Here is a 139,587-nt window from a genome sequence, read left to right on the forward strand (position 1 = left end):
TTCTTTTATGTAAACATTTGGCAGGATCTTTAATGTAGAAAAATTCTGCATTCATATTTAATATAAAGAAATGCGATAAAAAGAGCTGGAACATATTTCTGCTAAATAGTTTCTGAAAAAATAAAATTTAAAATAAGTTTATAATTTAATTTTTTTATGTAAATATTTGGTAGGATCTTCAATGTAGAAAAATTTTGCATTTATATTTAATATAAAGAAATGTAGTAAAAGAAGCTGGAAAATATGTCTGGTAAATAGTTTCTGAAAAATAAGAATTTAAAATAAGTTTATTATTTAATTCCTTTATGTAAACATTTGGCAGGATCTTTAATGTAGAAAAGTTCTGCATTCATATTTAATATAAAGAAATGCGATAAAAAGAGCTAGAACATATTTCTGCTAAATAGTTTCTGAAAAAATAAAATTTAAAATAAGTTTATAATTTAATTTTTTTATGTAAATATTTGGTAGGATCTTCAATGTAGAAAAATTTTGCATTTATATTTAATATAAAGAAATGTAGTAAAAGAAGCTGGAAAATATGTCTGGTAAATAGTTTCTGAAAAATAAGAATTTAAAATAAGTTTATTATTTAATTCCTTTATGTAAACATTTGGCAGGATCTTTAATGTAGAAAAGTTCTGCATTCATATTTAATATAAAGAAATGCGATAAAAAGAGCTGGAACATATTTCTGCTAAATAGTTTCTGAAAAAATAAAATTTAAAATAAGTTTATAATTTAATTTTTTTATGTAAATATTTGGTAGGATCTTCAATGTAGAAAAATTTTGCATTTATATTTAATATAAAGAAATGTAGTAAAAGAAGCTGGAAAATATGTCTGGTAAATAGTTTCTGAAAAATAAGAATTTAAAATAAGTTAACTATTTAATTCTTTTATGTAAACATTTGGCAGGATCTTTAATGTAGAAAAATTCTGCATTCATATTTAATATAAAGAAATGCGATAAAAAGAGCTGGAACATATTTCTGCTAAATAGTTTCTGAAAAAATAAAATTTAAAATAAGTTTATAATTTAATTTTTTTATGTAAATATTTGGTAGGATCTTCAATGTAGAAAAATTTTGCATTTATATTTAATATAAAGAAATGTAGTAAAAGAAGCTGGAAAATATGTCTGGTAAATAGTTTCTGAAAAATAAGAATTTAAAATAAGTTAACTATTTAATTCTTTTATGTAAACATTTGGCAGGATCTTTAATGTAGAAAAATTCTGCATTCATATTTAATATAAAGAAATGCGATAAAAAGAGCTGGAACATATTTCTGCTAAATAGTTTCTGAAAAAATAAAATTTAAAATAAGTTTATAATTTAATTTTTTTATGTAAATATTTGGTAGGATCTTCAATGTAGAAAAATTTTGCATTTATATTTAATATAAAGAAATGTAGTAAAAGAAGCTGGAAAATATGTCTGGTAAATAGTTTCTGAAAAATAAGAATTTAAAATAAGTTAACTATTTAATTCTTTTATGTAAACATTTGGCAGGATCTTTAATGTAGAAAAATTCTGCATTCATATTTAATATAAAGAAATGCGATAAAAAGAGCTGGAACATATTTCTGCTAAATAGTTTCTGAAAAAATAAAATTTAAAATAAGTTTATAATTTAATTTTTTTATGTAAATATTTGGTAGGATCTTCAATGTAGAAAAATTTTGCATTTATATTTAATATAAAGAAATGTAGTAAAAGAAGCTGGAAAATATGTCTGGTAAATAGTTTCTGAAAAATAAGAATTTAAAATAAGTTTATTATTTAATTCCTTTATGTAAACATTTGGCAGGATCTTTAATGTAGAAAAGTTCTGCATTCATATTTAATATAAAGAAATGCGATAAAAAGAGCTAGAACATATTTCTGCTAAATAGTTTCTGAAAAAATAAAATTTAAAATAAGTTTATAATTTAATTTTTTTATGTAAATATTTGGTAGGATCTTCAATGTAGAAAAATTTTGCATTTATATTTAATATAAAGAAATGTAGTAAAAGAAGCTGGAAAATATGTCTGGTAAATAGTTTCTGAAAAATAAGAATTTAAAATAAGTTTATTATTTAATTCCTTTATGTAAACATTTGGCAGGATCTTTAATGTAGAAAAGTTCTGCATTCATATTTAATATAAAGAAATGCGATAAAAAGAGCTGGAACATATTTCTGCTAAATAGTTTCTGAAAAAATAAAATTTAAAATAAGTTTATAATTTAATTTTTTTATGTAAATATTTGGTAGGATCTTCAATGTAGAAAAATTTTGCATTTATATTTAATATAAAGAAATGTAGTAAAAGAAGCTGGAAAATATGTCTGGTAAATAGTTTCTGAAAAATAAGAATTTAAAATAAGTTAACTATTTAATTCTTTTATGTAAACATTTGGCAGGATCTTTAATGTAGAAAAATTCTGCATTCATATTTAATATAAAGAAATGCGATAAAAAGAGCTGGAACATATTTCTGCTAAATAGTTTCTGAAAAAATAAAATTTAAAATAAGTTTATAATTTAATTTTTTTATGTAAATATTTGGTAGGATCTTCAATGTAGAAAAATTTTGCATTTATATTTAATATAAAGAAATGTAGTAAAAGAAGCTGGAAAATATGTCTGGTAAATAGTTTCTGAAAAATAAGAATTTAAAATAAGTTTATTATTTAATTCCTTTATGTAAACATTTGGCAGGATCTTTAATGTAGAAAAGTTCTGCATTCATATTTAATATAAAGAAATGCGATAAAAAGAGCTAGAACATATTTCTGCTAAATAGTTTCTGAAAAAATAAAATTTAAAATAAGTTTATAATTTAATTTTTTTATGTAAATATTTGGTAGGATCTTCAATGTAGAAAAATTTTGCATTTATATTTAATATAAAGAAATGTAGTAAAAGAAGCTGGAAAATATGTCTGGTAAATAGTTTCTGAAAAATAAGAATTTAAAATAAGTTTATTATTTAATTCCTTTATGTAAACATTTGGCAGGATCTTTAATGTAGAAAAGTTCTGCATTCATATTTAATATAAAGAAATGCGATAAAAAGAGCTGGAACATATTTCTGCTAAATAGTTTCTGAAAAAATAAAATTTAAAATAAGTTTATAATTTAATTTTTTTATGTAAATATTTGGTAGGATCTTCAATGTAGAAAAATTTTGCATTTATATTTAATATAAAGAAATGTAGTAAAAGAAGCTGGAAAATATGTCTGGTAAATAGTTTCTGAAAAATAAGAATTTAAAATAAGTTTATTATTTAATTCCTTTATGTAAACATTTGGCAGGATCTTTAATGTAGAAAAGTTCTGCATTCATATTTAATATAAAGAAATGCGATAAAAAGAGCTGGAACATATTTCTGCTAAATAGTTTCTGAAAAAATAAAATTTAAAATAAGTTTATAATTTAATTTTTTTATGTAAATATTTGGTAGGATCTTCAATGTAGAAAAATTTTGCATTTATATTTAATATAAAGAAATGTAGTAAAAGAAGCTGGAAAATATGTCTGGTAAATAGTTTCTGAAAAATAAGAATTTAAAATAAGTTTATTATTTAATTCCTTTATGTAAACATTTGGCAGGATCTTTAATGTAGAAAAGTTCTGCATTCATATTTAATATAAAGAAATGCGATAAAAAGAGCTGGAACATATTTCTGCTAAATAGTTTCTGAAAAAATAAAATTTAAAATAAGTTTATAATTTAATTTTTTTATGTAAATATTTGGTAGGATCTTCAATGTAGAAAAATTTTGCATTTATATTTAATATAAAGAAATGTAGTAAAAGAAGCTGGAAAATATGTCTGGTAAATAGTTTCTGAAAAATAAGAATTTAAAATAAGTTTATTATTTAATTCCTTTATGTAAACATTTGGCAGGATCTTTAATGTAGAAAAGTTCTGCATTCATATTTAATATAAAGAAATGCGATAAAAAGAGCTGGAACATATTTCTGCTAAATAGTTTCTGAAAAAATAAAATTTAAAATAAGTTTATAATTTAATTTTTTTATGTAAATATTTGGTAGGATCTTCAATGTAGAAAAATTTTGCATTTATATTTAATATAAAGAAATGTAGTAAAAGAAGCTGGAAAATATGTCTGGTAAATAGTTTCTGAAAAATAAGAATTTAAAATAAGTTTATTATTTAATTCCTTTATGTAAACATTTGGCAGGATCTTTAATGTAGAAAAGTTCTGCATTCATATTTAATATAAAGAAATGCGATAAAAAGAGCTGGAACATATTTCTGCTAAATAGTTTCTGAAAAAATAAAATTTAAAATAAGTTTATAATTTAATTTTTTTATGTAAATATTTGGTAGGATCTTCAATGTAGAAAAATTTTGCATTTATATTTAATATAAAGAAATGTAGTAAAAGAAGCTGGAAAATATGTCTGGTAAATAGTTTCTGAAAAATAAGAATTTAAAATAAGTTTATTATTTAATTCCTTTATGTAAACATTTGGCAGGATCTTTAATGTAGAAAAGTTCTGCATTCATATTTAATATAAAGAAATGCGATAAAAAGAGCTGGAACATATTTCTGCTAAATAGTTTCTGAAAAAATAAAATTTAAAATAAGTTTATAATTTAATTTTTTTATGTAAATATTTGGTAGGATCTTCAATGTAGAAAAATTTTGCATTTATATTTAATATAAAGAAATGTAGTAAAAGAAGCTGGAAAATATGTCTGGTAAATAGTTTCTGAAAAATAAGAATTTAAAATAAGTTTATTATTTAATTCCTTTATGTAAACATTTGGCAGGATCTTTAATGTAGAAAAGTTCTGCATTCATATTTAATATAAAGAAATGCGATAAAAAGAGCTGGAACATATTTCTGCTAAATAGTTTCTGAAAAAATAAAATTTAAAATAAGTTTATAATTTAATTTTTTTATGTAAATATTTGGTAGGATCTTCAATGTAGAAAAATTTTGCATTTATATTTAATATAAAGAAATGTAGTAAAAGAAGCTGGAAAATATGTCTGGTAAATAGTTTCTGAAAAATAAGAATTTAAAATAAGTTTATTATTTAATTCCTTTATGTAAACATTTGGCAGGATCTTTAATGTAGAAAAGTTCTGCATTCATATTTAATATAAAGAAATGCGATAAAAAGAGCTAGAACATATTTCTGCTAAATAGTTTCTGAAAAAATAAAATTTAAAATAAGTTTATTATTTAAATTTTTTATGTAAATATTTGGTAGGATCTTCAATGTAGAAAAATTTTGCATTTATATTTAATATAAAGAAATGTAGTAAAAGAAGCTGGAAAATATGTCTGGTAAATAGTTTCTGAAAAATAAGAATTTAAAATAAGTTAACTATTTAATTCTTTTATGTAAACATTTGGCAGGATCTTTAATGTAGAAAAATTCTGCATTCATATTTAATATAAAGAAATGCGATAAAAAGAGCTGGAACATATTTCTGCTAAATAGTTTCTGAAAAAATAAAATTTAAAATAAGTTTATAATTTAATTTTTTTATGTAAATATTTGGTAGGATCTTCAATGTAGAAAAATTTTGCATTTATATTTAATATAAAGAAATGTAGTAAAAGAAGCTGGAAAATATGTCTGGTAAATAGTTTCTGAAAAATAAGAATTTAAAATAAGTTTATTATTTAATTCCTTTATGTAAACATTTGGCAGGATCTTTAATGAAGAAAAGTTCTGCATTCATATTTAATATAAAAAAATGCGATAAAAAGAGCTAGAACATATTTCTGCTAAATAGTTTCTGAAAAAATAAAATTTAAAATAAGTTTATTATTTAAATTTTTTATGTAAATATTTGGTAGGATCTTCAATGTAGAAAAATTTTGCATTTATATTTAATATAAAGAAATGTAGTAAAAGAAGCTGGAAAATATGTCTGGTAAATAGTTTCTGAAAAATAAGAATTTAAAATAAGTTAACTATTTAATTCTTTTATGTAAACATTTGGCAGGATCTTTAATGTAGAAAAATTCTGCATTCATATTTAATATAAAGAAATGCGATAAAAAGAGCTGGAACATATTTCTGCTAAATAGTTTCTGAAAAAATAAAATTTAAAATAAGTTTATAATTTAATTTTTTTATGTAAATATTTGGTAGGATCTTCAATGTAGAAAAATTTTGCATTTATATTTAATATAAAGAAATGTAGTAAAAGAAGCTGGAAAATATGTCTGGTAAATAGTTTCTGAAAAATAAGAATTTAAAATAAGTTTATTATTTAATTCCTTTATGTAAACATTTGGCAGGATCTTTAATGTAGAAAAGTTCTGCATTCATATTTAATATAAAAAAATGCGATAAAAAGAGCTAGAACATATTTCTGCTAAATAGTTTCTGAAAAAATAAAATTTAAAATAAGTTTATTATTTAAATTTTTTATGTAAATATTTGGTAGGATCTTCAATGTAGAAAAATTTTGCATTTATATTTAATATAAAGAAATGTAGTAAAAGAAGCTGGAAAATATGTCTGGTAAATAGTTTCTGAAAAATAAGAATTTAAAATAAGTTTATTATAATTCTTTTATGTAAACATTTGGCAAGATCTTTAATGTAGAAAAGTTCTGCATTCATATTTAATATAAAGAAATGCGATAAAAAGAGCTGGAACATATTTCTGCTAAATAGTTTCTGAAAAATAAGATTTAAAATAAGTTTATTATTTAATTTTTTTATGTAAATATTTGGTAGGATCTTCAATGTAGAAAAGTTTTGCATTTATATTTAATATAAAGAAATGTAGTAAAAGTAGCTGGAAAATATGTCTGGTAAATAGTTTCCGAAAAATAAGAATTTAAAATAAGTTTATTATTTAATTCTTTTATGTAAACATTTGGCAGGATCTTTAATGTAGAAAAATTCTGCATTCATATTTAATATAAAGAAATGCGATAAAAAGAGCTGGAACATATTTCTGCTAAATAGTTTCTGAAAAAATAAAATTTAAAATAAGTTTATTATTTAATTTTTTTATGTAAATATTTGGTAGGATCTTCAATGTAGAAAAGTTTTGCATTTATATTTAATATAAAGAAATGTAGTAAAAGTAGCTGGAAAATATGTCTGGTAAATAGTTTCTGAAAAATAAGAATTTAAAATAAGTTTACTATTTAATTCTTTTATGTAAACATTTGGCAGGATCTTTAATGTAGAAAAATTCTGCATTCATATCTAATATAAAGAAATACGATAAAAAGAGCTGGAACATATTTCTGCTAAATAGTTTCTGAAAAAATAAAATTTAAAATAAGTTTATTATTTAATTCTTTTGTGTAAATATTTGGTAGGATCTTCAATGTAGAAAAATTTTGCATTTATATTTAATATAAAGAAATGTAGTAAAAGAAGCTGGAAAATATGTCTGGTAAATAGTTTCTGAAAAATAAGAATTTAAAATAAGTTTACTATTTAATTCTTTTATGTAAACATTTGGCAGGATCTTCAATGTAGAAAAATTTTGCATTTATATTTAATATAAAGAAATGTAGTAAAAGAAGCTGGAAAATATGTCTGGTAAATAGTTTCTGAAAAATAAGAATTTAAAATAAGTTTACTATTTAATTCTTTTATGCAAACATTTGGCGGGATCTTCAATGTAGAAAAATTCTGCATTCATATTTAATATAAAGAAATGTAGTAAAAGAAGCTGGAACATATGTCTGCTAAATAGTTTCTGAAAAATAAGAATTTAAAATAAGTTTATTATTTAATTCTTTTATGTAAATATTAGGCAGAATTGTTAAATGTAGAAAAATTGTACACTCATAATTTATATGAAGAAATATAATATAATATAATATAATATAATATAATATAATATAATATAATATAATATAATATATAATATAATATAATATAATATAATATAATATAATATAATATATAATATAATATAATATAATATAATATAATATAATATAATATAATATAATATAATATAATATAATATAATATAATATAATATAATATAATATAATATAATATAATGTAATATATTCATAATACAGAAATATAATTAATAGAGTATAAAAATTTGAGTAATAGAATACAGAAATATGATTATATAAAGAGATATTGATGATTCTTATAAATAATAATATTGTTAAATGAAGAAAAATTCTACACTCATAATTTCTATAGAAATATATGGTAATTGAATACATTATTAATAGAATATAGAAATATGATACTATAAGGGTTCTTCACACATAATTTCTATAAAGGAAGAAATAATATATAATATGTAGTATATAATATAGAAATATGGTTAATAGAACATAGAATATAGAAATATCAGTCTATGAAGAAATGTGATAAAAGAAGCTGGAAAATATTTTAGTTAAATAGTTTCTTGGAAATAAGACGTTAAATGTAAGAAAATTCTGCAATCATACATTTTATAAGAGCTACGATAATAAAAGCTGGGAAATAATTCGGCTAAAAGGTTTCTGGAAAATAATATAGAATTTTAATATAAACTTTTTTATCTTTTCAATTTTGAAGTAATATTTCGAAAATACTTGAGCAAATTGTATTAATAATAGATTATTAAAACCCCTACAGTATATTCGGCATAAAATTCGTCCACTACAGCTTTTACATCATGAACTAATTTTTAAATAAAACTTTATTCATTCCTTTGACTTTCAATTCTTGGATTTTCATTGGTTTCACTATTACACCCTTTCTGCATTTTTATGAATGATCAAAATTTATTCCTTGTGTTTTTTAGAAAAGAAAAAGTAATGGTGGAAATTTGCTATGTTTTGCAGATAAGCGGGCAGCAACCGCAGACACTTGGTCATAAAAGAGAAAAAATTTAATTAACTAATTTTTTTAAAAATTTTATTTTATTACGACTGAGTGTACTAAAGCTTTAAATTTGTTTCTATATTACTAGTACTATTTTAATTAGAAAATTAAATTTTTTGAAATATAAGCAAAAACTTAACAGAAGTATTTTATTAAGTATAGAATATGATTTTCAAACAAACTGAAAACGAATATTTAGGTCATTAAAACTAAAAAATACTTTGCTTTTGAGAAATTTTGTTGGGAATAATAAATTTTTTCTTAATACAATTACATAAAAATGCATTTTTATACACATTAGTGAATACACATCGAATATACGATGGGAATATATATAATTGTTATGTTTTTTTCTTTTTATTTAATACGTTTTTTGCCCCTCAAAGAATACGTTTTTACCTTTCTTAATCAAAGAGTGTGCCCCAGCATCCTCACAAATATGTACATCACTGGGCATTTGAACCAGCGATGAAAGATGTGGTACCTTCTAGTTGTCACGAGAACTCCTCCTACTAAATGGGCAAAATTCTCAGAACCAAATATTTCCCCACGGAACAGTTATTTTGGTTTGATATTCCCCCCAAAATTATGAAGCCTTTTTTTGTCTCGTTACAATAACTATTTTTTTTAAATATTTTGAGAAAGTAAAGTTTGCAATTTGATATTTTGGTACATTTTTTATTTAACAAAAAATACTAATTTTTTCACAATTCCTGCATAAATTTTCCAGCACGAAATCTTAATAACTCTTAAACTATTAATTCTGTTGACTGTATTTTTATCTCATACGAGCGACTGTTGACTAGATGTAGGTTCCAACGCATCGATCTGGTCTTGCTGTATCGAAGTCAAAAGCAGACATAGTTATTCTTACAAAACTTTTATAATTTTTTAAACTAATAGGTCTTTCAACTTGATTTTGACATCATATTTTATTGGTTTTGATATCAGAGCAAAATTATATAAATTGCAAACTTGCCTAGATAGCAATGTCGGAAACATAAATAAGAAATTGCACTCTTGCATGCAAAATCTTAATAACTTTTAGCCATTTTTTCGATCGACTTCAGTTTGATTTCAGTAATTATGTAATTCAGAAAAAAATCCGAAGAAATGCATCATATGTTTAGAAATCAATATTTATGCATTTGTCTCTGTAACTTTCGAATGTTTGCAACAACGGCTATAAAAATAATTCTCATGTATAAATAAATGGCTATGCATTACAAGATGAGACCGCTTATAACGCCATCTGGTGCAAAACGACATTTTTTCTCGTAAACGAGACGAGCTATGTAAGAGGGAGTTAATATCATCAATTTATTTGAATAGATAACTAGTATACATTTATGTTAGGTAAAGAATTCTTCAAACAAGCTTTTTTTTTAAATGTCCTACAATGGGAAGTGAAGGTTTTCCTCTCTGTGTAACGCAAATGCTAGTATGTTTCAAACAAAAAATTATCTTGATTGACTTGATATAGAAATTTCCTTTGTCATCTGGGACGGTCTCAAAATTGCAAAACTGCTGAACTGAATATTGATAAAACCACAAATCCGAATGAATCGGTTATTTAACGTCGGTGATTAAATTAAAATAAAATGATACACAAGTGCTCCAACCGATTCCGGTGTTAAAAAGTTAAACCGATATGAATCTGCTGTTCCAATCTAGTGATAAAATAAAAAATAAAATGATGCGTAAGTGCACCATCCGATTCTAGTATTAAAAAGTTAAACCGATATGAATCGGCTGTTCAAATCTAGTGATAAAATAAAAATAAAATGATGCGTAAGTGTACCATCCAATCCCCGTGTTAAAAAATTAAACATATATGAATCGGTTGTTCAAATTTGGTGATAAAATTAAAATAAAATGACACGTAAGTGCACCATCCTATTCTAGTATTAAAAAGTTAAACCGATATGAATCGGTTGTTCAAATCTAGTGATAAAATAAAAATAAAATGATGCGTAAGTGTACCATCCAATCCCCGTGTTAAAAAATTAAACATATGTGAATCGGTTGTTCAAATTTGGTGATAAAATTAAAATAAAATGACACGTAGGTGCACCATCCGATTCTAGTATTCAAAAGTTAAACCGATATGAATCGGCTGTTCAAATCTAGTGATAAAATTAAAATAAAATGATGCGTAAGTGCACCATCCAATGCCCGTGTTAAAATAAATTAAACATATATGAATCGGCTGTTCAAATTTGGTGATAAAATTAAATTTAAATGACACGTAAGTGCACCATCCGATTCCGGTGTGAAGAAGTTAAACCGATATGAATCGGCTGTTCAAATCTAGTGATAAAATTAAAATAAAATGATGCGTAAGTGCACCATCCAATGCCCGTGTTAAAAAAATTAAACATATATGAATCGACTGTTCAAATTTGGTGATAAAATTAAATTTAAATGACACGTAAGTGCACCATCCGATTCTAGTATTCAAAAGTTAAACCGATATGAATCGGCTGTTCAAATCTAGTGATAAAATTAAAATAAAATGATGCGTAAGTGCACCATCCAATGCCCGTGTTAAAAAAATTAAACATATATGAATCGGCTGTTCAAATTTGGTGATAAAATTAAATTTAAATGACACGTAAGTGCACCATCCGATTCCGGTGTGAAGAAGTTAAACCGATATGAATCGGCTGTTCAAATCTAGTGATAAAATTAAAATAAAATGATGCGTAAGTGCACCATCCAATGCGCGTGTTAAAAAAATTAAACATATATGAATCGGCTGTTCAAATTTGGTGATAAAATTAAATTTAAATGACACGTAAGTGCACCATCCGATTCCGGTGTGAAGAAGTTAAACCGATATGAATCGGCTGTTCAAATCTAGTGATAAAATTAAAATAAAATGATGCGTAAGTGCACCATCCAATGCCCGTGTTAAAAAAATTAAACATATATGAATCGGCTGTTCAAATTTGGTGATAAAATTAAATTTAAATGACACGTAAGTGCACCATCCGATTCTAGTATTCAAAAGTTAAACCGATATGAATCGGCTGTTCAAATCTAGTGATAAAATTAAAATAAAATGATGCGTAAGTGCACCATCCAATGCCCGTGTTAAAAAAATTAAACATATATGAATCGGCTGTTCAAATTTGGTGATAAAATTAAATTTAAATGACACGTAAGTGCACCATCCGATTCCGGTGTGAAGAAGTTAAACCGATATGAATCGGCTGTTCAAATCTAGTGATAAAATTAAAATAAAATGATGCGTAAGTGCACCATCCAATGCCCGTGTTAAAAAAATTAAACATATATGAGTCGGCTGTTCAAATTTGGTGATAAAATTAAATTTAAATGACACGTAAGTGCACCATCCGATTCCGGTGTGAAGAAGTTAAACCGATATGAATCGGCTGTTCAAATCTAGTGATAAAATTAAAATAAAATGATGCGTAAGTGCACCATCCAATGCGCGTGTTAAAAAAATTAAACATATATGAATCGGCTGTTCAAATTTGGTGATAAAATTAAATTTAAATGACACGTAAGTGCACCATCCGATTCCGGTGTGAAGAAGTTAAACCGATATGAATCGGCTGTTCAAATCTAGTGATAAAATTAAAATAAAATGATGCGTAAGTGCACCATCCAATGCCCGTGTTAAAAAAATTAAACATATATGAATCGGCTGTTCAAATTTGGTGATAAAATTAAATTTAAATGACACGTAAGTGCACCATCCGATTCCGGTGTGAAGAAGTTAAACCGATATGAATCGGCTGTTCAAATCTAGTGATAAAATTAAAATAAAATGATGCGTAAGTGCACCATCCAATGCCCGTGTTAAAAAAATTAAACATATATGAATCGGCTGTTCAAATTTGGTGATAAAATTAAATTTAAATGACACGTAAGTGCACCATCCGATTCCGATGTGAAGAAGTTAAACCGATATGAATCGGCTGTTCAAATCTAGTGATAAAATAAAAATAAAATGATGCGTAAGTGTACCATCCAATCCCCGTGTTAAAAAATTAAACATATATGAATCGGTTGTTCAAATTTGGTGATAAAATTAAAATAAAATGACACGTAAGTGCACCATCCGATTCTAGTATTAAAAAGTTAAACCGATATGAATCGGTTGTTCAAATCTAGTGATAAAATTAAAATAAAATGATGCGTAAGTGCACCATCCAATGCCCGTGTTAAAAAAATTAAACATATATGAATCGGCTGTTCAAATTTGGTGATAAAATTAAATTTAAATGACACGTAAGTGCACCATCCGATTCTAGTATTCAAAAGTTAAACCGATATGAATCGGCTGTTCAAATCTAGTGATAAAATTAAAATAAAATGATGCGTAAGTGCACCATCCAATGCCCGTGTTAAAAAAATTAAACATATATGAATCGGCTGTTCAAATTTGGTGATAAAATTAAATTTAAATGACACGTAAGTGCACCATCCGATTCCGGTGTGAAGAAGTTAAACCGATATGAATCGGCTGTTCAAATCTAGTGATAAAATTAAAATAAAATGATGCGTAAGTGCACCATCCAATGCCCGTGTTAAAAAAATTAAACATATATGAATCGGCTGTTCAAATTTGGTGATAAAATTAAATTTAAATGACACGTAAGTGCACCATCCGATTCCGGTGTGAAGAAGTTAAACCGATATGAATCGGCTGTTCAAATCTAGTGATAAAATTAAAATAAAATGATGCGTAAGTGCACCATCCAATGCCCGTGTTAAAAAAATTAAACATATATGAATCGGCTGTTCAAATTTGGTGATAAAATTAAATTTAAATGACACGTAAGTGCACCATCCGATTCCGATGTGAAGAAGTTAAACCGATATGAATCGGCTGTTCAAATCTAGTGATAAAATTAAAATAAAATGATGCGTAAGTGCACCATCCAATGCCCGTGTTAAAAAAATTAAACATATATGAATCGGTTGTTCAAATTTGGTGATAAAATTAAATTTAAATGACACGTAAGTGCACCATCCGATTCCGATGTGAAGAAGTTAAACCGATATGAATCGGCTGTTCAAATCTAGTGATAAAATAAAAATAAAATGATGCGTAAGTGTACCATCCAATCCCCGTGTTAAAAAATTAAACATATATGAATCGGTTGTTCAAATTTGGTGATAAAATTAAAATAAAATGACACGTAAGTGCACCATCCGATTCTAGTATTAAAAAGTTAAACCGATATGAATCGGTTGTTCAAATCTAGTGATAAAATTAAAATAAAATGATGCGTAAGTGCACCATCCAATGCCCGTGTTAAAAAAATTAAACATATATGAATCGGCTGTTCAAATTTGGTGATAAAATTAAATTTAAATGACACGTAAGTGCACCATCCGATTCTAGTATTCAAAAGTTAAACCGATATGAATCGGCTGTTCAAATCTAGTGATAAAATTAAAATAAAATGATGCGTAAGTGCACCATCCAATGCCCGTGTTAAAAAAATTAAACATATATGAATCGGCTGTTCAAATTTGGTGATAAAATTAAATTTAAATGACACGTAAGTGCACCATCCGATTCCGGTGTGAAGAAGTTAAACCGATATGAATCGGCTGTTCAAATCTAGTGATAAAATTAAAATAAAATGATGCGTAAGTGCACCATCCAATGCCCGTGTTAAAAAAATTAAACATATATGAATCGGCTGTTCAAATTTGGTGATAAAATTAAATTTAAATGACACGTAAGTGCACCATCCGATTCCGGTGTGAAGAAGTTAAACCGATATGAATCGGCTGTTCAAATCTAGTGATAAAATTAAAATAAAATGATGCGTAAGTGCACCATCCAATGCCCGTGTTAAAAAAATTAAACATATATGAATCGGCTGTTCAAATTTGGTGATAAAATTAAATTTAAATGACACGTAAGTGCACCATCCGATTTCGATGTGAAGAAGTTAAACCGATATGAATCGGCTGTTCAAATCTAGTGATAAAATTAAAATAAAATGATGCGTAAGTGCACCATCCAATGCCCGTGTTAAAAAAATTAAACATATATGAATCGTTTGTTCAAATTTGGTGATAAAATTAAATTTAAATGACACGTAAGTGCACCATCCGATTCCGGTGTGAAGAAGTTAAACCGATATGAATCGGCTGTTCAAATCTAGTGATAAAATTAAAATAAAATAATGCGTAAGTGCACCATCCAATGCCCGTGTTAAAAAAATTAAACATATATGAATCGGCTGTTCAAATTTGGTGATAAAATTAAATTTAAATGACACGTAAGTGCACCAACCGATTCCGGTGTGAAGAAGTTAAACCGATATGAATCGGCTGTTCAAATCTAGTGATAAAATTAAAATAAAATGATGCGTAAGTGCACCATCCAATGCCCGTGTTAAAAAAATTAAACATATATGAATCGGCTGTTCAAATTTGGTGATAAAATTAAATTTAAATGACACGTAAGTGCACCATCCGATTCCGGTGTGAAGAAGTTAAACCGATATGAATCGGCTGTTCAAATCTAGTGATAAAATTAAAATAAAATGATGCGTAAGTGCACCATCCAATGCCCGTGTTAAAAAAATTAAACATATATGAATCGGCTGTTCAAATTTGGTGATAAAATTAAATTTAAATGACACGTAAGTGCACCATCCGATTCTAGTATTCAAAAGTTAAACCGATATGAATCGGCTGTTCAAATCTAGTGATAAAATTAAAACAAAATGATGCGTAAGTGCACCATCCAATGCCCGTGTTAAAAAAATTAAACATATATGAATCGGCTGTTCAAATTTGGTGATAAAATTAAATTTAAATGACACGTAAGTGCACCATCCGATTCCGGTGTGAAGAAGTTAAACCGATATGAATCGGCTGTTCAAATCTAGTGGTAAAATAAAAATAAAATAACATGTAAGTGCACCAACCGATTCCGGTGTTAAAAAGTTGAACTGGTATGAATCGGCTGTTCATATCTGGTGATAAAGTAGAAATAAAATGACATGTAAGTGCACCAACCGATTCTGGTGTTAAAGAATTGAACCAATATGAATCAGCTGTTCAAATATGATGATAAAATAAAAATAAACATGCCAACCTTCATTTATCAAAAGGTACCTGAAGATAGAATCAAAGTTAACGTGTCTTATATACTAGTGAATTAGTATTTAATATTTATAGCGTAATTACACCACAAATGCACCAACCGATTCCGTTGTTAAAAAGTTAAACCAATATGAATCGGCTGTTATCTGGTGATAAAATAAAAATAAAATGACGCGTAAGTGAACCATCCAATCCCCGTGTATAACAGTTGATTAATTGGTCGTTAAAATGAAACACTGTCACAATAGCCCTTAATTTTTCACTTCCATATCTTACGTCTAGTTCACCGACTCTCCAAGCATCTCAAAATAAATGAACCATTTTTATCTCACTCTTCACTTAGCAAAAATTTCTAGAAAGGAAATCATGTTTTGCAAACCTTTCAGAAGAAAAAGAAATTGTCTTTTAGAGAATGAAAAATGAAACTGTAGTTACGATAGACCTCACTCAGTTAAGACAGATCTTCCTTTACCGGCCGGCACGCTGTTCTATTTCCCCAATCTTTTAGCATTTTTTTTAGTTGAACAGTTACTTCAACTTTAACGACACTTGCAGAATACCATACGATGTCATTCGAATCGTTTGATACAAACAAATTTTTTTTAACGCTCTCGACCTCAATTCTCGTTTTCTCTGGCGAATTTTAATCCTCTTTTTCCGAACGCAAAACACGGAAAAACTAATCAACTAGAGAGTGTAGGAGGAAGGACGATAGAGCACTTTTTTTCCGAATATACGCACGAACATTCCGATTAATTGAGGGAATAGATAAAAAAAAATTAAGAAATAAATAAACGAAAAAACATGAAGATGAAATACGTGACAGATTGAGCGCAATGACCAGTAATGTCTCTTTTTACTAGAAACTGTCAATATGTCGAAAATGAAAAATGAATTGTCGTCTGCCATATCAGAGCTATATATTTTTTTTTTTCTAAATTGAGTTAAAACCTATGCGGAACTAAGTATTTAATTGCATAAGACAAATTTACTATCTTATAAGAAAACTTTTCCGATTTTTTTTTACCGTCGTCAACCATTTTTCGATAGTTTTTGCAACAATTTTTTAAATTTTATTGTTCGACTGTTTAAAAAAAAATCTTTTTATTAATAATGTTTGTTACAGCAAGCAAATGAGGCAAAGCTTATTATGTTAAAATTTGCAGTCTAATGTCTCTTTTTTCTGACTAATAATGCCTCTTTTTTGTTACAAACTGTTAATTAGTCGATAATGACTAATAAACTGCCTTCAATGATTGCCAAATCTATTCTTTTCTTCTAAATTGAAAAAGAACACTAGACGGCTCTAAATATTTAGTTGAAAAAAAGAAAAGAAAAACGATCATAAGATGATCTATTTGCTAACTTTCGGGAAAACAAAACTTCACAGTTTTTTTTAACCGATGTCGGCCATTTTTTTAATACTTCTTGCAACATTTTTTTTTTTAATTTTCATACTCTTATTTTTTGTTCTACTTTTAAGAAAAAATTTTGATTCGATCACTAACGTTTGTTATTGCAAATGAAGCAATGTTAATTAATTTACAGCTATTAGTTAAATGTCTTTTTTTTTTCTTCACGCGTCCAGTAATGTCTCTTTTTTTAAAAAATTGAAGTAAATGACTCAGAAATGAAAAATAAATTATCTGCCTTATTAGAAATATGTTTCTTTTTCTTCTTCTTTTTATTGCGGCAAAACATTGCATCGAACTATTGATTTGCTAATAATTTTTTTTTGCTCTTAAAATGATTTGCTAACTTCCAGGAAAACAAAATCTTTTAGATATTTTTTTAACTAGTGAAAGCCTTTTTTATGTACTTCTTTCATCACGTTTCGTTAATTTCATTATTTCATTCAATTGTAATTTATTTATTTGTTCCACTTTCGAAAAAAATCTTTTGACTTAATTATTGCTACTTACAACAGCAAATTAAACGAGGTTTATTAAGTTAAACGAGGTTTTTATAATAACTATTTATTCCCAAAAAGTAGGCATATTTTATGATTTTTTTTATTTGAAACAAGAAAGCTTATCGAAGAATAAATGTTGCTGCCAAAAATATTTTTTTGAGATGTCATCTGTTTTTAATTTTTTTAAAAAAAGAAAGAAATTTACAAGTCCACTAGTATCAAGTACTTACTATGGAGTTAAAAAAATCAAAAACATAATCAACGATAACACTATTTCTCAATTGCCATCTTAAATAATCTTACGTTCATTTGCAAGTTAAAAAGAAAGTGAACGTCAGAATTTGATAAAAAAAGTTTAGAGTGCATTAATAAAAAACAACACGTAATTTAAAATAAAATATTTTTAATTTAATTTTTTTTTGCTCTCTTATAGACTTGTCTGCTTTATAATACATAGATGTATGTAATTTTTGAGCCATGATGACTCAGGGGATAGAGCGTTCGCGATCCAATGAAGTGAACCGGGTTCGAATCCCAGCGATGGCTAATCGATACGAATTCCGCACCCGGCTCGCACCGACCACAGTACTGCCTTTAAATATTCTCAGTGGTAGACGGATCATGGGTTAGTATCACCTTGCCATCAGGCTAGCAATGAGAGGTTTCGTGGTTTTCCTCTCCATGTAAAGCAAATGCAGGTTTGTTCCATCAAAAAGTCCTCCACGAAGGCAATTTTCTCATAATACTTGATCCAGGAGTTCTCTTATTTTCTGGATTGGGTTCAAAATTACAAGGAATTGAACATTGGTAGTCGTAAACCCAAAATTGGGTTCTGTTCGACGACGGTTATAAATTAAAATAAGTAGATTACAGCACAAAATTTTTCATCATAACTCGATAAAAGGTTTGAAACGCTATCGCAATGTTTCTAAAACATAATTAAAAAGGTTTTGAATAGAAGTTGTCTACGTTTCAACAAGTCAATAAAAACGTTTTAGAATATTGCATAATTTCAAGTTTTGAGGAATTAGTTCTGTGTGAATTAGAACTGTATCACTAGCACAAGATATAACGAAGTTTTATTGCTCCATGTTTACAATAGTGTTTTTCATACTTGTAGCGATTACGTAATTTACTAGGAGCAATAGTGGCGAAGGAACCCAAAACCTTCACGTTGCGATGTGAGTTGTAAGCAAACCATTCAGAAGATTCTATAAGTAGCTGCTTGAACATTAAGAACCGCAAACCAACAGATACATCAAAACGTGCTGAAATTTTGAAAGAGGCCTTGATGCAAATTAAAATTACAAATGTAAGTTATTACAAACTATTAAATATGTAACATAATTACAATCATAGTTTAGATAAAAAAAATTATTTCAAAAAATTATTAATTAACTAATTAATTATAAAAAAATTCTTATTTTCACCTCGAAAGCAAAAAAATGTAATAACCTTCAGTAAAAAAACTGAGTGGTTATCGAAACTCAAGGTCATTTCTAGTACCAGGTAATATCGAAATTTTTAAATCTCCATAGATTGTTAGGAAAAATCTATATTTTACGATTAAAAAGTATGGCCCTGGAAAATATGATTCCAATCATTAAGTTCGGAGAGCTGTCGAAAGTTTTGGCACTAATGTTATTTTACATTGTGTTATTTTACACATCGGAAACTATGTTATTTTACACTAATGTTATTTTACACATCGGAAACTTTTTTAGCGAATAAAAAACTTCTTGCACACAGAAAAAAAATTTTTAATTAATTTTCCGAAGTAAGTTTATTTGTAATAATTATTTTAGTATTATATTATTTATTTAAAAATTAACACCACTTCTACACACTAAGTTACACAACTTCTTACACCATTTTAAACTGTGCAATTAAAATTAAATATGCACAAAATATGAAGAAAAAAATGATTAAATAGTTTCTGAGTAATAGTATTTCAAAATAATGTGACGCATAAATTCTAATTTCACGAGGTCTATTAAACATTAATCGACACCAAAAATTCAGTTATGCCTGATTGTCATTCTAATAAAACGTCATATTTAATTTTTAAATTAATGCCAGAGCTTTTTTTTAAATTTTTTTTTATCTAAGTGCGTTTGAATCATTTTTAAATCCACTTCACATGATAAAGATAAACAATGTGGGTTTTTTTTAAATATAGCTTTTAACTCAGACTGCCAAAAAAAAAAAAAAGATAAATAACTGATAAACAAAAAAATACAACTTTTGATAACAGAAGTCTTTCGTTAAAGGAAAAACAATTCTTTGTTTAATAGTTAAACATAAAAATCAGATTATTTTTCTTTCCTTATAATTGCCCTTTTCTCCTAAATCGTTTTCTAGGAATAATAATCTTTTAAGAATCGTTTGCGACGTTACAATTTATTTACTTCAACTTCACAAGAATTAACCTGTATAAAATCGTTTGACTAACGATAATCAGAAGAAAAAAAATGTTTTTGTTTAAAACATGAAGAATTTTTCAGACTGCTTATCAAACATTGTCTGGAAATCAACTATAAATGATAAGAAAAAAAATCACCTCTACCGTGTTATCATGAATTCATTCTATTTTTAAGGTATTTGCACTATCCCCTCTATTGGTGTCGTTTGCTTTTTTTATACCGATAATTTCTCAGACATGCAGACTACAAATATCACGTTCAAGGTTTTCTTCAGAATATTCTGATTTTTGAGAATCGGAGAGGGAATCTGTTCGACGGAGCAAAGAATTCCAATCATAAATATTATTGTAATTGAGGTTGCTTTCGTAACATTCTTCTCCATTTGTTCAGCAGTTTTGGGAAACGCTCTAACAACAATAGACTTTTTTTATGTTAGATAATTCTATGCATGAAAATCGATTAAATCTGAAATATAAAACTTCTTTCGTAAATAATAATTTAAATAATTTTATTTTATAAACTTTATCCAGAAAAATAAAATTGAAATAATTAAAAAGAAATGAAGTGATTTTTAAATATAACTTTCTAAATTTAACTACAGTTAACCAGGTATACTATACTTATAACGAGTAATTAAAGAAAATATTTTTAAAAAGAATCTAACTAATAAAAATGTACAAAATAACTACAATATTATCAGAAAGTTTACTTAAAGTAAGTTCCTAATGATGAAGTATAGCAAACCTTAGCATTCATATTTTCTGTAAGAATAATATTTCAATTATTTTTACCGCAATTGGGTACTTGCAACTCGAAAAGAAATGAAATGGTTATGCCTAACTATGTGGTTTAATTGGTTACCTGCAGTCGACGTAACGTTTGGGTGTCGAACCTGATTGGCTTCCGAATATACAAACGCCACAGCTTACCTACGATGACGTCACTTGGAGGTATCCAATTTACAATATATATGATTCTGGAAAATGTGATATTTTCAATTGTTGAGCACCATAGATCCCCCCCCCCTCCTTCCTGAATTCAATATTTTATATATATTTTTTTCTTTTTGGTTGTTTTATAAAGTGTCTATCATCGTTGGTCGGTATTTCTAAATAAGGGGGAGAATTATCACAAAAGGAAAAAAATTTGTTTTAAGTAACCGTTTGTATAGTTTACATAATAGTTCATAAATATCTTATTATTTATTTGAGTCTAGAGAATGTGAAGAAATGCACTATAAAATATTCTACAATATGCAGAAAAGAGTTAAAAAGTAAAATGCATTAATTTTACACAATAGTGTAAAGCAATTAAAAATAATGTTTAAATTTAATCAACATAATTATTTTATCTCCTTTAAAATATCAAGCTCTTCAAAGCTACGTATTTCTGAACAAAACTCGCATTTTTTGTCGAAATTTAAAGCTCGTATCTTAGGACGATAAAAATTACTGTACCGAACTCTGCAACAGGGAGAGTAGCAGCTATATGGTTCATTTATTTATCAAATCCGATATGAATATGAATTTACATATTTATAACCAATATGAATTTATCGAGCTTTGGGTATTTATTGATTCAAGATCTGCCTGTCTCATGCCACAATGTCGCCGAAGAATCATGAAACTTAAGAAGCTAATACCATGCAAGCATATTTGGGATGAGTTGAATATAAAGCTTAATGGCGCAAAAGTCGGAATCGGCTATACTGCGCCAAAAGTCAACGGCTTTACGTAATGAGAAAAAGAGGAGCGAACCTGAATCAATTCCAAATGAGTGTTTAAAAAAGTTCAGTTAACGCAATTCGAGAAAATCATGCTTTGTCGTACGATGGTTGATTTGTGTGACTTATGTTGACAATTCAAAAATAAGAGAGGAAAAATTACGTTTTCTAAAGTTATACTTTTTACGCGTTAAACGTTTAACGCTACATTTTAATGGCCGAAAAATCACGTGGTAGTATCCAGTTTTCCCTCATTCATTACCATATTATTTTGGTTCTCACTAGCATAAAAATAATAAAAGTCATAAAAGGATTGTTTTTCTATGAATGTTTTTTTAGTTTGATTTGATACACATATAATTTAATAGGGTAGTATTTTTTTATTTTCAAACTTAGTGGATAACAATTGTAAAAAATGAGTGAAAACAATCCCACGGACAATGCGACGGATTTAAGGTTATGTCAAGGTACGTCTCTTGTGAATATCAATTGATTGTTAGGTTTTCTCTTTTCTAATTGCCATTTATATTTCACTAAATGCAGCCATGAGGGATATTAAATTATTTATTGCAAAATCTTTATTGCCACTATCCACTGCAGGTTCACAAGCTCTGGCAGACGTTACTGGTGAAGAAACTGATTATTGTGAGCGGCCTGTGATCTTTGCAGGAGATTTTAATGAGAATTTCTCACTACCTGAGTAATTATATAGAACGTTTTTATATAGAAGCTGAAACATTATTAACCATCCTTAAATACAAATTTGGATTGGAAATGATAAATGGTAGGAATGATCCAACAACCAAAGGGGGAACTACCATTAATGCAGTTTTTGCAAGAAATATTGAAAAAATAGAACTCAAACATTTCGTATCATACTTTAGTTATCATAATCCCATTGTAAATGTTATAGATTTGTATATTTCTCCACTCGAAAATGATAATTAAAAGATGCGATCAATTGTGAATTGTAAGCATTGTTAATAAAGTTTATCTTAAAGAAACAATATGACAATTTCTACCCCTTCTTTCATTTCCACATTTCGAAGTTTCACTTCTTCCGTGCGGAGGGACTCCACGCACTTTTTTCTCTCTTCATTTTGTTGTTTAAAAAGAAAAGAAAATTGAAGAGCATTCATTCAACTAAGTAGTTTTTCCTACTTATATCATTTCTCTAATTCCATTTATGCATTCTTTAACTGATTCGCAACACGTTTCTAATTGGATACCAGCAAGAGAGTCACGGCGTGGGTGTTGAACCTGATTGGCTGTTGAAAAGTGCTATTTGTTAGTGTCATGATGTCATGCTACGTTCGATATCCATATGTGACGTGACCCAATTGGGTATTTGCATTTCAAGAAGAAGAATATCACCGGTACCCACACATATGACCTATGACGTCAGCACCAGCTGATCGTTTATGAGCAAAATGGCGTGCTGAGTTTCTCTGCATAAGTTAGATTGTTAATTAACGTGAAGTTAATTAAATAGAGTTCCGTATCTTACATCGAATTCATTGAAATATAATTCTTTCTCGTCTGCTCCTTTTATTTAAAATTTATTTATTTTATTGAAACCGTAATAAGTATCGTCACTTAAGTCCATAATGACGTCTTAGCTGACGTCACACTAGCATTGACGTCACACAAATTGCATTGTCCATTCAAATTTCATGAAAAGGTGGATTTTAGCTGAGCATTCAAGACATTGTGAAAAGAAAAAACTTATAATTACCTGGATTTAAGATTATTTTCACCTTGAGACTAGCTTTATTAAAGGATTTTTTCACACTTGAAAACCCTAAGACAACCTCTATTTAACGTTTTTATATAGAAGGTTGTTTTCCAAGGTTTTGGATTAAGGTAATGAGCGCGGAATAGAGCATATTGTCTCAGATCTTGTTTTAAGGTTAGAAGGTTTACACGTGAACCTTTTTTTAAAAGCTTTTTGTTGAGGGAAAATAAACCTTATTTTGTTATTTGGAATATATAGTGAAAGAATTAAAATTTTTGCGAAAGAATATAGAATGTGTCACTTAAAGGAATTTATACTTGGCTAAGCTTACTAGAAATAGAATGGAAAGAAAAGTTGCTAACGTAAGCGTTTCAACGACCAATCAGGATCGAGATACCCACAGTACGTCACTTGCAGGTATACCATTAAATCTGATCGGTAATTTTATTTAGCCTCATAGAGAAGAAAAAAAACTAATAATGAAACGGGAACGCGTCGTTTTGCTAAATACACAACCCTATCCAATACAGCAAAATGACATTTAAAAATAGTTCGAAGTGAAAAGCTTTTTAGTAAGTGTTCAAAAATCGTTGAAACATCTTTGACACATTTAAAGAGGGGTTAAGAATTTAGCATGAAGTGTGATTATTTAAATCATTTTTTTTTTCAAAAAAAGTAGTATAAAAATGGGGGGGAAAGGTCGAAACTTTGCAGCAATAAATGCTTGACGCGCAGAATTCTGTCGATTACAAAAGAATCAAGTAAATTATTACATATAATGATTACATGGCAATATTTATAAGTAATCACACGCTGCGATTACGAATAGCCATAAATAATTACTTGAAATCGTAAGAAAATAAATAAATAAAACAATAAATATACCAATAAAAGAATCGATGAATAAACAAATCAGCAGATTAACAAGTTTTCGAATCAATGAACCCTCGAATCTTTAAATCAATGAATGAGCAAATCTCTGAATTAAAGAATAAAGAATTGGGAGTTTCTTCGTGGTTTTCCGCTCCATGTAACGCAAATGCTGGTTAGTTCCATCAAAGAGTCCTCCACGAAAGCAAAATTAATTTCTCTTAATACTTGATCCAGGAGTACCCTTGCCTTCTGGACTGGGTTCAAAATTACGAGGATACAGAGTTAAACATTGGTGGTCGCAAACTGAAAATTTGGTCGGCTGTTCACTGACGGTTATGATAGAGTTATGGTGGAGGTAAAATCCTCTACAACTACAATGCTGAACAAATTTGACTTTAAGGAAGGACTTTAAAGCCCTCCCCACTTTCTTTTACTTCAAGCTTTAAAATTTGGAGGTAATATGGTTCCACAGGGGACAGGTCTTAGGATACGGTTTCTAGTAAATCACCGAAATCAACCATAACTGATAGCGGTCAGTGATCGGGTGCGTGCCCACTACGATCAGCTTGCGAAGAAACGCGGTTTCAGTCTCCGGTTAAATGTTCTGTCATGGCAAATTCAATCAATCCAAAGCATTGGTAAATCCAAATCACCATGGCAAATTCAATCGGAGAGGCCATTCTCCCCACAGAGAATCGAAATTGAGATGGTATGTCTTCAGAAGCATCTCGGAGATATTTAGCAGACTGTCGCCAATAGCTCTTTGTGCAGCTCTAGTGTGGCGTGATTAAAGTACTACTACTCAAGTTTTACTATTTGGTGATAATGTGCGTTTTCCTTTTTTTTTCCTGCTACAACTTCGGTAGAAGGGCCTGCAACCTTCTCTGACGCATTTTGAAACCTCAACTACGGTCATTACTCTTTCTTTCGCTATACTCCCTGCAGATCGTTAAGACACGGCTCCCAGCAGATCGCCGAAGTCAAGCATCACTGGCTGCGGTCAGTGTGCGGGTGGGTGACTAGTCTACGTAGGGACCGAGAGTGTGCAGTATTGGTACTCGTTAAACTGTTCTACAGTAAAGTGCTCGACTTCGCGCGCAGCTCGTCGAGCTACCAAAGCAGGGGATTCATCCCGTCTGTAGAGGATCAAAATTGCGACGACATGTCTACGGATCATCCTAAGGGATGTTTCCCTGACCGTCGCTTATAGCACATTGTGCAGCTGTAGTGGGACGTAAATAAAGTACCTACCGACCTACTTTAATTAGGCTTGCTACCTGCTTCTAGGCTTTAAAGCTCTTTAGTGAAACAGTGGGGCACGGGCCTACAACCTTCTCAGTCTCATTCCTAAAACTTGCTCTCTATCAGGGCTCGAAACACCGCCCGTCTGCCCGTCCTCGGCGGTCAAAAATTACCCACGGACAACCAATTTCTCGAATCCGACGTCCGCGCGGATGGCCATTTTCGCGTAATGTTGCAATTATGAACATCTACATAAACGGTTCTTGTAGTTCATTTACGCCGCACTACAGCTGCACAATGGGCTATTGGCGATGGTCTGGGAAACATCCCTGAGGATGATCCGAAGACATGCCATCACAATTTTGATCCTCTGCATAGAGGATGGCACCTCCGCTTCGGTAGCCCGACGACCTGCACGCGAAGTCAAGCACTTTACGGTAGAACAGTTTAACGAGGACCGATACCGCACACTCTCGGTCCCTACGCAGACTGATCCAAGTGGTCACCCACCCGCACACTGACGGCAGCCAGTGATGCTTGAGTTCGGTGATCTGCTGGGAACCGAGACTTAACGATCAGTCCACTGCGGGACGCCAAGTTTTTAATGAGCACATAAGTTTGCATAAGTATATATGTATACAATAAATATATAAACAATAAATGTATATACAACAAATATATAAACAATAGATAGATAAGTGAAGTTTAAAATTTATAGTGACAATTATTTCTACAAGCGGAGTGGAAATTTAAGTTAGTGTTACATTATTTTCGATGTTTCTTTAAAGTTAAACGTAGTGTTACACTGTGCTTAATTTTTTTTCTAGAAAGATTCTGGGCTTTCTATGTGGATTATGGAGAAAAAATATGCAATTAAAGGGAAACAAGCATTTGGGAAGTCAGCTATAAAGCAAAATAAAGGTGAGTTTTTATTTAATAACCTATTAACGACATTGCTTTTAATTAAAAATATTGCTTTAAGTTTATCATAGATAGATGATAAAAACTTTATATTTCACACCAATCAGTGTCAATATTATTGAAAAAAACATACAACAAATACTGTAATCTTCTTGTAAAATTTTCCCGTCAGAAACATTTTATTTTCTAGTAAGATATTCCTTACAGCCTTACACAACTTAAATATAATATTCTCACTCACTCAACGCAGTGAGAGCACGGTTTCATTCAAAGCAAATTAATGTCTAATTTTCACATTTCAGTAACATCATAGTTTCAGAACAAGAGATTACACTTTCAGATTAAACACCTTACTCGCAATAGAAGTTTAAGAAATTTTCATGTGATTAATAACATGATTTCTTTTGATACGTTTTTCAGAAATTGAAGCTGTTTTCTTCAAATATGATAAACCCCATTTTTTGGTAAAGAGGAATCCAGGACCTTCTAGCATCGCTGGGATATAATTCCTATAAAATTGCTTGCTTTTCATTTTTATTTTCGCTTCAAACTCAGTTTTTAACATCATTCGATGTTTTATGAAATATGGAGTATTGTTTGTGTTGTTACATATATCTCCATTGTTTAGCAGTGCTAAATCAGGTCTAAAATCTGTAACTCTAAAAAAGTTTGATTCTGGAATTGGGTTTGTGAAAACATCTTAGCTGGAAAGCCCCATACTATGTAATATATGGTCAGGGGTGGCCTGCCCTACTGGAAAAAATTCATAAAACCAGTATCAAAAACCAATAAAAATGATACCAGAACCACTATTACCATACCGGAAATTTAATAACTGGTATGAAACTATGCTGGAAATTTTAAAACCAGTATAGCACCATACGGGAAATTTTAAAACCAGTATGAATCATACTGAAAATTTCGATACCAGATTTCTAATATACTGGAAAGTGTGAAATCAGAATTAAATCATACAGGAAATTTTGATACCAGATTTCAAGCTCACGGGAAACTTTGAAGTACTAGTTTTAAGATCTACTAGCTTAAATTCTTAGTAAGTACATATTTTTCTGGAAATCGAACAGTTTTGACATTTTCAATTTTCGTTTCTCTTCTTGATTATATACTAATTTCAAATAATTAATTTCTTAGATTTTTATAAGAATTCTTAACGTATATATATCAAGGAGGGTGAAAAAATTTGCACATTAATTGAAAAAATGCATATTTAAAATTATTAAAATCATTTTAGAATTTTAAGGGAAGGAATTTTTTGAGTAATTTTTTTACACATTTTAATTACTTTAAAATCTGCTTAAAGTCATTTAAATGAAAGTAATTTTATGATAAAAGTAATTTAATAATAAAACTTTTTTTTATTCGTTTATTATTTATCTACCTATTTATTTTTTGATTTACAAAATTTATTTTAAGCAAAGTTATGATGACAAAAAAATATTATTAACTGCATCACTATAAATTTTATTATAAATTGTTTTTAATTTTGATTTATTATTATTATTTTTGAATTTATACTAAACTAGAACTATGTTGCTCTTAACCGAAACTAAATTATCAATTCGCAAAATAAATGAATTATTTTAGGTTTCAAACAACTTCGTAGAAAAAGTAATATGTTTACATAAATTAAAAATTGATATAAAATCTCAAACTTTTTACCTTCAAGCATAAGCCTCTCCTTAACAAATTTATAAATTTTAGTTCGTTTTTGAAATTTGTAATTAATAAACCAAAATTAATAATTAATAAAACAAAATAAACTTTTTCGAATGAAATAAATAAATTTATTCTGTAACTATAGAGTTAATTCAATTCAATTGGGGACTGATCACATATTGCGTACAGTACCTAACGTCAGGGGGTTTGTGATTTGTTTATTTTTTGTTGTTAAGGGGGAAGGGGTATGAGCAATGCTTACGTAAGACATTAAAATCATCTTATTTTCAACATTTTGTTTTAAAGCAACAAAAAAATTTTACAAAAGATACGGTATTAAATTTCAGCTTCTGAATGAAAGTTGAGTTAAATTTAGAGAAAAAAAAATTTGAAGAAAAAATGCGAATAGTTCTAGAAATAGTTTTGAGCACAAAAAGAAAATGCAAAAGATTCCCACAAAATATTCTACTCAAAAAGTTATAAAATAAATTAAAACGTAAATTTTGTTTAATGCTAAGTAACATCATTTATTTGTATTTAATCCAGAAATTAGAATTCTATAGTAGAAGTCCAAACAAAAACCAGGAAAGGGGGAGGTTACGGGTTTCTTACGTAAGAATAGTAGGGGATTTGTAATATGCTTATTTTTGCTGACTAAGAAGGGGGAGTTTGAATTTGCTAAAAATATTCTTGGATAATATTTGAACTGCCCCTTTTCTGTGACACATTTCACAGTAATTTCGAGAACTATTTTCCAGGTTTACAGATTAATATTTACGACTCCAAATATTTGTTCCTTTCTTTTAACATTTTTGACAAAAACCTAAATATATACATTAAGGCTGATCATTACAGAACACCCTGTTTATAACTCATAAATACAATATATCTGTCATTCATTTTTCAAAATGTATTTTACACATGACTTAATAGATTTTTTTTTTGTGAAATGTTTAATTTATTAAATATTTAGTTTTGATTTTTTTTACCTATTTTTTTTCGTTTTTATATACGAGAAATAATAGAATTTTTAATGTAAATAAATCAAGCATTTCTGACGCTTAAACAGTTTCGTCAATTGGTGGAATAAACTTTTTGTTCAACATTTTGTTTCAACATTTTCGAAAAAAAGAAAACAACTGTTCTGTATATCTTTAGTAACAGCTTACTATTGACAGATAATATTTTGGGCACAATATTTTGGGCACCCCACCGATCGCTATTGTTATTGCACTATGAATTGTTATTACACAAATGTTATTACAATTTGAAGCATATGTAACAATTAAATTAAAAATCACAAAAACAAACAAAATAATAAACAACTATTAATAAAAAAACTAACAATTAATGCTAAGAAACAATTAACCATAAAAAACAAGTTAACAATAAGTAACTAGCAAATAAAATTAACAGTCTTGCTGAAACTAACATCTTACAACCTAATATAAGTTTTTTGTCATCTAATCTGCAGCAACAGAAGTCACACTGATGTTACTTCAAGTTGAATTACGCCTATAACTGAGACATTGCAAAATATATAGTTTTTTCAATGTAAATAGTTTTCAGTTGATAGTATTTAGTATTATTATTTTCCTAATAATCACGAAGTCAAAATTACTTGACGGCACGTCTATGACATCATTAAACAGTTTTTTAGAAAAAATGGCACGTTGGTGTATAAAGGTTCGCCACCCCTGTCCTATAGCATGCCATAATGTTTAAAAATGAACTAAAAAAAACTTCACATACGTAAAATATATCATTTTTAAGCTAGGCAATAATTTTAACACATTTTGATTACCTACAAAACTCAATTAAAGCATTTATAAACTATGCATAATTTTAAAAAAATTGAAATGCTAACCAGTTGTAATCCTCAAGTAGTAAAATAATTTTTAAAACAATGAAAGTTAATTAAAAAAATTAAATAAGCAAAAGTATAACAAATAAAAAAAATCGAAAGATATGAATTATTTTATCAAACTAAACAGTTCTTAAAACATCTTTCAATGCCAAAGTACCTAACATTTTCATTGGAACGTAAAAAAATAGATTTCGGTTGACTTCTTTAAGTTTTCTTGGTGATAAACTATTCAAATTATTGGTGCTTGCATAATAATCAATCACTATTTGTAGAAGAACACTTTACTAGAATAGAATATATTTATTTCAAAAAATATATATGGTAATGTTGTTTATTCTTAGCTTTTTTTTTTAATACAATTTATAAAAAGCAAAATTCTCAAGGGCCCCCCGGGGACTGCCCGGGTGTGCCCGTGCTTGAAGGCAGTACTGGTTGCTAGTGACTTCATCATTGGTAAATTTTGACATTTGTCGATGCAGAAAACAATTGAGGACTTACACTTCAAGAAGAAGATCTCGAATAGCCACACATGTGACCTATGACACCAACGCCAGCTGAAAGCTATAAGCAAAAATAAGAAGTTAACGTTGATCTAAGTTTCTGCACATAAGTTAGAATGCTAATTAACGTGAAATTAATTAAAGACAGCGCCATATCGCACCTCGACTTGGTTGATATATAATTCTTTTTTCTCCATGTCTTTTACTTAGCTGAGATTTAATATTTGTTTATTTATTTCATTGTAACCGTGATATTTTTTTGTGTACCTGGCAGTTGCCAGGCTCCGCCCTCTGCTCGCTAACTCTCGCCATCCCCCGAGAATTGCTACGCAATCCTATGTGGTTCACGCCGTGAACCATGGCTCGCTGCGCTCGCTCGCCAATGAACACAATGTTCTAGCACAAAGACATAGTATATTATCATCAAAGGCATAGTATTTTATCATCAAAGACCTAGTATTGTACTTATGTAGAAGAATTCTATCAATGTTCTTATTGGCTTTTAAAAAAGTATATTAGCTATTTAGATTGTACATGGTGAAAAAATCGAAACATTAGCTAAATGAGAAACATATTAGCAAAATAAATTATCAAATATTGCAGTTACTCACCTAAATTCAACTAAATGTGTATAATAAATTCATTCATAAATCAAAGAATTCAATGAACAACCTGATAATGCTCACTCTGGTTATTGTTTCCGTTTTCAAAAGCACTATATGTTGAGCCACCTCACCTAGATTTGCCATGTGAAATTTTTAGCAGCAATCATTGGTCGACTTTCTAACGTTGCCATTCGGGGAGTTGTAATGAGGCTTTTTTTTTGGTGCCGTGTAAGAGAAATATATATATAGATGTAGCTTAAGAGAATTGATACTTGTCGGGCTTGGCTTACTCAAAATAGAATGGAAAGAACAGTTGCTAACGTAAACCAATCGGGATCCAGATACACACACTACGTCACTTGCAGGCATTAATTTGCAGTATTAGGAAAAATGTTGCCTTCGTGGAGGACTTTTTTGATGGAACTAACCCGCTTTTGCGTTACATGCAGAGTAAAATCACGAAAACCTCCCGCTGTTAGCTTTACGGAAAGGGGACTTCAACCCATGATCCGTCTACCACTGAGGATATTTTACGTCAGCATTGTGGTTGGTGCAAGCCGGGTGCGTTATTTGAATCTACTAGCCATCGCTGGGATTCGAAACCGGTTCACCTCACTGGAACCAGATCCCTCTCTCCCCGGAGCCACTACGGCTCACCTCTTTTAATATGTTAAAGTTAGTTTTTTTTCTTCATAAATTACAAAATATGGATACAAAGTAACTTGGTTAGTCGCCCAAGATTCGTCTTCTTATGCCTTAGTTGCAGAGCCGGATTAACCTATAGGCACACTAGGCACGTGCCTAGGGCCCACGAAATTCAGGAGCCTACGAAAAACTTGGGAGCAAAAAAATTTTTGACAAAAATAAATTAGCTTTAAAAACAACAAGTGTATTTTGCACAAAATTATGAAGATACAAATGAAAATATAATATTTTTCGGTAATAAATTATTTTGCAGAATCTTATGATCTAATATATTACTTTTTTTGCGATTTTTGGATTCAACGAAATCTTGTATTATGCTGTCGAATTCTAAACTACGCAAAATGTCGTATTCAATAGACATAAGTGCGAGCGATGCCAAACGATCTTGATTCATTGTTGAACGCAAATAATTTTTTATCAATTTTAATCTGGAGAAAGATCTTTCTCCTTCTGCATTTAATCCAGGAATCGACAAATATATTCTTAATGCAATGTGAGCGTTAGGAAAAGTATTCACAAGTTTATCTTTAATTTGAGCCTTCAACATTTCTTGTGCAGATTTATGTTCATACAAATTTCAAAATAGTAAAAACTAATCATAATGGTATCGATATCAACTGCAATATCGGGAGTATGTCGGTATTGCAGATAAAGTTCGATAAACAAATTTGAAAATTAAAATCCATATTAATAAAATTTTTTAAAAAAATATGCAAGAAAATTTTAGCATATATTTTGAAAAGAGGGGAGGAGTGGGGGAAGGAGGAGAGGGCCCTAAAACGACTATATGCCTAGGGCCTACGAAAGGTATAATCCGGCTCTGCTTAGTTGTATTATAATTTGTTTTAACTGGTTTCATAAATTACGTTTTCCGAAATCGCTTTCTAATGAGCAGTTTTTAAATTATGAATATTAATATGATAGAGCTTATAAATAGGCTTTCTATGTTGTAAAACATTCTTTATGTGTTGTTTGAAAGTTTGAAAGTAAATTAAAAAACCTTGAGTATAATTTTTATACTTAAATAAAGTGAACTTTTTATACTATCTTTGTTAATAAAGTAAGTGATACAATCGATACTACTGAAGATAGGTAAAATATCTGAATGAATTGCGCCTTTTATGATAAAATCATAAAATTTGGAACACATGTACCACACATATGATGCTTTAATTTTGGATAATTTTGCCAACATAGTAACAGCTCCACAGTGGGAGAACAGAAACGGAAGGGCGCTTCCTGCAAACTTTTGATTAATCGTTTAATTGTTGTGGTGTGGAAAAAGTAACTTTAAAATAAATTTACAAAACAAAGAATCACATGTTAGAACCCGGTACCATTAAAAGAAAATTTTCCCGAAAAGCATAGAAAGTTGGCAGCCTCGTAAGTAGCTTTGCAGACTAAGATGCCAGATATATAAAAATCTCAATTTTGAATATGTTATGGCTTACGTTAGGTCAGGGGTCGCCAAACTTTTTTGATCATCGACCCCTATATAATTTTTCGAAATCTCCATCGACCCCCACAAAAGTAATTTTCTGTTAATTTAAATAAAACTCTATTAGATACTGCGTTTGTACATTTATTTTATGATTTTAAACATTTATTAAAATAATAGTACATTGTGTAACAATAGTTTTATGAAAAATATATTAATATTGAAATTTAAATACCTTATTATTAAATAATAAGTAATTATGCATAAGTAGATATAATAAGTAAAGTAACTAAAGGTTTACTGCTTCTTGATCAATGAGATGGGTGTGCCTGGTGTTTTTTTGTAAGGTTCGCTATATTGGGTTCAAAATGGGTCAATTTTAATTTTCGTCAAAATTGGTCAATTTTGTAATTTTCGTAAAAAAGTACAAAATGTGCTATAGTTTTGTCGCGGGCTGTACTAACCCATATTATTAATGCTTACCTTCTTTTTTCTGTATTGATAATTAAAATTGATATCTAAACCAAACGAATGGTTTTATCGAAACAATAACTAATTATCCAAAACTATAAAAGTTTTAATAATGACACTGCAAATATTCAACACAGTTTGCAAAGATAGCCGAAACTACGTATGATATTTGCATTTGTAACGTCAATGCTCGTCACACGTGACATTTGGACAAACACACATATGCATATGACTTATAAACTGCGCTGAGTTCGTGGTACGTAAATACTTGTTTCACCCCAATAAATATACGTCTATTAATTTATGTTTTATAAAGAAACTGATATTGAGTCAATTATTAAAAAAAAAATCCGCAAATTTTACATACTTAATTAGGTATGTGTGATTTGCGTATTGAGAACTGTTTTTTTTTTCGACCCACAATCGACCCTTCCGATTCGGATCGTCCCCCATTCGCCCCCCTGTCTCAGATCGACCCCCGCTTTCGTTAAATGGACCCCTGGGGGTCTATATAGACCACATTGGCGACCTCTGCGTTAGGTGGTCCTTTTCCATGTTGCGCACAGTCAGTGGCGTAGCGAGGGGTGGGCAAGGGGGGGCATCATGCCCCGGGCGCTACTCACAAAGGGGCGCCAAATGGTCCGCAAAACAAAAAATTGCTGATTTTTTTTTTTTTTTATTATAATTGATTTCTGGAAAATATATTTTAAATTAGTGCCAGTGTAATATAATAAATGTTAATTCATAAATATTATTCATAATATTTAATATCTAATTCATATTAAATATTATATTAAATTCATATTAAATTCATATCCGTATTAAATATATTTCAATATTTAATTTACGTCCTTGTCTTCGCGCTCTGCTTAGAATAAAAATGAAATGTTATTAAATATTATATATAAGTTTAATGTCAGCATAAATTATATTGTACATTTCACTATGTTACTACCTTTCAAGTTCAAGGCATTCTTGGTAAGTAATAAATCAAATAAGATTACTTACTACATCTACTCGACGCTTCTATTATAAAGTGAATAGAGTATGAAAAAATTTGCTAACAGAAAAATTTGTTGTTCTCATATTTGTCACCACAGATTCAAAATCAATTCATTCATCTTTTGGCATCTACAGTTCGAAATCAACTAATAAACGATATCAAAAGAAATAAATATTATGGACTTTTGTTTGATTCAACTCCTGATATCTCTCATCGAGGACAAATGTCCCAAGTCACTAGGTAAGTAGATGCTGATTTTATCAATAAAAAAGTTTCCATCAAAGAATCTTTATTGAGTTTTATTGAAATACATGCTAAAGATGCAGCCTCGATCGAAAATACAATTTTAGAGAAATTAAATTACGATGAAATTTCATTAACAAACTGCAGATCACAATGTTACGATAATGCTGCCGTGATGGCAGGTCACACATCTGAAACGCGATGGAGCGCTAGAATACAAGCGGTTATCGTTATCATCTATGGGCTAGAGAATATAAAAGAACTAATAGAAAAGTTAGCAGAGCACACTACCACTACAAGTGACAACAGAAGTGAAGCTATAATTCTGTTGCAAAATATACTAACCTTTAGTTTTATAACTTTACTTCATTTCTGGTATGAAATCTTAAGAAGGATTGATCGTGTGCAGCTCAGATTACAAGATCCTAGAATGAATTTTAGAGAAGTGTTCCATGATCTTGAATCATTAGCGACTGAACTAGCCGAAATTTGAGACAAGCTCTGTAAAGAGGTAATAGAAAAAGCAGAGTCTCTTTGTGAAAAATGGGATATGGATAAAACAGTACGTGCCTGGAGAATTGGCTATGGTGAAATTTCTCGCGTTATGAAAAGCACTCTTGATCGTCTCCAACAAGAAATGTGTACACGATTAAGTGGCCTTAATTTCCAATTTGGATTTCTACTAGACGTTGAAAATTTATTAAACAAGGATAATGTTGATAACGACCTTGAAAGAAATTAAACCGCAGTAGAAAAGAAATAAACCGCAGTTAAAAATAAATTAAACCTAAAACTCCATTAGAATTTCTTACTTTCATAATCAATCTCAAATGAAGAAGATGTTTTTCCAAATCTGAGAGCGGCATTTCAAATACTCCTGACTATCTCAGTATCAATTGCTAGCTGCGAACCTTCATTCAGCAAATTAAAATTAATTTTGACAGATCGCCTAAGTGACCTAGCATTTTTAAGTGTGTAAAGAGAAAAATTTTAAATGATCAATTTTGATGATATTATTGATACATTTGCTTCATCAAAAGCACGGAAAATTTAGACATAGTAATAGTTTTATTAATGTATTATAATCATATGATTATTAAATATATGTATCTCCTTAGAGATAATAAATATTTACTTTTTTATTGTTTAAAAACTGCGTGTTTTTTAAATATTTCTTTATAAATATGTAAAATAAATAATAGGTATCTTTTGAACTAATTCTAGATGATCATATACATTTCAAAATCTAGTCTTGTTCTCTCAACTACATTTTTTGTCTCAAATTTAAAGCCTAGCTTGAATCTATGACTTTATTTATTTATTAATTTACTATAATCCAAGTCGTCTATATATAAACCATATATATTTTACTTATAATATTATATGGTTTTCGAATGGGGGGGCGCTAAAAGGGTATTGTGCCCCGGGCGCGAGTCAAGCTCGCTACGCCACTGCGCACAGTAAATTATTCTATCAAGTAGTATAGAAGGCTGTGGAAAATACTGATATCGATATAATATCCTCATTTGACCCAGTGCTTAGTATATTGGACAACATTTGGTACAATTTTGTCTCTTAATATTTATTTTTTACGTCTCTGTGCCTTTACAAAACGATTGCCAACATAAAAATAAAATTTGATTCGGTTTTTTTTTTTTAACTGCAACGAAAAATTTTAAGAAAGGTTAGAAATTTGATTCATGTAACCCGTTTTGATAGTTTAAAATTTCCCATTAATTCCATCTGATTTTGTTCCGTGAATAAAATAGGAAGAAATACTTTATAAATGATTTTGTTTCATTATAAAATGGGAAGAAATACTTTATTAAAAATTTGTTTTCATGACTAAAATGTGAAGAAATACTTTATAAGAAAATCCTTCACTATGCGAAAAATTAAAATTTGTTATTATTTTATGCAGTAATTGAAAATAGCGAAAATCAAGTTTAATTCATTGATTTTGTTTCACAAAAAAAATTATTACATTTTTTAGTTTAATTAAAGCTAAGTTTATATTTCTAAGTAAAAATAACTTCTTTTTTTTGTTGCCATTATTTAAAGTTCGGGTCCCTGAAGGCTGATATGTTGAATTTAAAATAATTTTATAAATAATTCAAGCAAGTGTGCCGAATATATATGATAGGTAAAGTCATTTAGTAAGTTTCTTAAATGCTGGTTAACTAAAAGAATTGGCTATTCTTTCGCTATATTAAACTACTATGAGTAGGGGAGAGTGGGGTCAATTGTAACAGGGTACGATTGTAACAGAGCAAAAATTTCGAGTGTCGGGTTCTAGATTTGGTTCCTAGGTGGCGCACAAGGTGTATTTAATAAATCTACATGTACACCCCTGATGGCAACCATTTTTATGTACTCTTGAGAGAGTTACATCACAAAAGATATTTTCACGCCACGCAAGTACTTTTTTTGGTATTAGAATATTATATTGTAACAAAGTAATTTTGTTTAAACAAATAAAAATTAGTAGCCGAATATGTAAGTGGACGCTTTAATTAACATTTCAATAAAAAAAAAAGATTAGTTTTGCTAATTAACTAGCATTGTTTTTAACAAATGAAGCTGAAATGGCGTCTTGGGGACGATTGTAACAATAAGTAAAGGGACGAATGTAACAGCTGAAAATAAATAATCTTATGTTTACAAACCATTACTTAACTCTTTAAGAACCACCAATAGTTTCCTATATCATTTATATTATGTTGCATGTGCATTATTTTATTTGTCACCTTTCACAGCATAAATTAAAATTTTTAACCCCTTAAAGTTAAAAGTTTAACCCTTTAGGTCTCTGCTCATTATTATTTTTACTCCTAAAATATCACTACTATTTTGATCAATAAAAAAATATATCACAACTATGATAATATGTATAATTAACTATGTTTTAGTTGAATTTATGAACTGTTACAATTAACCCCGTAAGTGGGGACAATTGTAACAACTGCACGACTGTCAAAAATTGTTAATAACTAATATAATAATATTTAAAATCAGGTATTTATTTATTTTTCTAGTAGAGGATAGTCTACTTTACTCATCTGTCAATTAATACTAATAATATATTGGATTTTTTGTTAGTTAAAAATAGTTAAGTAAAAAATGTTACAATTGACCCCACTCTCCCCTATATAACATTTACTTTACTTAATATACACTGTAAAAGAAACTTTTTGACCAGTATTTGGTGCAAAGTTTCTCATTATCCCAAAGTTTAGTTAAATGAAAGATCATTTTATTTTAGTTACCCCATAAATTGTGAAATAAGACCGAGAAATACTTCCACGGTGCAACTGACTGCACCAAAAATTTGGTATAAGATGCAAAACTTTGACAGTTATTGTAAACCGCGCCATGTTTGCTTTACAACTCGGTCTCAGTGTATCAGAACAACTAATGCATGTTGTTTCAAATATCAACTTTATTTAGGTTGGTAAATGTTTTATTTGCATTAATTAAAGTTCATTTATTTTGCCTTTTTTGGTTGACGGTATGAAATGGGTAGAGGTATGTCATAAAATAACCTACCACCGGTAAATAGTTTTGTTACGGTAAACAGCAACCCTGGCCAGCATTTAGGCGCTTTAAAAATACCTAATAATGGCGCAACCTTCCTTCGATTTTATACAGTCAAACCTCGATATCTCGAACTCGAGAAAAAATTCGAGTTATCGAAAATTCGAATTATCTAAAATCGCATGTTATCGATGATAGAATAAAGAAAAATGCTCTTTACATACCTTATTTACTATTCCATATTTATTTTAGAAACACTTTTTACACTTTCATTTAAAAAACGATTCAATTGTTGTTTGCTTTAGAGATGTGTAGGAAAGTTTGTCCAGTGGCGTACGTAAGGGAGGGGTTTAAACACCCCCCTTGAGCTCAGACGAAATGGCAAAAATAAAAATTTTAGTAGAAATTATGCGAGCTATTATTTTTTAAGACTATATATTTTTATGTGCCTTATGCCTACTTTTTTTTCTCATGGTATTTCTCAGAATACAGAAAAAATATTTACTATAATAGGGTTGTACTTTTGAAACCAAAATCACGTGATATATATATATATATATATATATATATATATATATATATATATATATATATATATATATATATATATATATATATATATATATATATATATATATATATATATATATATATATATATATATATTTGCTGTTCTTGGATCTTTAGGATGTCAAAAGGCAAGAATTTAACAATTTTTAATTACTTTGAGAAAAAATCACGACCTGAAATTAGTGAGGTGACAGCATCTAGTACCAATGTAAGTTTTTCTGTTGTACAGAAATGTGATACTTCCGTTGAAGAAAACGTTTCGAGCATAACAAAATCTGATGAATGTGAAAGTGGCCCTCAAAGTGTTACTTCCCACCCATATGACATTGGACTTTTTCAGAAGATATTACATTATGTTCCTAAACTTAAAAAATCAAATCAAAATTTAACTAAACAATGTTGTTTAAATAAAAAGTCAAAATTGTCTAGCTGTCTAAATTAGGGAAATGATAGTGCTTTATTACAGACTCGAATTTCTTTTAGTAGTTTCAGAAAATTATGATCACCCCCCCTTGAAAAAATTCTGCGTACGCCACTGAGTTTGTCTATAGCACTTTCTAAGTGGACTATAGCTTTAAATGTCTCCTCTGACATATTCGGCCACCGCAGAAAGTTAGTAACATTGGGCGGTAAATCATAGATTTCCTCATCCTCTTCTGATAGTTCAAAAAAAGCTTTCGTTTGAGCGATGATATCATTGCCATCCCACTGACCACACACTGTTACAGCATCATCTACGTTTACAAAGTCATGAAATTCCATGTCATCAAGTTTCATGAGTCCGGTCAATCTGTCCCAATCATTTTCGGTGTAGTTTTCAGCAGAATTAACGATATTGATTGTTTGACTACTTTCGCGATCTTTAATGAATCCAGACTTCTTGAAGCCATTCATTATCGTAGAGGAAGGCGCATCACTCCATGCCTTGTCAGCCATTCTTAAATTTTTATTATTTTTTTTGGAATATTTTTTTTAATTTTACAAAAAAAATCTACTCTATTTATGCAAAAAAGATTCAAGTTATCGAGGGATTAGAAAGAAAATTCGTGAAATCAAGTTTTTTTTTAACGTTGAGTGTATAGGAAATTTTTTTTCCTTCGAGATATTGAAAAATTCGTGAAATCAAGGTTCGAGTTAGCGATGTTCGACTGTATTTAAAAAAAAAATGAAAATAGGTGCTTTGTTTTTATTAAAAAACACCTACTCTTGGTGCAACCTTTTACTTAGCAGGTGAAAATACCCGAATATGGTAAAATTGAGCTCTATTTTATGTAGCCAGCAAATGAATACCAATTTTTGGTGCAAAGTGGATCGGAATTTTTAACAATGTATGCTAAAAAGGATATTAAACAAATGATGCTTATCCAGATCTATACTACAGTGAATTCGCGATAACTCGAATCTGATAGGACTGACGAAAAACTTCGACATATCGGAAGTTCGACTTACCGTTAGTTTCGGTTTTGGACTTTCAAAATATTGTCGGATTATTTAATTAATGCTTATTAATCATTTTTCTGACAAGCCATTTACGATAAGACTGTTTGAAGCACTTTATGATACCCTGGTCCATCGGCTGCAACTTTGCTGTTGTGTTTGGCGGGAGAAACTGCAAGTTTACTGCTTTCAAATTAGTTGAATCACTATGCGCTGTGCATTTATCCATAAAGAGTATCACTTTTCTTTTTTTAGAGAATAATTTCCGATCCAATTTTCTTACATAGTTTTCAAATAAAACTGATGTCATCCAAAACTTTTTGTTAGACTTGTAATCCAAAGGATACGTTTTTACATTCTTGAAACATCGGGGATTTCGCTTTTTTTCCGATAACAAGTAAGGGCAATTTCTCTGTCCCAGACGCATTTCCTCCAACTAGGACAGTCAAACGTTCCTTGCTCATTTTACCCCCTGAGCAGTTTTCATCCTTAAACATCATAGTCTTAGTTGGAAGACATTTAAAAAATAAACCCATTTCATCAATATTGAAAACATCATTTTAACTGTATCCTTGAAGTAAGTTTGGTAACGTTTCACTTAACCACTGTTCACATACATACTTCAAGAGGGAGAGCTTTATCTTCTCCATGAAGAGTGCGAAAGACATTGTGTGTGTGTTGCAAAGGAAGGGGCAAGATATCAGCTCCTAGGTTTTTTTTCTTGCTTTAAAAGATCCAAAAAAAAAATCGAGTTAAAGGGAGTAAAATTCGAGTAATCGAGAATAATTAACATGAAATTGAAGATAAAAGGGTCGGGACCTCATAAAAAAATCGAGTTATAGTAGTATTCGAGTTATCGTACTTCGAGTTATAGCGAATTGACTGTATATAAAATATGTCACTGAAAAGCAAATTCTAAGTGCTGAAATTTACAGTTTCTATCATTTTTCTGCTGTGCATATTTCGCCATTTTCATCAATCTTTGTTGCGCTGTAACGTAATAAAATAACAATGTTGCAACGTAATAAAATACGAACCATATTTTAATGTTTTATTGTTTGGCAGAGTCCTTTTTTTTATCATTTTAACAATCCAGAAATAGCTTGTCCTATTTCCGCAATATTACCCTCATTTAAATCTTTATTTTTACAAGTTTTTAATGTAAAGAAAACAATTAGCCAATTTTTTTTCATCATCGTGGGAAGTAAAATGCAGTAAAGCGGAACTGCACCAATACTACCGATTTCCGAAATCTATATTTTTGTAATACGCTAAACAAATTTAGCAACGTTATTAATCACTGAGGTAGTCTCGTTTCGTGTTTAGTTTTGGTTTTCTGACGAATTCTGCGGTTTAAAAACCTTATCAATTTTAACCTTATTTCTTTCTCTTTTTTTTTATTGTCCTTTGAACTTCAGTATTTTTTTTTAAACTGACCTCAGCGATGAACAAATAGATGGCATGACGTTTTTCTGTGCCCGGATGTTATCATTTCGGAATAATGTTTGATATTTAGGATTTTTATATATTTATCGACATCTGCTGTTTTTTAACGTGATAAATGTTTATTTTATCTCTCTCAAAACATGTTTACTACACTTATAATTCAGACTGACTGATAAGCGATGGGACATTTTCGCAATACTTTTAACTATGATGTTCATTATGAAATTTTGCCTGCAAACGACTAATTTCATAACGAAAGCAATTTCATTAATTTCAATATAATAGTCACGTTTTGCAACTTATTTTATACCTAAAAATATAACACTAACCGAATTGTTCTTCTTAAAATCGAGGTTTAATTAACGAAAGAAAATTCGATTTTTACTTAGAAATATAGTAAAGAAGAAAGTGAACTCATTAATGCGATAAAAACAAAATAAGTTTTAATCGTTAGAACTTTTTTCATATTATAAGATATTTTAATGGAATATTTCTTCACAGTCAGACATTTAAATAAAACTCAAAACTGGATTAATAGTAAGGTAGTAATGTTTTATAAAACTGCCCGAAACATTACTTAAATAAAATTTCTTTCAAAATTTTTTTCGTTGTAATTAAAAAATTCGAACTAAGGAAGATAAAATCTACTGGATAGTCTATGTGTCGAGGTACTCATTGAATGTTGTTTCATATTTATAGCAATCCGAGTATTTTATTGTACAGGGGATGAAAAAAATTTACCTTGAATAACTTTTGATTTAATAATCGTATCCTTTTTATTAGGAGTCATTCTTAATGGTTCGGGGTGGTGACCTCAAATATGCTAATTAATTATTGCAGACGATATTTTAAGTTACGAAATCAGACACAAGAAACGTATTTTCTCTGAATCCCTCTTTTTCGACAATTTCGGAACCCCCACAATATAGGGGGTAGGCTCAATCTGAAAAATATGGTCCCCATAGAGAATAATACCCCAAATATGGTCATGAGAGAGGACCAAAATTTGAACCCCTTAATATTAATTTCATTTTTTGCGTATTTAGCCATATCTCGAGAACTTTTTAAGCGAATTGGAAAGTGTTTGCACACAATTATAAAACTTGTTTATTCGAAAATAGTTCCATGCAAAAAATAAATTTTAGTGAGTATTTATATTTTATTATATATTTGTCGAAAAACATTTTGAATTTTAAGGTCTACAGATTTTTAGATCATTTTAAAGAATGTAATTTTAAATGACAAAATACAAATCCTGAGCGAACTCGGTCGTATAGTTTCTGAGAAAAAATATATTGCAAAAGTCGTATTTTGAAAATTTGATTTCTCAGAAGCTATTCGTCTTATTTTGCTCAAATTTTGTATTTTGCAATGTAAAATTACTTCCGTTAATATGATGTAAAAAATTGTATACCTTACAATTCAAAACTTTTTTGACCAGTATAAAATAAAATACTAAATACTCACTAAAATTTATTTTTTTCATGGAGTCATATGTGACTAAACAAATTTCATAATCGTGTGCCAAAATTTTTCAATTCGCTTAAAAATTCCTCGATATGTGGCGAAAAACGCAAAAAAATAAATTTAACATTGAGGCATAAATTTAACATTGAGGCCCGCTTTCCCGACTAAACTATAGGGACCTTATCTCCCAGATTGTGCTACCCCATATGTTTAGGGGTTAAAAAATTCGAATCCGTGGAAAAAAAGGTGTGTTTATTCAGAAAAATATACGTTTTTGTGTCTGATTTCGTAGCGTAAGATACCATTCCTACTAATTAATCAGCCCTCTTAACCATTAAGATTGAGTCCTAAAACGTGTACATCCAATCATTGGATAAAAAGTTACGGAGGGTGGTCCGTTTTTTTATTTTGAGCTCTGTACAGCTGGCAAAAAAAAAAAACTGACCACCCAGCGTAAGCAACAACTAAATTTAAATTTTAGATTTTATATATCTGACATCTTTGTCTGCAAAGTTACTAACAAAGCTGCCAACTTTCTAAGCTTTTGGAGAGAACTTCTTCTTAGTGGTACCCAAGTTTATGTTCTAACATTTAATTCCTCGTTTTGCTTTAAAGCTTTTTTTTTTCTACACTTCAATTAAATGATTCAAAAGTTTGTAGGAAACGCCATTTTGTTTTTGTTTTCCCGTGTCGAAGCTTTTGTTGTTGGCAAAATTATGGAAGCTATAGTTTTTAATTGTTTTACCATTCCATAAAATATTTTTCAAAAGCGTACATCCCTGTACTTATTACACAAAAAAAAAATTTTTTTCAAAACTAAATTTTGTTCTATTAATTTTTTAAAATTCTATAGCAATAGAAAGAAAATAGCTGTCAAACTGCTTTTCCAAAATTTACACTGAAAGCACTTACGTTTTTTCTTTTTTTTTCTATTTGCACGGCAGTATAGTGTACCTGGGTCTTAGAATCCTCATTAATTTGAAAAGAAACAAGTCCAAGGTGACAGAAAATTATTAATAGATTTCAATTGATAATTTTTGTTATGTTATACAAACAACTGAATGTGTCTTTATTTGTAAAATGAATATTTCTCAAACAAGCATCTTTCGGAAAAAATTATTTAAAAAAAAAGTTTTTAACGAATTATTAAAAAGAAATGATGAATAAGCTAAAAAGTTTGCTTTTAAGTTTTTATTAAGTTTCTTTACAAAAAAAAAGTCATGAAACTCAACAAATACCCTAACCGATAAAGCGTTACTAACGGACCTGGTCCAGTCACTTAATTTAATACAAAATTGCCATGAAACCCTTACCCGTAAACCAGCTATGCTAGCTAAATCGCTATGAAAGGACCTGGTTAAAGTCTCCAAAGAATAGGGGGTGTTTAAAAATGTTCGTTTCTTCTTCGGAAAAGGGTTCAATTTTTAAAAGATGGTGCAGGGCTGAAACAGTTTCTTCTTTAGATTTCAAACAGAATTCCTAATGTTCTACAGTAATTTTACGACTTTTTAACATTCTGGCTACCTATTTTGTTATTTTTACATCAGGTATAGTTTCTCAAACCATTTAATTATGTCATTAGAATTATTTTTTCTACTCATTCAGCACAAGATAGCTGTTATTTAAAATTGTGTCATTAAACTTTACATTTAGTCGAAATTTTGTATACATTTTTTGTTTAAGTACTTTACTTCACAAAAATTAGGAAAAAGTTTTAGTCTTAGTTCCTGCAATATTTGTTATTGAACATTTTATAACCGTCGTTGAACAGTCGACCCAGTTTTGGGGGTTATATCAGCTCATGTTCAACTCCGTAGCCTTATAATTTTGAACTCAATTCAGAAGACAAGGGAACTCATGGATCAAGTATCGGGAGAAATTTGCCTTCGTGAAGGACTTTTTGATGGAACTAATCCGCATTTACGTTACACGGTGAGGAAAACCACGAAACCTCTCACAGTGAGCCTGAAGGCAAGGTGAGTCTAACCCATGATCCGTCTACTACTGAGAATATTTTAAGGCAGCACTGTGATCGGGTGCAGAATTCGTATTGAACAGCCATCGCTGGGATTCGAACCCGGTTCACTTGATTGGAAGGCGAACGCTCTATCCCCTGAGCCACCACGGCTCAAAAATTATATAGATCTATTTATTAGAAAGCAGACAAGTCTATAAGAGAGCAAAAAATGAAATAAAAAATATTTTATTTTAAATTACTTGTTGTTTCTTATTAATGCACTCTAAACATTTTTTTTTAATCAAATCCTAACGTTCGCTTTCTTGCACGTGAACTAAAAGATTATTTAAGATGACAATTGAGAAATAGAGCTATCATTGATTATGTTTTTGATTTCTTTTAACTTTATACTCTCCGTAGTAAGTACTTGATACTAGTGGCCTCGTAAATTCCTTTTTTTTAAAAAAGTAAAAATAGATGATATTTGAAAAAAATATTATTTATTCTTAATGCAAATATAAAAAAATCATAAAATATGCCTACTTTTTTTGAATAAATAGTTTTTATAAAACAAGGAAATCTTAATCTACAAATTCTTAACCTACAAAATATTCTTAATCTACAAAACTATAGTCCGGCCAGTCTTGACATACGCTTCTGAGGCTTGGGCAAATGTCAAAACAGGAGGAAAATTATATCGCAACATTTGAGAGAAAGATTTTGCGGAGTATACTAGGTGGTGTAAATGAAAACGATAACTGGAGAAGGAGATTTAACTTTGAACTGTACAAGACTGTTTATGAACAACCTGATATTATTAAATACATAAAAGTAAATAGAATGAATTGGATGGCCCACGTGATTCGAATGAGTGATGACAATACAATAAAAAAGATACTGCTTTTTAGGCCCACTGGAACAAGAAGGTGGGGAAGGCCGCGGTTGAGATGGGCTGACTCAGTGGAGTCTGATTTTCTCGCAATTAATGAAAAGAATTGGAGATCAAAGGTGAATCAGAAATCGTCATGGAGAAATCTTCAGAGGAAGCCATTGGCTCACATTGGGCAGTCTGGCCAACTATGATGATGATGAGTTTTTATAAAAACCTCATTATAGTTATAAACCTCGTTTAATTTGCTGCTATAAGCATCAGTAATCAAATCAAAATAATTTTTTTTGACAGTGGAACAAAATAATTACAATTGAATGAAATTAACGAAACTTGTTGAAATAAGACCACAAACACCTCCCAAGGTTAGCCTGACAGCAAGGGGACTCTTACCGATGATCTGTCTACCACTGAGGATATTTTTCGTCAGCACTGTGGTTGGTGCGAGCCGGGTGCGGAATTCGCTACTGCTGGTATTCGAACCCAGTTCACCTCATTGGAAGGCTAACGCTCTATTCCCTGAGCCACATTAACAGGTAATCTGATTAACAGCTGAGCCTGATGAACATTGTTTATTTTTAAACACACAAAATTGACTGAATTGTTACCAGATTTATTTGACAAATACAGCAGCGAAATTTCTGAGAATCGCCGAGCAATAGTTAAATCAATGTGAGTAACAAAAAAATAAAAACAAAGATGTTTACATATTTAACATTTTTGAATGCTATGCTATATATCACTAGATTAATTTCAAAATTTTGTTTTATCAGTTTTCCGAAATTCTATTATAGCATTATCAATATTATATCCGTTATTGAACAGCCAACCCAATTTTGGGTTTAAGACTACTAATGCTCAACTCCGTAGCCTGTACTTTTGAACCAATCCAGAAGACAAGGGAACTCCTATATCAGTACCCCCAGAGGTAATGATTTGTTATGGGAACATGGAGGACTTTGCGACTCGACAGGTTTAACGTGCAGTCACCATTTAATACACGGGAAATCTTCGGCTGGTGGGGATCGAACCCGCGAATTCTTGGACAGGGGTCCAGTGCCCTACCAACCAGGCTATCTCGGCCCTTAGCATTATCAATAGAAAGAAAATAGTGGTAAAGCTACTTTTCTCAGAATCTACAGTGAAACACTAGCATTGTTTTTCAATTGCATAGCCGAACTGAGAGAATAGCAAATAAAAATATGAACAATCCATGCAATTAACACAGAGGCAGTTTACTTGGTCAAAATATTTCTGACTGTGTACATTTAAAATAAGAACACCTTCACTACAACACCAAAGCATTTATTTTCCAATGAACAGAAAAATGTTTAAAATTACAAATGCCACTTTTTTTCTAAGTGGTATGTACACAAATAAATTAAGCCTACTTACAAATATTAACAAACATTTGGCATATTTTCAATCAACAAAGCATATTGATAATGCCCACAAAAATATCAAATTTTAAGTAAAATTACAAACCGCACTACTTTCTTATCCTACCATGAGCATGAATCGCCCACTTTACTTAAAATCTATATACATTGGCAGTTTTGAACTAGGTGTTTCAAAAATGACCAACAATTTGAAAACTCAAAGGAGATTTGCTACCTAGTGTTTAGGAAACAAGTTCCTTTTACTCTCACAAAATTTCAAAATTAAATACAAAACATGTCAACAGATGGCACTGCTAACTGGGAAAACTATAAAAGCAATTTTTTTATTGTAAATCTGACTAAATATGCAAGACATTTGACACGCTCAGAGTAACTATTATGAAAACTTTGATTCATCACTATTCAGTAGCGCCATCTATTTAAGAACTTAGTGGAAATAAATATTCTTAAGCAGAACACAACAAACTATACATTGTTATCTCCTCCCGTTTTCAAATCGTAGGTCGTTTTTCGGGATACCCAGTAAGTTGAAAGGCAATTGGATACTTAACTTTTTGAAATGGAAGATAGTATTCACGGGTTTACACATTATCTACAACATGCAGCTTATAAATAGCAGACGCACATTTTATTTCCAGACAATTTAAAGAGCACATTAAATACAGGTAGGGAAAATGTTACACCTAATTGAAGAATATATATAACAAAAACCTAAAGATACCAATATTTATCCTCAATAAAACTATTGAATCACATTTTTTTTTCATGGCACTACTAAATATAATAACTTATTCTAAAAATTTCACCATGTAATCACACTTTCAGTTCAAAGAATTGTGAATGGTTGACCATGTAAAGCTAAGCGCATATGGCGCAGGGCGGTTAAAATTTGCCATAAGACTTCTGGGTTACTACTTCTGATTGATTTTTACGCACAAGCTTGAAAAAACACGCCATCCTATATTATTATGCTTGTAGAGTTTTCAATTTAACTTTCAATCAAACAAATGAATTTGGAAAATTCCGCAAGCTTGCTAAGATGCTAACCCAAAACAAAACAAATGGCACTATTTTTTACAATATAGCCAAATAATGGATAAAACTAAAAACATGGTAAACCTTACACTTTATTTATGCTGCAATATTAAATTTCTTTTAGGCTCACGTCTGTTAGAATTTATAAATTACAGTAAACTCTAATGAATGGTAAAATTCCGCGTTGATTTAAACACAAATCACAATAATAAAACTTCCTAGAATATTAAGCCTGTTCACACATAGCCTCGTAAGCATACACCAGAAGTTTTCTAAATTTCAACCAGTTTTAGGAAGCTAGTTATTGTTTACATTCAGTGAACCATTCATACTAATTGTTCACAGGAATTCCAAAATAATTATTTTAAACAAAAAAAAAATCTTTAAAGCTGCTTAATTCTTCATTTTAGATTTGTAGCTAATAATTACAAAACGCTTATATATAATTAAAATAATTAACAGAAGGTTGAACTCATTAAGTTAATGTTATTCTTTTCAGATCTACTATAAAGCAAATACTACTTCTCCACTATAATAATCACAGTTAATAGAATATCACACACTAGCAATACTTATATTCAAAGCTGACAAATATATGAATAAAAAGTTAATTGATAATATCTTTAAAAAATGTAATAAAAATTACAACATGGATTTAAACCAGAGAAAAATTCGATAGAATGTTTAATTGTGTTAAAAAGAAATTATTTCTTATATTTTAATTACACATTTACAGTACATTAAAAAAAATTAAACAAGTCTTATTTTATAACAAATCTACCGGCATAAGCAACAATTTAATATAAAATAAAAATAGCTACCAATTCTCAAGGTTTTTCATAAAAATGTACACCTTATTTCTTTTTACAATTAAAAAAAAAAAAGAAACAATATTTAACTAACAGCTGTTTAAATGCATGGATAATCAGTGCTTGTAAAAAAAGTATTAATAATTTTATAATTAACTAATAATAGTTAGTAAACTCATTTCAATTAGAAAATACTTGAAGCAAAGGCAGTGATGTTCTCTTAAATATTTTACTCACTTTTAAAACAATAACACTGAACAAAATTTAATTTCGCCAAAAGCCAAACGGACAATATCATTAAAATTAGCCTGCACATCATTTCAGAAATAATATAACTGCTATAAAAATTTTAAATCTAAAGTTATTTAATTATTTTCATAATAAAATAATGAACTATATCCTTCCTTTTCAAAATCATGTGTTTAATTATTTATATTTTTTTGCTACAAACATAACAACTCTTCAACACATAACAAATTATTTGAATTAATCAATAAAAACTTTTGAATAATACATTTTAAAGTCGTGAATTCAAATATATAGCTAAGTTAATTCATACTTTTTCATAAAGTTTTGAAAATTAAATAACTGAACATTAAATTATTTGAAATAATTAATAAATTGTTTCAAGAGATAAATTTTTAAGACCTGAGTTTAAAAATACATTTATATTCATATGGCAAAGCAGTAGGAACTTTAATTCAGCAAAAGTTAGAAAATTTTCATTAAAATATGTAATAATTTAATAACAAACTTAATGGATTTAAAAGTTACAAATTTGGCACAGGCATTGTATAAAAAACTATAGTGTCTTTTACTATTTTGAATATTAATATTTTTAAAGCAAGTAATTCTACTCAACAAATTTACAAAGGCATAAAATTTTTTAAAAATTACTTTTAACTAAATACATCAATGACTGCACTAAAATATCTTACTCTCAATTATCAATACTATTGCCATTTAAGATGACAAATGTAACTAAGTTCATAAACTATTCGTTTTTGAATTACAAATAATTACTTTTTATAATACAAATAATTAATTACTTTTTAAAAATTAGATAAACAAACATAATCCATTTACAAAGTAAAGTCAATAGTAGTTTTTAAACTATATACAAACTTTATTTTTTTAAATATTTACATAAATCAAAAAGCATTTACTAATAGGTTGATTTTAATACAAGTGCTCTGGGTATAACGAGGTTCATCCCGCCGACCTTAAAAATTATTAATAGGCAGAGGTGATTTTGAAATCGATTAAGTTAGATTTATTATATAAAGTAAAAAATAAAAGCTTTATCCAGAGTGTTCGGTATGAAGATCTTATAATTGGTATACTTTTAAAACTCTTTTAAAAATGAAAGAAAAAAAATATGCAGATTGGAATGCATGCTTTTAAATAATATTTAAGCTAAGAAAAACAATGCTAAGAACTCACTATTGAGGAAGATGGGTCAATTAACACTGATGAATTGAAAGGTGACTACTAGAAAAATCAAACCTCAATCAGCAACCAAACAGGTTTTTGTAAATTCAACTAAGATTAAACATTTCAAATGAGTTTCTTCTTCACTTAAATAATAATGCATGATCTCTAATATGTACTTTTCAGACTTCATTTTCAATAATTATTCTAAAAATACATTATTAGGAGCAGCCACTACAGAACACTCTGTAATATAACCATTTCAGATTAAAAACATATTGAACAATTGATTGTATTTATCTAAAGAGCATGCAATGTGATATCATAAAAAGCTAAGACAGACTTAATGATGCGTCTTTCAAATAAATCTAAATATTATTATAATTACTAACAATAAAAAAAAATTACAAAATGACATTGATAAAAGCAATAAAATTCGCTTATTCTTTTAAAAACTTATCTAATAGTACACCAAGGATTTACATAACTTTACATTTATACAATACACCTGTTTAGTAATAGAATAACAATGTAAACAAAAGGTATGGATTAAATTTCGCTTTCTAATGATTACTTTAAATGAAGGATTTTAAAACATAATAGATTTAAACAAGCATTGGATCATGAATCACTGAACTACAACAGTCGTTGATTTTAGAAAATTTAATTCTAATGTTCTTTTTTACTGAAATACTGGATGCAGTTTTTGTAAACTTTGTTAAAATTAGGAGGTAAAAGCTTTAAAAAGTGACAGTCATGACAGTATTTAACAGTGACTGTCATGTTGATATACATTTATAAAAAGTTTCACAACTATGACTAAAAACAGGCTGTCACTATTTTATTTAAAAAGTTTGATTGTCTATCTAGTTAATCACCCCTGTTTTTCTGCACTTGACAAGTGAGGATTGTGCTTGCGATTCCATCTATGATCTCCTCTTCCATGCCTTGAATAAAAACATAATATTCAAATATTAATCATTACTGAACCACAAAAACTTACTGTTAAACTATTTCATGCATAATCAAACTAAAATGAATGATTACTGTATTTCAAAATTGTTAAATAATTTCATGTACAGTCAAGTAAACTTTCGGAGAATTTCCTGAATATTATGCATATCACTCTATTTTAAAATTTCATAGACTAAGTGTCCAGAAATCAATATTTATTGAGATAATGATGCAATTTACAATATATTTTCAATATACCTCACACAGTGAGCAATTAAAGGCACTTTTCGAAGTCTTTTAGCGAAGATAAGCTATTGCACATAACTGAAGTTTCTTGAATTCAAAGCAAAATTAAAATTTTAAACTACGTATACCATTTTGCCGTAAAAAATTGTCTGAGCTAATAAAGTGGACAAATAGATTGAGGATGTTTTTCAAACGGCTCTGTTTTAGAACGATATAACGATTTTTGATTTTCAGCAATCACCCTCTATCCTAATTGTGAAAACGGTATAAAGCATCAATATGAAGAAGAGACAGTTTTGTGAAAATTAAAAGGGTTTGTAATCTAATTTTTTAATATTTAAAAAGTTGCTCCAACATTGTATTATCTGAACATTCAACGTTTGCAAATATTGAGAATTTTTCACGAATGTTGAAAATTTTCATCTAAGTGGAAACATCCCACCGAATTGGCAATTTCAAAAAAACTTTTTAATAAGTATTTTAAAGAACTAATATAATATTATTAAGTATTTAAAAGAACTTTTTAATAAGTAATTTGTTTATTATAAAGCCCAAATATTTCTTTACAGCAATATGGTAAATATAGTTTAAAGATATAGTTTTGCTTCAAATTCAAGGCACTTCATTATTAAAATAGGGAACATATTCTAAAGATAAACCAAAAACTAACCTAAGATTTACAACTGAGCCTAAGTTTTTATCTAGTCATGATAAACTCTGTTTAAATTCAATTTCTACAAGACATAACAATTAAATTTATTAGGTTAGCTATATCGATTTAAAATCCTTCCATCCTGAATAATAAATAAATTAAATATAAAATATTTTTTTACATTTTTTGCATTAAAAAAATTTTAGATGGAACCTCTTTACAGACAAACCATGTATAACTTATATAATTTCATACTGCATTTACAATAACAAATTAAATGGTAAAGAATGTAGTCTTACCTTAGTGCTCTGCTTCGCGAAAGAGCTAACTTTTGCCGGGTTAAATGACGAGAACCTAAAATGTATGAAATAATAAATACAAAAAAGCATAATTGATTGCACATTTTTTCAATTAATAGCTAATTTTATGCTGCAAATTGCATAGACATTAATTATTAACTGTAAGATTCTTTATTTAAAAATAAAATAAGTTTTGAGTTTCATATCAACTGTAATAGCTGCCTTTAAAAAAACATATATACAGATGTATTTTTCCAATGCCCACCTGATTGACATTCAGATTTCAGTAGGGCAAGTTTGTTAGCCACTCTTTCAGGGGCACCTAATTAGGTGGGCCAACGTTGTTCAAACCGTAAGGACAGATAGTACAGAGGATGAAAGAACATCCATGCCTTGTCTGGGAATCAAGTCCAAGCCCTTTCTGATGTGAGGTCAGCTCCCTGACCACTACACAGTCAGGTCGGCCCTTTAAAATACATTTGTGTTTAGAATTCTTTTAAGGAATTACTTATCTCAGGGGTGATTGTGAGCCCAAGTCAAAAATCCGAAAAATTTCTTGAGTTAAAAAACACAAAAAAAAACAGTTGAAAAAAATTTAAACAAGGTTTTTTCCTATATTTCTTAGTTTACTTAAAATATATTTAAAATTTTACACATACCTTTACCATTTAAACATGACCTGGAGAAGTAATTAAAATTTACAAATATGTCTTTCTTGAGTTTATGATTATAACAACTATTTACTGATAAAAAATGAATATTAATCATGAATATAAGCTTATAAAGTATCTCTCTGGCTCTCCCTTACAAGCAAATAAAATAAACTGTGTTTTTAAGTTCCACCTTTGAAAATTTGATTTCCGGAAACTTCTGTGATAAATGATATTTTGAAGCGTCTTGACCTTCGATCTCCGGAAACTTCCAGATCACTGTTAGCGAAAATTCCGGAAATCCGGATTTTTTCCGGAGCACAATCACCCCTGTTATCTTTTAGATCATTTCTTTAAAAATCATTTGAAACTGATAAAAACATTTTTATATTGTCATACAAGATAGATTCCTTTGACTTGAAATTGAACCAAAGAGAAAACAATAAAACTTCTAAGATTTAAGATATTTTATGTCACAGTATTACAGTCAATATATAAGAAAAGTTATCACAATTAGGATTGACAAAAAATGCCAAAATGTAACTAATCAGCATATTGAAGTCAAGTGTTCTAAGGATTAATATTGAGTTCTGGTATGCTAAGATATGTTAAAATGCCAAGGTATTAATTTATTTTAATCTTTAGAAATTTCAACTTTCATTTTTAAAAATTATTCTTTAAACTTTTCGTCAGCCTTGAGAAAGATTCTTCTGACCTCTCTGATCTTACAAAACATACCTGTGGACAAAATCTATTGTGATGAATTGGCCTTGTTATTAATTTCTGGGAACATTATGACTGATGGGAACATTAATTCCTGGTTCAGTTTTGTACTGAAATTTAGTGATCAATTTAATAGAATTAGAACATTAGAATTCAATTGTATTAATTTTTTATTGGGTTTGATTTGGGTAGTACATTTCACTACATGTGTACAGAACGTGGCAAACGGCATACCCTTTGCAATATGCTTCTAATCTTTTCCTGGCAAATAATCACCATTAAATTTTAATTTTTTTTTAACGAAAATAAATGGTTCCTCAGGAATTATATTTCCCACCCTTGAAATTTAAATGTAAACATAAATTTGAATAAAATAAAAAAAAGAATTTTCTATTGTTTAATTGCTAATAAAACATAGAAAACTTTCTAATGAAAAAGTTAAAAAAAAAACTAATATAGCTAAAAAATTTATTTAGAAAAATAAAGATATGTAAAATTTAAGTAAATCATAAAATTAATTTTTTCAAAAATTAAGAGCACAACTTCATCAGGGTTCAAACAGAGATCAGAAGAAGAAATCCAAGGAGTCTAAAATTTAAAAACTTTGTGTAAAAAATAACGAGACAGTTTTTTTAATTTTTTCAAATTAAAAAGCAGTTATTATGAAGAACTTGCAAAAATGTATATTTTGCATAAGATATTTTTTTCTAATCCTTTTGATATAAATTTTGACTTTGTCAAACTTTATCAAGAAAAATAAAGTTATCACTTTCCCACATAAATACATTCTCCAATTTCAAATATTTTAATAAATGTTGTTAACCCTTTGTAGCTCAACAACTCTGATTTAAGAAATATTTACGCGGATGTTAGAATACATCATATTAAGCGTGTAAAAAATAATGAAAAAATTAAGATCTTAAAATTAAAAATTTATTGATAAAAAGTATTTGTTGAACATCTCCAATATCGTGAAAAATACCACAAAAATTCAAATATAACTTCATGTGAAAAATTTTGAAATTGTTGTTTTTATGGTAACAAAGTCTCACACCACATTTTTCAATCCCTCCTTAACCAAATATACAATCAAGGGGATTGTTGTAAAAAAATTGTATATCCTGCAATTATGTTGTGGAATAATTATTGCTAAACGCATTATAATATTGGTAACTGCACCAAGACTTGGTTCCCCCGAATTTGCAATATTTTCTTTATCTGAATTTGGTTCGATTTTATAGGTAAATCCAGCTCATTATAGGATTGAATTTTCATGTATGTTGCAGATATGCAACGCGGTGATACAAAGGGTTAAAGTACATAGTATAGATGTTAAAGATTAACATAAAAACCTACCAATCTTATATTTTTAAATTTGAATACATAAGAAAATCTAGGGCATTTTATGCAAAAAAAAAAAATCACAGTAAATCATTAATTAAGTTTGCTTTTAACATGTTGAATTAAAATTATTTGCAGTCATTTTCTTCATCTAACTCTTGCAATTAATTTTTTTTTTTTTTTAATTTTTCTTAAATTATTAGATTTTGACAGCAAATTCATAAGCGGACTTAGTAAGTTCATCTATGCAATGCAATAATCTAAGGAGTTTCTAAGGACTAATTTTGGAAATCTAAGTAGTTCCAAGTACTCCTTGGAGACTTTTATTTCCAAGGAGTTTCTAAGGAGTATATGGAGTCTGTACGAACCCTGCTTCATGCTTTTAATTTAAATTATAATAAATAATGCACTTTACCTTTTAATTTAAAATTAATTCATATTATTTCTATCATTAAGGAATAATGAAGCTATCACTTGATATGAAAAACCCATTGGAGCCCTCAAAAGCTAATAAAAACTTTTCTGCTGTTTCCTTCAGTAAAAAGCTGAGCATCCAAAATACACCACATTTGCAAATAAATTTAAATCAAATTGAGCAAAATTAGTAAATGCCTTAAAAAAAAACTAGTTCCTTGACTAAGAAGTCAAAAAAGTAACAAAAGGGAAGCTTTAATTACTATAGATACAAATACAAAAACCTTTAAAGAAAATAATTAACAAAATGGTTATTTTTTCAAATTTTGATAAGTATAATGATTTTTTAAAAATATAATATTTTGTATCTATCAATAAAAATATGAATTAGCACCACTAATCAATGCGAGCTGCAAGATATTTACTATAGTAAATAAACAAATTACCTTCGTATCTATTTCTAATGGTGCATTCTTTGGCCCCTTTGCAACTTCTCAATTTATTCAAATTCATTCGTAGCCGTTCTAACGTGGCATAGTCAAGGTCATAAACTGCATTTCTCATCTAGACGACAACAAAACATCAATATTTGAGAGTAATAGTATAAAAAGAAAAAACAATTGTTTTCGAAATATGCAAGATCTTACTTGGTAAGGATCGGTTCTCAAATCATAGAATGTAATAAATCCAGTGACAAATTCGCAATACAAGAAGTTGTGGGTATCATTAATAGTCCTTAAACACCAAAATGTATTGTTGTTTGAATTCTGACAGAAACAGAAAGGGCCATCTGGAAGTAAAAAAATATAAATGCAGTAAAAATATCATGTTGTATTTAATAAGTATAAAATGGTTCAAAAAATCTAATTTGCATCTAAATTTTACAGGAGAAAAAGAATAACATATAAATTACGATTTCATTATTCTCAAAAAACAAAAGCCAGAGATTTCACTTTAAAATAAGTTTCAGTTAGATTACAGATAAATAAACTATAAAAATTAATAAATCCCAAGTTCCACAACTTATACTTCAACTCAAGTTTATGAACAAATACTGGATATTTTGATTTTTTTTTCTCGTCAGTCTATCAAATATAAAAGGTAAAAGATTACCAGTAATAATTCATTTGAACCAATTTTTTATTGTAAATTATAATGCTTATATGTAATAATAAAAATTATAATACTTAATTTTAAACAATTTAACAGGGTACTTAGCCAGCCTTTTCAACAAAAAATAAGCACCTTTTAAGAATTCAAAAAATATTTTTAATCACTTATAAAAAAAAAAATCTTAATCAGGACATGTGCAGTAATAAAAATTATTTCTTCATATTGTGTGAAGTTCTTCATTTATCTGCATAAAATCAATAAAATACAAAAAATATTTTTCAAAGACTACATAATCATGATAAAGCAACTAGTTTCTGATAAATATTGCAGAAAAAATTGTGAAAATTATGCTTTTTTTGTAATTTATGACGACGATTGACACGACAAACGAAAAATACTTATTTTGAAATATGTAAAATTAAGCACTTTTTACAAACCCCCAATGAAAAAAACACCTTTAAGGGCTTTTAAAAAACGTAAATCAAAAATAAGCGCATTTAAGCATTTTTTAGAGATGCTACGCACCCTCTAATATTCATGAAAATTTTGATTAAATCTTACCAGTCCAAAGAGGTGGTGTTTTCCAATGGTTATTGTCTTGAGTAAAGCAATTCATTTTCTCAGCATTGCACGTCATGTTTTCAAACTTTGACTTTCTACGCATCTTTCTTTCAAGTTTTTTCATATGCTCTTCTTTTCTTAATTGGCGCTCTTTTTTGAGGTCCTCTCTTCGTAAGCGTCTTTCATCTTTTAACTGTTGTCTGTGTTAAAAAATTTTGTTTGAATCATTTTATACATTTCTAATAGCATCAATGAAAAATGATAATAAGAATTCAGCTACTCTTTTTATATGCACAAAAAATTAATCTGTTGTGTACGTAAAATCAATTGTTTTCTTTTTTTTTAAAATACTTACAATAAAATAAATCAGGAAAGAAACAAAAACTTAAGTAGCTTAGTATTTCGAGCAAATGAGAAAATTCTAAAACTAAAATAAAGCTAAATTTTAGTTTAAACAATTTCTATTATGATTACCCGCTAATTTTCAGGAATTAAATTTGAAAAACTTTTAGTTTGAATAAAAATATTTTTTCGAATTGAAATGTAGCCCTTTTTTATGTAAAGCAAAATAAACAAAACAAATATATAACTGGTTTATTTTAATTTGTTTATAAATTTTGAATGAAAGGAAAACATATAATATTCGATATCCTTAATTTGTTAAAAGCGAAATTGTTAAAAAAAATTTTATCCATGAATATTGGCTAAAAATATTTTTAAATTTAATTTATTAAACAAAAATAAATATTAAAGCCTACTTGTAACTAATATTGGTATAAATTACCTGAATGTAAATGAAATCCTGTAAGGGCAGCTTTGTTAATATTCATTAAAAATAATACTCGAGTAATTTATTTGTTAACGGTAATATTGTAAAAAAAAAAAAAGCTTTAGAATTATCATTGTTTTCTATCACCTTTTATATTGCAACAAAACATTAATAAACCAAATATTTAACAAGTAAGTTTTGTCTTATAAAATGCTGTCTTTCAAATGAATTTATTTTCCCAAGAGTTTAAGTTCACATGCAATAGATCGTGATACAGCATTGACATTCCTTAAAAGCTGCAGAATTCGTAATTGGTTTGATATGAATTTCTATAAATAGATCCTAACAGAGTTTGAACCTAAAGCTGCAATTGATAAAAGGTATTTTAGTTAGCACCCGGCTCGCACCGACCATAGTGCTTATGTAAAATATCCTCAGTGGTAAGTTGGATCATGGGTTAGAGGCCTTGCCATCAAGCTAACTGCGGGAATTATTCCTCTCTATGTAACACAAGTGCAGGTTAGTTCAATCAGAAGTGGAAAAGGGATTGGGTTCAAAATTATAAGGCTACGGAGTTGAGCATTGGTAGTCGTAAACAAACCCGAATTTGGGTCGTCTGTGCAATGACGGTTATAAAATAAAGTAAATAAGTATAAAAGAAAGTATTTTAGTGCCAAAAGGTAGCGGAATACAAACATGAAGTATGGGAACATTTGATATTCAAACCATTGAATACTTATTTATTACGAAAAATAACAATAATTTAAAATACAGTTTACATATGTTCTAACCCTAAATAACTAAACTTATAATTCGACAAATAGATTAAGCATTCAAAACAAGTATATATTTTCCTTATTTATTTCTAACAAATTAACATAATTAAAAGAATTATAACATTTCAATTAAAAAATATAAATATGGTAAAAATTATTGTTTGCACTCTTGGCAGGTGTTAAATATGTGCTAATCACAAATGGCCTAGTTGCATGTGTATTTTGTCATTCTGTGTTTCTTACGTGGACAGAACTTACAAATTTTGTGTTTGCTCACCAGGCTTTTAATAGAGGCTTCTGTGGGCTATCCAATATTCAAATCTTCAATCTTTATTTTAATGGGACTAAGCATTCAACAGTTCGATGACCGTGATAGAAAAAATGGCGAAGTGTTTATCGTTTTTGGATAACTCATTTTACTAGTACTGTAAGTAATGTAGCGTATGTGCAATAGGGAAATCTCAAGCTGGCAGGGATCAGTAGTCTACAGGGTAACAAAAAAGTATAGGGATCACTTCTGAATGTTTTTATTTCCAAAATTTATTACATAAATTCAGCGATGCTTCTCAATATGTCGTCCTCCGGCATAATAAATTTGTCTATAACGCTTCGGCCATGATTTTAAAGCCCGCAAATGGGGGATTTTCTTCACCTCTTCTCTAATAGCTCTTTGAAGGCCTCTCAATGTAGAAATTCTTCGCTTATTCAGTTTGTTTTTCAAATGTCCCCATAGAAAATAGTCGCATGGTGCAGCATCAGGACTGCTTGGAACCCATTGCTCTGGTCTCAGGAATTGTGCTTGCTGATCTGTTAGGAATTTCTGGGTGACCTTAGATGCATGCGATGGGGCAGAGTCCTGATGGAACAACGCCTTTGGGATGAGGCACTGTGGTTGATGGTGTCAAGTCTCGCCTGTTCTGCCCACGGCTAAGATATTGAACTTTAGATTTAGCATTGGTATCAGATAGATAGATCCATCAGTTGTAATGAACTTTCGCCATCTGTCCTTACGGAGAAGCTTTTAGAGGGGCCATGAACGTTGCCTCCTAATCTGCACCAACCTCTCACTTAAATGATGACATTTAGGTTTTTTATGGCATTTTTTCTTAAACTTTTGTTTTAGTTGATAGCTTACAACTTGCTGACTCACGTTAAGAGCTTTAGCCATGCTTGCCTGTGTTGGTGGATCCGGTTTCGATGTCATCTTATCAAGCTTCTGCAAATCTGATTTCTTCAATTTGCTTGGCAGTCCACTTCTTTTTGGTCTTGCATTATTTTGCATCGATCCGAGTTTTGAATTCTTGATGCGACTGATATGGCTGAGTGAAATTGCAATACCTTTCTTTCTAAAATGGGTTTGTATAATCCCGTGGCTCCATCAAAGCTCTAAAAATGCTTGTACTTGACCAATTAGCTTTTTGTCAAATTTCTTCAAAGGCATTTTTGAGATTTTATGAAATAGTATTGCAATTGAAAGTCTAATAGCAGAGCTTTAGATCAGAATGCTATATATGTAAAAATTGTTTTAAAACTTTAGTGGTAGATAACCACAAAAGTGATCCTTACACTTTTTTGTTACCCTGTATTACATGAACATTTAATTCTAAATTTTTTTTTGTACAATTTTAGTCACCAAAAAGTTCTTTTTATTACATCAGTCAACATTTCGAAAACAGATGTTTTTCAAGAAACTAACGGCGAGCAAACATGTCAGACAGACAGAACCGAAATTACACGCTAAGCACTACATACAATACATTATTACAAAAAGCATATACAAGGCAACTTTTTTAAAATAATTTTTCCAATTACCTTAATTGTATTTGGTCTTCCGGATCACATATACATCCCTTCTGGAAAGAGTGTGGATCATAAATTTCTGAGCCAACATTATTTTTGTGAGGCTTAGCCTTCTTCAACTGTTTTCGAATTGTCTGAAAACACAAAGATAGAAGGAACTTTCAAGTCATGATATAATTACTTAAATCTCAAGAACAAAACCAAATTATTTCAAATAAAGCTCAGTAAAACAAATAATTTAAATATTTTTGAATAATCATGTCACTAAAGAGTTATAATATTATGTTTTTAATGATTACATTAGTATATTTTTGCTTTCAGCTACTTAGTTAGTAAAAAAATTGTTATTTCCCCATTTTAATACACTGATATTGGAATTTCATTATTTTGCAAGGCAATAAATTATTTCAGAGACATGCTGCATATTATAAGAGCATAATGGTATCAAATACTGCATGTTCTTATAAAAAAAATAGTTCTACAGAACCAAGTCAAGCTGCTTGTCAATAATAAAGGAAGACAAAGAAAAAAAGATTATAAGAAAATAAAAATAGTTATTTGCTTTGACAACACATTTATTTGTTTTGACAACACATTTATTTTGTAAACACTAAACATACCAACACTTAATATATACCTATTTCTACCATAGCCAGTCAAATGACCTATTTTTTATGCATTACAAACAGAAAGAATAAGAATTTTTAATTCACTGCTCAATGCATTTTTAACATATACATGTAGATTCCATTGTACATTTCCCGCAAACATATTTCATCTAACTATTATTATTTTGATAATTCTTATAATTATGAGAATTATAATTCTTATAATTAATATTATTTCTTCAAATAACTTGTGCTGTCTTGATTGTTTCGACATTTTTCTGGGTAAAAACTAACAGTTGAAATGAAGTAAAGCTATCAAAATAAAATATAAGCTACTTACCAAAACATTTAGTCTTTGTTACTTTTTCTTACACAAAAATGCCAATCTAAAATTTTAGGCACCTTCTTAAAATTTCAATTCACAGTTATTCTCATTGAACTAACTATGCAACAGTCTTTGCAGAAATATGCAACTAATCAAATGCAATAAGTTGAACACGCATTACATCATAATTTCCTAACCTTATGAAGCCATAAACTGTTCTCCCGGTCAAACAACCGGTTGTAGTAGAAATAGGTATACGACAAGTATTATTGGAAATAAACAAAATACAAAAAAAGAATAATAGAATATTAACTGTATATAATGGTTATAAAAAGTCATGAAGTCAAATGTGCAAAAACGATAAGTAAGCGCATTTTCAATTAAAAAGTTTTTAAACGATAATTTGACCAGCATGTTTAATGTTAATATGAATGTGTTGAACATATTTTTCTTTCTTTTTATTGAGAATTTCTTTCATTTTATTGTTAAACATATAAGTATAAAAAACATAAGTTTGTTTGAATTTAATTTTAGCCTCACAGATTCTATGGTTAAAATATTGAGAACTTTCATTGAATTTAATGCATTTGTAATTACATTACAACGGATGAACAAATATAATGTACAGTAGCAAGCAGCTTTATTTTATTAGCATAAGTAATGTAGGCAAAATAAATAAAAAGCATATGAACCTTCAATTCCTCAAGTTTCTGTTTCAATTTCTTAATCATGCCATCCAGTTTTTCTTTCCTCTCATGCCATTGGCTTGGCGTTTGAAATTTTTCATCAAAGCAAGCACGGCTGCCATTAGCCAGGTAGACACATTCATTTGAGATTCCTAGTTGAAATGTAGGAGTTGTTTCTCGCTTTTCTCTGTCTTCGAGAACTGGGGTCTCAGTGGTAAGATCTAATTCAGGCAGAAGGAGTTTACTGTTTTCAACCTTGTTATGCAACGATGAAATGGTGTCCTACAATGCAATGCATGCAAAAAATTATTTTCAGTTTGAATTGAAGCAATATTAGAAAGTAAAGAAGACGAAAAATATGTTATTATCAAACTAACAACCAGGATACACCAGCCGACTTATTAGAAAGGTATTCAATATGCTTATGCAATAGTATTAAGTTATTAAATTTTACTTTCCTTTACAACAGATTGAATAATACATAAAATTAATTTAAACTAAAATACTTAAAATCATTAAAGTTTCAGTATCAGTGATTTAAAAAATAATAATAAATAAAATAAATATTTTTGTTAATTCAAATTTAATATGTTCCCTTTTAATTTTGCATAAAAAAGTTAGATTCTTTCTTCCACGAAGTGGCAACAATTTATAGCAAATGGTTCCAATAGTTTAGAGAAAAAGTGGTCAAAATTTGAGGTTCTTAAGAGTTATTTTCCCCTTTTTGTATACGGCTATATTTTTAAAGGTATTTAAAAAATAACAAAAAAGTGGACACAATTAAGGAGCTAAATTTTATGTAAAACATAGCTTTTTAGATAACCTATTATTTTTATGCATCATTTTAATAATGGTCAAAAATTTCTGGTGTGAAATATGAGCAGAAAATCATATTTTACATTTTCATTTCTAAAAAAACTATAAAATCAATTTTGTTCAGATTTTTTTCATCTAAAATTATGCAATAAAATTGAGGTTCACATTTTTATGGCTCATTATTTTTCATAATTGTTCAAAAATTATTAAATCATTCATAATTATAAACAACTATATTTTACTAGAATATATCTACGGAAAACATTTATAATATTTGTTTCAATTAATTCTTTAGTCATCTTATTTTAATTTCACAGTTGTATATTAGAGAAAAGAGAGAAATAGAAAATAACACTACGAAGCTGTTAATGAATCTCTTTGAAAAACTATTAGGTCTATATATTTGAGATACCCCTAACCCCAATGCTTAAGAGTAAAAAATCCAAATCCATTGTAATAAGTAAGTTTAGTTAGAGAAAGTATGCTTTCACATTTAATTTTTATGACTTAGAGTATCATCTACACAAATTAATTTACATATTTTAATTTAGACCTTTGACAATGCATCTTAGTACTGAAAATCTGATCAGTAGACTTATAACTCTGTTGAAAATCTGATTAGTAGAGTTATTAAGGAGTTCCTTTTTACTTTGTGCATGGTACAGATACTTTATATGATACTTAAGCTAAGAAAATGGCTTTTTATTTAGGCATAATTATAGATCTAAATTCTCTCAGTCATAAATAAAGAACAATTCCTCACTTCTGTTTTGTTTCCAACAGTAGCATCGAGTAAAAGAAACAGCTGTTCTATTCCTTTAACATCAAATTCATCAGAAATTACAAATCGCTTCCATCTAGACTTGGTTGACAATTTTGAGTCTAAAATGAAATTTCAAAAAATAATGTTTCACACTTAATGCAAAATAATATACTAATGAATAACAAACTGAATTTCAAATATTTTTATGTCCTTGCCATAAGAACTAATGTATGTGATTTATTAACTACAAATGACAAACTTTTTAGATGAATAAGAGAGCATAGAGCAGGCATAGAGGTAGAGCGGACAAGTTTATTTTTGTCTTAATAATGAAACCTCTTGACAAGTGAGCAATCTGAGGGGAAAATTTAGCAACTTCCGTTTCTACTTATCATTTCAATGGAAGAAAATGAACATAATGAAAATCTTGAAGTATTTTTCACTGAGGTGTATTCTAATATAAAGAAAACTTTCTAAAAGAAGAACTTTATAGGTTTCATTGAATTATTTAATCAATATCTGTAATTACAATTGCAGACAGCGGATAAATATTTTCGAGTGGCAGTTTTTTAAGGTATGATTTTCGGTTAAGTTAATTTGATTTATAGGCTGCTTATTCACCACAACTTCTAAATAATTATGTGCTTCAAAATGCTTATGTGATACGCCACTTTGTTGCAGCTAAATGGTGTTGAATCTTTTAAAAAGTTTACAAAATTATCCGAAAATGTGCAAATTTTAGCTTGTTGTTCTCAACCAATTTTTTTAAATATTTTATCGAATCTGAAGCAGTTGCCATCTTTGAAAACATAAAACTGAGAACTCATTTCAACTACTCATCTCAACTGTCACACGATGCCTCTTTATTTCTACCAAAATGGTTGAAAGAGAGAGATTACATGACAGGTTCAGGGAGTCTCTGATGTTTAGAAGCAGGAGATATGGAAAAATATGGCAGTATATTTGCTTTAGCTAATATCACAGCCCTATGAGCTAGACGTTATTTTTTTAAACATAAAAAAATATATGAAAGTTTATATTTGTGGATTTGTACAGAATGCAGTGTAATTCTTAATTATAAATATCATTAATTAAAATTAAGCAAAAACTATAAAAAGAACACCTGCTATTTTCCTGAATTTATAAATCATTTTGAAAAGAAATATTTTTGTTCATTTAAGAAACACAAAATACTAGCTATAATTATTAAAAACCTAAATTTGCTAAATAACATCTAAAAAAATTAAGATTGTATGTTTTATCTAAAATATTAAAATTATATAAACTAAATTTAATATTGAAGCTTATGTTTAATAAAATGACATAACTTTAAGATTAGATATTTTGAACAGAAAATATGATTACTTGTGTAAAAGTATAATTTATATTTTGCTCAAACATTCAAGTAAACTTATAGGCATAAAAAATCAGGATTCTTTAACTTGATACAACACTTAGAATTTTAATTTTCTATTTTCCAAACTCACAATCCACCATTAAAAGCTACATATTAGTTTTCAAGATAAATTGTTCAACATTGGTGGTTATGTCTTATGCTATGGATCAAGATTCCTTAACTTGATATAACACTTAGAATTTTAATTGTTTATGTTCCAAACTCACAATTCACCATTAAAAGCTACATACTAGTTTTCAAGATAAATTGTTCAACATTGGTGATTATGTCTTATGCTATGGATTCACAATAACAAAGTATGGAGAATTTAACATCAAAAGTCACATAACAATAGAGAAAGTGATCAACACTGGTGTTTGAAAAAGAGTGAATGACTGAAAATACCTGGGGTAGCAAAAAATTTGTTCAATTCTTCTATATCTTGATCCAAATGTTTCCTCCTCTTTGCAGCTTTGAGAACTGCATCGGGTCTTTTACGATACTCCGTAAAATCCCAACTGCTGCTGTCTTCTCCATCTGAATCAGGACAGATACACTGATTAGGAAATCCAAAATGCAATCTGCATTTCTGTATCCGCCATCGAGTCCCATCATGGATGCACTCCCATTTCTAATAAAATAATTATTCAGAAATAATTCATTAATTTCTAATAAAATAATGCATTATATTTTTTAAATTTTCTAGATCCAGTTGCCAGTTTGTAAGGTAGCTAGTGGATTATCTTAAATTTCATTAAGTAAAATAATAGAGAGAAAACCTTAAGTTAAACGATTTTTACCTGATGTAACTTGCAGGGAGATGAATAGTGGGGTTTTCTGCATTCAATTCCTAATCGCTGATCTTTTGTGAGTTTTGGGAGATTAGGTGAGATATTAGGATAAAGATTTCTGTTTTTTCTTTGGCTATTAACCACTCTAGGGAGAAAAAATCATTGTAATAAATAACTTTAAATAAAAAACTGAGTTACGACTGACAAAAAAATCTTGTCTAAAATATAATTACCCTCTTTCAATTAAAAAGCTATCTCTCCAAGACTTTTTTCTTCTAACTTCTGTGTGTCTATGCCCTGAGCTATTTGAGAGGAAGAAAAACAAAGTAAAATTATGTGTAGCGTGTCTACCACTATAAAAATACAATGCCAATTCACTAGTATATAAGACATGTTAACTCCATTCTATGTCTGAGTACCCTTTCATAAATGAATGTTGAAATTGCTGATAACCCCTCTTGCCACATTAGTGATCTGGGCGTGATGTGAACACGCCTACCTTGACAGAAACTCCCACTTAGATGGATGGTGCAGAATAAACAGTTGACTTGCTACTTGTGACTATGACATTATCCACCTCCTCGAGCCATTGCTACTCAGTCTTGATCACACACAACATATACACTCGACTGCTAAAGGCAACACAGGAGCAACCACGACCGTGAACTTAATACAGTTCTCATGATCAGCACTCAAAAGTACAGTGTTCTTAATACTGCTCTCAAAGCCTTTCACAAAACAACAATGAATCCACTATTCATCGAATTCTATCACAGCTATAATTCTGGTGGGGGAGTACTGTAGTACGTCTACCACTACAAAATAACAATGCCAATACCCTATTATATAAGACATGCTAACTTGATTCTATGCCGGAGTACCTTTTCATAGATGAATGTTGACATTGTCAATAACCTCGCTTCCCACATTATGTAAAGACGCTTTTAACTATTAAAATCTTTCAATTTGTTTTTCTTTGACAACAATTTGAGTAGTTTACAATCAAAGTACTTAGAAGAAGGTTTTAAAGTGTGAGTTTTGTGAATATTTTATTGTAGTGATTATTTATTGTTAATATTATTGTATCAACCTTAGAAAGCAAAACAACAGCTGAAAGTTATTTATGAAGCACTTTTCCCCTTTAATTCTACACATCCAATTAAATAACTTAGCTGGAAAAAAATTAGGCTCTATACGTGCAGCTGAACAAAAATAACATGTTTCTAAACTCAAAATTCTGTGCTTTTCCAGAAAGATCACTTGGTTTTTTCTCACACTAATTATTAATTTATAATTTTTGACTTATAATTATATTTTTAACATATAATTATTATCAAATTTTCACACAATAACTTAACATGTAAGATAATTAGGACAACCCAGAAACGTAAAGATTTCTGAATTGAACTTAACTTTTGAATGCAACTTATTGTCATTCACATTTGTAGTTAACTAACCAGGTTCAAGAGCAAAATGACTTTAGCAACATGATATGTGTGAAAAATAGTAGTAAAAGAATCTACATGGTTGGTTAACAGTAGTTTAGAAATATCTCAATACATGTAATGAAAAAAACTTGTTGTCAATTAGGAATCATTTTAAAATTTATTTTTATCGTATCTTATAAATCATACAAATAAATACAGGCATTAATATATTTATTTGATTCATTTTTAAACAATTAGTTATTAGCTTTAAGAGTATTAAATAACAGGCACAAAAAAAATAAATAATCTCAAAATTACAAGATAATATTATTAGACACAATTACAATATTATGCATTTTTATGTGTATTTTAAATAGAATCTAAAAATTCTTGATTTATAAAAAATATTTGGGATTCAACTTACCTAGCCCAAGTATCTGCATCCTTTAAAAGAGGCAAAATTGAACGGCCATCCATATGGTCAGGCACCTCTACACCAGCAATGTCCAAAAATGTTGGAGCAAGGTCAAGATTTAAAACAATATCTTGAAGCCTGAAATTAATATCAATGCTTAGTTTTATAAATTTGCGACAAAAAATTTAACATAAGTTTAAGACTATATCAAAAAGAAAAGAATAAGTTTAAGACTATATTAAGAAAGATTTAAAGACTAAAAAATTTTTGCTCTATCTTCAATAACAGGGTGCATAGCTAATTATTCAACAAAAAATAAGCACCTTTTAAGCACTTTTCAAGCACTCAAAAATATTTTTAAGCACTTTAATCTTGTTTTAACCGTTATGAAAAAAAAAAACTTTTGGCATTGTTTTTGACAATTGTAAAAAATCATGAAATTTTGAATCATACAAAACGAATGGCCTTTTCATATGCTAGGGATTGACAATACGCCAAAATATATTGGGGTTGAATTAATTGTGAAAACGTTGAAAGGAACAATGTAAACTGCGTCTTTTTGCATAATTCAAAGCGAAAATCAACATAGTAAAGAAAAATCTCATTTTAAAAAAAAGGGAAAATTAAGCATTTTTTAAAAACACCCAATGAAAAAAGTACCTTTAAGAGCTTTTAAAAAATAAAAAATAAGCACATTTAAGCACTTTTTAAAAACACTATGCACTTTGAATAAGGTCTTTTTCTTTGTTTTGAACACTTGTTAGCAAGTCACCTTCATGTGTTGCCAATTTGAAAAAAATAATACACAATCATTATTAAGCAAAGCTAATTATCAAAAAATATGTATACTTATAATAGTATTACTTTAAAAAAAAATCTTAACTTACAACTGTGATTTGGTGTAAACCACAGTCAATATTACGCTAAGAATGATACCATCTTATATACAAATATTACCTGAGGAATGAACAGAAAATCAATTTCTGAGTCATGTCAAACACTCGAGTATTAATTAGAATACCTCTTTAAAAACATAAATAATTTGGAATTAGTCATACATGATTTAAGATAAATAATATTTTTACCTGACACCACGAGGCACTGTTGGCCCACGTACAAAAAACGGAACTCGGACATCAAATTCAAATGGCATGGATTTTCCTTTCACCAATCCAAACTGACCAAGATGATAACCATGATCTGATGTGTAGAAGATGTAGGTATTGTCTAGCTCTCCCAGCAAGCGTAACTCTCTGTAGAGCTTTTAGGATAAAACTAATAATAAATTATAGCTTTATTCAAATAATAACACTACTTAATACATGAAAAAGTAGCACTTACAAATTTCAATAACAGAAAAAAACACTGCAATAGCATAATAAAAAAACACATCTGTTAATTAAAACAACTGAATTTTTTAGAATTTACATTTACAATTGAAGATTGACAGGCAAAATTTTTAATTGCACGAAAATTTGGAAAATTCCAATAAATATCATGAGGATATTTGTGATGAATATCATTATGTAATTTTGCAATGTTTGTGGCAACTTGTAATTCAGTAATTTGAATTAAATTTAACATATTCAAAAGTTCTTGTTGAATTCCAGTTACTCTGAATTAAATTCAATATTTTGAGATGTTAATAGAATGTTTACATGCAATGATTCCGCTAGATTTGGGAACAAAAAGAGTCTCTAATATAAATATGTAATACAATTTTGTTCCCTATTTTAAAAATATGCATGAAAATTAAATATTTAAAGATCAGAAAATATAAGAATATATAATTAGTAACTTAATCAGCAGTAGATTTTTAAGTTTAGTATAATTTTGCTCATGAGAAATTGTGATTAATATGTGGTTGCCTACTTTATTGATCTTTATTATTATTATTAACTTGCAATAAAAATTAAGTGTTCTAGGGCACGAGTAATAATTTTTTATTTGTGTTCCTTCTATGATTTAATGTGCTACAGTACTTAAGCAAAATCACTGATATGTAAACATAGGATGTGACAAAAATATAGATATCAACTTTTAAGGTCGTAGGGCATGTCATAAGAATTGAGAACTGTAAAGCAAACAATGACTGGTAATGTCCATGTACAGTGTGCAAAGAAGAAAATGAACCACCCTGAATAACTTTTGATCTGATGATCGGATTTTCACGTTCTAGGGCTCAATCTCAATGGCTCAAATAAGTGACTTCAAATATGCTAATTGCTAAGTGCAGGCGATATTTTAAGTTACGGAATCAGACACTAATAGTAATAACATGTCTTTGTAAATAATAATCACTGAATAAACATACCTTTTTTTCGATGTACTCGTATTTCTGACTGCCAAAATATTGGGGGCAGATGCAATCTGGGAAATATGGTCCCAATAGTTTGGTCAGGAGAGCGCTCAAAAGTTTGGACCCATTATGGTAATTTCACTTTTTGCATATTTTGCTTTATTTTGAGAACTTTTTAACTGAATTGAAAAAGTTTTGCACACAATTATAACATTCGTTTATCCAAAGATAATTCCATGCAAAATATAATTTTTAGTAAATATTTATTATTTTTTTATTATTTATTAAGGATGGTGAAATAAATTTTGAATTCAAAGGTATTTTATATTTTTGCATTATTTTAGAATGTAATTTTAGATAGCAAAATACAAAATTTAAGCAAAATTGGTGGAACAGTTCCTGAGAAATCGAATTTTGAGTAAGTGACTTTTTTGAAATTCAATTTCTCAGGAACTATTTGGCCGATTTTGCTCAAATTTTGTAATTTGTTAAAAAAATTACATTCTTTAAAATGATGCAAAAAATAATATACCTTACAATTCAAAATTTTTTAGACCATTCTTTAAAATTAACATTAAGGGGTCCAAACTATGGAGCGCTCTCCTGACCGAACTATTGGGACGATATGTCCCAGTTCGCGACTGCCAAGTTTAATTTGGGGTTAAGAAATCCGAAACCATTGGAAAAAAAATATGTTTAACGTTTATGTGTCTAATATCAAAACTTAAAATATTGCCTGCATTTATTTTTAGCATATTTGAGATCACCCACTCGAACCATTAAGAATGAGTCCTAGAATGTGAAGATCTGATCTTTAGATCAAATGCATAACTGCCAATGCCAGAAAAATGCAGTAGATTTTACAAATAATATAAATTGCATGACAACTGTTGCACAATATACTAAATGTTGTATATATCGGGAATTTTATTGTCATCAGAGTACAAAAACGTTATCACTCTAATAACTATATATATGGTCTGCAATATTTTGCATTTATGATCGACATTAAATGAACCAGAAATGTCTTTTATTATGGTAACTCATTTTTAATAGTAATTGACAAGTAATTTTTATAGAAAGTTAGTTAAAAATTTATTTTAATTAATTTAAAAAAGGAGTTCTGAATAAAAATTAACTGAAAGTTTTAGATTTAAGAAAGAAAAGCATCAAAGAGATTACTAACAATGAGGTTTGCTTCATTATGTATTAGCAATACTTATTTAATTATTCAAGCAAGCAATAAATTCTATTTCAATAGGGATTTTTTTTATAAAAAAAAAAACGTATTCAAATTAGGAAATTTTCGAAAATGTACAAAAACCAGGAGAATTTTTATCAAACCAGTAAAAATTGACAAAATCCAGTAATCTACTGGTAAATCCAGTAGAGCTGGCAGCTATGCAAACATTCAGCATAGTCCCTTTTTTCTTGGTGTACTGTACATTGTTGCGTGCATCTTCATGAGAGCGTTGGATTGCGTGTGACAAACCCTGGCTCACACTATTTATCAAGCCTTTTTCTTCCCGTGGGGTGCCCTCTAAGCTACAAAGTAACAAGAATCTTTGGAGTCTGTATAGGACCACACAGCAAGACTCCTCTGAACTCCTTACTGCTTCTATTACCCTACTTACATGAATCATTGCACAAAACTATCTTTTCTCCACACCTACCCAGATTATTTTGATGACATAATCAAGGCACGAAGTAACATATACAAAGCTTTTTAATCTTAGCTTTTTTTTATACTAAATTACAAATCACCTTTACATGATTATAAATCACATCCTGGTGATAATATTATGATAACTTTTTGATAAACCGGATTTTGTTATTATAATATGTGCTAAAATTATTAACTACTTGGATTGTACTTAAGTAAATTGAGATTATAACTACTGAACAAACTGCGTTAATACAACATAGAAAGTAACCTTTTCAACAGCATCATCGACAGACTGTAGAGTTTGTAGCCGTTTAGTGTGAAGAGTATCAGTAAATTTCACATGTATCGGCTCCATCTTTCCTGTGTGACGAAGAAGCCATTGCTTGTCTGGATTTGGTGCAAAGTTCCAATTAGGAGTTCTAAAATAGAAATTTAAAAAAAAAAAAAAATTTCAATACGAATGCTATAAAACAAATCCAACATACTAAAAATACTTGCTGTTGAGAATATCACCCAGGGACAGGAATCAGATTTTTCAGAAAATAGTAAAAAAATAGGAGTGTTAGAAAAAATAAAAGGAATGTCAGAAGAAAAAATTTGACATTAAATTAACAGAATCGATTTGATGATTTAAAATACACAAAATAACCACTTAGAAAATAACAATTTAAAATGATTTATTATGAAGCAAGACATAAAGTGATATTTTCTTCAGTATTATTAGTTTATGAAGTAAATAAAAAAAACTTTTTGCAGAATAGTATTTACTGATTATTTTGTTTCAGTCTCAAAATTATTCCAGAATTCTAGTTGATAGAATCTAAAGAATTGTTAGCCTTCGCTATGCAATACTAAGTTTCTTGGAATGTTTGATATTTCTGTAGTTATAGTTCTTAGTTTTTTAAATTTATATTTAATCATATTTTCTTCCTTTTATTTTGCATCCGTTAGTTTGCTTATGTTGAAAAGTGGTGAAATTAGGATTTAGGATAAATTTTGCTAAAAACATTTAGGAAACAATTGCAACTTGCATTGTCATGAAGTACACAGCTCCAGCTGAACTTAGCACTCTAACTAGACAGAAAGTGGTTGAAATTTCAAATGCTGATAAACTGTAATTGGAGATAAATTCTGTTTGCAGAGGAAAGGAAACAATTGAAACTTGTGTTGCTAACCAGAACAGAGAAGTCCGATTAAAATTTATTCGAAAATTGAGAATTTTGTGTGACCATAATTTTCTAATTACGTTAGTTTTAGACAGTTAAAGATAGGTGTTAAATAAGCTATTTTGAATTAAATTTTTTTTATGGATAAACAGCTTAAATTTAATATATATGTATACATACGTGTATATATATATATATATATATATATATATATATATATATATATATATATATATATATATATATATATATATATATATATATATATATATATAATGTAAAGAAAACATGGAAAATAATACAGATTAAAGAAATTTATTTAGACTCAAGATTCCCATTCCATTTTTGAGATAAATTTGCGTGCCTTTTTAGGTTTCCAAGGAAAGATATTTATTAATTTAATTAAATACAGAACAAACTAATGAAATAAGGAATGGTATATATATGAAAACATATATTGGTACAGTACGGAGCCGATTATCCGGAACGGTCGGGATGATCGCTATTCCGGATAACTGATTTTTCCGGTTTTCTGAATCGCTACAAAAAGCCGTTTTTTTTATTGTTAAACCCAACTAAAAAATTGGAAATAATCTTAAAAATAAGAAAAAACTATGAAGTAATACACTAATGATTATTTCCAAAATGATGGTAAGGTAAACATCTTTAAAAAAAGAAAGAAAAATCGTAAAATCTTATGAGGAAAAAAAAAATTTTCTTTTTAAAAATGGCGAGAAAATTTATCGAATTTCGTTCCGGTTTTTGGGTTTTCCGGTTTTCTGATTTCCGGATAATGGGTTCTGTACTGTATAAAAGACCCATCAAAAAATTTTTCTAACCATATGTAATACAATTTTACTAAAACAGACTGATCAAGATTTTAAAGAATTTCTAATTACCTGTGGGTGGTAACATTCATAAAAAGATTTTGAAACTGAGGAGCTGCATCCTCTGGTCCGTGAGGTGAAGGAAATGATAAAACCATCATTACAGGTTTATTCATAAAATGTCTGAAATTATATATAAAATGAATGAGCAAGTTGCACTAACAATTATATTGATAATAATTACAAAGGTGAAAGTAGTAATTGAAGTATCACTGTTCTGAGCCTTTATTATAAACATTTTAAGCATGTTGCGACCAAACATGTAGTTCTCTGTTTCAGATTAAGCTATAAAACAGATTTTAATAATATAAAATAAAACCCCAAAAAGGTAAATAAAAAAAATCGAAAATTCTATTTTCAGATAAGCAATGCATTTGTTAAAAAAATAATTAAGAATCTCTTTTTTAAACCATTCAAGTTTTTTGTGAAATCCATATCAAATGAGGATTGAGCTAGTTAATTGAAAAGTTTTATTTAAACAATTGTAAGTCATTAATTTACTTTTCTGTGATGTTATTCTTTCTTTTGTGACCCTTATTAAACTTATAATGTGAAATGTTTAATGCTGCGTTGCATCCAACTTTCACTGAGATATTTCTTGCTTTATATTACTGCAATTGTAAGCAATGTAACATTTTATTCCAAGCTCCACCATCTCAAACCATATTTTTACATGTTAAAACTATATCTGCACATGAAGGGAGTTATACAATGAAAAAAAATCTAAACAAGAAGCTTCAAATTATCTTGCAACTTTGAATCAAAATAATACACAAAACAAATACATGGTGACCAAAAAAAGTGCTTGAAAAATAAAATTAATTGATAAAAAAAAATAGTGCTAAGCACTTTTTAAAAGTGCTACGCAGCCTGTTCTAATAGCCATTTAAAACTTTTGAAAATACAGTGAAAAAGCAGACTTCGATACCCATGCCTATGATAATCACAATTTGTCAAGAGTCCGTTAACTAAAATTTTGTTTTAAATTTTTCTACCCTATGAAGTTTTATACAAAAGATAAATCACTTAAATAAGCATATAATGCACACAAAAGATATATACGCATATATATATATGCATACAATAGACATAAATATATTCCAACCACTTCAGCAATCAAACAATCAATAAATAAAAAATTTAGAGCACTAGAAGAAAATAATGTAGTTTAAAATACAAAAACATTTTAAAACATAAAATATTAGTGACCTTAATTTTACCTCTTTGATCTACGTAAGAAACTGATGCTATCATTAGCAATAAGATCAGGATAGTAATCTTTAAAGTAATTGTCTCCATGTTTTATTTTATTTCCATTCACATTTATGGAATAGTTGTAAAATCGAGAGTTCCGAATTAGTCCAACCCATTCTCGCCAACCAGGTGGGATATAGGAGCCATTATATTCATTTAAATATTTTCCAAAATAGGCTGCAAAAAATAAAAAAAGTAGTTAGAATCAAAGATGGGTTTTTTTCATAAACATAGTCAGGGTTACCACTCAATCTGGAAGAAAAAAATCCCTGTGTTTCCCCTGCACATATTATACACAATATATTAAGAGGAAACACAAAATCACTGCACTCTTGTGTGAGCTATATTAAGATAAAGACGCTAGTTTTAATTGCTGAAAAAACTTGAAGAAATAAGAAACAGCTCAACATAAAACAAATAATGCAATAATAAATTAAATAATATAATATAGCTAAACTATCATCTTTAAATATCCCATAGATTGCACTTTGAGAGATTTGCCTTTTTTAAAAGACAAAAATAGGAAATAAAGTTCCCTGTTTTATTCTAGTTTGTAAGGAAAAATTTCTAATTCTCTGCATTTTCCCTGTTATTTTAGGTGATTTTTAAATTCCCTGTATTTTCCAGAATTTCCCTATTCTCCCTGTTGAGTGGAAACCCTGATAGTATAGAGAATTTTGTTTGAAATTCAATTGCAAAATAAATACTACTACTTCAGTACGGAAATAATTGTCTGATTTAAAACTTTGCTTCAAATAACTGAAATAAAATCCACTAAAATTTTTAAGTAGAAGATTACATTCTTATAAGCAAAATACATTTTTCTGCTTTACAAACTTCACTCTTCAAAACCGCAAGCAATCACAAGATATAAAAAAAAATTGAACCATAAGGTGTCAATAAAAGTTTTTAAAAAAATAAATATACAAATAAAAATATAAGTTACAATCAAACACATATAAAATGCATGAAACTAAGAACTGCAACCATAACAAAGCATAATCCAGAAATTTGAAAGCAATTCCAGTAAAATTTTTTAATAGACATGTGATTTTACAGGCATTGAAGAAACAGTCAATAAATAATTATCCATTTTCTTTGTTAATTTACGCTTCAATGCAGATGGGACACTAGTCTCATGTATTTTTTCGGATGCTCTAATTACAAGTAAAAATATTTTTGTTTTTTCTTATTTATGAAAAAAAAACAGTCTAATAGTTTTATAAAAAAAATCTGTAGGATTACTGGAATTATATTTGAACTAAAATATAGAATCCAAAAAAAGTATTTGAATTTTTTCCCTTCTATTTTTAATACAAAACTTTATCAATAATTGATTTTGAAAATTAAAGAAATTTAGATGATGAGTAACTCTTTTTCTTAGATATCTAAATAATTGCAAACTTGAAAATTGCTTGGAAGTGAGTCTTATTTAGAAGATTTCACCTTTAACGCAGAAAAAGAGCACAGGTGTTTTAAGCTGCATTTCATAATCATAAATTATTAAAATGCTAAATTTAATATTCTTCACTTATTTTGACCAAAACTAATACAAAATAATGAAAAACGTGTTTAATAAAAGTTATGCATCAAAGGGTTAATAAAATAATCATTGAGCCTTAGATGCAACAGATAAATAAGCTGATTTAGTTTTAAGAAGCTGAATTAAATAAATAAACACAAACTAATTTTTAATAAAATCACATTATGCAACTGGCCCATGATAAAATTTTGCTTTTTAATCATATAAGTACACTAAAAAGGTTATATCATTTATAAAAATTTTAACATAATATATTACTTAAAAAAAGAAGAAAAAAAACGTGTACCAGTTCTATAGCCAGCATTATTTAAATAGGTAGCAAAAGTTCTAGTTTCATGTTCTTGCTGCCACCAGGGAGAACTACAATTATCGTTGTTGGTGTGCACTTGATGATTGTGTACATATAAACCTGTTAAAAGTGAGCTTCTGGAGGGGCAACACATGGGCGTTGTGACATAAGCGTTCGAAAAATGAGCCCCACCATCACCTAAAATTCTAAGTGTCTTTGGCATGAAGTTCATGGAACCTGAAACAGAAAATATTGTTTAAGAATAAATTATAAAAGTAAAATACAGTTAAACTCGATTATTTGAAGCAAATTGGAAGAAAAAAAAACTATTTTAGCTAGCATTGGAGAACACACTTATTGCTGCTTTTGTACAAATACTTGGACTTGCCTGATTTGGATGTGGGGATTTCAAAATTGAAATTAAGTTTTGCTCCTAAAGCTAGCTTTTTTTTATTTTCTAAATTGCATTTTTTCTATTTTTAAACCTCAAAATTTATAAGATTAAAAACGTTTTATTAAATAAGAAATGCTTTTATTTTATATTTTATAACCGTCGTTGAACAGCCAACCCAATTTTTGGGTTTATGACTACTACGGTTCAACTACGTAGTCTTGTAATTTTGAACCCAATCCAGAAGACAAGGGAACTCCAGGATCAAGTATTGGGAGAAATATCCCTTCGTGTGGGACTTTTTGATGGAACTAACCAGCATTTGTGCTACATGGAGAGGAAGACCGCGAGAGCCTCCCACGGTTAGCCTGTCGGCGAGGAGACTCTAACCCATGCGGAATTCATATAAACTGAAATTCAAACCTGCTCCACCTCATTGGAGGGCGAATGTTCTATCCTCTGAGCCATCGCGGCTCAAATAGGAAATGTTGTAAAAAAACTTCAAGGGGATTTGGGGCACATTATCAAGATCAAAATTGCATAGGAACTCAAGCCCAGAAATGTAGCCGTGAATGGCTAGGGACGTCGTGCACGTCTGTCCTTAATATTTACTTCATATTTTGCAAGTTAACAGCATAAAATACATTACTCAAATGTCAGCTTCAAATTTCAGTCAAGTTTACATTTAAATTATAAACAAATTCACAGACTTTAGACAAATTGCAATGAGTAATAATTTTTTTTTTACTTTAGTATGATTTACGTCCAACACCGACAATTTAATCCATATAATTTGAACTTACTATAATCAGTTTTTATAAAACAAATTGTTTTTCGATATCCAATAAAATAAAAAATTCGGAATTATAAACTTATGTTTTATGAAAGAGTTTTTCTAAGAAATTTATGTTCATTTTTTTACATCCAACACAACGGAATTGCCCCTACTTGTTATCTGCATAAAATTGTCAATTCCAGCATTTGTGCAAAAAATTGTTGGGTATCCGTGGCAGGGTTGGCAGGTTTTTGACATGTGACAGTTTTTGACAGTTTAAACCATGGTTTAAACCGTCACGTCAAAAACCTCACTGTCAAAAATGTCGAAAATGTCAAAAACCTATATTCATATGTGAAATTTAATTAATACATAAAATTTATATATTTTTTATTAGGGATAGTGTTTCTAAATATGTTCTAGAAAAAATAAATTTAAAATTTTGAACACTTATATTTTGAGTAGTAACCAAAATCTTGTACTTAAAACTCACATCTTATGTAATATTATGTATTCATTTTCATGTGTTATTGAAAATCTGCAGTGATATTATTAAGAAATTTATTTATAACCAAATTTAGCGTATAGTATAGATTATACTAAAAATTAGACATTTTTAAAGATAAACATTAGCAGTTTTGTACATTAGACATCTTCTTTTAAAGAAAAATCTTTTTAATATTCTTTTAAATCTTCTTAATAATCTTTTTAACATAAGACAATACAAATTTAAGTGCTTTCTGTTAAATACACCGAGTAGTTAGTGTCGATTTACAGTATATTCAGCCTATTCATTTACTATGCTGAAAATTTAGTTTATCCAAATACTTGTGAATTTCATTTTGCTGAATACGATATAGTTTTGTTGAATATCTAAATATTCAGCTGTTGAATAATTACTTCTTGCTTTCAAGATATGCATTATTTGCATTAATACAAGTGGAGAAAAAAAAAATTAGGAGATAAAAATTGTTTTAAAATGATAAGTGTAATAATTATAAATAAATATAATAAACAATATGAATTATATTTATCATTATTCATAAATATAACTACTTTTAAATTCAAATTAACATACTGGATAATAAAGATATTCGGTATAACATTAAAAAAAAATTCATACACTTGTATCAAGTTTGTATTTATACAACATAACTTGTAAGTTCTTTATAAATATTAGTTATATGTTCCTTATATGTCAAAATTGCATAGTAATAAACTTTTAATTTTCGTAAGTATCAACAAAAAAAATTTTTTTTTAAATATAAATATTTAAACAATTTTTGTGCAAAATTTTTCTGCACATGCATTTGAATATAAATTTCTGAGATTTTAAATCTGTTATTTTATCTTAATTTTAATTAAAATATATTTTAAAACCTGCTGATTACCTATAGTATAATTAAATTTCAATCTAATGCATGGCAACTGTTGGTAGTTTTGAAGTTTATATATTTTCTTGGCAAACTTCAGTTTTTGACATTTTTGACGGGTTTTTGACGGTTTAAACCAGTATTATACCCTTGTCATGTCAAAAACCACTTTTTGACGTCAAAAACCCAACCCTGATCCGTGGTATAAACTACATTAAATACTAACCTAATTCAATATCTTGATCATCAGTGAGAACAAGAATTATGTTGGGTTTCTTATCTCTAAGTAGCTGTGGAAGTTTTCTTGTGCGAACATCCTTCCTTGGATATCCATTCCTAGAAGAATATCTTGATGTATCATAGTCATGATGAAGCCCACTATAAAATACCAAATATGAGAATAAATTAATGTTTTTTTAAAAATCCATTTTAAAGTAAACAGTAACAATTAAAGCTTATTTAGGTAAAAAGGACAAGCCACAAAAATAAAATATATTAGTCATGCCAATTGATTCATAGCTGTACTCGATAGTTTTTTGTTTTAGCTAACAGCTTTAATTAAATTTAAGAGTGCCCTGAAATCAAATTCAGTTTTTCTTCTGTCTCCCCATAATAACTAATGGAGAGAATCATATGAATACTAATTCCCATTTTATACGGGCATTAAAGAATATTCTGGAACATTTTTTGTTCAACTTTATTTATTAAAACACATCTTAAGGAGCTTTGTTATCAAATTTTAATGTTTGAGGTTTTAAGTATTTGTTAAATTTTGTAAACGCTATCCAATCAAAGAATGAAACTGATTTAAGCAAGCTAAGATAAGAAAAAGGCAAAATAAGAATATAAGATTTAAAATGAAAAAGCGTTAAAAGCAGCTAAAACCAAATTTGTCTCATTTAAACAATTTAGAAAGTTAGAAACACAAATCGAAAAAAAATTTTTTTTAAAGATATGCATGTCAGCAAAAACAACACTCTATCAGGACACACACTGTCTGCTAACATACAGGAGCCTTTCTGTCAAAAATTACAAATCAAAATTCAAAAATTTGATTTCGTTATTCTAACTGTAACTTAATCTTTATTTTCTTTATATGTGGGAGTTTCATTACTAGTTTTTTTATCTTTTTTTTTATCTGTGTTCTTTTGACTTGCATCACTTGCATTGTGTATATCATTAAATTTTCATTGCATTTGCATTTCCATCTTTAAATTTTTTATTGCTTTTTCTTATTTAGTTTATCTATTATAGGGACTCCAGGCACAGTCAGTTTTTGGTATTGCTACTGATGACAGAAAGGCTCCTATATGTTAGCAGACAGTGTGTCTCTTGATAAAGTGTTTTTTTTTTTTTTTTTTGCTTGATTTGTGTTCTAATTTTCTAAAATTTTGTAAACGCTATAATATAGCAGCTTTGATCTTTTTCCTTTTAATTAGATGATCGGAACTCGCGCTACAAGTAACGAAACTGCTGTCGTCGCTACTTTTTTTCATAAATTGAAATGCAATGCGTTACCTTTTTTTTTTTTCTTTTTTTTGGGGAAGTAGTTAAGAGGAAATGCGATGTCAATAACAACTGGTTTGCAACAACTATTAACCTAAGTTTAATAACGAAACAATGTTCAACCCCAACTAATTTTCCAAATCTGATTTCTACAAATCTTCCGTCAGTCCATCAGGGGAATACATTTCTACTCCAACTCTCGGCGTACAGGGCGCAAACTAGAAACCGGATCACCCTGATTAACTTTTGACCTAATCATCACGTTCTAGGACTCAATCTAATCACAATAATTTGAAGGAATAACCTCTATACTAATTAATTTGTGCAGGCGATATTTTAAGTAACGAAAAAGACACAAAAAAATATTTTCTCTGTATAAAGATAACTTTTTTTTAGACGGATTAGTCCCCTTGCCGTCAGGCTAACCGTGAGAGATTCTCGTGGTCTTCCTCTCCATGTAACGCGAGTTCCCTTGTCTTCTGGATTGGGTTCAAAATTACAAGGATACGGAGTTGAACATTGGTAGTTGTAAGCCCATAAAATTAGGTGGACTGTTCAACGACGGTTAGAAAATAAAATAAAATCTGGGAAATATGATCCCAATAGTTAGTTAGGTTAGAAGAGTGGACCAAATCTGGGCTCTGTTAATATTAATATACATACTTATATAAAATTCGTTTATCCAAAGTTAATTCTATACAAAAAAATAATTTTTAGCATATATTTATCATTTTTTTATGCAATTTTTTACATCATTTTAAAGAATGCAGTTTTAAAATGACAAAATACAAAGTTTGAGCAAAATCGTCGAATAATTCCTGAAAAATCAAATTTTTATTTTCGAAGTTTATTGAAAGTTTTATTTTTAAATTTCAGCTCTGACTACTCGAGCAATTTCGCTCAAATTTTGCAGTTGGCCATTTGAAATTGAAATTCTATAAAATGATGTAAAACATTGTATTATTAAATAAAATGATAAAAAATAATAAATATTTACTAAAAGTTATTACGAGTTAGGATAAACGAATTTTATAATTACGTGCAAAAAATTTTTTTTCAATTGGCTTAAAAGGTTCTCGAGATATGGCGAAATACGCAAAAAGTCAAATTAACATTAAGAGGTCCTAACTCTGGTCCACTCTCCTAATCAAGCTAACCATACTATTTCCCAAAATACAGGTACCCCACATACACATTTAGAGCATCATAAATCCGAATACGTTGAAAGGAAGGTATGTTTATTCAGAGAAAATATATCTGAAGATCCGATCATTAAATCAAAAGTTATTCAGGGTGGTCCTTTTCTTTTAAATAATAAAAGCAAAGCAAAATAATTAGCAAAATAAAGCATAAAAAGTTTAATTTTGAAATTTAAAAAAAATTGTTTAGAACAATAAATTGGCTCATGAAAACAAAAATTACTTCTTAATGATCAAATAATCAAATTACTATTCGAAACCATTTTAAGAATATTTTCTTACATTTTCCTTCACAGATGTAATGAAGCTGGTACGCACCACCAGTACGGCGTTCTGGTACTTTTCTGCTAACCGGAACGCAGCCTCAGAACTATTTTATAAAAAATTCTTACAACACATTTTAGGAAAAACTCTGTATAGAAATTGCATAATATCTGGAAAATTAACTGAGACGTTCTGGTACTTTTCTGCTAACCGGAACGCCGGCTCAGAAGTATTTTATAAGAAATTCTTACAACACATTTTAGGAAGAACTCTGTATAGAAATTGCATAATATCTGGAAAATTAACTGAGACCTTCTGGTACTTTTCTGCTAATCGGAACGCCGGCTCAGAACTATTTTATAAGAAATTCTTACAACACATTTTAGGAAAAACTCTGTATAGAAATTGCATAATATCTGGAAAATTAACTGAGACCTTCTGGTACTTTTCTGCTAACCGGAACGCCGCCTCAGAACTATTTTATAAAAAATTCTTACAACACATTTTAGGAAAAACTCTGCATAGAAAGTGCATAATATCTGGAAAATTAACTGAGACTATATCAACTCGAAGTTACACCCAATATTTTATTTTTATTTTCTCGTGTAAAATCACAGAAAAGTTTTTTTTTAATTGCTTAATTTAGAATTATTCTCCGTATTGGATAGAAAACGAAACACGCAACAATATTTACATCTAAATTTTTATTTATTCATGTCCCTAACCACACCTGGTGAATTGCGTTTCAGGATGGAAAAAAAAATTTAGCACTGCAACGCAGGTTTTATTTCTTTTCCTAAAAATTGTTTTTAAGCATGAGTATAAATAATAATACTCCAGCAAAATCCAGTCTCCTAAAAGTAGCTAAATAGTGACCATATTTCGATAGCTGTGGCAATTATTACGTTTAAAAAAATAGTTGTGTTCAACTTCAAAAAAAAAAGTTTTTTCTGACCAAAGAAACCAGATAATCATTTTAAAAAAAAAAAAATTATATGACGTTAGAGAATTGGAAATAGGGCCTAAACAGAATTCTAAATGAAATAACTAACAAAGATCTGCATTTTTCAGAATATTCTACCCCTCCAGTTTATAAAACAATTTAGAATCTCAAAGGAACCCTAGATTCAGTCCTAGAGAATGAATGACACCTGGGTTTCAAAACCCCACTCATTACCCTATTGTTAAGTGGTACCCCTCACTTTACCACTCCCTTTTTCATTCATAAGTGACCCTTCAGGTATGCCTATCCACCCTACTATTTTACTCAAAAATTCCCACGCGGAAATATCGGGAAATGCCCCAGGCATGATTGTATGGAATTAAAAGAATGCAGTGAGAAAAGGCAGTCCCTTTAACAAAAAAGTAACCATATACTAGTTTAGACTCCTCAGAAAGATAAAAACTTTTTTTAAAAAAAAGGCCACCTATCGTTCTGAGAGAAATCAGTCCCCAGTTACCATAAAGTTTGGAAACAACCATTTTGCTCAGTGTAATTTTTAGCAATAAATTTAATGAAATGAAATAAAAATAAATTCAAAACTACGATTTTTCCAGAAGATTAAAAAAAGAGAAAATGGAATAAAAGCGAAATCTGTACTCTAAACATAGCTCGATTTGTTTGTATGCGAAGTTTGGATACAACCGTTTTCTTCAGTGCCATTTTTATCAATTAACTTAATGAAATGAAATAAATTCGAAACTATGATTTGATTTTCCAGTAGATTAAAAAAAAAAGAGAAAATGGAATTATGGAGAAAATTTTTACTCTGAACATAGTTCATGTTTGGATACAACCATTTTGCTCAGATTAAAAAAGTGAAAATGGAATAAAGGAGAAAATTTTTCCTCTGAACATAGCTCGAAATGTTTGTATCCCAAGTTTGGATACAACCATTTTGTTTGGATAGTGCCATTTTTAGCAATAAACTTAATGAAATGAAATAAAAAATAATTCGAAACTATGATTTGATTTTCCAGTAGATTAAAAAAAGAGAAAAATGGAATTATGGAGAAAATTTTTACTTTGAACATAGTTCATGTTTGTATCCAAAGTCTGGATGCAACCATTTTGCTCAGATTAAAAAAGTGAAAGTTAGTGAAATAAAAATAAATTCGAAACTGCGATTTTCCAGTAGATTAAAAAAAGTGAAAATGGAATAAAGGAGAAAATTTTTACTCTGAACATAGTTCATGTTTGTATCCAAAGTTTGGATGCAACCATTTTGCTCAGATTAAAAAAGTGAAAGTTAATGAAATAAAAATAAATTCGAAACTGTGATTTTCCAGTAGATTAAAAAAAGTGAAAATGGAATAAAGGAGAAAATTTTTACTCTGAACATAGTTCATGTTTGTATCCAAAGTTTGGATGCAACCATTTTGCTCAGATTAAAAAAGTTAATGAAATAAAAATAAATTCGAAACTGTGATTTTCCAGTAGATTAAAAAAAGTGAAAATGGAATAAAGGAGAAAATTTTTCCTCTGAATATAGCTCGAAATGTTTGTATCCAAAGTTTGGATACAACCATTTTGCTCAGTGCCATTTTTAACACTAAACTTAATGAAATAAAAATAAATTCGAAACTGCGATTTTCCAGTAGATTAAAAAAAAGAGAAAATGGAATAAAGGAGAAATTTTTACTCTAAAAATAGCTCGATTTGTTTGTATGCGAAGTTTGGATACAACCGTTTTCTTCAGTGCCATTTTTAGCAATAAACTTAATGAAATGAAATAAAAAATAATTCGAAACTATGATTTGATTTTCCAGTAGATTAAAAAAAGAGAAAAATGGAATTATGGAGAAAATTTTTACTCTGAACATAGTTCATGTTTGTATCCAAAGTTTGGATGCAACCATTTTGCTCAGATTAAAAAAGTGAAAGTTAATGAAATAAAAATAAATTCGAAACTGCGATTTTCCAGTAGATTAAAAAAAGTGAAAATGGAATAAAGGAGAAAATTTTTCCTCTGAACATAGCTCGAAATGTTTGTATCCAAAGTTTGGATACAACCATTTTGCTCAGTGCCATTTTTAACAATAAACTTAATGAAATAAAAATAAATTCGAAACTGCGATTTTCCAGTAGATTAAAAAAAGAGAAAATGGAATAAAGGAGAAAATTTTTACTCTGAACATAGCTCGATTTGTTTGTACGCGAAGTTTGGATACAACGTTTTCTTCAGTGCCATTTTTAGCAATAAACTTAATGAAATGAAATAAAAAATAATTCGAAACTATGATTTGATTTTCCAGTAGATTAAAAAAAGAGAAAAATGGAATTATGGAGAAAATTTTTACTTTGAACATAGTTCATGTTTGTATCCAAAGTTTGGATGCAACCATTTTGCTCAGATTAAAAAAGTGAAAGTTAATGAAATAAAAATAAATTCGAAACTGTGATTTTCCAGTAGATTAAAAAAAGAGAAAATGGAATAAAGGCGAACATTTTTACTCTGAATCTAGCTCGAAAGTTTGAATCTTAGAACATAGCTCGAAAAAAATGGAAGCAGATCAAAATGCCTATTTTAAAGAAATAAACGCAGCAAAAAAAAAAAAAAAAAAAAAAAAGTTTGGCTTTTTAATGGTCAATTTAATCTAACAACTAATCGAAGTATTTCGCGCTTTTTCGGGTAACATAGCTGCCAACCTTAGGAATCAAAAATTAGGAACACTATATGCGACAAAATTATATGCACTAATTACGAGAGTAAGATAAAAATGTAACTATTAAATCATAACATTAATAAACATATATTTAAATATGTAAATTAGTAAAACAAAACTATAAACGCTATCTTTTGTGGGAAACTTATAATATTAATATTTTATAATTAGAAATACCGGTATAATATATTAAAAACAAACATTACCTATTAATATATAATTATTTGTCTCTAAATTATAAAACACAGGTAAATAATAATCTACATCATAAACAAATATTTCTGATGCAAGTGTTTAATACTACAAAAAAAAAAAATTCCAAAAATAATAATTTAGTGAAATAATCAGCAACAGACAGCTATTGGAAAAATATTTTCCAATAAAAAGCTACTAATTACTTTAGCACAATTGGAAAAATATTTTCCAATAAAAAGCTACTAATTACTTTAGCACAATAATCACAGGATGCGTGCTTTTGGCAATCAGAAAAAAGGATTGGTTTAAAATCAAAAATTTTATGAAAATCCAGATTTTTTATAAAAATATCAGATTTTCAGATTGGATTTAAAGATTAGGAACAAATCCTAAAAAATTCTGAACAGTTGGCAGCTATGGGGTAATTATCCGATGTATTACCGAATTTTGATGTAGGGGTGGCTGGATATATTATATTTTGCATCTTTTCAAGCGATGTCTTCGTATTTAGAACTCTAAACGATAAAGTGAGTTTTAAAACACTAAATTCCTGCAACATAAATTTACTATCACTATTATAGATTTATAGGACCCTACAGAAGCTTTGTAAAAATAACAGTTGATTTTTTTAAATAAAAAAAAATAATTAAAAAAAAATGTCGCTAGTGATTTATACAAACAGTCAACATCACATTAATAATTTTCTTGTATTATTCGTTAATTTTTAATAAAATAATTTTAAAAAATTAAGAAAACAACTTTTCGATGTTTGAAAAATATATTTCGATATGTAAAAAATAATACACACAGAATCTTATAGCATATAATTAATTTAGTATCAGTAATTCGGTAAGTTACATATTCTTATTGAAAATATTAGGAAAATTTCGCACTTTTACATTCCGCATGCTACCACCGTACGTAAGATTTGCAAGATTGCAAAGTGCGCATGCGTCAATCCTGCTAAAATTCGTATGAGCCCGTGAAAAAATATCAAACAAACGTGAATGAAAATAACAGATTTTGCATAAACCCGTAAGTTAAAAATATTAACGTAGTAGAATATTATCTTTACTTAGACCATAAAATCAAAACAAACATTTACCATGGGTGTAGAAATTATGGAAATTAAGCTTTTTCCAAATAAATTGCGTAATTAAAACGAATAAATTATATAAATAACGAAAAAATAATTAATTTCTTACGGACCAGTACAATTAGACAACTATAATTTTAATCTAAAACCAATCAAGTTTATTTTTTATTAAATCAACCAACTTATTTTTTACTAAATAACACGACTAATTTGTAATAACGAATCATCCATCTTTATTATGTGCTGGCATTCTTCTTAATCTATTTGCAACTTGTCCATGTTTTTAATTCAAAGATAGGCTTAAACGTAAAACATTCGACAACTATGAATAACACTCGCTAGACTTGTAAAACCATGCCAACAAAACGTAAAGATACGTAAAATTTTAGAAAAAACAAGCAATCCAATACGCAGTTGCTTAAAATCTTACGTAAATTTGCAAAATATCTCTATTATAAAGGATACGCAGCGCACAAAGCTTGCATTTAACATTGGATACAAATTAGATAATATTTTCTAAAAGTTTAATAAAGTTGAAGCTCAAATATCTTCTTGAATAAGCCTTAACTTAAAAACATGACATTACCTTAAAGTAACATATTTAGCGAACACTAGATACTTAATTTTCATCCGATATACATTAAAATATATGCAATAGATCATCAATATTAAAAAATTAACTTATATCTAATATAAAACTCAGGCCATAACTCTAGAGGGTCACCTGTAGATTCTCAAAAGTTAAGAAATCAAAATAATTAATTAAAATCTTTTGCAAATATTAATAAATTTCATTCGTGAAACGAATTATTCTATTACCAATAACACTGAATGAAATGCATTAAATCTCAAGGTCATTCGACGTTTGATTAATTTCTACCTTTCTTATCACGGTTATTCTTAACTTTAACTGAACCTGTTGCTAATAATTTAGCAAACGATGACATTTATTTCAAACAGATGTTCCAAAAATGTACTTACTGTTGGTAACTGTTGGGTAGGTCTGAATGAAAAGCACTCTGATCCTTGGCAGCCAAAACAGCTCTTAGAACAGCTGCTATGCAATAAAATAAAAATGGAAGGAATTTGCAGGGATCCATGAAATAGTCAGTTCCCAACAGTTAATATCAATAGTCTATCATAGTCTACAATCTATAAGAAAAGAAAATAGAATTAGCAAAATCACAACATGTAAAAATAAAATAAAACATAGTAAAACTTGTAAAAACTACATTTTTCACGTAGACTAAACAATAAAAAAAAATACTTTCCGAAATTAATTGCTCTTACTAAAGCGGAAAACGTACAGTGCATCTTTTTTGGAAAATTTCGGTAATATAACAGGGTGCGTAGCCAGGTTTTTCAACAAAAAATAAGCACCTTTTAAGTATTTTTTAAACACTCAAAAAATATTTTAATCACTTTCCAAAAAAAAAAAAAAAAAAGATTTGTGCAGTAAAAAAAAAAAAATTTCTATCGTTTAAAGTTTTTAATTTATGAACACAAAATCAATAAAATTCAAAAACATTTTCACAAACTTCACAAAATCATGATAAAATTACTAGTTTCTGATATATATTGCAGAGAAAATTGTGAAAATCATACATTTTTTGTAATTTGGAACGACAATCGACACGGCAATGAAAAAATCTCTTTTTAAAAGATAGAAAATTAAGCACTTTTTACAAACCATGAATAAAAAATGCGCCTTTAAGGGTTTTTAAAAAATGTAAATCAAAAATAAGCACCTTTAAGCACTTTTTAAAAATACTACGCACCCTCTATAATGGTAATTTATTTGTATAATAATAATTATGAAAATGATGTGCCCTATATTTTTCGTTTTTATATTTGAGAAAAATTTTAAAATTTTCACATTTTTAGTAAACTTAAAAAACGTATCTTTTAAAACTATTATTATTATTTTACTTCATTTTAGTTCTGTGCCTTAGTTAATGACGGAAAGAGGTTTGAAATTTCTTATGGTATTAAATTTCAATTCGCACCATTTCGAAAACAATAGTAACTTTTCATCACTAACAGAACCAGTTCAGCGCTTTAATCTATCGAAAATTCGATTCGCAATAAATTCTATTCAGTCATAAAATAGCAATATAAACCCACTTTGCAGTGGTCTGGAAACGATATTTATAGCGTTATTCAGTACAAAGCTCCATTTAAAATTTGAGCACCTCTAGAACAGTAATCGAAATTTTGATAGACGATTTTTCGATAATCTAACGATAAATTCTGCTCGCAGTAGTCAGGTAATGAATAAAATATGCTTTATCGTTCAGGGCAGAACTCCATTTCTAGCTAGAAAGAAAGTGCTTGAAATTTTGTCGGACGATTTTCTTGATCGATAATATGACGATAAATTCTACTTGTAAAGTGTTAAAACATGCTTTGTCATCTAGCGCAGAACTCTTGCTTGAATTTCTAACTAGTCGAAAAGTGATCGAAATTTCGATCGTAAAATTCCAAACATCGCAGGCACGAAAGGGAGTAAATAAAAACGTAGTAAAAAGGAGACATCTAGCTTTTACTACTCTAACTTTACTACTACTACTTTTAATTAACACTTTCACTACTTTAATTAATCTGATTCATATAAAAGAGAAAGCTATAGCGCTATTTACGTTGACTCACGCGTGGATTAAAAACTTCACATAGCGTTTTCATGTTCTCAAAAGTTTTTCAATTTTTAACTGGTTTAATAAAAATTTAACAATGTTATAATTAGGGTTTCATAAAAGAATTTTTTACGGCGTTCAAATTTTATAAAAAAATAATAAAAACGACTTTTTGAAGAAACGCCTTATTTATAAATTAATCAAAAACTATAAACGAAAAAAAAAAGAAAGAGACTAAGAAATTCAGCTAAACGAAAACGTCAACGTTTGATATTTTTATCTCCACTATTTATACGAGTTTCAACTCACACTTAAAAAAAATTCCACAACACATTTAGACACGATATCTTATATAAAGTATAATATAAAACGTCTTTACATTATAAATTTATTTTATCTTTACATGCGCGCACTCAGTGCCAATTTTTAACTGGTTTAATAAAAATTTAACAATGTTATAATTAGGGTTTCATAAAAGAATTTTTTACGGCGTTCAAATTTTATAAAAAGAATAATAAAAACGACTTTTTGAAGAAACGCCTTATTTATAAATTAATCAAAAACTATAAACGAAAAAAAAAAGAGACTAAGAAATTCAGCTAAACGAGAACGTCAACGTTTGATATTTTTATCTCCACTATTTAAACGAGTTTCAACTCACACTTAAAAAAAAATTCCACAACACATTTAGACACGATATCTTATATAAAGTATAATATAAAACGTCTTTACATTATAAATTTATTTTATCTTTACATGCGCGCACTCAGTGCCAATTTTTAACTGGTTTAATAAAAATATAACAATGTTATAATTAGGGTTTCATAAAAGAATTTTTTACGGCGTTCAAATTTTATAAAAAAAATAATAAAAACGACTTTTTGAAGAAACGCCTTATTTATAAATTAATCAAAAACTATAAACGAAAAAAAAAAAAGAAAGAAACTAAGAAATTCAGCTAAACGAAAACGTCAACGTTTGATATTTTTATCTCCACTATTTAAACGAGTTTCAACTCACACTTAAAAAAAAATTCCACAACACATTTAGACACGATATCTTATATAAAGTATAATATAAAACGTCTTTACATTACAAATTTATTTTATCTTTACATGCGCGCACTCAGTGCCTAATTTATCATAAATAAAATCGGGCCCTGAGCGTAAACACTGAATATGAAATAATCCAAGGGCTCTAAGAAATATAACTCCACCACCAACAATTTGTATGACAGTATGTGGCACCTTGACACCGTTTATGTTTAAAATTTCTACAGCCATTTTTGAATGGATCAAAAATAAATCTAAATAATATCTTCTAAATCTTCGTAACTAAGTCTTTTTCTTATAAAAATACAAAATTATTCTAAATAAATACTTAACGTACAGCCAACTATTCAACAGTACTTAAATTATTACTTAAGACAACCTAACGAACTGAATCTAAGCAAATGTTTAAAGTAACAAAATGATTAGCGATTAAAGTGTTGCCAATAGATAGAAACATATTAGAGTTTATGATGCCACATAAAAGAAATATATAAGTAAATTATTCGGATATTTTACAATTATTATAAATCCAAACATAATAACAGTCGAATTTAAAACTATCCAAGCCATAATAACAGCTGAATTAAACATCAAGGGAAAGCGATACACAAAGAGCCGGAAAGCGACTATTCAATCTGTAAGTCATCTGTCTTGTTGCACTTTGTCATTTGTCACTACATTAGACTAAAGAGTGTGTTTACAAGTTGTTAACGCGGACCACCAGCCAAGATAGATTGAGGGACAGGAGAAAAAAAAAAAAAAAAAAGACCTTAAATATTTTGTTTTACAAAGAACACTTAAAACACCCTTAAATAAGTGCGCTGAAGTGACGGAGGAAATTTAAGAGAGGGCTCAAGGAAAAAAAAATCGAACGTTTCCAGACAAAGCAGTCCTCTTTCATGCCGATGGGAATACCTGTTCTTTGAATCAATTTAGAGTTCTTAGAATCTTTAAACCGTAAAAATATAACAGATACTACCTGTATTAATACATCCTTTTGCGCATAAAACTCTTATTCTAATTTTGATTTTATTAGATTCAGCGTTTAAAAAAAATTATAAATTAGCTAGATACAGTGCTTCACTTGTCTAGATGGCAATAACCGCGTAATAGGTAAGCCTAAAATTGCACTTTTTATAAATAAAACCTTTTTTTTTATAGCCAAAATAAGCAAGTAAATCAAAAATTCCTTTTCCCATACTTTCCCAAGAAAGCCAAGTATCATACCTTGTGTTCATGCTTAACTTTTGATTTTTTTTTACTGTAACTCTAAAAAAAAGGACAAAATAAAATTGAAGTTTCAATTTATTTTATATAGTTTTGAGTAGAATATTTTGTAGGAATTTTTTATGTGTAAAAAAGATTCGTTTTTACACGATTTCCTTCAGATTTTCCTACGCAGACGAGATTTAAAATAACATTTACATGATTTAAAATCATACAACGCAATTCGTGTTTACACGATTTAAGATTGCGTATTGTGTTTCGTATTTTCACAATTTTACATCAAATTCAGCGATTTGTGTGAACACGCGATTTTAAAATGAAACATCGAGATTCTTGTTAAAGCAATTTTAAAAATGAAACATCGAATTTCGAAAAAGCTCGATTTTAAAATTGAATATCCATATCCGCGGGATTTCAAAATCGCGAATTGAGATTCATATTCACAAAATATAAATAAATAAATTATATTAAAATTCAATATATAGATATTTTTATTAAAACGTTGATAACATTGTGTGGATAAATGCTTCCTACATACACTTTTTTCTTGCTCAAATTTCAGGTATTTTTTCAATCATTTAATTTCCTTTTCTTTTTTTTCTTTTTTTTTTTTTGCGTATCATTTGCACACTATTTTAGGATTTTTATTTTTAGCTTTTTTGGTTACTTACCTTAACTCATCCCTGTGGTATGAATCAATATGAAATTTTATAAGAATTAAAACAACATAATTTTGAAACCAATTTTACCTAAAAGCGGAAACGACGAAAGGGTTGAAACTAATTTTTTAAAAAAGTTAATCAATTGCTTACAGAAAGCTTTTTATTTTATCTAAGTCTATACGTAAGCAGTTATCCCCCTTTCAGAAGCAAAAATATGCAAATTACAAAGCTTTAGGTGCTTACGTGCTATTTTAAACGGCCCCTCTATTGCAAATATTTTTTTATAATCGTCGTTGAACAGCCGACCCAATTTTCTGGGTTTACAACTACTAATGTTCAATTCCGTAAACTTGTAATTTTGAACCCAATCTTCGTTCGCTCATTTCACCTTATAGTCTAATTCAAAATCCCCTGCTTTTATAATTCATTTTAAATATATTAGAAAACTTAGGTTACCTCTTACTATGTATCATTTAAAAAATTACTGTTAAACAATGAATATTATATTTATTTATTTTGTTATTATTTCTGTTAAAACAGAACTTGCAACTTGTTTAAGAGGACGCCATACCGAGGAAGAAAATTTTAGTCACAAATTCTCTTGCAAACCTAGTTGTAAGTTCATGCAAACCTAGTAGTAAGTTCATGCAAACCTAGTAGTAAGTTCATGCAAACCTAGTAGTAAGTTCATGCAAACCTAGTAGTAAGTTCATGCAAACCTAGTAGTAAGTTCATGCAAACCTAGTAGTAAGTTCAGGCAAACCTAGTTGTAAGTTCAGGCAAACCTAGTTGTAAGTTCATGCAAACCTAGTTGTAAGTTCAGGCAAACCTAGTAGTAAGTTCATGCAAACCTAGTAGTAAGTTCATGCAAACCTAGTAGTAAGTTCATGCAAACCTAGTAGTAAGTTCATGCAAACCTAGTAGTAAGTTCATGCAAACCTAGTAGTAAGTTCAGGCAAACCTAGTTGTAAGTTATGAAGTTTCAATTGCTGAAAAAAATATTTCAAAATATTAAAATTCAAACAAATTATTAGAAGAGAACTTCTCCGTTGCGTAATCCTAAGTCATCTCATAATTTATTTTCATTTGTAGATTTTAAAATTTTATTTTCAGTCTTTGAAACTTCATTTCTTACTCTAGGTTTGTCTGAACTCACTTTTTATACACTTTAAATTTCAAATTAGTTTTTAAAAGAGAAAGAGAATTTGAGACGAAAATTTTTTACAGCGGTATGGCGTGTTCTTGAGCGGTAAATAACATTTGAACCATTTGAAAAATTCTATCTAAACAAAGAAGAGATTAGTGAACAATAGAAAAATTAAACAAAATACCCGTTTATTTTACTAACATTCTAAGTTTACTGTTCATTTCCAAAAGCTAAACAAATACCACAAGCTCCTAACTATTAGGCACCCAAGAATGTGACATTGAATTCCAAACCACGCCATTTTAGGGAACAAAAGAAAGAAGCATTTTAAAAGATCAGTGAACTGTGAAGTACCGGAGAAATACGCTCGACAAAATAACATTTTTCCACCTTTTTTTACAGCACTAAAAGTCTAGACTTTTTCCTTACAAATTGCCCGGAAAGTTCTAATTCATATTCCCGCCCTTTTCTTGGCGCAATTCCAGACTCGCAAAAAAATTTAGCGTGAATAAATATTGTTAGGGCGCCGTACATTCGCCTCTCGATGCATTGAAACGTGTTCTTGAATTCAATCTATAAAAGCGCCAAGAGCAATGTAAAATGTTTGGTTCATCAATCTACAGTTTCGCAGTATGATTAAAAAGCTTGGATGAAGTACAAAGAGAAGGGAAGAAAAAAGAATTCTATGATAACTCTTGGCATCAAATACCAGTTATTTAGGTCATCAAAATGGATAAAATATATTGTGTAGGGAACTGAATCAGGTATTTTGCCAACAGAAGATGCATATGCCTTACCTTCAAACAATGTGTTCTCTCACATTTTATTTTAGTTTATCATCGTCGATGACCAGTAAATCTATATCTGATACAACGGCTATATCAATGCACAACTGCGCAGCCAGGAGATCTAACCCAGAAGACAAAGAAACTCTTGGCTCAAGCATTTTATTTTATAGTCGTCGTTGAACAGCTGATCCAATTTTGGACTACTGATGTTCAACTCCGTAGCCTTGTAATTTTGAACCAATCCAAAAGACAATGAAACTCCTGGATCAGTACCCCCAGAGGTTTTGATTTGTTATGCGAACATACTTTGCGACTCGACAGATTTAACAGGGTGCGTAGCCAAATTATTCGACAAAAAATAAGCACTTTTCAAGCACTCAAAAAATATTTTTAAGCACTTAAAACCTTTTGACACTGTTTTCGAAAATTGTCAAAAATCATGAAATTTTGAATTATGTAAAACGAGGGGCGTTTACATAAGCTACGGACTGACAATACGCCGAAATAGATTGGGGTTGACTTAATTGAGAAAACGTTGAATAGAACAATATGAACTGTGTCATTTTGCATATTTATAGCGAAAATCAACATGGTAAAGGAAGAATCTCATTTTGAAAAAAGGAAAAATTAAGCACTTTTTAAAAACACCCAATGAAAAAAGCACCTTTAAGGGCTTTTGAAAAACGAAAATCGATTATAAGTACCTTTAAACACTTTTTAAAAACGCTACGCACCCTCTTTAACGTGCATCAGTCACCATTTACTACACGGGGAGTCTTCGGCCGGCGGGGATCGAACCCACGACCTCTTGGACATGGGCCCAGTCAACGCTACCAACCAGGCTATCCCTTGGGACAAACCAACTTTCGTGGAGGACTTTTTGCAGGAGTAAAACTAACTCACATTTGCGTCAAATGGTTAGGAAAATCTTCTACGGCTGATCGATGGCAAAAGAACGGAACTAACTAGAGATGAGGCGGGATCACCCAAAGCCCGGGCCGCTTATTTACAATGCAGCGGCTAAAGACTAGCTCTCTTCTTTGAAGATTTTTCTTTTAATCGTAGTAGGTTGCAATTATAATAAAAGCTTTTATTTCTTTTTAAAATTTAATCTGCGAAGGGTCCGAGGGTGTATTGATTCTCGTTCTACCGTAAAGTGCTCCACATCACTCGCAAATCGTCAGGCTACCGAAGTGGGGGGTGCCATACTCTCTCCAGAGGATCAAAATTGTGATGGCATGTCTTCGAATCATCCTCAGGGATTTTTCCCAGACCGTCGCCATTGTACAACTATAGTGCGATGTTAATAACCTGTAAAAACTTCTTTTAAAATTTGTCACCAGCACTAAAGAAAAAAAAAAGTCAAGCATCAAGTTTTTTTTTTCAATTAAAAAAAATGCCTAACGAGCTGTCAAACGCCGCTGCATTGGAAAATCGATTCCGGGTCCACCGTTGGCTGTGGCTCATTTACAGAAAAAAGTTGCCAGGCTCGGACTCATAACTTTTTCATAAACTTATTTACTACCTTTAAAAAAACGTTTGGTACAGTTATTACAGGGGTCTGTTTAGAAGAAATTTGGGTCCGTTAACGGACCCTTCACAAAATATCTTTTCATAAAAACGGACCCTTCACAAAATATTTTAACTTAAAAACGGACCCTTCACGAAATGATTTTTCTTTTAATCGGACCCTTCACAAATTTGTTTATCTTCATTATTATTTTGTTAATCGAATAAACCCTTTCCAGGGCAGAAAACAAGAAAGATGGATGTAAACGAATTAAGTTTTGTCTTCGGCAGACGATTCTTCCATTATTCATCCGAAATGAATATTCTGCGTTCAGCAGTATAGGCTAAATACCAAATATTTGTATGTTGCATCTCTAATTTAGAAGCAGCAATTTTTGTTTATTTTTTAAAATTTAATTTTTTTAATTATAATTTTACAGTGTTGAGCATAATTTTGTATATCTTTACAATTTAAAAACTCCTTGAAAAAGTTTTTTTTTTTGCAATAACGGACCCTATTTGCACAAATTCATAAAAGCGGACCCTGGTTGAAAGAATGTGAGTAATTTTTTCACAATTTCACGAAAAATGGACCTTTCACAAAATGTCTGGACAGACCCCTGTATTAAGAATAAAAATGTAAAATCGATTAATTATTTGTGATAAAAAGCTTATAACGACTAATTTCCTTATTTAGGCAGCAGAGGCCTAATAGTCAGACCGCAAAATTTTGCAATCATCTGAAGTATAACTCGGGCTTTAAGTGGTCTTATGTCTCTAGGGTTCCTCGAATGGGCTCGCACTCCTAAAAGCGATCCCGAAGTCATCTTTAGAACTAGTCCAATATCGGTTAACCAGCAGGGATATTTTTAATCAGTGAGCAGTATACAAATTGATCCACCTACCCTGGGATTCGAACCCAGCGTCTGAGCCCTCTCGGTTCTGCTCTTTCACATTGTGGAAAATTAACAATTCTTAAAAATGTCACAGAAGTCGCATTGAAACATCATGTCTGTGATTTTCAGCTTTTAAACATTTTGCGGTTCATAACTACCTAAAAGACGTTTCTAGGCATCAATAACAACTTATAAAAAAATTTAATGAATGTCTTAAAATTAAAAAACAAAACAGCTTGAAAAAAATGATCTAAATCTTCACTGTGTTATTATTTGAACTCTTAAAAATCACTTTAGCTATTTAAAAAAATTATTAGTTAATAAATGTATGTTTGCATGAATGGTTTAGAAATCTGTTTCACTCTGTACTGAATACATATTAATACTAATAAGTATAGAAAATTGTAACTTAGTAAAATAAGGAGTATTAATAACAATGCTTATTAATAAGCCGCATACTAACGTATTTTATACACATATTTAAAAGCTTATTTGCCAAATTTACATAAAATAAGAAATGTGTATTTATTAAAAATTAACCTAAAAGTTAAAAAAGAATTCGAACGCGGATGGCGGGACTAAAAATGTCCAAAACATGTTTGATTGCTGGAGCAAACAGCGACGAGTGTTTTCATACATTTCATCTCACCTTCACCTGTAGATTCCGATATCATTGATTCTTCCTCGATACTTATTTATACAGTGACTCAGGGGATAGAGCGTTCGCCTTCCAATAAGATGGCCCAGGTTCGAATCCTAGCGGTGGTTGGTTGATACTAATTCCGCTCTCGGCAAGCACCGACAAACAACGTAAAATATCTGTCAGGATAATCGTGGGAAGTTTTAATGGTTTTTCCTTTCCATCTAAAGCAAATGCGGGTTAGTTCCATCAAAAGAAAATCCCCATAAAGAATAGTTTGTCCCAGTGCTTGATCCAGGAGTTCTTTTGTCTTCTGAGTTGGGTTTAAAATTACAAGGAATATTAACAGTCATAAACTCAGAATTAAGTCTGCTGTTCAATGACGGTTATAATCAATTAATTAAATTTAAAAAAAAATCCGTCAATTTCTTTTGATATGTTATTAATTCAAATACTTCGTATGTGACACAAGCAATGATTCTAAGCAAATGATTTTAATCAGTTTATTCTAATCTTAATTCAAATTAATCCTCTTAATTATAATTTTTTCTACCCTATGTTTTATGTACGGTGCTCAGCTCTGGTAAAGAAATCTTAGTAAATATTTAAAATGTTACACGAGACGATGATATAACTTTCCCATTTTAACGCCTTTAAATAATTTAAGAGCTCTTAGTCAAACATATCATGTTCTTGAACTGTTAGAAGAACACAATTGTTTATGCAATCCTCTCTATTTTCACAGAATTCAACACCAACACTTCAGAGAACTTTCTATTTTTACAACCTCTTAGAGTAAAAATAGAAAAACAAACAAGAAATTTATATCAACATTACGGCTTTCAATAATGGTAGAACAACTTCAAACATTTAAAAAAAAAATTTCTTTCTTTCTACCCACCTTGAAAATAACGACTTAAACAGTCTGCAAGTTTGTTTGTTTTTTTAAAAAAAAAATTTTATTTTCTAGAAACTGGAAAATGAGAAAAATTTTATTGAAATATATGCGGGAAACCATACAGTCCACCGAATCAGATAAAAAAAATATATAATTATACGAGTATAACTAACTAACTAACTCAGTGGCGCGACAGCCCATTAAGAGGGCCAAGGCCGACTGTGCCCATCTCAGTTTTCTTGACCTTGGGCTCTGGGGTGCAGGAGCATATGTTCCGGTCAGGTGGTCAGCCGAACGCGGAACCCCCAGTGTTAGTTCCCAAGCATGCTTGGTACTCATTTTATCGACCCACTGAAGGGATGAAAGGCTGAGTCGGCCTTGCCCGGCCCAAGGATCGAACCAAGGACCTGTGGCACGACAGCGCGAAGCGCTACCGCTCAGCCACCGGGCGTCAATTATTCGGTATAAATACGAGTATAAATATTTAAAAAAAAAAAGATTCATAATATAAAAATAGATGCTAAGAAAAAAAAAGATAAAAAGATGCATAAAAAAAAGATGCATAATTATCTAATAAAATGATAGAATGAAACAAATGCAGAACTCCAATCTCCGATTTGATTCACATAATTTGCATCTTGGTTCACAGATGGCGCTTCAATCGCAAAATGAAAATAAGAAAAAAATTGGATTTGTATCAAGAAATACATGTTTTATCGATAAAATAAAAACCTAATATCAAAACTTCATTCGCTTCAAAATATCATACGATGGTGGTACACTTGTTCTGAGCGCTCAAAAATAGATGCCTATTCTCAAGACTCGCTAAAGTGAAAAAGGAAAACAAAAAGAGATATGAAACTGAAAACGTAAATTTGTCAATTAAAAAATTAAGTATAAAAAAAAAAGATGAAAAACAAAACTAAAAACCCTCGGTAGCAGAGAAATGAAAAAGAAAACGCAAAGTAACGAACGAAAAATTAAAAATATAGTTGAAAAAAACAAAAATAGAAAACCCGCAGTGGCCGCGAGAGGCAAATCACGCTAGGTTACATTTCCACACGATATGGAGAGATGGTGAGGAACTGTTTTCATTCGTAAGGGAATCGGCATTCATATAAATGAAACAAGATTCCGGGACATCAAGATGAGCTGATGTGACAAGGGTAGAAAGAATCTCGGTGTTACTGAAAATAATTTATGCACAGAAGGTTTCAACAATGTGTGACAAAATATGTTGTTTTTTTTTCTTCCAATTCTTGATGATGATTATATCCATTGTGTACCTTAACGCGTTTCTGGTTTGCCCGATGTTGCCATGGTCACAATGGCAAGGTGTTAAATGCCACTGCGATTTTCAATACTGATACAAATCTTACAACAAGCTTGCTACTAAAACAACTGAACAAAGCGTAACATAAAATGTTAATGTGATACAACACTTTATATGAGAGCCGTGATGGCTCAGGGGATAGAATGGCTCAGGGGACGTTCGTCTTCCAACGAGGTGAACCGGGTTCGAATCCCACTGATAGCTGGACATTACGAATCCGCATCCGGCTTGCATCGACCATATTACTGACGTAAAATATCCTCAATGGTAGACGAATCATGAGTTTAGAGTCCCTTGCCGTTAGGCGAACCATGGGAGGTTCTCGTGGTCTTCCTCCCCATGTAACGCAAATGCGAGCTAGTTCCATAAAGTCCAGGAGTTCCCTTGTCTTCTGGATCGAGTTCAAAATTACAAGGCCACGGAGTTGAACATTAGTAGTCGTAAACCCAAAAAATTAGGTCGGCTGTTCAACCACAATTTAAAAAAAAAAAAAAAAAAAAAAAAATTTAGGGGGCACGGAACTTGAATGACTTCAGTTTTCAATTCTGTATTGACAAAAATCAAAAAATCGTATTAAGATCAGTGTTCTTCCTAAGTGATTTTAGAAGGGAGGCCAGCCCTGCCTGCCCTTTGATCCCTATAAATTAGCCCTGTCTTCCCTTTTTGCAAAAATAAGCCGCCATCGCCTTTTTATTCATATTCCATTTTTAAGAAAAATTAATTAACTGTTAAAATAATTACACAAAAAAAATTATCTGTGCTAATAGGTTTAATTCTGATTACAATTACAAAAAATTACTTTGTTAAGATTATTCTCAATTGGAAAAATTCTTTTAAGTTTCCCTTTTTCAAGAGGGCAGGGGTCTGTTTAGAAGAAATTTGGGTCCGTTAACGGACCCTTCACAAAATACCTTTTCATGAAAACGGACCCTTCACAAAATATTTTAGCTTAAAAACGGACCCTTCACAAAATATTTTAACTTAAAAACGGACCCTTCACAAAATGATTTTTCTTTTAATCGGACCCTTCACAAATTTGTTTATCTTCATTATTGTTTTGTTAATCGAATAAACCCTTTCCAGGGCAGAAAACAAGAAAGATGGATGTAAACGAATTAAGTTTTGTCTTCGGCAGACGATTCTTCCATTATTCGTCCGAAATTAATATTCTGCGTTCAGCAGTATAGGCTAAATACCAGTTATTTGTATGTTGCATCTCTAATTTAGAAGCAGCAATTGTTGTTTATTTTTTAAAATTTAATTTTTTTAATTATAATTTTACAGTGTTGAGCATAATCTTGTATATCTTTACAATTTAAAAACTCTTTGAAAAAGTTTTTTTTTTTGCAATAACGGACCCTATTTGCACAAATTCATAAAAGCGGACCCTGGTTGAAGGAATGTGAGTAATTTTTTCACAATTTCACGAAAAACGGACCTTTCACAAAATTTCTGGACAGATCCCTGGAGGGTAAATTAATAAATTTTTTAAGTGATTTTAAATTTTAAAATAAATTTTTTTAATAAATATTTTTTTTATATTTTATAATAATTTTCAGTATTAATTATAAAAAATATATATATATTAACCGGCTTAGCAAAAAATAATTTTTTTCAGTTTACCCCTTCAGAATCAGTTCAGAATCCCTTTAATTATTATTTATAAGCAATTTTTTCTCTTATTTAAATAATGAGTGAAAATTATTTTTTGAAATATGCACATAAAATAGTATACTTAAAATATTTTGACGATCAAATTCAGTTATTATATTATATTACACATTTTGATACTTTTTATGGTGTTAAGTGAGTATCCTTTCACAACTCAAAGTGCTCTCTTCTGTGAGGAAACACAACTCAAAGTGCTCTCTTCTGTGAGGAAACACCCTGCCCCGTTTCTATTTCTAGATAGAACTCTGATGAAGACAGCTACTGCAGCATTTGCAGCTCTCTAAATTAAATCAGAGAAAGTTGGGCAAGAAGAAAACCACGAAAATGAAAATCTGACTAACCAAGGAGAGGGGTTTGCATCGGACTCCTCATGAACATAAAGCGAATTTTCATCTAACCACTGGAACATGTTGATGGTTGCAATATTCCCAGTGCTATGCAGTGTAAACGAATATTAAGAAAAATTTTACAAAATGTCACAAAGTAAATAACATATTTGAAATCAAAAACTCCAAAACTATTTTTAACACAAAAATTTTGTTCCTCTTAAGTGTTTTTTGTTTATTAGATACAACGAGAGCAGGATTAAGCGGGGTTACTGGAGCTGTAGCCCCAAATATTTTAGGACCCATTAAAAGGGACATCTAAAGTTTATGAAGGTACAATTGACTTTCGTAATTTTCTAAAACACTACGAAAACTTCTACGAACTTCGTCTAACTAAAAACATTATGTATTTTAGAGTAAAACTCGGGAAGTAGTAAAAAAAGCAATTATATTTGGTCATATTTACTTGATTAAAAAATTCAATCGCTAAAATAATATACAATTTGAAAATAACAGTCAACATGTTTCGAGCACTCGAAAACAAGCTCCCATTTTCAAGACTTACCAGACGTGAATGAGAAGAAACGAAAGTGATTTGAATCATAAAACATAATCAGGGGTCTGTTTAGAAAAAATTCGGGTCTGTTAACAGAATCTTCACAAAATATCTTTTCATAAAAACAGACCCTTCACAAAATAATTTATCTTTTAATCGGACCCTTCACAAATTTGTTTATCTTCATTATTGTTTTGTCAATCGAATATATGCCATATAATAAATCTTTGATTTTTTTTATTTATTTTATTATTATTTCGATTTTAATATTAGAAAGATACATTTACGTTATACATTCACATTATATATATACATGTATACTTTTTACATTAAAATCAAGAAATTTAAAAAGAAAAATGTAATCTTAAATCGCATTCACCCCAAAACAAATTTAAAAACAAAATTTTATAACTTATGAAGGTCGTTCTTTTTTCAATAAACATTGAAAAAAAAAAACATCAGTTTAAATTAATCCACTAAATTAAAAAATGCTTGCGTGATCCATTATGGAAAAAAAAAGTTGTCTTGTTTACAAAAATTTATCGTGACAATATTTTATTCAAACATTTAATAACACGCAATAATCATTGGAATGATAGTAATAATAAAACGTAGGCGGCAGATTCAAAACACTTTAACAGCAAAATTATACAGTATTTTAGAAAACAACCCCCCCCCCCAAAAAAAAAAAAATTTAAATTCCCAAAGCAAGACTCAATTAACTTTGGAATAAGAAACAAAATATGCAAATAAGATTTTCGAGATTGCGAAACAATCACAATTTTTCTTTTCCGTTCGAAGGTTAAATTCACAACTGGGAGAAATTAATATACTACATGTAGCGTAGTCTAATATCCCGAGCAGCGCAAGGACGAGATAAATAATTTCTAATTAGGTAAAAACGAAATGGCGGAATTTCGTGAGTACATGCAATGAGGAAGAACGCGAACTTATGCATTCTCTTGGAATTTTAATCCTACATTGAAATACGAAAAGAAAAATTTCAGTGGATTTGGCTAGAATGATTAAAAATGTTGGCTTTATTACCGGTGTTTGTTATCATAAAAGCCTGCGGTAGGTATAATTATAAGATTGGTAAACACTAAATTCATATTTTCTAAAAGAAATATGCCGAAATTAGTTTTAAATTTAGCACAGACTATTGATGTTAAATAACTCGTGGAACAAAAAATAAAGTGCCAAAAATAAAGTATACGGTTTTAAATTATTTTACAAACCATTTTCTTTTTAAGATACGAATGAATACAGAATGTCATAAGTAAAATATTAAAAATTGCTGCTTATCTGTAAGTAATAAGAAAAAATTTCGGATATCTGAGTTTATATGACAATGTTGTGATTGTGATTATTGAGTTAAGCAATCTGTGATTGACGATAGAAAAAAAAAATTAAGCACTCATTTAGTACCTATTTTATCCATAAGTACACATCGACATTGCCATATACTTTGTACAAAATTAATCTAATGCTCAAATGTATATATTTTAAAAGTTATGTAAAGAGATTAACAATAGGATACCCGCAAGTGACGTAGTGCAGGGATCTTGATCCTGATTGGTTGCTGAAACGTGGCTACGTTAGCCACTGCTCTTTCTATTCTATTCCGAGTAACTTAAACCCGTCAAGTATCAGTTCTATTACTAAAAAGTAATAGAACTGATACTTGACGGGTACGGGACTTTAGTAAGTAACTCATTCTATATTCTTACACAATATATTTTTTATTTAACACAAAGACAGGCGTGAAGCCATGTAGAACAGAAACTAATTATGCATCGAAGTAACCAGCGACACAAAGCAAAAATATATCACGGTTACAATAAAATAAATAATAAATCTTATTCAAGTGAAAGACGCAGACGAGAAAGAATTATATTTCAAGAAATTCAATGAGCGATACGGCGCTGCTTTTTAATTAACTTCGCGTTGATTAACATTCTAACTAATGTGGGGAAATTCAGCTCAACTTTACGACATACTCTTATTTCTAAAAATGAGTAAAACCTCTCCACTTTGTTAACATTTCGAATCAGTTTTGAAGTAATTAAATAGTTTATTTTGACTTATTTATATGATTTTTTATATAAGATTAAAAGAAAAAATTAAACGTAAAAAAATTATACTTTTTTCAGTTACGTATTATGATTGATGACATATATATATATATATATATATATATATATATATATATATATATATATATATATATATATATATATATATATATATATATATATATATATATATATATTGACCTTTTTAAAATATCGAATTAGTTTCAGAGTTATCAATTTTTTTAAAGTTTTTGTGAACTTTTGGGTAATCCCAAGAGAGTAACAAGAAATTCGTATTTTTTTCCGCTTTCCATACTCCACAAACAAAAGTTTCAGTAGATTCCTAGTACCATAAATAAATAAACGTGGTTGAAAAGTAAAAAGATTGTTAAGTCATTCGTAAGAATAATTTTTTTAAAAAAATCACGCGAGGTAAAGAACTTAAATTACAATCGTTTGCTTCGCCATTTTTTCTAACGAAATATCGACATTTGTTCCGCAGTAGGTTTAAATTACCGAGTTCGCTTGCACAAAAAATGTTTCGTCTGTTAAGAGCTTCGACGAATGTCTTTAACCTCTATTAATTATTATTTTCGCACACGTTTTACAACTGAAAGTCTAAACACAGTGGTACTAATAACTAACCAGAAGGCCATCGGTGACACTAAAGTCGTTATTATCCCCACAGGCTGTTTAAGTACAAAATTAAAAATACATTCATCATATATTTAGACTGCAAATTTGAAAGTATAATAAAAGTAAAAGCATCAAAATTGACTAATTACAACATTAATAACGACAAACATCTGATTCAATGGCCCTGGTTGACAGTGCGTTAGACTCACGTTTATGAGAACGGGAGTTCGAATCCAATCGGCCGAACACTTCCCGTGTAGTAAATGGTGACTTGTGCACGTTAAATCTGTCGGAATACAAAGTCCGCCGTGTTCCCATAACAAAGCAATATCTCAGGGGGTACTGAATTGGAGATTGATCGCTCTCTGGTTCAGGTCAAAATTACGATCTGTGAATGAATGGATGTATGAATGGCTCCGCCCTATAAACGGATGTGACCTATGAGTGTGGCGGAAGTCGAATTCTTGGCTATGGATGGCACCTCCTCTGCCTTAATGGCCGACAACAACATCGGATTTAATTTCTGCAGTTTTTAAAAACTCACAAGAAAAATTACGGCCGTTTATTTCAATCCAGTAAATGTAAAATTTGTAATAGTTATGTATAGTGGAGTATCATGATATTTCGGACTGTTAAAAAAAAATTCTAAGAAATTTAGTTACCAACCTGCCTTTAATAGCGCCCGAATATTTTTAAAACATTATTATACACATCTATACATTTTAATATGAAGTATACTTTTGATTGTTTATTGAAAAAATTTCATATCAGACAATGAAAATACGCAGCGGCACAGGGTTTTTGCCAAATTTCTGTATGAAATTTACTTCACTTTTCTAGAATTTCCAGGTTCTCCGTTCAAGTTTCTATATTCACTTTTTTTAAATATATTTTCTCAAATTGTCAAGTTAGAATAATAATAGGCACTCAAATCAACCACATAAGTTTAAACTTAACTTTAATAGCAATTGCTTAAACATTGGATTTCTCAAATTTTCACTAAATAAATTTAAAAAAAAAACTGAAGTTTCACAAATTACTAAAAAATAATTAGATTTACATTAATTTTCATAATTAAAAATATATTACTCAGATGTAATTTGTGCATATTAACAAATCAATCATAAAATAAATTTTATTTGATCTAATGATAGGGTCTTCACGTTTTAGGACTCAACCGTAATGCTTCGAAGTGGTGGACTCAACCATAATGCTTCGAAACTAGGAGTATCAGGAAACTCATCTCCTGATACTCATAGTTTGGAACCTTTTACGAGCCCAGATAAACGCTGAGTCGGATTAAGTTTTTAAATATTTAAAAATTAGACCACTAACACTTTTAAAACTGTGGCTTTTTTTTCCATACTGACATTTTGCGCCATTTTCAGATTAAGCATAAAGAGCGCTGGCTTTAGATAGGTTAAACTTGTCCTATCCGTCATGATTAACTATAGTAAACTGACAGCAGCTATGAAAATAGCTTATTAATCGCAAAAGCATCATTTCATATGGCGAAGGAGCCTTCAAAACACAGCTTTAGGTCACTGAATTTCCAGCAATTCAAAAAATAAGAAATCTTTGTGGTTTACTATGAAATTAGTGACACTTCTTAATATCAAGCGCATTATCTATTTATCTAAAAACATGTGACAAAATGAATATATTTTGATTGTTAGTAGCAACATTCCGAGAAACACTTCAAATCGCTTACAGGCATGTATTCTGAAAATTCGACATCTTTCCCCGAAATACATTAGGAGAAGATAAGTGTTGGTGGAAATTTAATGAGGAAGTTAACGAACTATGCAATCACTCTGCATAAAAGGAAAAACATTTCTGGATTTAATTTCTCGAGTGTTGGCTCTGGGATTTAGTAAATTCAGTAGTTATTATGTTACGCTGTGATTTAGGGATAATATCTATTACGAGGTACAACGAAAAAAGAATGCCACCTAACACCGTGAAAGTTTCGAATCTCTTTCCTTTTTTTCTTTTTACATAATTTAATAGTAGACATGAGAGAACATTATATTAAAAGCTTTAGGCAAGACTAAGAAATATGCAGAGCTCTGCAGTGTATTTAAAAAAAAATTCAATAATAAGCATGCGCGAGTATTGTACTATAATTTAAAGTCAGAAACGTACAGTGATCTGTACTTTTTTTTTAACACGCAATTCAACAGTATGAGTGAGAGAACATTATACTACTAAAAGTTTAAGGTGAAACTAAAAAAATATGCAGAGCTCAGCAGTATTAAAAAAAATTTACAAATAAACAAGCATAGGGCCGGGATAGCCTGGTTGGTAGGGCACTGGGCCCATGTCCAAGAGTTCGTGGGTTCGATCCCAGACCGGTCGAAGAATCCCCGAGTAGTAAATGGTGACTGATGCACGTTAAATCTGTCGAGTCGCAAAGTTCCCCATGTTTCCATAATAAATCAATACCTCTGGGGGTACTGATCCAGGAGTTTCCTTGTCTTCTGGATTGGTTCAAAATTACAGGGCTATGGAGTTGAACATTAGTAGTCGTAAACCCAAAATTGGGTCAGCTGTTCAACGACGGATATAAAATAATAATAATAATAATAAACAAGCATGCGAGAGCCACGATGGCTCAAGGGATAGAGCTTTCGCCTTCCAGTGAGGAGAACCGGGTTCGATCCCGGCGATGGTTGGTCGATACGAATTCCGCATCCGGCTTGCACCTCAACGGTATACGGATCATGGGTTAGAGTCCCCTTGCCGCCAGACTAACCGTGGGAGGTTCTCGTGGTCTTCCTCTCCATGTAACACAAATGCTAGTTAGTTCCATCTGAAAGTCCTCCAAGAAGGCAAATTTTTCCCAACACTTGATCCAGGAGTTCCCTTGTCTTCTGGATTGGGTTCAAAATGACAAGGCTACGAAGTTGAACATTAGTAGTCGTAAACCCAAAAATTGGGTCGGCTGTTCAACGAAGGTTATAAAAAAAATAAGCACGCGAGAGTATTATAATAAAAGTAAAGTCTGAAACGTACAGAGATCTGTATTTTTAGGAATAAGAGAACATTATACTAAAAGTTTAAAGCGAAACTAAGAAATATGCAGAACACTACAGTATTTTTTTTAAACACAATTCAATAATAGGCACGCGAGAGCATTATAATAAAAGTCAGAAAAATACCGAGCTATAGTAAGAAGGTATATAACATGAGAAACTTTTTTTTTTCCGAAGTTCAAAATGATAAAAAAAAATTTCATTTTTTTTTTCTTACTGTAACCTAACAATATAAATTTTACAATTTTGAACTTGAAAGTTAACATTGTTTTATACACAATTCTATTTAAATCCGATACACTCGCAGAGCCATAAAATAATTAACGTAACTTCCCTTGCACGTAAGACAACAGCAAATGGTCGGAATTTTATTTTTTCACTGCATTTTAAGTTAATTAGTTAAAAGGTTCTTGGCGTGATCAACCATTTTCTATCAGAAGGGTTCCAAAAAATAAATATCTTGACTAACATAGACTCGAAATTATACTGTTTTTATATAAATGAACAATAACTTAATTACACGCCTGCGATAAATTCTGAACTTTAAAGTCATTTTTAAGAACTGAGAATCAGGGCAACAAGACACAGACAATAAGAGGTCAAGATATGAACCATAATGAAATAATTTGTAAATTTACTTCGATTAAAAATCTTGAACAAATACACTAAAAAAAAAAATCTCCATTTCAGAAAACACAATTTTAAACACTGTAATTAAAAACGGCGATACATTTAAAAAGGATTTGATTAAATTAACTTAGAATTGGATTAAATTAAAAAGGATAATTCTTTTTAATATACAAAATATTTATTTTATAAATGATGATTAATTTAACTTAGGATTGGATTAAATTAAAAAGGATAATTATTTTTATCATGCAAAATATTTATTATAAAAAGGATGATTAAATTAACTTAGGATTAGATTAAATTAAAAAGGATCATTATTTTTAATTTAAAATTAATTATTGATTTAAAATTATTAATTTAAAATTTTTTATTTACAATGAATATTCATAAATTAAAAATGATGATTAAATTAACTAAGGATTGGAATTAAATTAAAAAGGATAATTATTTTTAATTTAAAATGAATTATTGATTTAAAATTTTTTTATTCACAATGAATATTTATAAATTAAAAATGATGATTAAATTAACTTGGGATTGGAATTAAATTAAAAAGGATAATTATTTTTAATTTTAATTTTTATACAAGTTTTAAAAAAATTACCTCTTCACTATAGTAGACTGACTCAAAGCTGCAGGACATTGGAATTCAGTTTTTATAATAAACAGTTACGTAGTAAAAAATATTTTAATAATAAAAAATAAAAAAAACTAGTTTCGGAAAAGGGAGTAACATCCTAATGAGTGTTCGGTAGATAACATCACAATTAAAACTAGAACATGTTTAAAAATAGAATAAAAATTACGTAACCGGTATAATAGGATTAAACTGAGCTTTACTTCTTGGCAAAGCATCGTACATCATACTTCTCAACAATAAATAAAGAGAGAATAATAGAAAAGATGGAACATAAAAGAAAAGAAAAAAAGTTATGCCAGCTATGTTCTTTCTAACAGGCCTTTCAACCAGTGCCCCTCAGTCTTAGTATCCGAATTAGAACGATTTTGATTGCCAGAATTTATTATGACTCTATAAAAGACTCAAAGACGTTTGAAAAAATTAATTACAAAAATGAAGAGCTGACTGGATTCAATTATTTCATATACCATATACATATTGCATAAGAATACTCGTAATAAAGTCTTTGTAATTTACACAAAACACGTAGATGTGAATTGTTGAAACTCGTTAATTGCCCGCTTCTATTATAAAAGCCAAAATCTTTATGTTTTAAAAAGTCGTAAAATTGCATACTTGAGTATGCAATTTTACGACTTTTTAAAACATAAAAGCTTTAAAGATAGAAACCTACTCCATTTTTAAATAAAATTTTACTATTAATTAAGCAATTAAGAATTAGGCCTTGTATTAATAATAAAAAAGTGAGTTTCCACACAGCCATGCAGGAGCAGCTAGCTATAAATCTGGACTAGCTAGAAACTGTAAGCCTCATTGCAAGTTTTACCAGACAAAAGAAAGGACAATTGTGGGCTTAAGCCTATTACATTCACTCCATTTCGTCTGCCAGAGCCTGCTTTTCCATTTAATTTTTTTTTATTAATTTAAAAAAAGGTTCAGACGTTGTCAGATTCTGTGTCAAAAATTAGGCAACTTTTTTGACACAGTGATAACTTAATACATTTCAAATCGAAGCAAACTTTTTTTTGAGAAAATGATTCAAAACTCAAAGAGATATTGGCCAGCAATTTAATATATTAACGCATCGAATGCAAAATAATTTTTTAAAAACGGTTTGAAATTTAGGTAGAGGAAAAAAATTCCGGCCAATTTCACATACGTAATTGCTGAATCAAAATTCTGGTCAATTAATAGTTTAATAAAAGCCCTGGTTTACACATAAACACAAAGAACTGATGATCAATTTATTTTTTTTTATTAACGAATATCAATCCATTCCAATATCTTGCTTGACTCTTTGGTATTCCGTATGTCCATAAATTAAAGATAATGCCAGCTCCGGTTAATATAAAAAAGAAAGAAAGATGGTGGCAGTGTGATACCATTCATAAAAACAACAATTTTTGCTCTCTGGAACAAATATAAAATATATCTCCCTCACAAAAACTTAGTTTTACATGGTTCCTATGATTGTTAAAATCGACCACGCAATGAAATACTGGGGGATGTTTCCGAATCGTGATCTGTCGAGCCAACTACGATTGCCAAAACACCAAATAGATATCAAACTTGCAATTTTTAATTTTAAAAAAACACGTAGATGTTTGCCCGGGGGAGACTACGAGTTATACCTTTCGAGTATAGGTGCCTTTCTGTGATGTTTTTTTACTTTTAGTTTCTCGCGAGCCACTACCCGGAAGTTTTCAAGACTTTGCGATAATTCAGCCACAGATCAAGATATGGAAATTTCCCCCAAATACTGTCCGTGCAACACATAGGCAGCGGAGTATCAAATTATCGAACTGATCTTGAGAGAGATTACTCTTTTAAGCAAGCTTTGTCGCCGAAGTTCCGGAACGCATGTAGGTGGTGGATGACGGGCTTGCAACTGCAAAAAAAGTCTCACACATGCTCTATCGATTCAAGTCAAGTGAAAATGTTGGCGATTGCAATTGATGATACCCTCAGATTAAAGGAATTCGCTTACAATGTTAGCTCGGTGACGAGGAGTATTGTCATTCATTAACACAAATCCTGCGCACGCTTTGAACATGCAGATTTGTACCAAATGTTCAATCCTGTACTGTCAGTTAGTTGCCGAGAGTGGAACACATATGACAGGATTGGGAGCATATAGACCACTATTTCCCACATGTTCGTACGCGGCTTGCCTTGAAACTTTAGTTAACGTGCCTGGAAAAAACTGACGAGACAGGACAAATGCTGAGTTCCGTCTGCTTTGGGCAGTAACTGTCAAATACCGGTCTTTATTCGGGGTTGCAACTTAGAGGCGACATCTACTGACATTTTCATCATCTTGGAATCGTTGCTTAAGCCTAAAAATGACACTCAAGGCAATGCCAAGTTCCTCGAAAGAGTACGTCCACATTCCAGGGGATCGATAATTCTACAGAGTAAAAAATCATCCACAAGCGTCCTCTCTGTCATAAATCTGACACTAAGCGACTTATAGAACGCTTGTGAACAATTTTACTCCCTTGTCAACTTACCTTACATAGTCCTCGCCAACATACCTTACATAGCCCTTACCTCTTACACTCTCGTCATTGTGACGCACAATCGACGTCATCTGCGGTAAGTTGCATATCATTCTTGAAAATAATAATTCTATATGTGTATTATTCTTTGAATTCAATTTCAGCGTGATTCTGAATTATCTTTAATCTATGGAGACGAGAGTCTATCGCGAGGCAATTTGAAAAAATAAATAATAAAATAAAGAAAAAAGGTTTGGTGAGCAATTACCTCTAATAATTTCCTTATATTAATCATTAGAGGCTCTCTATAATAAATTAGAGCTGGATTTTGAAGAAATTTGCATTTTTGTACTTTTTGCCTTATCGGGGCTTTTCATTCTGTTGGTGGGTTTCTTTTTTTTTTGGGGAGGGGGGGCATCTTCTGGGTTTAGGGCTTTTGCTTCTCTTTATTTCCCTCTTCATTAAATGTGATTTTTGATGTATTTCTTTAATTTTGGTTTACTTTTTTGTTATTTTCATTTTTTTATCTCTAAAATTTGACGTACAGCTCCATTTCTTATAACGTGGGCGCATTTTAGTTGATTTTCACTTTCGCATATATTTTTGCTCAAAGTTGACAAAACTATTTTTATAATATTATCGTCACTATGATTTTATTTTAAGGGCATTTTTGAGGATTTTGAAAAGTCATTAAAGAGACATTAAAGTATAAAATCTGGCGTGTTTAACAAGATTAACAGCGAGGAAAGGAAGTGCGAAGTCAATTTCGGGTATTAGCGAACAGTGGATGGAGCCTGATTTCTAAGAGAAAATAGAGAGAGACTAAAAATTTAAAAACTCAAAGGGGTCTGTGAGACATAAAAGCAGTTGCGTGAGATTCACTGAGTGGAAATCAGGCTCAGTTCACCCAAACATATTCATCAGCTATTATCTTAAATTTAAAGCCACTCCTTGTAAAATATAATATATGATGCATCCGCTAATCTAGCCATTGATCAAATCGGATTCAAGTAGGGAAAAAAAGGGTATGAACACTCAACCGCATGTAACCTTGACTTTCGATTGTGATCAAGAAATTTAAATATTATTCAATATATTAAACTATAGGAGGACAAGCAAAAAATACACCCTTTTCTCAACCTTAGAGAAGTTTTACATTTTTTGAGGTGCATTGCGATATGAAGTCAGAAAATATCGATGTTTCACTACAAATGATATTTTTTTCAAAATAATTTATTTACATCTTTTGCTTTGGTCAATATTTTCGTTACCTTACTTAAATGAATTCACTCAAACAATCACAATAATGAGTGTAGATAAATTTCGTTATCAACAATACTCGCAATATCAACAAAACAGTTGATTTGAAGTTCTTAATATAAACCGCAATATTATCATATTCAACAATTACCGTAATCGCAAATACTCGAGATATTAGCTTATCCAGTTTATCGTCACCTAAGCTGATTGCAACATTATCGTAGCAGATTACCTCATAATCGATATTTATCGTAAAATTCGATAATAGATATGGAGTTTATTCGATATTTATAGTGAAATTTAGAACACATTGTGAGAATATTTTTTTAAATATCGATATTTCACTATAAATACCATCCATCTCTAAATATGATAGAAAATTCATATCTACGACTGACATATGGATTGCCGCGAGTGACGTCATTGTAGGTAAATCGTGGCATGTGTCGATTCAGAGACCAATCAGGTTCGACACGCAAGCGTGACGTCGCTTATAGGTATCCAATTAAATCTGCTTAAAATACATGGTTAAGCATAATCGCCTCAGGTTTTTTTTTTTTTGAGTTACAAATATCCAATTGCAGTTCGTTATTAGAAATTAACAGAATATGTTTTGATCTCTCTGATTTTACTATCACTCATGCCATCTTTAAATGCAACTATAAGTCATTTGCTTTTTATCTTTATTAATTAGTAGTTATATAAAATCTAATAATGAAAGCTAATTCGCATTCATCATTAAAGACGAGAACAATTTTTACAACGTATAACATTTTTCATTTTAGATTCCTGCACGGCAAGAAGAAAAAGACTAAGACCAATACGGTAATACAGTACAGAACCCGTTATCCGGAAATCAGAAAACCGGAAAACCAAAAAACCGGAACGAAATTCGATAAATTTTCCCGCCATTTAAAAAAAAAAATTTTTTTTCTTCCTCATAAGATTTTCGGATTTTTCTTTCTTTTATGAAAGATGTTCACCTTACCATCATTTTGGAAATGATCATTAGTGTATTACTTCATCGTTTTTTCTTCTTTTTAAGATTATTTCCAAAACTTTTTATTTTTTAGTTGGGTTTAACAATAAAAAAACGGCTTTTTGTAGCGATACAGAAAACCGGAAAAATCAGTTATCCGGAATAGCGATGGTCCCGATCGTTCCGGATAATCGGTTCCCTACTGTACCTACAAAGAACAATTCTATATTTTCTAAACATTCTAAATAGACATAATTTTGCATGAAAACAAAATGTACGTTTAATTCATCCGTAAAATTTTAAACAGAATGAATGTATTTTAAAAAAATATTTTGTAGTCAAATCAAACTTTTTCAAATTTTCGAAGTATAATTTTTTTTCCCAAATATTTTATGATATATTTCCAAATATTTTTACCCAAATACTTTTCAAATATCATGCTAAATTCTTCTTTTCTTTTGCATCTTGAAAAAAAAAATAGAAAAATAAAGGGATTTTTTTTACTGCATTGCTCGTACTTCCATTGCCTCTTTAAACGCATATCCCAAAGTAATTTTTAAGATGTTACAACTGCTCAGTGGAATTTCATCACATTACTTTAAAAAATATCGTTTATAGTACTAAAACAAAAATTACCTGCTTTGGAGCACCACATTTTTTAACATTTTTTCCTCCCCTGTAGAAGTTGCCTTTTGAACTTGTTAAAAAAAAAATTTTTTTCATGTTCATTTAACTTTAAGCTTATCAGCCACGTACTGAAACACACTATAGTAAACGTGATAAAATTAATATTCTTTAAAATATTATTATGACTTATCAGATAAAAGGTTAAAACATTAATATAAAGAAACTAAGTAATCAAAACATAGTAAAAATTATTATTTAACATAAAGCTAAAATAAACACAAAAAGAGCAGAGATTTATTGCAGAAATGATGGTTTGAAATACAGTCCACTCATTCTCAGCGTTAAGAAAAATACAGGTAGGTCCTGATAGAAGAAAACGATGGATAACAAATAAAAGAAAATAATTCTTTCATGTCCCATGAAATGAGCAAATTCTCGAGACGTTTAAAAATTGCAAAAAAAATAAAAGGGTATTGAACTAATAATTTAAGAAAAAAATGTTAAGACCTTAGGAATGGAAATCTGGGGCTTTAAGTATTAAATCCAGTTTTAAAAAACATTTTTTAAGATAAACGTTTTCAAAAAGAACGAAGGAATCCATGATTACTTCAAAATTGTTATGACTATAAAAATAATAATTTTCGGAGTAAATGAAAGAAGCAGAAAAAAAAGATACGATACACTTTGTGTTACGTAAACATTTTCAACACTAAACGTAATATAACCGATCAAATGATCGTTTAAGAACTTTCGCATCGAAAATGCGCTTATTCCTATCGTTTTTGCACATTTGACTTCATGGCTTTTTCTAACGATTATATACAGTTAATATTCAATTCTTTTTTTTTTTTGTGCTTCGAATAATACTTCTCCTATACTTATTTCTACCACAACTGGTCATTTGACCGGAAGAACAATTTATATAAGGTTAACGGATCAGAAATGACGATGTAATGCTTGTTCAACGGATTGCATTCGATTAGTTGCACATTTCAGCAGCGACTGTTGCGTAGTTAGTTCAATCAGAATAACTGTGAATTCAAATTTCAAGAAAGTACCTAACATTTTAGATTGGTATTTTTGTGTAAGAAAAAGTGACAAATACTAAATATTTTGGAAAGTAAGCTTATAATTTAGTTTGATAGCTTTACATCATTTTTGATTGTTAGTTTTTACCAATAAAAATGTCGAAACAATCAAGACAGCACAAATTCTTAGAAGAAATCATATTAATTATCAAAATTATAGAAATGATAATAATTAGAAGAAAGATGTTTGCGGAAAATGTACAATGGAAACATCTTGCATATACAAAAATGCGTTGAGCAATGAATTTAAAATTTTTATTACAGTACGGAACCCGTTATCCGGAAATCAGAAAACCGGAAAACCAAAAAACCGGAACGAATTTCGATAAATTTTCTCGCCATTTTTAAAATTTTTTTTCCTCATAAGATTTTAGGATTTTTCGTTCTTTTTAGAAAGATGTTTACCTAACCATCATTTTGAAAATAATCATTAGTGTATCTTCATCGTTTTTTCTTCTTTTTAGGATTATTTCCAAATATTATTTTTTTTTAGTTGGGTTTAACAATAAAAAAACGGCTTTTTGTAGCGATTCAGAAAACCGGAAAAATCAGTTATCCGGAATAGCGATGGTCCCGATCGTTCCGGATAATCGGTTCCCCAGTGTATTTATTTTTGTAATGCATAAAAATTGGCAACATGCAATTTTTAATGGCCATACATGCTTAGAATTGCAATCATTTTGAACTTTGATGAATCATTTGATTTATCAATTCTTTCATTAGTTTTTAAGTTGTGCATATAATCAGGAATTGATATAAAGGACTAGGGAAAAAAGTCAGTTTGTACTAGTTATTGAAATAGCTAAAAGCTTACAAAATATGAGGCTTGTAACTGTGTTAGTTTATTGTGTAATATCTCCATAATTACGATTATCAAAATATTACATAATAGTTTAAACTGTGCAAAGTGCATACTTAATAATGGAAATGTGATTTTGCACTATACTCTACTCTGTAGTCTTATTTAGCTAACTTCAAACTTTAATTTGTATGCTTATAAATTCAAACGATAAATTAGCATAGCTGCCAACATGGATAGGGAAAAATCCGGTAGACTTTACAAAATAATATCAATTTCATGATAACTGCCAACATGGATAGGAAAAAATCCAGAAGATTTTATGAAATATAAATTTCATGTTAATTGTTGCATAATGGGCTAAATATTTAACAAATAGGGAATTTTAGTGATTTTTAGTCTTTAAAATAGAAAAACAGCAATATTTTCCAGTTATGATTGTCATTAAACATACTTGAAAAGTTATGTACTATGGCTTCATTATGTATAATTAATATATATTTAAATATTCAGGCAAGTAATAGATTGGGTATAAATTCTTTTCCGATAGGGATTTTTTTTAGGAAAATTATTCAATTTTAGAGAATTTCCAATGAAAAACTAGGAGAATTTGGCTAGGAGAAACTGACAAAATCCGGTAGACTTGGCTGCTATGAAATAGAAACAAACTATTTCTGCACTTGTGATCAGTTTTGGTGCAAGCAATTACAAATGCCATTAAATGCACTCTCAAAATTTAGCATGTATGAAACAATACCTTAATTTGCTCTTAATATTTGATATAAAGGATCTTAATATGCTATGTGTTAGATCAGATGTGATGGTGATATGCAATTTAATTAACATTTATTAGGTAAATTATTACATAAATTACTATTTTCTAGGTAACATTATTCATAAATATGTAGTATAATTTAAATTTATGCTATTTTTCTAAATCATGTCATATTCAAATGAAACTCTTTACAAGAGTGTGAAACAGTCAATAATATGCTGCCCGAGAGTGATAAACAAATTTGCACTGAAGTGTATACAAAATAATCAAGTTATGGTACGCAATTATTATACAAAATAATCAAGTTCAAATTATGGTACGCAACGTGAATCATAATAAACTAAATTTAAATGCAACAGGTAAATAAGATGCTATGTTTAATACTTTTGAACATTAAGAATGAGAATGAAAGAATACCAAATTCAAAAATGAAAAAGTTATGACTTAATTTAAAAGAAATATCAGCGTGAAATTTCTGTTTTACTATTTTCTTTGAATTTAATTATTAATCACCACACGCTTCATTTAAGTATGCAATTATATTCTAGAGAAAGTTACTACACTATTTTTTCTAATGTGTGGTCATGAATAGTACATTTTACTCCTTATAAGTATGCAATTGATTTCTAGTACATACTATTTTTCCAGTATGTATCATATTTAAGCAATATTATTTCTCTTCCAGTTGGTATCATATAAAAGTGTGATATATTTTCTTATACTTGTATGCATCATATTGAAGGGATAATATTGTTTATCACTTCAATATGATACGTACAAACATCTACGTCATAGTCAAGTAATAAATTTTTTTTAATAGAAATCATATTCTAATGACAGGGATGTAATATTTTATTCCAGTATGTATAGTGAAGTGATTATTATTAAATATATTTCTAATATGTATATAATATTTAACTGGCAATATTTTTCAAGTATGCATAGCATAGTCAAAATTTTTCAACTATAAGTAAATCTTCTGAAGAAAAAAAAACTAGAAATATTTATTTATAATTTTTGCTACAAAATATAATCCTTTGCCCAAATTAATTTTTATTATAAATTAACACTTAAAAATATGCTATACATTATAAATATGATCTAAATGAAAGTAATTACAGCAAGTATTTACTACTTAGAATATTTATGCTTTATCAATAATAAAATACACTTAAATGCTTGTAATTACTACTTAAAACATGCACGGTAAGACGAAAAACATAAAGCACCATCCCTGTTTGTGGCAACTTTATCTAAAAAGAATTTATTAAACAAATTGGAAATCTCTCAATTTTGAATGCTAGCTACACATAGGAATTTAAATTTGCAATAAAACATTGTAATATGCCACAAAAAATAAATAACATGTTCATGATCTGGCCTCATCTTAAAATAACAGGGAGAAGAAAATAAATTATTAATTTAAGTGATAGAATAAAAATGTAGAATTTGATTATAATCAGTCTGTTTGCTTAGCAACATCATGAACTGAGGTAAAATACAACATTTTAGTTCAAGTCAAAACAAATCCAAGTTTTATAGGGAAGATCAGATTTAGAACATTTAAATTTGAAGTATTTTCAATAGTGTAAAGCTTAATAAAAAAAAAAAACATTTTTTAAATGTTATATTGAAACATTTAATATTATTTTATCTGTACATTTTAAATAAGATCTAGAATAGCATTGTTATACTAAAGTAACAATTCTATTCTATATGATTTTTATAAATGAAATCTAGGATATGTTATACTAAAGTAACAATTATCCTACTATTTTATCGGTACTTCATAAATAAAATATAGAATAGCATTTTATACTAAAGTATCAATTAATACTATTCTATATGTACTTTATAAATGAAATCTATAATATCATTGTTAGACTGAAGTAACAATTAATAATAATTAACTATATACCCTTTATAAATGAAATCTTGAATATTATTGTTATACTAAAGTAACAATTATTACTATTTTATCGGTACTTCATAAATAAAATGTAGAATAGCATTTTATACTAAAGTATCAATTAATACTATTCTATATGTACTTCATAAATGAAATCTATAATATCATTGTTATACTAAAGTAACATTTAAGACTAATTTATCTGCACTTTATAAATAAAATCTAGAATAGCATTAATTGTTAGATTAATTAACAATTCATACTGTCATATCTGCATTTTATAAATAAAATAAAATTTTCAACAATGGTATAAATAATTAAAGCCTAAACAGTTTCCAATTATCACAGAATTTTAATGGTAATAAATGAGATCTAATACATTAGATCTCTAGTATTTTTAATCATCAAAAAAGTGCATGGTAAAATTTAGAAAATAAATATACTAGCTCAAGTTAAATCATTCAAAGGAACATATGCATAATTTTTAAATGCGGCAACAATAAAAATACTTAAGACAAAATTGCAGCTCCGTTTAATAACAGGTTTAAGCTTAAATTAAGAACAGCAATAAACTAGAACATACCTTGGTAATAAAGAGCTCTGCTGTTGCTAAAAATCATAATGAGCTCAGAAACAAAGATTAGAAATAGACAAGAGAATAATTTACAGACATCATAACCAACCGGTGGTTCAACTACTTCACTTAGCAAAGTCACTTCTTCGTTTGAAGAAGCCATTATTCCGATTTTTCGAAGTATGATTTGAAGGTTGCCATAAAGAATACTTATCACTTTTTTGGCGAGAAGTTTTTCTCTCGTTAAGACTGATAAAAATTAAATTCGAAAATCATTCATATAAAAAATATCGAATAACATTCTTCTGCTCTTTTTCTACAAAAGATCAATCCTGCAACAAAAATCTTTCAAAAAAGGTCAAGTTTTAAATGTGTGTAAATATAATTTTTATAAACGTATCAAATATTTTTTTTTAAGTAAATATACTTTGTTTAAATATAATTAATAATACTTTTAACAAAAACCACAGTGATTTAAATTATGTTTGAATATTATGGTTGAAAACAAAATTGATTCTAGAAATTTTATTCCAAATTACGATATATTTTATTCTCTGGATAGAATTGGAATATAAATATAATATTATTATGCGTTGTATCGTTTGACGGAAAACCAAACCACAAAAATAATTGTCAGTCCAAAACAGCAATTGATTGAAATCTAAGGTTAGAGATTTTTGCACGGGACTCATGGGAGCCTAGAATAATGTATGGGTAACGTCATAAGCAGAAAAAAAAATTCTCAAACATTATTATTTTTTATTTTACTTATTTTTTGTTCGTTTATGAAAAAAAAGAGAAAATAATCTAAACTAGCCCATGGAAGCGCGGATTATTTCTGATTAAAGGAAACCAGGGTCCCTTTCATTTGAAACAACTATACAGAATTATGTGGCATAGAATTAGTTTCTTAAAAAAAAAAATTTCATTTTACGTAATTTCTTTCACTGAATATCTTTTTAGACTGAGTGACTTGTTCAGTTTAATGTTAAAGAAAATTTAATTTTAGAATTCTTTGACTGTTTACTAAATTTATTTATTGTTTTATTTTTTTAAATTATAAACATGAATATATGGGCAGCTTTATTATTAAAGTATTAATTTATTTTGAATGCTAAGCACTTTATTTTTTCAACATAAAACGGTACAACTGTAGCACATAACGGAAATTATTTATTTATCATTTATTGCAAAAAAAAATTTTTTTAAAGAGTATACTTAATACTTCTTAAAATTCTTTTTTTTTTTTTTTTTTTTTTTTTTCCTTTTTTACTTTTAGTGGATATGAGTCGCTCAGAAGCCAATGCGGTTAAGTCCAAAACACAACAATTGAGAAAATTAATGTTTTTTGATACATTAGTTTTTAAAATTCCTGGTTTATTAATTTAATTAGAAAAGTGTATAAACTCTTTTTTCGAGGTGTAAACTCTGCAAAAAAACAAGATATGTACAGGATGTGTAAAAAAAAACGTAAGTATTTATTGAAATAATGACAGCATCTTAAAAATTTTAGGACTTATACCTTTTGGCAGTTGAAACTAGTATAAACGAACTTCGATTTTTCTCAATCATCACTAGATACAGTGACTAATAGAAAATAAACTGTTGGATTATTTCAAAAATTGTTTTTTACTTCAAAACTAAAGTAGCACTTTTCTTTGTTTTAGGAAATAAAAAAAAAATTTAAAAAAATAAAAAATACCACATTTTAAAAAAATACTACGAAAAATACCATACCCCTTTTTTTGGTGAAAAAATACTACCGTAGTATTAAAAATACTACGTCTGGCAACCCTGGTTACAATGAATTTCTTGTTTTTCAGTGTTACCAACAAATATCGAAAGAAGAAGAAGAATTTAATTTTTATTTCAAAGTTTATGTAAAAAAATATTGATAAAAGGTGGACTTATTCACAATGGCTTCTGAAATTATTATACAATATATTCAGAAGCTATTAAAAAAAGGGCTGTCTAACCTAGAAAAAAGTAACCAACGAGTAAATACTTCAATAACTAAGAAGATTATTATTTATTTCATCAAAATTTCCAAAAATCAGAAAATATCAAAAAATGGACTTAACCGCATTGGCTTCTGAGCGGCTCATATAACACTTGATGTTAATACAGTTTCTACAAATATTAATTCATTAATTAACTTAAATTAACTAATTTTAGTTTTATATGGGAGCAAAAATTTCAATTATTTAATAAAAAGTAAATTAAAAAAAATTCTTTGTTGACTTAAGTAAGAATTTACTTAATTTTTTTTTTAAATATTATTCTTATAAAAAGAAGAAAAATAATAAATTGCTTTGACAGAGTTAATAAGCAATCACGAAAAAAATCCAAATTTTAAAAATTTATTCACAAAACTAAGAAATTTATTTAAAATAAATTTTTTAAAAAAAGCTGCAATGACAACAGTTTAAATTTAGGTTTACAACCAGGTTAATTTCAATTTGTAGAGAGCGAATAAAAGTTTATTTTCTTTTGCATAATCTAATTTCATTACTCTTCATTTTTTCTATTTTATTTTATTTTATTTCAAAATAGATGGAAACCACACAGCAAGCTATCAAGGGTTGAAAAGCTAATTTGTTTATAAATATACATTACCCTAGATTAATAGAAGAGACGCTTTCACTTTTGACATTTTTTTAAATTTATCAAAAAAATACTCAAAGCATTATTTTGTAACTTTAGAGTTGTTTAGTCCATGCGGTTTTTCGCACTTATTATTTGCGAGAACTGCATAAAATTTCGTAATTCTAGCTTAAATATTTATAGAGATCTGGACATTTTTATAAAAAAACTAATTTTTTGTCTTACGTTTAATTGCTATAACTTTAAAAATATTCAATAAAGTTGAACCAAATTTTTAGAGCAATTTAAAATTAAGGTTGAAAAAAAGTTCGTTTAAAACTACGCAAGATATGACTATTTAAAGTAGTTCTTTTGTGCAGCGCATGAGCGAGAAAAAAAATAAAAAAATTTTCTTCATAATTTTGTATTGTTTGGCAACTAATGAAAAAAGTCTTATTTGAATATCTTGAAACAAAAGTTTCGAACAAATTTTTGAACAAAAATTTTTGAACAAGTATTTGAACAAAAAGTTTCGAGCAATTTTCCATGCAGTTTTTGTACTTTTTAAAATAAAGCATCGAAATGATCAGGTGTTTCCCACAAATTTTATTTTATTCTGATTGTCCGGTTTTATGAGAGTACAAAAACTGCTCGAAACTTTTTACATTTTTAAGATATTCAAATAACACTTTTTTCATTAATTGCCAACTATGATTTTCCACAAAACTATGAGAAAATGTTTTTTTTAATTTCTTTCGCGCATGCAGAGTGCGAAAAAACTACTTTAAATACTCATATCTTGCGTAGTTTTAAGCGAACTTCTTTCAAATTTTAAAACAAAATTTTTGTATTTAATTTTAAATTGCTCCAGAAATTTTTTTTAAATTTTACAGAATATTTTTAAAGCTATAGAAAAAAATCTTGACAAAAAAAATTTGTTTTTTTATAAAAATGTCCATATCTCTATAAATATTTAAGCTAGAATTACGAAATTTTATTCCGTAATTGCAAATAACAATCAAAATAATCGATAAAAGTTACAAGCTTATTGCTTGATTTTCTGGCAAAAGTTATTTAAAAATACTAGTTTTCTTTCGTAATTTATTGTCGGCCCCTTAAACCTCTGAAGACCTTAAGCCTAATTGCAAAATATGAAAAATCACATGAACTAAACAACTCTAAAAATACAAAATAGTGTTTGTTGAGATATTTAAAAAAATGTCAAAAAGTGAAGTTGTTGTGTCTTCCATTAGGGTAGTGCATATACATAGAAAAAAAAAACTTGTTTATTGTTTGTTTGTTTTTTAATTTCTTTTTTCTGAACATTGCTGACACCTATCCTAAAAAATTCATCGTAAATGTTTTTTCGGAATATTCTTTGGTATCTCACTTCCATTTGAGACCAACAACTAACATTAACGCTCAGATTGCGCAGATATTCCAACTTTTTAATTTCAACCATACGTTCCTAAAAGAATTAGTTTTTTTAAAAATAACCATGCAATTGCAACCATGTACATTTTATTCATCGATTTAAAAAAAAATATATCGTGATTGCTTTGACCTAACCATGTGATTTAAATCCGATTTAGTCGGATATATGTAAGCAACGTCACGCGTGTGTGTCGAGTCCATAGAGGTCGAGTCGGACCTGATTGGCTTCTGAATCGACAAATGCTATGATTTGCCTACGATGACGTCATTTGCTGGTATCCAATTTCTAAAAGAAATAGCATTATTGCCCCTTAAATCTAAAGTAACTGCTATTGTCGTGCCCTGCTGAATTCTTGTTTGAACAAGATAGCATTTCCGTTACATGTTCCATTCTGGGCTACTGCTTGCATTGACATGTTGCTACTCTATCTCAATTAACCTTTCGAATACGGCGCTTTATCATGATAAAGTCATTCTGGTCCATTTATTGTTCCAGCCATAAGCAAAGGGTTAAATTTCTCCATGAAATTATAAACCCCACATTTAATTATTATTTTTTGAGAAAGAGAAAAAAGAGCAAAATTCAATTCTTTATAAAAGAAGTTCTTGCTGTTTTTCCTACTCTAGAAACTTTGTTACCTTTATTTAATATATGAATAGTAAATAATTATAAATAAGATTAAAACTGCAACGAAAATATAAACTTTCTACTGGTGCAAAATTGCAATTATTATTTTAATTTGATATTATCATTTAAATACTCTGATTATTATTTTAATTTCCTTTATTATTTAAAAAAAAAATTTTTTTTTTTTCAAAATAGTTGGATATTACGATGGTTATTATAAATCCCTTTAGAAAAATCAATGAAAAAATATTTGCAGTGGTCTCGGGTAAATCAAAAATTGAAGTCAGAGAACTAAACATGATCGGTAGACATAAATTAAATATGATTGTTTCAAAACTTTGAGTGATATAAATTAAGAAGTATTGCTTTTCATAGTGGTTAATATCCATTTCATAACTGAGAATGATAATAATCTCAATAACTTGTGCATGCTAAATACTTTAGTGTAGAATAAATTTAATTATAATAAATCTTTTTTATTTGGTGCTATATATTTGTAATGAGGGGAAATTATGTCTTTCGAAATGAAATATAACAAATTCTTATCTTTTGTAGAAGGGCACATTAATTATAAAGACACATTTAGTTAAACTTTTTTTTTCTTCTATAAATTTGTTATGAGTGTAAACTATTTTTAAATTAAAAATATTTAAACTAATGTTATGAAAATAATCAATAACAATTCTTACCCATTAAACAATACTTTTCACTTTTCCATTATTTGGTAGGAAATAAATAAATATTGAATACTCTTAATTGTTATTAGATACTTCATACGCTTCAAAAATATATTCATTGGAAACATGTTCCAAACGCTCAAAAACAGGCGCCCATTTTCAAGACTTGCCAAGAGTGAATGAAAAGAAACAAAAGTGATATTAAATATAAAGCTTGAAATTACTAACGAAAAGTGAAGAAAAATTGTAATAGCTGAGAGAGAGAGAGAGAGAGCGCGATGGCTCAGGGGATAGAGCGTTCGAGTTCCAATGAGGTGAACCGGGTTGGAATCCCAGCGATGACTGGTCAATACGAATCCGTATCCGGCTTGCACTGACCATGCTGACGTAAAATATTCTCAGTGGTAGACGGATCATGGGTTAGAGTCCCTTCACTGTCAGGCTAACAGTGGGAGGCCCTTGTGGTTTTCCTCTCCATGTAACGCAAATGCGGGTTAGTTCCATCAAAAAGTCCTCCACGAAGGCAATCTTCTCCCAATACTTGATCCAGGAGTTCCCTTGTCTTTTGGATTGGGTTCAAAATGACAAGGCTACGGAGTTGAACATTAGTAGTCGTGAACCCATAAAATTGGGTCAGCTATTTAACGACGGTTATTAGCAGAGGGAGAAAAAACATGAAATGCCGAACAAGATGTTCACTTTTATTTTTCCATTTTTCGATGGCAACTTTACGTTTTATATTTAATATCGCCTTTGTTCCTTCTCATTCAAGGCTGGCAAGTCTTGAAAATAGACGCCTGTTTTTGAGCGCTTGAAACATGTCAAATTTCCGATTTGTATTATTTTGAAGCGAATGATGTTTTTTAATCTAGTAATATCACACCGCTTAAATTTCTGTCGATCATCTATTTAACACCCAGTTGCAGTTGAACAATTTTTTCTTGTCAATAAATTCGTTATGAATGTAGATTACTAAAATGAAAATATTTAAACTGATATGAAAATATTTACATCCCTGTTAAAAAATACTTTTCGCTTATCTATTGTCTTATATTTAGTAGAAAAGCACAAAATGTTGAAACCTAATCCTCTAAAAGTAAATATATTTTTTTTTCCCTTTCATATCAGGTTGGATTTTTTGGAGGGTAAAAAGGCGATGAAATTCTAGTTTTGACATTTGTTTGCCTTTCGCCAACATATTTTATCCGCCTTCTCATCAAAAACCAGCTGTCACAATGCATTTTCGGTATGGGGCCTCTGGCTGATGTTTTTGATCGGAAAGAAAGAAAAAAAATCTTCTGAATCCATTCACTTTTTTATAAGAGGTGAAAAAAAAAAACTATTTTTTTTCGTATTTGTGTAACGCCTACATTGTTTAGACATTTTGAGTCATTTAGAAATAAATTGTAAATTTGAGGAAAAATGACTTTGTTTAGAAAACATGCCAATAACAAGTTCATTAAAGTACATAATATTAAAATTTAAGAATTGCTCTTTTTTTTTAGAAAAAATTAAATATTACCATTGTTTTCTTGAGTTAATTAAAGCAGGCAAACTGCTCGACTGTTGGTACTTGGAGATGTTTTTAATAATCGTCTTTTAAGTCTTCTCAGTGTGATACTAAAATCAAACAGGTTTTGATGTTTTTGCCTCGACTTCTTCAGTAGAGATTCTTTCGTTCTTAATCGCACTCGTTTTCCTCGCAGAAATATACACCGAAGAGCCATTACATTATTACCACCCTCCATTTATAGCAATGGGCTCGCCCAGGTTTTCATGGTTTCTCGCCCAGGAACAATGTTTTTATGGAGCACATTAGGACCCGTAATCCTCATAGAACAATCCCTGACGGTTGTAAGCTACTTGAACATAGTTGCAGACCAGGTTCACCCATTCATGGCAACAGTTTTTTCCTGCAGGGGATGGTGTTTACCAACAGGATAATGCACCATGTCATAAGGGTCGAATCGTCATGGATTGGTTCGAGGAACATTCCAGTGACTTTCAAGTCATGTCTTGGCCCCAAAATTCACCTGACCTTAATCCAATAGAGCATTTGTGGTCCTACTTGGAAAACCAAATTCGTGCTGCCATGATACCCACTCGCAATGTGAGGGAATTGCAGGACCAGTTGGTTAGCACTTGGTACCAGATACCTCAGACTACCTATCAGCACCTTGTGGAATCAATGCCACGGCGGGTGCTAGCAATTTTGAGGGCTAAAGGTGGTCCTACATGTTATTAGCAGGGTGGTCATAATGTAATGGCTCTTCGGTGTATATGAATTTGCGGCCCTTAATGTGTATACTTTTTGTTATCCATGTTTCACAAGAATTCTAAAAGTATAGATTAGGAGTATTCGTGACGGAACACCGTATGTCAGGGATGGCGAACTAATGGCACGCGACACAATATTTTGGGCACTCCACCGATCACAATTGTTATTACACAAATGTTATTACACTATGAAGCATATGTAACAATTAAATTAAAATTCGCAAAAAACAAAGTAATAAACAATTATTAATAAAAAAAATTTATAATTAATGCTAAAAAAAACAATTAATAACCATGAAAAACAAGCTAACAATAAATAACTAGCAAAAAAAATCAACAGTCCTGCTTAAACTAACAACCTAATATAAGTTATTTGTCATCTAATCTGCAACAACAGAAGTCACACTGATGTTACTTTAAGTTGAATTACGCGTACTAATTGCAAAATATATATTTTTTTTCAATGCAAATAAAGAGTTTTGAGTTTATAGTATTTAGTATTATTATTTTCCCAATAATCATGAAGTCAAAGTTATTTGACGGCACGTCCGTGACTTCATTAAACAATTTCTTAGAAAAAATGGCACTTTGGTGTATAAAGGTTTGCCACCCCTGCCCTATATTATTGAAGTAAATAATTAAACGAAATTTAGTAATAAATTAAAATCCGAGCATAAATTAACAGCGAAACGTTTCTAAATTACCCCTCCTCCAATCCTCGAGACTTCGAAAGTTTTATCTTAATTAGATAAATAAGTTTTAGTTCCTCAACCCTAGGGTGCCCCCGATTTAAAAAAAAAAAAAAAAAAATTCCCATTTCTACTTTATTTTTGCATCTGTTACAGTTTCTAGAATCGTTTAATTTTGTTTCTATCAATTTAAGTATTATCATTTTTCTATCAAGATGTAAAGGATAGAGGCTGAACTAGATCAGTATTCCGCTATCATTCAATCAATTTCCAATTGCGTTGCTCCTATTGAGCGATTGGTTCACCTATCCTTTTTCTATTCGTTGCATTTTTAACTGATTGATCATTGGTGGAATTCCATTGAACTGTTAGGAATGTGATTAAAAGTCGGTAGCTTCAATCAAAACTATTTTAATCAAAACTTAAATGCATAATATAATTTATTTTTTTTTGTTCTGAAAATGTACTTTTTTGCTGTAGCCATTTCGTTCTTTTTATTTTATTTATTATAACCGTCGTTGAACAGCTAACCCAATTTTTGGGTTTACGACTACCAATGATCAACTCCGTAGCCTTGTAATTTTGAACCCAATCCAGAAGACAAGGGAACTCCTGGATCAAGTTTAGGGAGAAAATATCTTTTGCGGGGGACTTTTTTTATGAAACTAATCCCCATTTGCGTTACATGGAGAGGAAAACCACGAAAACCTCCCACGGTTAGCCTGACGGCAAGGGGACTCTAACCCATGATCCGTCCACCACTGAGGATATTTCACGTCAGCACTGTGGTCGTATCGACAAGTATCGCTGGGATTCGAACCCGGTTCTCTTGATTGAAAGGCGAACGCTCTATCCCCTAAGCCACCACGGCTCATTTCGTTCTTTTGTTCAATTTTCGGAGAAAATGTCGAAAACTGTGTTACTGAATGTTCTGAGCAAATGGGAAAGTTTTTCAGTTCAGTGAAATTCGCAGAATTTCATAATCGTCTGCGTTATATCACTACCATTTAAATTAATCCTATCCATCATTTCATAAACTAAAAACAGAATATCTATAGTTACTTTTAAAATTTGCCTAAATCTTAACTCAATAGTTTTCGAGAATTTTTTTTTTTTTTATATAGCTGAATAATTGTCATCCTATCAAGTTTTCCGCATTGACCGATTGATATTGATTTCATTTGATCATTTTATTTTGTTACCTTGAGTTACTTTTTGTTGCCCAAATATATAAAAAAAAATTTCCACTGATCATTTTATTTTGATATTCTGTGTTTTAATAGCATTATAAGTTTTTTCTTGATTGCATACGATTTTTACCTTGTGCATAAGTATTAATTTATTTCATTTTCTTTTTTTTTTTTTTTTTAATAACCGTGATTATAAGTATTCTCATAAGTTTTTTGCACTGCTGGTTTTATTTCAGTACCACGAATATTATACTATTAGTATAAGTTTTTTTCCACTGATCGTATCGATTATTAACTTGTGTATAAGTATTATAAGTTCTTTTCCACTGATCATATCGATTGTTAGCTTGTGTATAAGTATTATCACACGTTTTTTTCCTGATCGTTTTACTTTGGTATCTTGAGTTGTTTATAAGCATATTTTATTTTATAACTGTCGTTGAACAGCCGACCCAATTGTTTGGGTTTACGACTACTAATGATCAATACCGTAGCTTTGTAATTTTGAACCCAATCCAGAAGACAAGGGAACTCCTGGATCAAGTTTAGGGAGAAAATATCTTTTGTGGGGGACTTTCTGATGAAACTAATCCCCATTTGCGTTACATGGAGAGGAAAACCACTGTAACCTCCCACGGTTAGCCTGACGGCAAGGGGTCCCATGATCCGTTTACCACTGAGGATATTTTACGTCAGCACTGTGGTCAGTGCAAGTCGGGTGTGGAAATCGAATCGACCAATCATCTCTGGATTCGAATCCGGTTCACCTCATTGGAAGGCGAACACTCTGTCCCCTCTGAGCCACCACGATTTGATTATAAGTATAGTATCACAATTTCTTACACTGATAGAGCAAAAGGGGTTTCAGTGGTAAAGGGTAACAACCCGTGACATTCAGGCGAAAGAGAACAGCCAATCAATAACTAAGGTAAAATTGCTTGAAAACACTGAAGTTTACCATTAAAAAAATTGCAAATTTTTTGATTATTTTATTCAAATCTCCAAAATATAAACCAAAACAGTTTCAAATACGTCAATTGAATTAGAAATATTTTATTGATTCATTGTAAATTATTAAATAAATGATTGAATCCAGTCGAACATTTTCTCACCCCTTCCATTTTCAATAATTAAGAGGAGAAGGTACCTTTATTAAAGCTGAGGAAAAGAGAACAGAACATTATCCAAAAGTTGTACTACAGGGATGTCTAAGCTCTAGTCTAAGCTAACGTCACTTCACTTACTTGCCCACTGGCAATCCATCAGTTATAGGTGGACCAATAGGAATACGTTTCTGTTGGAATGGTAATGCAACTATAGGAATAGTGCAAATAACTAGTTGCCATTCACAACCACAAAATTATAAAAATCGTTTGATTTATTCCACTCAGTGATATAGTTCAGCCTCTGACTTGCAGCTCTAAAATTATAACTTATTCGCTAAAACTTTAAAATCTATTTCAATTATTTTCCAATGAAATTAATTTTTTTCGCAGGTGCAGATTTGGCTCTAAGTGAACATTTTGGGATGAATATAATACAATTTTCTGACAAATGTACTAATGGGTTTTAAAGCACTAAAATTCTGAAGAAGATCACGAACAAAAAATTTTTTTTTTCTTTTTTTAAATCAAAGAAATATTTTTTATTTCAATTAAAACAATGTATTTGAAATATGTATTTAGAGTTCTACTAATAACCCTTTTCCAATGTGTCGGTTTAAGATTTTTATTTGCCCCTTCCATTGATTACGTCATAAGCGTCTAACCAAGAAGTTTGTCCCAGAAAAAAACATCTATACATCTCTTCAGGTCACTGTACGTCGCAAAAATAATTAAATTTGAAGGGTAAAATTATATTTGGAAAAAAAAAAAGAAAAAATCTTATGTAAACACGATAAAGCTGAAATTTACTGTTTGTTATCTTTTCTGGTAACGATTCTTTAAACGAGAACGAAATTAAATGCAATCGCTATATCCCATGAAAGTGGTTTAACCATGGAGGTAGACGAATAAATAAACAAATAATACTAAAAACCTGAAACCTCATATAAAGTTTAAAATATTCAAACCTATGAAAATCTCATTTTAATTCTGTTTGTATAATAAAAAAAAAATAATAATGAGAAATTTAATGCATTTTTCTTTAAAATGGCGCTTTGCTGCTTAAGAATTACACATCTCATAGCCTGTGAAATTTAAAATATCAAAAGAACCACTGTCCAAAAATAAATAAATAAATCTTGAAAATCATTAAATCAAAAATTTAATTTAAATACCTTCATATTTTTCAAAAAAGATAAAAAGTGGTTTTAAATCAGACAGTTTTTTGAACGTTCAAAAGTTTATTCTTAAGGGTTTTTTGCAGATATAGGTCTATAATAACAATCAGTTTAATATAAAACGTGCGGGAGACGATATTTTCTACCTTCTTTTGGGAATGAGCGGCATAACATGAAAAGAAAAATGATGCGATGAAGAAAAAAAAAACAGCGTTTATTATCGCTGAGAGATCAAGAAGCCACTAAGTCTAGTAAAAGTGATCATCATGATCGGAATTCTTTTATTTCTTTTTATTATCGCTTTATCGTGGCTGCTTTTCCAAATATGCCGCTCTGTTATCGAGGGAGGGGATTGCCCAGTGCTCTCCATAACAAAGAGTATAAAAAAAAAAAAATTCCTCACCCAGCAAGCGGTTTGTGTCACGTGATGCTCATAGGGTTATAACAACAATAGTTATCTAGCCAAATGCCAAGCCGAACGACAGGTTTTTTCGCCAAATCACGCTTTTGTTGCTAGGATTCAGAAATTTTTATTTGAGAAATGAAAAATAACTCTTATCGAACTCTTACAGTGATTTAGACTTGAATTCGGATGCCCTGGGTTATTTTAGATGCCTTTGTAAGAGAAATATTGTATAATAGAGGAAAAGAGCCAACTTAATTAGTGAAAGAAAATCCATATTTTAATTTTTTCTTTCTGTAATCTAAGAGTAACTTATTCTAAGATAAAAAAATAAATAAATTATTATTTCTACGAAAGTGATAATTACTTCTATATTTTATTTTTAAATGCAAAGAATTTTTTGTGTTATAATGATCTAAGTCTGCATTGCTAAATTTAACATATCGCAAAATCATGTTCTCTTAATAAAAAAATTTTGAACCGATTATTTACTTATTAAAAAAATTTTTCATAATAAAATTAAAAAGGAAATAATGTATACTAGAGGAAAAGAGCCAACTTAATTAGAGAGAAAAAAAAAAAGAATATTGGATATAAAATCCAGATCCATATTTTAATTTTTTTTTTCTGTAATCTAAGAGTAACTTATTCTAAGACAAAAAAAAAAAAAAAAAAAAAAAAACATTATTATTTCTACGAAAGTGATATTTACTTCGATATTTTATTTTTTAATGCAAGGAATATTTATATTATAATGATCTAAGTTTGCATTGCTAAATTTAATATGCCGCAAAATCATGTTCTCTTAATAAAAAAATTTTGAGCCAATTATTTATTTATTAAAAAAAATTTATTTCATAATAAAATTAAAAAAAGAAATAATGTATAATGGAGGAAAAGAGCCAACTTATTAGAGAAAAAAAATATTGGATGTAAAATCCAAATCCATGTTTTAATTTTTTTTTCTTCCTGTAATCTAAGAGTAACTTATTTTAAGATAAAAAATTATTATTTCTACGAAAGTGATATTTACTTCTATATTCTATTTTTAAATGCAAAGAATATTTTTATTATAATGATCTAAGTCTGCATTGCTAAATTTAACATACCGCAAAATCATGTTCTCTTAATAAAAAAATTTTGAGCCAATTGTTTGTTTATTAAAAATTTTTTATTTCATAATAAAATTAAAAAAGGAATAATGTATAATAGAGAAAAAGAGCTAACTTAATTTGAGAAAAAAAAAGAATATTGGATATAAAATCCAAATCCATATTTTAATTTCTTTTCCACTGTAATCTAAGAGTAACCTACTCTAAGATAGGAAAAAAAAATATTATTTCTGCGAAAGTGATATTTGCTTCTTTATTTTATTTTTGAATGCAAGGAATATTTTTATTATAATGATCTAAGTCTGCATTGCTAAATTTAACATACCGCAAAATCATGTTCTCTTAATAAAAAAAATTTTAAGCCAATTATTTATTTATTAAAAAAAATTTTCATAATAAAATTGCCAAAAATGTAAAGTATTATTATTTTTAGGGCCTTTAGTTGTTGTTGCATGCTAGTTAGATACCATCATCTTGTCGTTGCAAGCCACTGAACTCAAACCTTTCACACTTTAATTTTTAGACGATTGAAACGAAAAGAAAACAAAAATATTTTTATTTTCTTTGAAGTGTAAAATACAATTTTTTTATTAACTTTTGCATAAATAAGCGAATTGTTATCGTTTGTTTGTTGATTCGGCTCGTTGGTTGAATTAGGTTAGAAAATTTTTCGATATTTTCAATAGATAAATAATTTTAACTATCTATTAAACAACAAAATTGTAAATAAAAAGAATTACTTTTATACTCATACCATAAGCCAGCCTTCTCTAAATGACAATGTCATAAAAAAATAATAAAAAAAAATGCTGTTGTTTTGTGGAAATTTCACTCGTTTTTAGTTAATGTTTTGCCTGAGGGAAAAAAAACTAATCAAAATTTTCTCAAGCAGATACGTTTTAAGCAGATACGAGACTGATTGAATTTTTATTGTAATAAATCATTATTTTTTCTTTTTCTTTCTTTGATCTTTCGGCGCGTTTTATTAATTATATATTTTTTTTAATCTTCGTATTTCTTTAAAATTTTTACTTTATTTTATAACCCAATTTACGACTACCAATATCAAATTCGTAGCCTTGTAACTTTGAACAGAATCCATAAGACAAAGGAACTCCAGTATCAAGTATCGGGAGACATTTTGCCATCCTGAAGGACTTTTTGATGAAACTAACCCGCACCACCACAAGGATAGGAAAACCACGAAAATCTCTCAAGGTTAGTCTGACGGCAAGGGGACCCATGATCCGTCTACCATTCAGGACATTTTACGCCAGCATTGTGGTCGATGTGAGCCGGGTGCGGAATTCATATCCATAAGTCGTCGCTAGTTCGAACCCGGTTCACAACATTGGAAGGTGAGCTCCCTATCCTCTAAGCCACCTTGGCCCTTATTGAAAGTTTGACAAAAGATATACAAAGATTTTTAAAAAAATTCTAAAGATTTCTTTATTTAAATAATCACTATAAAGCTTTTCATTGTGGCTCGCCAAATCAGAACAAAACACATATTTCCACATTTTTTACTGTTATATGTTTTTATGCTATTATATAGGACTTATCAACAAAAATTAATTTATATCATTATCAATTTATATTATTATCTATGCCAAACAACTTGTGAAATTTACTTAGAAATGTCATCCTCTCTAAGGAATAAAATGACTTTCATTCGTTAATCAACTTCAAATAATTCTTTTATTATGCTTACATATTTTAGGCTTACGTAATTTTGTTTACGATACTTACATAATATTTTCTTTAAGTTTCATCACGTACTTCTTAAATAAAACCCGAAGGAAACAACAAAAACATTCTAAAAATTATTTCTAATCAGCATTTGTAAAAATAGTTCCTTTCATTATTTTTCCGATTTTTATTAAGTAATTTTCCTTTATTTATTTTTTTTAGAAACAGATAAAATAATATTTAATAAATTATCGTTTTCTTTTACATTTTGCGTTAATCTTCTTGCTTTTTTTTTTTTTTTTTTTTTTTTTTTTTTTTTTTTTTAACGATTAGTTTGAGTTGAAAAGGCAGTCATTAAAGAGAAACATTACACAGCATAGTTTTGGAACAATTTAATTTCATAATTAGAGATGTTGAGTTTTAAGTTTTTTTTAACCTTCATCCGTTTCAAAGTGATCATTTTCTTTTATTTGATTCTTTAAATTCCAAACATTTCAATCCACCCTAACCGGCAAAATACAACCATTTTCAGAGAGTTTTTGTTATCATTTCCCGCTATTTTAAAACACACCCTCTTCATTTGAAACAATTACAAAGCTTCAAAAGAGGAAATCGTCTGAAAAAACCGCCTTCTGAGTGAACCGGGCTAAAAAAGAACAAAATAAATAGAATTATAAACGCCATTTTTTTTTCCTTCTTCTTTTTAATAAAAGTGGGATTTCCGAGCTCTGGATACTAAATGTCAGTTAAGAATAGTGATGAAGATAACAATAGAAAAATGACGAAATCAGCGGGGAAGGTAAACCGGAAAATGTCATGAGATACTCACGAAAATAAACCATAAGTTAGAATTAACTGTCAATTTAGTCTTATAGAAAAATTTTCTTACAACTGTACTCACGGAATCTTTCGTACCATTTCAATTTATTATTGAAACAGAGAATCTTTGATTCTTAGTTACCATTTAATTTTATTTAAGGGTGGTTATCTCTCCCCACAATGCCTACTGTTGCTTTTTAAAACTCTCAAAAATTTAAATGTATTCATGAGCCATGAGAAACTATTTTCTGACTAAAATTTGACATACTAAATAAAAACGTTATTCTCAGAATCAATTACAGATGTAATACTTACTTCACTGATCGAATTTTATCCATGAATTTGGAAAATATACTTCCTTCCACAGGTGTCAAAGAAATTTTTGAGGGGGCACAAGATTTTTCTTAGGATATATATAATATAATGAGCCGCGATGGCTCAGGGGATAGAGCGTTCGCCTTCCAATGAGGCGAACCGGATTCGAATCCCGATTGATAAGAATTTCGCATCCAGCATGCACCGACTACAGTGCTGACGTGAAATATCCTCAGTGGTAGACGGATTATGGGTCAAAGTCCCCTTGCCGTCTGGCTAACCGCGGGAGGTTCTCGTGATCTTCCTCTCCATGTAACGCAAATGCGGGTTAACTCCATCAAAAAGTCCTCCACGAAGGCAAATTTCTCCCAATACTCGATCCAGGAGTTCCCTTGTCTTCCGGATTGGGTTTAAAACACCAAGGCTACCGAGTTGAACATTAGTAGTCGTAAGCCCATAAAATTGGGTCGGCTGTTCAACGACGGTTATAAAAAAAAATATTATATTATATTATAATATAATATATTATATAATGTAATGTAATGTAACGCAATGTAATGCTGGGATAGCCTGGTTGGAGTGGCACTGGGCTCGTGTCCAAGAGGTCGTGGGTTCGATCCCCAATGGACGTTAAATCTGTCGAGTCACAAAGTCTTCCATGTTCTCATAACAAATCATACCTATGGGGGTACTGATCCAGAAGTTCCCTTGTCTTCTGGATTGGGTTCAAAATAAACATTAATAAATTGAATCTCAGTAGTCGTAAACCCAAAATTGGGTCTGCTGTTCAACGACGGTTATAAAATATAATACAATATAAAATTTTACTAAGTGTAATAATCAGCCAATCAGTTGTACATAGTTTTCGCAATCTGATTTTTCAAATATTCAAAACTTCTTTTGATAAGAAATAAAATAGTTTAGAATACATCATAATGAAAGAGGGCAGGAAAAAAATAACGTACGCTACATTTAAATTAGGTAATGGAAAAATTATATTTCGTGTGATAATAATTATAGAAATATTTTTCAAAAAATCCCTCAAAATTTACGTAAATATTTATGCTTAAAACGAATCAGAATATAAACTTCAAGCTTAAAACATGCTTAAGTTGCTTGTTGATATGAAACAAAACTTTCTCTGACATTAAAAAGTTGTGAGAGCCTCTTCCGTCTCTGTTTTGGCTAAGAAACGTGAAATCACGAGGGCGTGAAAATTGTACAACGTGAAAATTGTACATGAAACGTGAAAATTGTACAAGGATTACCATGGAATAAAAGAATATATAATTAGCTGGAGATTTATAAACTGTTAACCTTGTAGCAAAAAATACCATGCATGTCGCTCTGCAGGCTCAGTGATGCAACCGTAGAGCTGCAGCGTTGAAATTTGTTTGTTCTAAGATAATTTTTGGTAATGAAATTAACATTAGCTTTTTTTAAAAATTTCGATTTGTTATAAGTACTTTTATAATGGATTTTTTTTTTCTTTACCTTACATTTAATTTTGCTGCCCTAAAACTAAAAAACTCTTAAAGTTGAAGTTTCGAAGTCATGTAAAAAATGCTGAAGGATGTAATGAAAAAGAATTCGGAATGTTTCGAATAAAACAACTTAAAAAAAAAAAAAACTAGGGCTGGTTTTTATGATAGCCTTTCCTTACATTAAAGTGGTAATCGATTTTCATTCAAAAATTTCGATCTCGCTAAAATTTTGGATTATTGTGAACAATTTAAAGTAAATGAACTATTTTGCAAAAAAAATTTATGAAATAAAGAATTTCAAGATCTAGCATAGAACAGTTTTGTTCATCTTCTCGCTTTAATAAGTTTTCTAAATAAACTCTTTAAAAAAAAAGAAAAAAAAAACATTCCATTTTATTTCTGAAGAAAATTACATTTCGCATTTCCGCACGCAAATTTATTCAACGAAATGAAAATTTTTCTTTATTCTAAGTATTTGAACGTCAGCCCATACATCAAACAATAATCCCGTTTGAATGAATTAAACGAGATAAACTGAATAAGCTCAAACAAAATTGAGTAGGATGGAAAATTTATACACTTGGGCATCTGAGCTTTTAAGATAATGCTCTTTTGAGAACTTCTCTTTTATCAACTGTCCCAGGTTTTCTAAAACAATGGTTTGAAATTAAGATGTTTGTTTTACGGAAATGGCGCGCGTATCAGGATAAAATGTCTTAAGAAGTTAGGAAAACAAAGAACTTCTTTTCATTAAATTAACTCGCATTTCAGTTTCGCTGACGTCA

General features: G+C 29.4%; 1 protein-coding gene across 1 annotated transcript; it reads right to left on the reverse strand.

Annotated features, from left to right (window-relative positions):
• Positions 1-51,955: 51,955 nt before the first annotated feature.
• Positions 51,956-121,408, reverse strand: Sulf1 (Extracellular sulfatase Sulf1). Its single transcript, XM_021146621.4, has 20 exons — positions 121,231-121,408; positions 89,340-89,510; positions 80,659-80,810; positions 77,891-78,130; positions 76,028-76,238; positions 74,820-74,930; positions 73,023-73,173; positions 69,875-70,050; positions 68,799-68,927; positions 67,181-67,249; positions 66,957-67,092; positions 66,562-66,787; positions 64,761-64,879; positions 63,188-63,463; positions 61,575-61,696; positions 58,218-58,417; positions 57,191-57,333; positions 56,990-57,107; positions 53,416-53,470; positions 51,956-52,211 (listed from the first exon to the last, which is right to left on the reverse strand). The coding sequence occupies exons 2-20, from the start codon at positions 89,456-89,458 to the stop codon at positions 52,139-52,141; spliced, it is 2,826 nt and encodes a 941-aa protein (XP_021002280.1). The 5' UTR covers positions 89,459-89,510; positions 121,231-121,408; the 3' UTR covers positions 51,956-52,138.
• Between the last annotated feature and the right edge of the window lie 18,179 nt (positions 121,409-139,587).

This window comes from Parasteatoda tepidariorum, chromosome 4 (assembly GCF_982258835.1).
Source record: "Parasteatoda tepidariorum strain Cologne lab strain chromosome 4, Ptep-v5.0, whole genome shotgun sequence".
NCBI classification, from domain to species: domain Eukaryota; kingdom Metazoa; phylum Arthropoda; class Arachnida; order Araneae; family Theridiidae; genus Parasteatoda; species Parasteatoda tepidariorum.

What these genes read in the sequence shown, in the direction of transcription:
- Sulf1 (XM_021146621.4), bottom strand. Translation starts at nt 89,458, where the DNA reads ATGGATCCCTGCAAATTCCTTCCATTTTTATTTTATTGCATAGCAGCT. An exon ending in GATGCAGATACTTGGGCTAG is followed by an intron (nt 67,250 to 68,798) that starts GTAAGTTGAATC and finishes CCTCTCAAATAG; the next exon opens with CTCAGGGCATAGACACACAG. An exon ending in AGAAACTTGAGGAATTGAAG is followed by an intron (nt 61,697 to 63,187) that starts GTTCATATGCTT and finishes TTGTGTTTTCAG; the next exon opens with ACAATTCGAAAACAGTTGAA.